The 144,179-nt window shown below is 45.7% G+C and overlaps 5 protein-coding genes and 3 pseudogenes across 10 annotated transcripts; 7 read left to right on the forward strand and 1 right to left on the reverse strand.

The window, feature by feature from the left end:
* Positions 1 to 25,314: 25,314 nt before the first annotated feature.
* Positions 25,315 to 26,574, reverse strand: LOC147956963 (putative disease resistance protein RGA3). The gene is made up of 2 exons (XM_087537398.1): positions 25,800 to 26,574; positions 25,315 to 25,692 (listed from the first exon to the last, which is right to left on the reverse strand). The coding sequence occupies exons 1-2, from the start codon at positions 26,523 to 26,525 to the stop codon at positions 25,642 to 25,644; spliced, it is 777 nt and encodes a 258-aa protein (XP_087393524.1). The 5' UTR covers positions 26,526 to 26,574; the 3' UTR covers positions 25,315 to 25,641.
* A 166-nt stretch (positions 26,575 to 26,740) lies between these two features.
* On the forward strand, positions 26,741 to 31,817 carry LOC147956964 (uncharacterized). Of its 6 annotated transcripts, none has more exons than XM_087535195.1 (7): positions 26,756 to 27,195; positions 28,076 to 28,167; positions 28,467 to 28,671; positions 29,728 to 29,823; positions 30,414 to 30,479; positions 30,858 to 30,935; positions 31,269 to 31,817. In XM_087535195.1, exons 1-3 carry the CDS (start codon positions 27,139 to 27,141, stop codon positions 28,669 to 28,671), a joined length of 354 nt encoding a protein of 117 aa, XP_087391321.1. In that variant the 5' UTR covers positions 26,756 to 27,138; the 3' UTR covers positions 29,728 to 29,823; positions 30,414 to 30,479; positions 30,858 to 30,935; positions 31,269 to 31,817. The 6 variants fall into 6 exon arrangements, 3 of the variants coding, with proteins under 3 accessions (XP_087391321.1, XP_087391322.1, XP_087391320.1); XM_087535196.1 differs by having other exon boundaries at positions 30,417 to 30,479; XR_015610636.1 differs by lacking the exon at positions 28,467 to 28,671 and adding an exon at positions 27,415 to 27,483 and having other exon boundaries at positions 26,741 to 27,195; positions 29,728 to 30,479.
* Positions 31,818 to 49,083: 17,266 nt separating this feature from the next.
* LOC125525135 (benzyl alcohol O-benzoyltransferase-like) lies at positions 49,084 to 51,435 on the forward strand. The gene is made up of 2 exons (XM_087534953.1): positions 49,084 to 50,141; positions 50,337 to 51,435. Exons 1-2 carry the CDS (start codon positions 49,701 to 49,703, stop codon positions 51,264 to 51,266), a joined length of 1,371 nt encoding a protein of 456 aa, XP_087391079.1. The 5' UTR covers positions 49,084 to 49,700; the 3' UTR covers positions 51,267 to 51,435.
* A 16,093-nt stretch (positions 51,436 to 67,528) lies between these two features.
* On the forward strand, positions 67,529 to 69,897 carry LOC125522690 (F-box protein At2g23160-like). The gene is made up of 2 exons (XM_048687729.2): positions 67,529 to 67,687; positions 67,802 to 69,897. Exon 2 carries the CDS (start codon positions 67,838 to 67,840, stop codon positions 69,032 to 69,034), a length of 1,197 nt encoding a protein of 398 aa, XP_048543686.2. The 5' UTR covers positions 67,529 to 67,687; positions 67,802 to 67,837; the 3' UTR covers positions 69,035 to 69,897.
* A 6,665-nt stretch (positions 69,898 to 76,562) lies between these two features.
* LOC147956965 (F-box protein At2g23160-like) lies at positions 76,563 to 78,346 on the forward strand. The gene has a single exon (XM_087535472.1). The coding sequence runs from the start codon at positions 76,600 to 76,602 to the stop codon at positions 77,785 to 77,787; it is 1,188 nt and encodes a 395-aa protein (XP_087391598.1). The 5' UTR covers positions 76,563 to 76,599; the 3' UTR covers positions 77,788 to 78,346.
* A 19,645-nt stretch (positions 78,347 to 97,991) lies between these two features.
* Positions 97,992 to 99,163, forward strand: LOC125522445 (F-box protein At5g49610-like; annotated as a pseudogene).
* A 29,484-nt stretch (positions 99,164 to 128,647) lies between these two features.
* Positions 128,648 to 129,801, forward strand: LOC147956966 (cysteine-rich receptor-like protein kinase 40; annotated as a pseudogene).
* Positions 129,802 to 134,869: 5,068 nt separating this feature from the next.
* On the forward strand, positions 134,870 to 136,075 carry LOC147956967 (F-box protein At5g18160-like; annotated as a pseudogene).
* The last annotated feature ends 8,104 nt before the right edge of the window (positions 136,076 to 144,179 follow it).

Raw genomic sequence — 144,179 nt, forward strand, 5'->3', positions numbered from 1 at the left:
AAAACTCATAAACTCATAATATAACTGTCATCGAAACCTTAAGCGTGCGGACCCTACGGTTCGAGAACAATGTAGACATGACCGAGACACGTCTCCGGTCAATAACCAATAGCGGGACCTGGATGCCCATATTGGCTCCTACATATTCTACGAAGATCTTTATCGGCCAGACCGCATAACAACATACGTTGTTCCCTTTGTCATCGGTATGTTACTTGCCTGAGATTCGATCGTCGGTATCCAATACCTAGTTCAATCTCGTTACCGGCAAGTCTCTTTACTCGTTCCGTAATACATCATCCCGCAACTAACTCATTAGTTGTAATGCTTGCAAGGCTTAAGTGATATGCATTACCGAGAGGGCCCAGAGATACCTCTCCGACATTCGGAGTGACAAATCCTAATCTCGAAATACGCCAACCCAACAAGTACCTTTGGAGACACCTGTAGAGCACCTTTATAATCACCCAGTTACGTTGTGATGTTTGGTAGCACACAAATTGTTCCTCCGGTAAACGGGAGTTGCATAATCTCATAGACATAGGAACATGTATAAGTCATGAAGAAAGCAATAGCAACATACTAAACGATCGGGTGCTAAGCTAACGGAATGGGTCATGTCAATCAGATCATTCAACTAATGATGTGATCCCGTTAATCAAATAACAACTCTTTGTCCATGGTTAGGAAACATAACCATCTTTGATTAACGAGCTAGTCAAGTAGAGGCATACTAGTGACACTCTGTTTGTCTATGTATTCACACATGTATTATGTTTCCGGTTAATACAATTCTAGCATGAATAGTAAACATTTATCATGATATAAGGAAATAAATAATAACTTTATTATTGCCTCTAGGGCATATTTCCTTCAGTCTCCCACTTGCACTAGAGTCAATAATCTAGATCACATCGCCATGTGATTTAACATCGATAGTTCACATCTTTATGTGATTGGTTCACATCTCCATGTGACTAACACCCAAAGGGTTTACTAGATTCAATAATCTAGTTCACATCGCTATGTGATTAAGACCCAAAAAGTGATCATGTTTTGCTTGTGAGAGAAGTTTAGTCAACGGGTCTGCCACATTCAGATCCGTATGTATTTTGCAAATTTCTATGTCAACAATGCTCTGCATGGAGCTACTCTAGCTAATTGCTCCCACTTTCAATATGTATCCAGATTGAGACTTAGAGTCATCTGGATCAGTGTCAAAACTTGCATCGACGTAACCCTTTACGGCGAACCTTTTTGTCACCTCCATAATCGAGAAACATATCCTTATTCCACTAAGGATAATTTTGACCGCTGTCCAGTGATCTACTCCTAGATCATTATTGTACTCCCTTGCTAAACACAGTGTAGGGTATACAATAGTTCTGGTACACAACATGACATACTTTATAGAACCTATGACTGAGGCATAGGGAATGACTTTCATCCTCTTTCTATCTTCTGTCGTGGTCGGGCTTTGAGTCTTTACTCAACTTCACACCTTGTAACATAGGCAAGAACTCTTTCTTTGACTGTTCCATTTTGAACTACTTCAAAATCTTGTCAAGTTATGTACTCATTGAAAAAACTTATCAAGCGCTTTGATCTATCTCTATAGATCTTGATGCTCAATATGTAAGTAGCTTCACCGAGGTCTTTCTTTGAAAAAATCCTTTCAAATACTCCTTTATGCTTTGCAGAATAATTCTACATTATTTCCGATCAACAATATGTCATACACATATACTTATCAGAAATGTTGTAGTGCTCCCACTCACTTTCTTGTAAATATAGGCTTCACCACAAGTCTGTATAAAACTATATGATTTGATCAACTTATCAAAGCGTATATTCCAACTCCGAGATTCTTGCACCAGTCCATAGATGGATCGCTGGAGCTTGCATATTTTGTTAACACCTTTAGGATCGACAAAACCTTCTAGTTGCATCATATACAACTCTTCTTTAATAAATCCATTAAGGAGTGTAGTTTTGTTTATCCATTTGCCAGATTTCATAAAATGCGGCAATTGCTAACATGATTCGGACAGACTTAAGCATAGATACGAGTGAGCAACTCTCATCGTAGTCAACACCTTTAAACTTGTCGAATTTTTTTCGACAATTCTAGCTTTGTAGATAGTAACACTACTATCAGCGTCCATCTTCCTCTTGAAGATCCATTTATTATCAATGGCTTGCCGATCCTCGGGCAAGTCCACCAAAGTCCACACTTTGTTCTCATACATGGATCCTATCTCAGATTTCATGGCCTCAAGCCATTTATCGGAATCTGGGCTCATCATCGCTTCCTCATAGTTCGTAGGTTCGTCATGGTCAAGTAACATGACCTCCAGAATAGGATTACCGTACCACTCTGGTGCGGATCTCACTCTGGTTTACCTACGAGATTCGGTAGTAACTTGATCTAAAGTTACATGATCATCATCATTAGCTTCCTCACTAATTGGTGTAGTAGTCACAGGAACAGATTTCTGTGATGAACTATTTTCCAATAAGGGAGAAGGTACAATTACCTTATCAAGTTTTCTACTTTCCTCCCACTCACTTCTTTCGAGAGAAACTCCTTCTCTAGAAAGGGTCCATTCCTAGCAACGAATGTCTTGCCTTCGGATCTGTGATAGAAGGTGTACCCAACTGTCTCCTTTGGGTATCCTATGAAGACATATTTCTCCGATTTGAGTTTGAGCTTATCGAGATGAAACTTTTTCACATAAGCATCGCAACTCCAAACTTTAAGAAACGACAGCTTAGGTTTCTTGCCAAACCATATTTCACACGGTGTTGTCTCAACGGATTTAGATGGTGCCCTATTTAACGTGAATGCAGCTGTCTGTAATGCATAACCCCAAAACGATAGTGGTAGATCGGTAAGAGACATCATAGATCGCACTATATCTAATAAAGTACGGTTATGACGTTCGGACACACCATTACACTATGGTGTTCCAGGTGGCGTGAGTAGTGAAACTATTTCACATTGTTTTAATTGAAGGCCAAACTCGTAACTCAAATATTTTACCTCTGCGATCATATCGTAGAAACTTTTATTTTCTTGTCACGATGATTTTCCACTTCACTCTGAAATTCTTTGAACTGTTCAAATGTTTCAGACTTATGTTTCATCAAGTAGATATCCCTGTTGGGGAACGTTGCAGAAAACAAAAATTTTCCTACTCGTTTCACCAAGATCATCTAGGAGTTCATCTAGCAACGAGTCATCGGATGCATCTACATACCTTTGTAGATGGCGCACGGAAGCGTTCAAAAGAACAGTGATGATGTAGTCGTACTCGACGTGATCCAAATCACCGATGACCAGCGCCGAACGGACGACACCTCCGCGTTCAACACACGTACGGGACGGGAGACGTCTCCTCCTTCTTGATCCAGCAAGGCGGGAGGAGAGGTTGATGAAGATCCAGCAGCACGACGGCGTGGTGGTGGATGCAGGGCGTCACAGAAGCAGGGCTTCGCCAAGACTACGAGGGAGAGACGTAACGCGGAGAGAGGGAGGCGCCAGGGGCTGGTGTGAAATCCCTCCTCTCCCCCCCCCCACTATATATAGGAGTGCCATGGGGGGGGCGCCGGCCCTAGTAGATGAGATCTACTAGGGGGGGCGGCGGCCAAGGGGAGGATTCCCTCCCCCCAAGGCACCTAGGGGTGCCTTCCACCACATGGACTCTTCCATGGTGGAAACCCTAGGCGCATGGGCCTATAGGGGCTGGCGCCCCAGCCCACTATGGGCTGGGTTCCCTCTTATTTCAGCCCATGGGGCCCTCCGGGATAGGTGGCCCCACCCGGTGGACCCCCGGGACCCTTCCGGTGGTCCCGGTACAATACCGATAACCCCGAAACTTGTCCCGATGCCCGAAACAGCACTTCCTATATATAATTCTTTACCTCCAGACCATTCCGGAACTCCTTGTGACGTCCGAGATCTCATCCGGGACTCCGAACAACATTCGGGTTTCTGCATATACATATCTTCACAACCCCAGCGTCACCGAACCTTAAGTGTGTAGACCCTACGGGTTCGGGAGACAAGCAGACATGACCGAGACGACTCTCCAGTCAATAACCAACAGCGGGATCTGGATACCCATGTTGGCTCCCACATGCTCCACGATGATCTCATCGGATGAACCGCGATGTCGAGGATTCAATCAACCCCGTACGCAATTCCCTTTGTCAATCGATATGTTACTTGCCCGAGATTCGATCGTCGGTATCCCAATACCTCGTTCAATCTCGTTATCGGCAAGTCACTTTACTCGTACCGTAATGCATGATCCCGTGACCAGACACTTGGTCACTTTGAGCTCATTATGATGATGCATTACCGAGTGGGCCCAGCGATACCTCTCCGTCATACGGAGTGACAAATCCCAGTCTTGATCCGTGTCAACCGAACAGACACTTTCGGAGATACCCGTAGTATACCTTTATAGTCACCCAGTTACGTTGTGACGTTTGGTATACCCAAAGCACTCCTACGGTATCCGGGAGTTACACGATCTCATGGTCTAAGGAAAAGATACTTTGACATTGGAAAACTCTAGCAAACGAACTATACGATCTTGTGCTATGTTTAGGATTGGGTCTTGTCCATCACATCATTCTCCTAATGATGTGATCTCGTTACCAATGACATCTAATGTCCATAGTCAGGAAACCATGACTATCTGTTGATCAACGAGCTAGTCAACTAGAGGCTTACTAGGGACATGTTGGTGTCTGTTATTCACACATGTATTACGATTTCCGGATAACACAATTATAGCATGAATAAAGACAATTATCATGAACAAGGAAATATAATAATAATGCTTTTATTATTTCCTCTAGGGCATATTTCCAACAGTCTCCCACTTGCACTAGAGTCAATAATCTAGTTACATTGTGATGAATCGAACACCCATGGAATTCTGGTGTTGATCATGTTTTGCTCTAGGGAGAGGTTTAGTCAACGGATCTGCTACATTCAGGTCCGTATGTACTTTACAAATCTCTATGTCTCCATCTTGAACATTTTCACGAATGGAGTTGAAGCGACGCTTGATGTGCCTTGTCTTCTTGTGAAACCTGGGCTCCTTGGCAAGAGCAATAGCTCCAGTGTTGTCACAGAAGAGCTTGATCGGCCCCGACGCATTGGGTATGACTCCTAGGTCGGTGATGAACTCCTTCACCCATATTGCTTCATGTGCTGCCTCCGAGGCTGCCATGTACTCCGCTTCACATGTAGATCCCGCCACGACGCTTTGCTTGCAACTGCACCAGCTTACTGCCGCACCATTCAAAATATACACGTATCCGGTTTGTGACTTTGAGTCATCCAGATCTGTGTCGAAGCTAGCGTCGACGTAACCCTTTACAACGAGCTCTTCATCACCTCCATAAACGAGAAACATTTCCTTAGTCCTTTTCAGGTACTTCAGGATATTCTTGACCGCTATCCAGTGTTCCTTGCCGGGATTACTTTGGTACCTTCCTACCAAACTTACGGCAAGGTTTACATCAGGTCTAGTACACAGCATGGCATACATAATAAAACCTATGGCTGATGCATAGGGGATGACGCTCATCTCTTCTATATCTTCTGCCGTGGTCGGACATTGAGCTGAGCTCAACTTCATACCTTGCAACACAGGCAAGAACCCCTTCTTAGACTGATCCATATTGAACTTCTTCAATATCTTATGAAGGTATGTGCTTTGTGAAAGACCTATGAGGCGTCTCGATCTATCTCTATAGATTTTGATGCCTAATATATAAGCAGCTTCTCCAAGGTCCTTCATAGAAAAACTTTTATTCAAGTAGGCCTTGATGCTGTCCAAGAGTTCTATATCATTTCCCTTCAAAAGTATGTCATCTACATATAATATGAGAAATGCTACAGAGCTCCCACTCACTTTCTTGTAAACGCAGGCTTCTCCATAAGTCTGCGTGAACCCAAACGCTTTGATCATCTCATCAAAGCGAATGTTCCAACTCCGAGATGCTTGCACCAGCCCATAAATCGAGCGTTGGAGCTTGCACACCTTGTCAGCATTCTTAGGATCGACAAAACCTTCCGGCTACATCATATACAATTCTTCCTTAAGGAAACCATTAAGGAATGCCATTTTGACGTCCATTTGCCATATCTCATAATCATAGAATGCGGCAATCGCTAACATGATTCGGACGGACTTCAGCTTCGCTACCGGTGAGAAAGTCTCATCGTAGTCAACCCCTTGAACTTGTCGATAACCCTTAGCAACAAGCCGAGCTTTATAGATGGTCACATTACCTTCCGCGTCTGTCTTCTTCTTAAAGATCCATTTATTTTCTATGGCTCGCCGTTCAACGGGCGAGTCAGTCAAAGTCCATACTTCGTTTTCATACATGGATCCTATCTCGGATTTCATGGCTTCTAGCCATTTTCGGAATCCGAACCCGCCATCGCTTCTTCATAGTTCGAAGGTTCACCGTTGTCTAACAACATGATTTCCAAGACAGGGTTGCCGTACCACTCTGGTGCGGAACGTGTCCTTGTGGACCTTCGAATTTCAGTAGGAGCTTGATCAGAAGTATCTTGATCATTATCATTAACTTCCTCTCTAGTCGGTGCTGGCACCTCAGGAACATTTTCTTGAGTTGTGCCAGTTTCCGGTTCAAGAGGTAATACTTCATCAAGCTCTACTTTCCTCCCACTTACTTCTTTCGAGAGAAACTCTTTCTCTAGAAAGGACCCATTCTTGGCAACAAAGATCTTGCCTTCGGATCTAAGGTAGAAGGTGTACCCAATAGTTTCTTTTGGGTATCCTATGAAGACGCATTTTTCCGACTTGGGTTCGAGCTTTTCAGGTTGAAGTTTCTTGACATAAGCATCGCATCCCCAAACTTTTAGAAACGACAGCTTAGGTTTCTTCCCAAACCATAATTCATACGGTGTCGTCTCAACGGATTTCGACGGAGCCCAATTTAAAGTGAATGCAGCAGTCTCTAAAGCATAGCCCCAAAAAGATAGCGGTAAATCGGTAAGAGACATCATAGATCGCACCATATCTAATAGAGTGCGATTACGACGTTCGGACACACCGTTACGCTGAGGTGTTCCAGGCGGCGTGAGTTGTGAAACTATTCCACATTTTCTTAAGTGTGTGCCAAACTCGTGACTCAAGTATTCTCCTCCACGATCTGATCGTAGAAACTTGATTTTCCTGTCACGTTGATTTTCAACCTCACTCTGAAATTCCTTGAACTTTTCAAAGGTTTCAGACTTGTGTTTCATTAAGTAGATATACCCATACCTACTTAAATCATCAGTGAGGGTGAGAACATAAAGATAGCCACCGCGAGCCTCAACACTCATTGGACCGCACACATCAGTATGTATGATTTCCAATAAGTCGGTTGCTCGCTCCATTGTTCCTGAGAACGGGGTCTTGGTCATTTTACCCATGAGGCATGGTTCGCACGTGTCAAATGATTCATAATCAAGAGACTCTAAAAGTCCATCTGCATGGAGCTTCTTCATGCGTTTGACACCTATGTGACCAAGGCGGCAGTGCCACAAGTATGTGGGACTATCATTATCAACCTTACTTCTTTTGGTACTCACATTATGAACATGTGTAGCATCACGTTCGAGATTCATAAAGAATAAACCATTCACCATAGGAGCATGACCATAAAACATATCTCTCATAAAAATGGAACAACCATTATTCTCAGATTTAAAAGAGTAGCCATCTCGAATTAAACGAGATCCCGATACAATGTTCATGCTCAAAGCTAGCACTAAATAACAATTATTAAGGTTTAAAACTAATCCCGAAGGGAGATGCAGAGGTAGCGTGCCGACGGCGATCACATTGACCTTGGAACCATTCCCGACGCGCATCGTCACCTCGTCCTTTGCTAGTTTCCGCTTATTCCGCAGCCCCTGCTTTGAGTTACAAATGTGAGCAACTGCACCGGTATCAAATACCCAGGAGCTACTACGGGCACTAGTAAGGTACACATCAATTACATGTATATCACATATACCTTTTGTTTTGCCGGCCTTCTTATCCACTAAGTACTTAGGGCAGTTCCGCTTCCAGTGACCGCTTCCCTTGCAATAAAAGCACTCAGTCTCGGGCTTGGGTCCATTCTTTGGCTTCTTCCCAGCAGCTTGCTTGCCAGGCGCGGCAACTTCCTTGCCGTCCTTCTTGAAGTTCTTTTTACCCTTGCCTTTCTTGAACTTAGTGGTTTTATTGACCATCAACACTTGATGTTCCTTCTTGACTTCTACCTCCGCTGATTTCAGCATTGAGAACAACTCAGGAATGGTCTTTTGCATCCCCTGCATGTTGAAGTTCATCACGAAGCTCTTGTAGCTTGGTGGAAGCGACTGGAGGATTCTGTCAATGACCGCATCATCCGGGAGATTAACTCCCAGCTGAGACAAGCGGTTATGCAACCCAGACATAGTGAGTATGTGCTCACTGACAGAACTATTTTCCTCCATCTTACAGCTGAAGAACTTATCGGAGACTTCATATCTCTCGATCCGGGCATGAGCTTGAAAAACCATTTTCAGCTCTTCGAACATCTCGTATGCTCCATGTCTCTCAAAACGTTTTTGGAGCCCCGGCTCTAAGCTGTAAAGCATGCCGCACTGAACGAGGGAGTAGTCGTCAACACGTGTCTGCCAAGCGTTCATAACGTCTTGGTTCTGTGGGACGGGAGCTTCACCTAGCGGTGCTTGTAGGACATAATCTTTCTTGGCAGCTATGAGGATGATCCTCAGGTTCCGGACCCAGTCCGTATAGTTGCTGCCATCGTCTTTCAGCTTGGTTTTCTCTAGGAACGCGTTGAAGTTGAGGACTACGTTGGCCATTTGATCTACAAGACATATTGCAAAGATTTTAGACTAAGTTCATGATAATTAAGTTCATCTAATCAAATTATTAATGAACTCCCACTTAGATTAGACATCCCTCTAGTCATCTAAGTATTACATGATCCGAGTTAACTAGACCGTGTCCGATCATCACGTGAGACGGACTAGTCAACGTCGGTGAACATCTTCATGTTGATCGTATCTTCTATACGACTCATGCTCGACCTTTCGGTCTTCTGTGTTCCGAGGCCATGTCTGTACATGCTAGGCTCGTCAAGTCAACCTAAGTGTTTGCATGTGTAAATCTGTCTTACACCCGTTGTATGTGAACGTCTGAATAAAACACCCGATCATCACGTGATGTTTTGAAACAGCGAACTGTCGCAACGGTGCACAGTTAGGGGGAACACTTCTTGAAATTAGTATGAGGGATCATCTTATTTACTACCGTCGTTCTAAGTAAACAAGATGCAAAACATGATAAACATCACATGCAATCAAATAATGAACGTGACATGATATGGCCAATATCACATAGCTCCTTTGATCTCCATCTTGGGGCTCCATGATCATCTTGTCACCGGCTTGACACCATGATCTCCATCATCATGATCTCCATCATCGTGTCTCCATGAAGTTGCTCGCCAACTATTACTTCTACTACTATGGCTAACGCGTTTAGCAATAAAGTAAAGTAATTTACATGGCGTTTCTCAATGACTCGCAGGTCATATAAAAGAATAAAGACAACTCCTATGGCTCCTGCCGGTTGTCATACTCATCGACATGCAAGTCGTGATTCCTATTAAAATAGCATGAACATCTCATACATCACATATAGATCATTCATCATTCATCACAACTTTGTCCATATCATATCACAAACCACTTGCTGCAAAAACAAGTTAGACGTCCTCTAATTGTTGTTGCAAGTTTTACGTGGCTGAATTAGGGTTCTAGCAAGAACGTCTTCTTACCTACGTTAAAGCCACAACGTGATTTGTCAACTTCTATTTACCCTTCATAAGGACCCTGTTCATCGAATCCGCTCCAACTAAAGTGGGAGAGACAGACACCCGCCAGCCACCTTATGCAACTAGTGCATGTTAGTCGGTGGAACCGGTCTCACGTAAGCGTACGTGTAAGGTTGGTCCGGGCTGCTTCATCCCACAATACCGCTGAAGCAAGAAAAGACTAGTAACGGCAAGAAAGTTGACAAATCTACGCCCACAACTCATTGTGTTCTACTCGCGCAAGAAGAACTACGCATAGACCTAGCTCATGATGCCACTGTTGGGGAACGTTGCAGAAAACAAAAATTTTCCTACTCGTTTCACCAAGATCATCTAGGAGTTCATCTAGCAACGAGTCATCGGATGCATCTACATACCTTTGTAGATGGCGCACGGAAGCGTTCAAAAGAACGGTGATGATGTAGTCGTACTCGACGTGATCCAAATCACCGATGACCAGCGCCGAACGGACGGCACCTCCGCGTTCAACACACGTACGGGACGGGAGACGTCTCCTCCTTCTTGATCCAGCAAGGCGGGAGGAGAGGTTGATGAAGATCCAGCAGCACGACGGCGTGGTGGTGGATGCAGGGCGTCACAGAAGCAGGGCTTCGCCAAGACTACGAGGGAGAGACGTAACGGGGAGAGAGGGAGGCGCCAGGGGCTGGTGTGAAATCCCTCCTCTCCCCCCCACTATATATAGGAGTGCCATGGGGGGGGCGCCGGCCCTAGTAGATGAGATCTACTAGGGGGGCGGCGGCCAAGGGGAGGATTCCCTCCCCCCCAAGGCACCTAGGGGTGCCTTCCACCACATGGACTCTTCCATGGTGGAAACCCTAGGCGCATGGGCCTATAGGGGCTGGCGCCCCAGCCCACTATGGGCTGGGTTCCCTCTTATTTCAGCCCATGGGGCCCTCCGGGATAGGTGGCCCCACCCGGTGGACCCCCGGGACCCTTCCGATGGTCCCGGTACAATACCGATAACCCCGAAACTTGTCCCGATGCCCGAAACAGCACTTCCTATATATAATTCTTTACCTCCGGACCATTCCGGAACTCCTCGTGACGTCCGAGATCTCATCCGGGACTCCGAACAACATTCGGGTTTCTGCATATACATATCTTCACAACCCCAGCGTCACCGAACCTTAAGTGTGTAGACCCTACGGGTTTGGGAGACAAGCAGACATGACCGAGACGACTCTCCAGTCAATAACCAACAGCGGGATCTGGATACCCATGTTGGCTCCCACATGCTCCATGATGATCTCATCGGATGAACCACGATGTCGAGGATTCAATCAACCCCGTACGCAATTCCCTTTGTCAATCGATATGTTACTTGCCCGAGATTCGATCGTCGGTATCCCAATACCTCGTTCAATCTCGTTACCGGCAAGTCACTTTACTCGTACCGTAATGCATGATCCCGTGACCAGACACTTGGTCACTTTGAGCTCATTATGATGATGCATTACCGAGTGGGCCCAGCGATACCTCTCCGTCATACGGAGTGACAAATCCCAGTCTTGATCCGTGTCAACCCAACAGACACTTTCGGAGATACCCGTAGTATACCTTTATAGTCACCCAGTTACGTTGTGACGTTTGGTATACCCAAAGCACTCCTACGGTATCCGGGAGTTACACGATCTCATGGTCTAAGGAAAAGATACTTTGACATTGGAAAACTCTAGCAAACGAACTATACGATCTTGTGCTATGTTTAGGATTGGGTCTTGTCCATCACATCATTCTCCTAATGATGTGATCTCGTTACCAATGACATCTAATGTCCATAGTCAGGAAACCATGACTATCTGTTGATCAACGAGCTAGTCAACTAGAGGCTTACTAGGGACATGTTGGTGTCTGTTATTCACACATGTATTACGATTTCCGGATAACACAATTATAGCATGAATAAAGACAATTATCATGAACAAGGAAATATAATAATAATGCTTTTATTATCGCCTCTAGGGCATATTTCCAACAATCCCCATATCTGCTCAAATCATCTGTGAAGGTCAGAAAATAATGATACCTACTGCAAGCCTTAATATTCATCGGACCACATACATCGGTATGTATGATTTCCAAAAAATCTGTTGCTTGCTTCATTGTTCCGGAGAATGGCGTTTTAGTCATCTTGCCCATAAGGCATGGTTCGCAAGCATCAAGTGATTCCAAAAGCCCATCAGCATGTAGTTTCTTCATGCGCTTTACACCAATATGACTTAAACGGCAGTGCCACAAATAAGTTGCACTATCATTATTAACTTTGTATCTTTTGGTTTCAATATTATGAATATGTGTATTACTATGATCGAGATCCAACAAACTTGTTTCATTGGGTGTATGACCATCGAAGGTTTTATTCATGTAAACAGAACAACAATTATTCTCTGACTTTAATGAATAACCGTATTGCAATAAACATGATCAAATCATATTCATGCTCAACGCAAAAACCAAATAACACTTATTTAGGTTCAACACTAATCCCGAAAGTATAGGGGAGTGTGCGATGATGATCATATCAATCTTGGAACTACTTCCAACACACATCGTCACTTCACCCTTAACTAGTCTCTGTTTATTCTGCAACTCCTGTTTCGAGTTACTACTTTTAGCAACTGATCCAGTATCAAATACTGAGGGGTTGCTATAAACACTAGTAAAGTACACATCAATAACATGTATATCAAATATACTTTTGTTCACTTTGCCATCCTTCTTATCCGCCAAATACTTGGGGCAATTCTGCTTCCAGTGACCAGTCCCTTTGCAGTAGAAGCACTTAGTCTCAGGCTTAGGACCAGACTTGGGCTTCTTCACTTGAGCAGCAACTTGCTTGCTGTTCTTCTTGAAGTTCCCCTTCTTCCCTTTGCCCTTTTCTTGAAACTAGTGGTCTTGTTAACCATCAACACTTGATGTTTTTCTTCATTTCTACCTTCGTCGATTTCAGCATCACGAAGAGCTTGGGAATTGTTTCCGTTATCCCTTGCATATTATAGTTCATCACGAAGTTCTACTAACTTGGTGATGGTGACTAGAGAATTCTGTCAATCACTATTTTATCTGGAAGATTAACTCCCACTTGATTCAAGTGATTGTAGTACCCAGACAATCTGAGCACATGCTCACTGCTTGAGCTATTCTCCTCCATCTTTTAGCTATAGAACTTGTTGGAGACTTCATATTTCTCAACTCGGGTATTTGCTTGAAATATTAACTTCAACTCCTGGAACATCTCATATGGTCCATGACGTTCAAAACGTCTTTGAAGTCCCGATTCTAAGCCGTTAAGCATGGTGCACTAAACTATCAAGTAGTCATCATATTGAGCTAGCCAAACGTTCATAACGTCTGCATCTGCTCCTACAATAGGTCTATCACCTAGCGGTGCATCAAGGACATAATTCTTCTGTGCAGCAATGAGGATAAACCTCAGATCACGGATCCAATCCGCGTCATTGCTACTAACATCTTTCAACAGAATTTTTCTCTAGGAACATATCAAAATAAACATATGAAAGCAACAACGCGAGCTATTGATCTACAACATAGATATGCTAATACTACCAGGACTAAGTTCATGATAAATTAAAGTTCAATTAATCATATTACTTAAGAACTTCCACTTAGATAGACATCCCTCTAATCCTCTAAGTGATCACGTGATCCAAATCAACTAAACCATAACCGATCATCACGTGAAATGGAGTAGCTTTCAATGGTGAACATCACTATGTTGATCATATCTACTATATGATTCACGCTCGACCTTTCGGTCTCAATGTTCTGAGGCCATATCTGTATATGCTTGGCTCGTCAAGTATAACCTGAGTATTCCGCGTGTGCAACTATTTTGCACCCGTTGTATTTGAACGTAGAGCCTATCACACCCGATCATCACGTGGTGTCTCAGCACGAAGAACTTTCGCAACGGTGCATACTCAAGGAGAACACTTCTTGATAATTTTAGTGAGAGATCATATTATAATGCTACCGTCAATCAAAGCAAGATAAGATGCATAAAAGATAAACATCACATGCAATCAATATAAGTGATATGATATGGCCATCATCATCTTGTGCTTGTGATCTCCATCTCCGAAGCACCGTCATGATCACCATCGTCACCGGCGCGACACCTTGATCTCCATCGTAGCATCGTTGTCGTCTCGCCAATCTTATGCTTCCACGACTATTGCTACCGCTTAGTGATAAAGTAAAGCATTACAGCGCGATTGCATTGCATACAATAAAGCGACAACCATATGGCTCCTGCCAGTTGCCGATAACTCGGTTACAAAACATGATCATCTCATACAATAAAATTTAGCATCATGTCTTGACCATATCACATCACAACATGCCCTACAAAAACAAGTTAGACATCCTCTACTTTGTTTGTTGCAAGTTTTACGTGGCTGCTACGGGCTTAAGCAAGAACCGATCTTACCTACGCATCAAAACCACAACGATAGTTTGTCAAGTTGATGCCGTTTTAACCTTCACAAGGACTGGGCGTAGCCACACTCGGTTCAACTAAAGTTGGAGAAACTGTCACCCGCAAGCCACCTATGTGCAAAGCACATCGGGAGAACCGGTCTCGCGTAAGCGTACGCGTAATGTCGGTCCGGGCCGCTTCATCCAACAATACCGCCGAACCAAAGTATGACATGCTAGTAGGCAGTATGACTTATATCGCCCACAACTCACTTGTGTTCTACTCGTGCATATAACATCAAACCATAAAACCTAGGCTCGGATGCCACTGTTGGGGAACGTAGTAATTTCAAAAAATTTCCTACGCACACGCAAGATCATGGTGATGCATAGCAACGAGAGGGGAGAGTGTTGTCTACGTACCCTCGTAGACCGAAGCGGAAGCATTGACGCAATGTAGAGGAAGTAGTCGTACGTCTTCCCGGTCCAACCGATCCAAGCACCGTTACTCCGGCACCTCCGAGTTCTTGACACACGTACAGCTCGATGACGCACCCCGGGCTCCGATCCAGCAAAGCTTCGGGGAGGAGTTTCGTCAGCACGACGGCGTGGTGACGATCTTGATGTTTAACCGTCGCAGGGCTTCGCCTAAGCACCGCTACAATATGATCGAGGTGTAATATCGTGGAGGGGGGCACCGCACACGGCTAAGGAACGATCACAAAGATCAACTTGTGTGTTCTAGGGTGCCCCCCTGCCCCCGTATATAAAGGAGGGAGGGGGAGGTGCGGCCGGCCCCCTAGGGGTGCGCCTGGAGGAGTCCTACTCCCACTGGGAGTAGGACTCCCCTCCTCTTGCCTTGTTGGAGAAGGAAAGGGGGAAGGGGAAGAGGGAAGGGGGGCGCCGCCCCCCCCCCTTCCTTGTCCTATTTGGACTAGGGGGGGAGGGGGCACGCGGCCTGCCCTCGCCGGCCCTCCTCTTCTCCCTTATGGCCCATCAAGGCCCAATAACCCCCCGGGGGGTTCCAGTAACCCCCCGGTACTCCGGTAAAATGCCGATTTCACCCGGAACGATTCCGATGTCCAAATATAGGCTTCCAATATATCGATCTTTATGTCTCGACCATTTCGAGACTCCTCGTCATGTCCCCGATCTCATCTGGGACTCCGAACTCCTTCGGTACATCAAAACTCATAAACTCATAATATAACTGTCATCGAAACCTTAAGCGTGCGGACCCTACGGTTCGAGAACAATGTAGACATGACCGAGACACGTCTCCGGTCAATAACCAATAGCGGGACCTGGATGCCCATATTGGCTCCTACATATTCTACGAAGATCTTTATCGGTCGGACCGCATAACAACATACGTTGTTCCCTTTGTCATCGGTATGTTACTTGCCTGAGATTCGATCGTCGGTATCCAATACCTAGTTCAATCTCGTTACCAGCAAGTCTCTTTACTCGTTCCGTAATACATCATCCCGCAACTAACTCATTAGTTGTAATGCTTGCAAGGCTTAAGTGATATGCATTACCGAGAGGGCCCAGAGATACCTCTCCGACATTCGGAGTGACAAATCCTAATCTCGAAATACGCCAACCCAACAAGTACCTTTGGAGACACCTGTAGAGCACCTTTATAATCACCCGGTTACGTTGTGACGTTTGGTAGCACACAAAGTGTTCCTCCGGTAAATGGGAGTTGCATAATCTCGTAGTCATAGGAACATGTATAAGTCATGAAGAAAGCAATAGCAACATACTAAACGATCGGGTGCTAAGTTAACGGAATGGGTCATGTCAATCAGATCATTCAACTAATGATGTGATCCCGTTAATCAAATAACAACTCTTTGTCCATGGTTAGGAAACATAACCATCTTTGATTAACAAGCTAGTCAAGTAGAGGCATACTAGTGACACTCTGTTTTTCTATGTATTCACACATGTATTATGTTTCCGGTTAATACAATTCTAGCATGAATAATAAACATTTATCATGATATAAGGAAATAAATAATAACTTTATTATTGCCTCTAGGGCATATTTCCTTCACCCCCTTCCCCTTCCTAGTTGGACTAGGAAAGGAGGGAGTCCTACTCCTACTAGGAGGAGGACTCCTCCTCTCCTTCGCGCGCCCAAGGGTCGGCCGGCCTCCCCCTTGCTCCTTTATATACGGGGGCAGGGGGCACCCTAGAACACACAACAGACATTGTCTTAGCCGTGTGCGGTGCCCCCCTCCACCATAATCCACCTCGGTCATATCGTTGCACTGCTTAGGCGAAGCCATGCACCGGTAGCTTCATCATCACCGTCATCACGCCGTCATGCTGACGAAGCTCTCCTTCGACATTCAGCTGGATCGAGAGTTCGTGGGACGTCACCGAGTTGAACATGTGCAGATCGCGGAGGTGCCGTACTTACGGTACTAGGATCGGTCGATCATGAAGACGTACGACAACATCAACCATGTTGTCTAAACGCTTCCGCCTACGGTCTACGAGGGTATGTAGACAACACTCTCTCCTCTCGTTGCTATGCATCACCATGATCTTGCGTGTGCGTAGGAATTTTTTTGAAATTACTACGTTCCCCAACACTGGCACCCGAGCCAGGTTTATGCGTAGATGTTATATGCACGAGTAGAACACAAGTGAGTTGTGGGCGATAATAGTCATACTGCTTACCAGCATGTCATACTTTGATTCGGCGGTATTGTTGGATAAAGTGGCCCGGACTGACATTACCCATACGCTTACGTGAGACTGGTTCAGCCGACGTGCTTCGCACACAGGTGGCTGGTGGGTATCAGTTTCTCCAACTTTAGTTGAATCGAGTGTGGTTATGCCCGGTCTTTGTTGAAGGTTAAAACAACACATACTTGACAAAAAATCGTTGTGGTTTTAATGCGTAGGTAACAACGGTTCTTGCTCAGCCCATAGCAGCCACGTAAAACTTGCAACAACAAAGTAGAGGACGCCTAACTTATTTTTGCAGGGCATATTGTGATGTGATAAGGTCGAGACATGATGCTAAATTTTATTGTATGAGAAGATCATCTTTTGTAACAGAATTATCGGCAACTGGCGGGAGCCATATAGTTGTCACTTTATTGTATGAAATGCAATCGTCATGTAATTGTTTTACTTTATCACTAAGCGGTAGCGATAGTCGTAGAAGCGATAGTTGGCGAGATGACAACGATGCTTTGATGGAGATCAAGGTGTCAAGCCGGTGATGATGGTGATCATGACGGTGCTTTCGAGATGGAGATCAAAGGCACAAGATGATGATGGTCATATCATATCACTTATAATTGATTGCATGTGATGTTTATCCTTTATGCATCTTATTTTGATTTGATTGACGGTAGCATTATAAGATGATCTCTCACTAAATTTCAAGGTACAAGTGTTCTCCCTAAGTATGCACCATTGCGAAAGTTCATCGTTCCAGGACACCACGTGATGATCGGGTGTGATAAGCTCTACGTTCATATACAACGGGTGCGAGCCAGTTTTGCACATGCAGAATACTCGGGTTAAACTTGACAAGCCTAGCATATGCAGATATGGCCTCGGAACACTGAGACCGAAAGGTCGAGCGTTAATCATATAGTAGACATGATCAACATAGTGATGTTCACCATTGAAAACTACTCCATCTCACGTGATGATTGGACATGGTTTAGTTGATTTGGATCACGTGATCACTTAGATGATTAGATGGATGTCTATCTAAGTGGGAGTTCTTAAGTAATTTGATTAATTGAACTTTAATTTATCATGAACTTAGTACCTGATAGTATTTTGCATGCCTATGTTGTTGTAGATAGATGGCCCATGATGTTGTTTCGTTGAATTTTAATGTGTTCCTAGAGAAAGCTAAGTTGAAAAATGATGATAGAAACTACACGGACTGGGTCCATAACTTGAGGATTATGCTCATTGCTGCATAGAAGAATTACGTCCTGGAAGCAGTGCTAGGTGCCAAACCCGCTATAGGAGCAACACCAGATGTTATGAACGTCTGGCAGAGCAAAGCTGATGACTACTCGATAGTTCAGTGTGCCATGCTTTACGGCTTGCAACCGAAACTTCAACGACGCTTTGAACGTCATGGAGCATATGAGATGTTCCAGGAGTTGAAGTTAATATTTCAAGCAAATGTCCAGATTGAGAGATATGAAGTCTCCAATAAGTTCTACAACTGCAAGATGGAGGAGAATAGTTCTGTCAATGAGCATATACTCAAAATGTCTGGGTATAACAATCACTTGATTCAACTATGAGTTAATCTTCCTGATGATAGTGTCATTGATAGAATTCTTCAATCACTGACACCAAGCTAGAAGAGCTTCGTGATGAACTATAACATGCAAGGGATGGATAAGACAATTACCGAGCTCTTCGCAATGCTAAAGGCTGCGGAGGTAGAAATCAAGAAAGAGCATCAAGTGTTGATGGTCAACAAGACCATCAGTTTCTACAAAAATGGTAAAGGGAAGAAGGGGAATTTCAAGAAGAACAGCAAGCAAGTTGTTGCTCAAGTGAAGAAGCCCAAGTCTGGACCTAAGCCTGAGACTGAGTGCTTCTACTGCAAAGGGACTGGTCACTGGAAGCGGAACTGCCCCAAGTATTTGGCGGATAAGAACGATGGCATGGTGAACAAAGGTATATGTGATATACATGTTATTGATGTGTACCTTACTAATGCTCGCAGTAGTGCCTAGGTATTTGATACTGGTCTGTTGCTAATATTTGCAACTCGAAACAAGGACTACGGATTAAACGAATATTGGCTAAGGACAAGGTGAAGATGCGCGTGGGAAATGGTTCCAAAGTCGATGTGATCGCCGTCAGCACGCTACCTCTACATCTACCTTCGGGATTGGTTTTAGACCTGAATAATTGTTATTTGCTGCCAGCGTTAAGCATGAACATTATATCTGGATCCTGTTTGATGCAAGACGGTTATTCATTTAAATTGGAGAATAATGGTTGTTCTATTTATATGAGTAATATCTTTTATGGTCATGCACCCTTGAAGAGTGGTCTGTTTTTCCTAAATCTCAATGGTAGTGACACACATATTCATAATATTGAAGCCAAAAGATGTGGAGTTGATAATCATATTGCAACTTATTTGTTGCACTGTCGTTTGGGTCATATTTCTGTAAAGCGCATGAAGGAACTCCATTCTGATGGACTTTTGGAATCACTTGATGGGCAAAATGACTAAAATGCCGTTCTCCGGACCAATGGAGCGAGCAACAGATTTGTTGGAAATCATACATACTGATGTATGTGGTACAACGAATGTTGAGGCTCGCGGCAGGTATCGTTATTTTCTCACCTTCACAGATGATTTGAGCAGATATGGTATATCTACTTGATGAAGCATAAGTCTGAAACATTTGAAAAGTTCAAATAATTTCAGAGTGAAGTGGAAAATCATCGTAACAAGAAAATAAAGTTGTCGTCGAGGAGAATATTTGAGTTACGAGTTTGGTCTTCATTTGAAACAACGCGGAATAGTTTCGCAACTCACGCCACCCGGAACACCACAACGTAATGGTTTGTCCGAACATCGTAACCGCACTTTATTAGATATGGTGCGATCTATGATGTGTCTTACTGATTTACCGCTATCGTTTTGGGGTTATGCTTTAGAGACGATTGCATTCACATTAAATAGGGCACCATCTAAATCCGTTGAGACGACACCTTATGAACTATGGTTTGGCAAGAAACCAAAGTTGTCATTTCTCAAAGTTTGGGGCTGCGATGCTTATGTGAAAAAGCTTCAACCTGATAAGCTCGAACCCAAATCGGAGAAATGTGTCTTCATAGGATACCCAAAGGAGACTGTTGGGTACACCTTCTATCACAGATCTGAAGGAAAGACATTCATTGCTAAGAATGGATCCTTTGTAGAGAAGGAGTTTCTCCCGAAAGAAGTGAGAGGGAGGAAAGTAGAATTTGATGAGGTAATTGTATCTGCTCCCTTATTGGAAAGTAGTTCATCATAGAAATCTGTTCATGTGACTCCTACACCAATTAGTGAGGAAGCTAATGATGATGATCATGTAACTTCAGATCAAGTTACTACCGAACCTCGTAGGTCAACCAGAGTAAGATCCGCACCAGAGTGGTACGGTAATCCTGTTCTAGGGGTCATATTACTTGACCATGACAAACCTATGAACTATGAGGAAGCGATGATGAGCCCAGATTCCGCGAAATGGCTTGAGGCCATGAAATTTGAGATGGGATCCATGTATGAGAACAAAGTGTGGACTTGGTTGACTTGCCCGATGATCGGCAACCATCGAGAATAAATGGATCTTCAAGAGGAAGACTGACGCTGATGGTAATGTTACTGTCTACAAAGCTCGACTTGTTGCGAAAGGTTTTCGACAAGTTCAAGGAGTTGACTATGATGAGACCTTCTCACCCGTAGCGATGCTTAAGTCCGTCCGAATCATGTTAGCAATTGCTGCATTTTATGATTATGAAATTTGGCAAATGGATGTAAAGACTGCATTCCTGAATGGATTTCTGGAAGCCAAGTTGTATATGATGCAACCTAAAGGTTTTATCGATCCAAAGGATGCTAACAAAGTGAGCAAGCTCCAGCGATCCATATATGGACTAGTGCAAGCATCTCGGAGTTGGAATAAACGTTTTGATAGTGTGATCAAAGCATATGGTTTTATACAGACTTTTGGACAAGCCTGTATGTACAAGAAAGTGAGTGGGAGCTTTGTAGCATTTCTAATATTATATGTGGATGGCATATTGTTGATTGGAAATGATATAGAATTTATGAATAGCATAAAAGGATACTTGAATAAGAGTTTTTCAATGAAAGACCTCGGTGAAGCTGCTTATATATTGGGCATCAAGATCTATAGAGATAGATCAAGACGTTTAATTGGACTTTCACAAAGCACATACCTCGATAAAGTTTTGAAGAAGTTCAAAATGGATCAAGCAAAGAAAGGGTTCTTGCCTGTGTTACAAGGTTTGAAATTGAGTTAGACTCAATGCCCGACCACTGGAGAAGATAGAGAGAAAATGAAAATTGTTTCCTATGCTTCAGCCATAGGCTTTATCATGTATGCAATGCTGTGTACCAGACCTGATGTGTGCCTTGCTATTAGTTTAGCCGGGAGGTACCAAACTAATACAGGAGTGGATCACTGGGCAGCAGTCAAGAACATCCTGAAATACCTGAAAAGGACTAAGGATATGTTTCTCGTTTATGGAGGTGACAAAGAGCTCGTCGTAAATGGTTACGTCGATGCAAGCTTTGACACTGACCCGAATGACTCTAAGTCACAAACCGGATATGTATTTATATTGAACGATGGAGCTATCAGTTGGTGTAGTTCTAAGCAAAGCGTCGTGGCGGGATCTACGTGTGAAGCGGAGTACATAGCTGCTTCGGAAGCAGCGAATGAAGGAGTTCATATCCGATCTAGGTGTCATACCTAGTGCATCGGGTCCAATGCAAATCTTTTGTGACAATATTGGTGCAATTGCCTTGGCAAAGAAATACATATTTCACAAGAGAACCAAGCACATCAAGAGATGCTTCAATTCCATCCGTGATCAAGTTAAAGAGGGAGACATAGAGATTTGCAAGATATATACGGATCTGAATGTTGCAGACCCATTGACTAAGCCTCTCTCACAAGCAAAAGATGGTCGGCACCAAGACTCCATGGGTGTTAGAATCATTACTGTGTAATCTAGATTATCCTTATATCATGATAAATGTTTATTATTCATGCTAGAATTGTATTAACCAGAAACATGATACATGTTTGAATATATAGACAAAACAATATGTCCCTAGTATGCCTCTACTTGACTAGCTCATTCATCAAAGATGGTTATGTTTCCTTGCCATTGACATGTGTTGTCATTTGATGAACGAGATCACATCATTAGTAGAATGATGTGATGGACACGACCCATTTGTTAGCTGAGCACTATGATCGTTACAGTTTTATTGCTACTGCTTTCTTCATGACTTATACATGTTCCTCGGACTATGAGATTGTGCACCTCCCGAATATCCGGAGGAACACTTTGTGTCCAATCTAACGTCACAACATAAATGGGTGATTATAAAGATGCTCTACAGGTGTTACCAAAGGTGTTTGTTGGGTTGGCATGACTCAAGAATAGGATTTGTCACTTCGTGTTTCGGAGAGGTATCTCTGGGCCCTCTCGGTAATGCACATCACTATAAGCCTTGCAAGCAATGTGACTAATGAGTTAGTTGCGGGATGATGCATTACAGAACGAGTAAAGAGACTTGCCGATAACGAGATTGAACTAGGTATTGAGATACCGACGATCGAATCTCGGGCAAGTAACATACCGATGACAAAGGGAACAACGTATGTTGTTATGCGGTTTGACCGATAAAGATCTTCGTAGAATATGTGGGAGCCAATATGAACATCCAGGTTCTGCTATTGGTTATTGACCTAAGATGAGTCTCGGTCATGTCTACATAGTTCTCGAACCTGTAGGGTCCACACGCTTAACGTTCAGTGACGATCGGTATTATGAGTTTATGTGTTTTGATGTACCGAAGGTAGTTCGGAGTCCCGGATGTGATCACGGACATGACGAGGATTCTTGAAATGGTCTAGACATATAGATTGATATATTGGATGACTATATTCAGACACCGGATGAGTTCCGGGGGTCATCGGATAATTATCGGAGTGCCGGGGGGTTATCGGAACCCCCGGGGGAACTAATGGGCCAACATGGGCCTTGTGAGAGGAGGTGGCCTTAGGGCTGGCCGCGCCCCCTCCCCTTGAGGAGTCCGAATTGGACAAGGAGGGGGGGGGCACCCCCTCTTTCCCTCCCTCTCTCCCTCTCCTTCCTTCCCTCTTCCCCTTCGTAGTTGGTCTAGGAAAGGAGGGAGTCCTACTCCTACTAGGAGGAGGATTCCTCCTCTCCTTGGGACGCCCAAGGGCCGGCCGGCCTCCCCCTTGCTCCTTTATATACGGGGGCAGGGGGCACCCTAGAACACACAACAGACATTTTCTTAGCCGTGTGCGGTGCCCCCCTCCACTATAATCCACCTCGGTCATATCGTTGTAGTGCTTAGGCGAAGCCCTGCACCGGTAGCTTCATCATCACCGTCATCACGCCATCGTGCTGACGAAGCTCTCCCTCGACACTCAGCTGGATCGAGAGTTTGTGGGACGTCACCGAGCCGAACGTGTGCAGATCGCGGAGGTGTCGTACTTTCGGTAGTAGGATCGGTCGATCGTGAAGACGTACGACTACATCAACCGCGTTGTCTAAACGCTTCCGCTTACAGTCTACGAGGGTACGTAGACAACACTCTCCCCTCTCGTTGCTATGCATCACCATGATCTTGTGTGTGCCCGCGTTGCATATCGGGTGACACGGGCGGCGACCTCCACCTCGGGCGAAACCACCCCCTCGTTCTCCCTTCACCCCTCGTCGCCACCGACCAGTGCAGCCGGGGCAAAGCCCTGCGCGGCGCTCGGCAGCGGGGCAGTTCTCTCCATCCGACGCCATCTTGCGGTGCTCGTGGGGAACCCCTCGCTGATCTGTGTTCGCCGGTGCCGCGGCTGGTGTGTGGCCTCCTCTGCCACCTGAAGAAGCTCCTGGAGTACATGGTCCATAGCTGGAGTTTGTGATTGTCCCGTGCATGGCCTTGGTGCGGCAGGCGTCTCTCAGATCCAATTTGGACAGGGGCTACCTGCTGCGGCTGCTCGCCAACCAACTCCTCCTAGGTTGTGGAGTCCGGATGCATCACAAGGAAGCCTCATCCGACGATGGCAGCTATGCCCAGGTGTGTTGCAGCTGCTCCAGTGATGACAGCTTTCTCCACTGGTGGACGGCACCCGTGCCGGGGTTTCGACCCGCCTCCTTTATCATGGCGTGGTTGGTTTGGTCTGGATGCGCGTGAGTGATGACAGTGATCTGTCTTTCATGCTCTAGTTCCAGCAATACGGTTTTGGGTCGACAGGATTGGCCATGGCTCTCTTCGGCGAGGTGGTAGTCTGTGGTGGTTTGCTTCGCTGTCGGTGTAGGTCCTTGGTAACCTTCGGCTTGCGGTGGTGGCCTCGCAACAGATTGCGGTGACCATCGAAAGGTCATTGTGAGGGTTCCTCTCTTTAGACCCGATGGTTGACTTCGACAGGGAGAAGCAAACTATCAACGACGACTTGACGCAGAGGGATGATTGTGCAGTGGCGGCGGTCGTGCATCGCGCAAGCATGTAGCTGTTGGGATCGTGGAAAAGTGGTGGCGACGACACATGAGTGACTTTGATGGTTGTGCTACTTGAGCACATGCTCTCGAGCTCTGGGGTGAAAACCTAGGTGCAACCAAGTTGGTTATACCTGACAATGACGATGTTTTTATGTCGTTACCTTATTGAAGGCATTGCTCGGATATGCTTAGAGTGGTTCTTCAGGGTGAAAACCTAGATTCAGACTTTGGGTGGTTGGATCCGGTGACGACAACACTTGAGTGTTGCTCCTTTCCTGAAGGAGTTGCAGTTGAAGAACCTCATTTTCCATGTGATGTCATGAGATGGTCGGTGCGGATAAGGTCATTAATATAGTTTGCCAATTGCGGATCTGATCGCTTTGGGGTTTCTTTTTTTTCTTTTTTTTGTGGCCCATGCATAGCTTTGGTCTTAGATGACTTTGCTATTTGATGGCGAGTTTTTTGCGTGCGTGTGTTGGTGTTGGCTGTGTGCATCTTAACTATGCATTGTGTTTGTATCTTTTTGATGCTCCATTTTGAGCCAATAAAATTTCACCCTTTGTCGGAAAAAAAATAATCTTGCGTGTTCGTAGGAATTTTTTTGAAATTGCTACGTTTCCCAACACTATGAACCAATGGAAACAGATAGGATAGGAACAGCGTACATCATTCCTCAATGTTACAAACCATATATGAAACAAATAAATCCAGTGGTCATATTTCCACAGTATTACAAACTATAGGAAACAAATAATCCAGTGGTCAACGTTCCACATTATTACAAGTCATCGGAAGCAAATAAATCCACTGGCAATCACTCCACAACAATACAAGCCATAGGAATTGTCAGATAAATCCAGTGGTCACAATTCCACATTATTACAAGCCATTGGAAGATAAATAAATGCAGCATGGTCCGCAACGAGCATATAACGCCTAATGACAAGGCATGCGTAGGGCCAGAAATCACTACCGAGCCAATTTGGCAGCATATCACAACGATGGTGAATCTTCTACTTCATCTTCGTCTGTGTCGTGTTCTTCCTGGTATTTTCTAAGGTTAGCAAATGTATTACCAAACTTAAGCAACAATCATAACGACTATTAACTTGAAAGAATGAGGCATCAAAAAGATTTATAGATGTATATACCTGCGGCATGAATTCCGGTGTGCCAACATCAAGTATCGGCGGGTTCTCGAGATGCCGAAGCTTTTCCCAATTAGGATGACCTTCTAGTTTGCACGACTTCATGAACTCATTGTCGCTTCCCACCAATTTAAACTTCTTAAGAGAACTGGGAAGTTCTGGAAGAGATTCAAGACGCCAGCAATCAACAATCAGTAGGCTCTCGAGCCACCTGAGGTCCTTCACACTGGCTGGCAAGTGGTCCCAGTTGCAGCGTCCAATCATGAGCTTGCGAAGATTAATGAAAACCTCAAACAGTTGAGGAGCAGGTTCCAGCCAGCAGGAGTCCAGCGCTAGTGTCTTTAGGTACTTTGGGCCGCTGTTCTGCTCACTCAGCATCCAACTTGGGTAGCTCAGACCTTGGTAACCGATGATTTCCAGATTTTCAAGATGCTCGGGTGGGCAAAGAGCCTCAAGTACCTCTGCTTGAACTTGTGGTGTGCAACTCGTATTATGGTCCCATTGCAGTACCAATTCTGTCAGTCCTTTCTTGTCAGCTAGCTTTGCTTCACACCCCTCCCTCTTGCTTTTAATATTTCCAAGATCACGGATACTCAGATAGCCCTGAAGCTTGTTTAGGTCTCTCAGCTGGCTCAACTCATACCCAACCTCCTTCCTTACTTCGAAATCTGCAAGTGTTCGTAATTGAACATATAAATCCAGTTTCCCAACCCGCCATTCTAGCGCCATCCCCGTTTCAAATTCATCCTAAACACTCGATTTGCCTCGCTGGCCAGCGACGTCGTACCTTTCATCGTGGTGGTAAACATCCGGTCGCTCGTTCTTCTGTACTCTAAGTAACAGGGCTAGAGCGACTGACACATGGGCCAGCCTTGCGCGCGGCCAGCCTCGCAGCGGCCGGTGTGTGCGTGCTTCTGTCCGGGTGAAAAGCAGGGCGAATCGATCGTGGGTTGGCAGGGTGTTTTTTTACAGTCATCGTTTGCACCCAGCGGCCACCCGTGAAAATATCTCCTCTCCCTTGCCTTCTCTCACGTGCTCTCCCCTCCCCTGATCCCCTCCTTCCCTACCGTCACGCCGCCGGCTCCACGCAGCGGCCGACGCGGCCTTCTCTCCCCGGCGCTTGAGGTATAGCAGCGGCTGCGGCACTTCTCGGCCCAGCCGGATCCGGTGCAGGTCGCCGGCATCACGCGCCGCGTGCCGTGATTCTGGATCGGGCGCAGATCTTGCCACCTATCCTCCTCTCTCTCTCTCCCATGTCGCCATTGTTGCAAGGAGCAGGGGAGATAGGTGCCGAGGACAAGAAGCAACGGGTTGGTCAGGGTGGGCTTGAGCTGCTGGGGAGATGGAGGAGGCCGTCGTGGTTCGTCATGGAGGCGGCGCCGCCGGCAAGCTGGTTGAGGTACGTGTCAGACCCGTTGGTCCTTATAGTTGTTCGTTCTCCTAATCTCCTCACAGACCATGTGTTTCCCCTTTCCTCCCTCAATGTGACGGGGAATACATCGTTCCTACCTATATTACTACTGGCTTGCAAGCTTTAAGGAGATTTTAATATGTTGGTCATTCATATATCTGGCCTTGTGTGACGATTTTTTTGTTAATTGCCAATGCTTTATTTCAGAAAACCAAATCTGCACCATGCCGCCTCACCCTCTCAGATTACTGTTTCATCCCTTTGATAGTTTTTTAGGTTTGTCCTTGTCCTTCTTCCCTAAGCGCTGCACTTTTATACTATATTGTTTACTGCTTATTATCGTGTTAATTCCTTTGTATTCCTGGTTTTTCCGGGTGTCGTGTTTGTGTGTTTGTTTTTGTGGTGCTGCTTATATGTGTGACTACCGTATGATCGTATATATATGCTGAAAAGTAAAATGATTTTTCCTTTGCACAATACATAATTTGCAATGAGATGGTAGTACATCAGTGTATTTACAGGAAAAAACGATGGTCGTATATATGCTGAAAAGAATTAAGGCTGAAAAGAACATTCATCTACTATTTCTTGATGTATGCTATCGTATATTGCTTCTCTACTTGCTCAAAATCAAATTTGCATCTATGAAAAGGTAAGAAATTAAGGCCAGCGAGATGGCAGTAGATTGGTATGTTTACAGAAAAAACAAATAGCCATGCAAGTTTGAAAGAACATCTTTTTACTATTCCTTGCTATATGCATATTTCCCATCTTCTTCCTTCATAATCAAATGTGCCTACTAAAGGATAAGAAATGAAGGCTGCAATCTAAGAATACTTTTATTTGCCATTCTGAATTTCTATCACAGCACAGAGGAATGAGGAATGGATATATGAGGCATGGCGTAAGCGTAGGGGTCAGCCAGGGCATGACGCAAGAGTCTGCCCATCTCCTCTCAAAGTTAGTTCTTGCTCTGTCCCCACTACCTCGCCTGCCAACTCTCTGATAGAGTATTTTATTTCTGCAATGTATTATATTCTTTGAAGCAATTGCAAATTTTCCATAGCTTCTTGGCATACTATGGATTTAATTCTTTGCGAGAACAAGCAAAAGATAGTAGCAGTTTCTTTCAGATACAATTTCGGAAAGGTTTGCCGACTAAATGTACAAATATGAGCAAAAGGGGCCATGCTAATTAATGTTGGCCAGGCTCAGGAGTAAAGTTATACAGATTTTGATTTGCAAGTTATTTTGTCCAGCACGAAAGGCACTAATGCGTCCCGAAAACCTAGCGCACAAAGGACCAATCCTTCCCTTCCTCGAGCCCCATTCGAGTCCGCGCCGTTCAGCATCTCCAGCCTCCCCTGCTCCTCGACCCTCCGGCCCCACGGCCTCTCGCGCCGCCGCCTTCTTCCCTGGACGTCTTCCCCGACGCTCGTGGTGCAGCAGCGGCCATTGCAGTAGGTTAGTTAAGCTTGCTTGCCTAACCTGCTATGGATGAATGGTGTGTCTCACCAGGAAACATTAGATTAATGAATTACTTGGCCTCTACAAATTTCGAAATATTGGTTCGGGATATATTAATTTCCACTCCTTATTGTTCATGGCATAAACAAGCACTATAAAAGGTCACAAGTAGAAACTTAGGTCAAGTTATTGCTGGATGTAGCCTGCTTTGTTCAATTGAAATATATTTGCAACATGAGCTGGTTGTTGATCGTTACTCTCGATTGAGGAATGGGAAAAAAATCACATCTTGTGGTGTTCACTACTTTTTGCATTGTCAAATTGAAAATGTTCTGCAAAAAAATAGTAGGTTTCCCTTTCAATAGTTCATTTTGTCAGTCCAGTTGTATCGACAGTTCAATTTTTGTTGGTCTGGGCATAGCAAGGGAGGTCCCCCATATTTGATGAGTGGCTTGAAGCTGAACTTCTGTATTTACCTGTACTTCCTATGCATCTAATATGACCTATAAATTTAAACAGAATTTCATGAGTTGCAAGTTGCAGCTTATTTTCTTGTACAGTCTTGCTATTTGATTATTCTCCTTATGCCTCCACCCTGTAATATTCTCCCAATGGCCGATCCATGAACTCACAGAAAACATTAGGTTCTATGCCAAGTTGTTGGCACCGTATATATACTGAAAGTGGAGTGGTAATAGTTGAACTTTTTTCTTCCCCTTGTAGTAACACAGACGTCGGTAGCAGGAGAAAGTATGTGACTTGGTTGGGTCAACCAAGAAATATGGTGGTACAATGCACATATTTCCTTCGATGCATGTCTCCGGCGACCCTGAGTATAAATACTGCTATCATTTCTTACTGCACACTCTTTATTCAGAGGTGCTCTGAATTAGAACTCCCCATTGGCATATCTGCAGTTCCATGCTATACATCCCCAAATGACGAAAATTAAGTTCAGGGGCATGTTTTTTTATATATGCTTGACTTAACTGGAGCTTAAATTTGTCATTTGTTTAATTACCAATCTGGTTTATTCTTGACTCTTGATTGCAGCCGCTGGAACTGATGGATATTGACATGGGTAACAAAATAGTTGAAAGATTTTGTACCGACGAGGCTCTTGAGACTACAAACATTTCTTCACTCCTTGTACGAAAGGATTCTAGGACTAAGTTATAGGATTTTATATTTTAGTCGGATATTCCTTCTGTTAATATGTGCTCCTGTGCAATTTTTCATAGGCTTCTCTTTCCTTTTTATGGTTACGATTTACAAAGCTGAGCAATAGTTTCTCTACTAATATAGCTTGTGTGAAAAACATCCGTCTTTAGGATGCTTTTGCGGCATGTGTAACTGCCTCACATTAGCCTATGCTTCTATCCGAGTTGTTTACTACTAAGACCATAATGGATCATGCTTTTTAACTGGCATATAAGTGTTGATGGAAAATGATGTCTTATTTGTTTCCTGGTAAATTTTAATTGGCGCATGCAATCCATGCTTCCCAGTCTTTGGTGACAATGTTGTCAGGCCTAAAAATAGAAGTTTTCGATTTCCTCTCTCTGGTTTTTAGTTGGTTAGATGTTAATGCGTGGAAATGTATATGCTGATTTTTTTCCTGTTTTAATAAATTGCTAATACGTGGATCTTGTCTGCTTTGCATGGACTATAGTATATATTCACAGACTGTCTGCTTGCTTCAAAACTAAAATGTGACTTTTACTTGCCTATTACCAAAGAAGATTTCATGCATGCCACATCAAGTCGCCATAGATGCCTCCAAGTGAAATTTCAGCGACGACAAGGTATATTTTCCCCAACACCTGATCTTCTTTAATCAGACTACCGTTCATTATTGCGTATAGGCTTCTTACTCTGTGCCTGAATAAGCGATTGGTATCCACATGTTTGTTTCCATGTGTTCTACTGTCTTTCTGGTACTTGAAGCATAGTATGTTCATGTGTGCGACTACAGTTCCAGAGAGTTGGAAGTCCTGTTGTTCTCAAAGTTTGCATCATATGCCCTTTAGAGAAATCTTTATTGAACATTTTAATTTTCCTCATACATGCTTATCATTTGGCATCATGTTATTTTGTGACACAGTAACTGAATATGCACACAAGAGGATCCCTCTGGATGTGTAGGAGGTATGAAGTAATAGCCATTTTTTTTCTCTGTGTAGATTTGGCATCATATTGCCCAGTAACTGAATATGCACGCAGGAGGATCACTCTGGATGATGGAAAATGCATTATCCATGGTAAGAAGCTAACGGTGTCGCCCCATTTATACCACATTTAGGCATGATAATTAAATTAGCCTTCAAATTAAATAGATGTCCGCATTCATGGGTACATAGATGAGCTGAGCTACTATTTTCTTGTTTGGGAATGAGGTAACACTATACAAACAGCATGTTGACACTCTGAACAGCTTAATACTAGACGGAAACAAAATTTCTCTTCCTACTATGTCTGTACCATGAACAAGATGTTCGCAACAAGTGGTCAACAAATGGTATTCTGTTCCTGTCCTTTCTCCTTTTTATGAATCTTCATAGCTGCATCTTAACCATGCTTAATATCTATTGCAGTACTTTTCCACTCACTTCACACAAGAATATCTCAAGGGGCACATGCATGAAGAGCATACTAATTTGCTGATCAAAGCTGGAAACAGACCTGCCATCGTCATTGCTCGGCTTATCATACAATCACAAGAAGCTGGACTCAGTTCTTTGACATCGCAAATATGAAAGGAGGAGTGTCATATGCATTTGCCTTTGAGGAATTGGCGGGAGAACTCATATCATCGTGCACTCCCTTTGATAGCGTCATGAGCAACCACTGCCATCATCTCATAATATAGCTCAGGTTCAAGACCTAGGTCATGCACTACTTTTCTCGACCATATAATGTGCTCTGCGTCACCTTATCCTTTCAGCTCCAGTACTTCATAATATAGAGTAGATGAAACATCTTTTTTAAATTGGTGTGGAAATACCAATGCAGATGGAGCTATGTAATCCAGCTTGCTTTCTATCATGAGTTGGTCTCATGACTTTGTTTTTAGCCATCTTGGTACCATGCAATGGAATATATAACACTATGTTTGAACATCGTATCTAAATATTATCTAAACACTCTTGCTTGGTTCCCTCTCGCCCTTTGCACCATCGGCACAACGGGTAAACCAATGTATGCTATTATCAAGCGATCTTATTACTTCCTTTTAGTCTATCATGGTATCATCTATATTGTAATTAATGGGATATAAGTATCCATGAAGTTGGTTCAAAATCAGTCACATGTGCATGGGCTTGATCTCGCTTTTTGCGCCATGGGCGTAACTGGTCATCTAGTTTACATAACTACTCACTTGATCTTCACTTATATCTTTTCGGAGTAACTTGTCATTTGCTCTTGTGCTTCACTTATATCCTGTGAGTAAATTGTTGAATTAATTGAATGTCATGAAGTTGAAATCATATCATGCCGAGTGGTAGCTTCACATTCGGTGTAGAAAGTGAAATCTTTGAAGGCTTGATAATCACAATATTGGTCATACAAGCAATTCACGAATGATTAGTACAAGGAAGAGAACTTTCACATGCAAATACACTATCTTAGAAATCTTTTGTGATTGTGAGCCCCCATTAAAATATTATAATCAAAATTGTTGACGTCTGACAAGGAAGACAACATAATGATTCATGTTTGTTTATATTCACATAAAAGTTATATTGTCATAGATCCTTTAACATGTGGTGCTTGCAAAAACCCTTAAACCCAAATCTTATTTTCAAGAGTCCACCATACCTACCTAAGTATTTAGCAAGATCCTTCAAGTAAGTTGTCATCGGTGCAATAAGGCAATAAAATTGGTTATAAAAAGTGTTAGATCATATTGTGTAAGAGAAAATTGAGCGTTGTACGAACTTGTGATGGCAAAGAATAAAAGCGACGGACTGCATAATAAAGGTTGCTATCATAAGGGGCAATATAACGTGACGTTCCTTTGCACTAAGGGGTTGAGCATACAAACAAAAAGTCAAAGTTTTTCTCTCTATTCCTTTTTATTTTTCTCTTTTGGCAAGCATTATGTGGTGAGGAAATATCTAGGCACATATATCCAGTTGGATATGGGTAGCATGTGTTATTATTATTGACATCATCCTTGAGGTGAATACGTTGGGAGGAGAAATTATAAGCCCCGACCTTTCTATGTGTCCGGTTGAAACGTTCTGCTCATGTGTATGCGGTGAGTGTTAGTAATCATAGAAGACTATATGATGCTTGAGTATGTGGAGCTCTTACTTAGACTCTGTTGAATAAGTTGAATTGCAATTGCTTGGTGATTGAGAACATAGGTTGTTGAGTTTCAAGAGAATTCATTGTTCGAACCTTAACATGTGAATTGGTTGCTACTTTAACATGAGAAGAAATTTTATGAGAAAAAAAATTTATGTTATGATGCTAGGAAAAGTGATCGAAATTATCATTGATCAAACTTGTGCACTTTGCTAGCATTCACACTTCATAAATTATTTCTTTTATCATTTACCTACTCGAGGACGAGTAGGAATTGAGCTTGGGGATACTGATACGTCTCCAGCGTATCTATAATTTATGAAGTATTCATGTTGTTATATTATCATTCTTGGATATTCTACAATCATTTTATAGCAACTTTATATCATTTTTTAGACTAACCTGTTGACCCATTGCCCAGTGCCAGTTGCTAGTTTTTGCTTTTTTTTACATCGCAGGAAATTAATATCAAACCGAGTCCAAACACCGTGAAACTTTTTGTGGATTGTTTTGGACCAAGAGACTCGCCCAGGTGGGTTGTGCCCACCTCGGTGCCTCCCGCACCCCCACTTCGCCCTATAAATTCCCAAATATTCCAAAAACCCTCGAGGAAACCCTAGATTAGAAGTTCCGCCGCCGCAAGCCACTGTAGCCACTGAAAACCAATCTAGACCCCGTTCCGGCACTCCGACGGAGGGGGGAATCATCACCGGTGGCCATCTTCATCATCCCGGCGGCCACCTGTAAGTGCATCTAGTGCCACCCCTAGTTGGTTTTGGAGTATTGACGACAAACCTAGTTGAGGGACTAATGTGGTTGTGAGAATTGCAGGAAAACACAGGTAGAAGTCCCTCATTGATTCAGTTTTACTACCAGAGATGACCCCTAAAAATGTACGAAGACATTGAAGACAATGGTGGTTTATGAAGATATTCATATTGAAGACAATGACATGAGAAGACTCCCTATGAAGCTTATGGAACTCGAAGACTTAGATCCTTCGTAGTTTTATTTCTTTCATGTTGTGTCATAGGAACCACCGTACTGTTAAGTGGGGTCCAAGAGAACCAGTCAGAATGACTGAAGTGATGCCTAATTCAAATCCTATGTCTTCGAGCGAAGACTATGAGAGCAAATCTTGTCCAGAGTCAGACAAGTCAGCTTTACTTGTAGCCCAAGTAAAGTTGCCGTGTGAGTTCAAAATTCGACCGTTGGTACACGTGTCAGTTCCTTAGTGACCCAGGGTCATTTCGGACAAATCAGGTCGAGTTGCCAAGTGGCTATAAATAGCCCACCCCCACAACCATAAACGGTTGGCTGCTCAGATTTCAGTGCACGACTTTTGTAGTTTGAGAGCAACCCACCTCGAAGCCTTTGAGAGAAAATTCCTAGCGAGGAGAAAAGCCCTAACCACTCAGAGCCAGAGTAAATTGGGCATCACTTAAGTCTTCGTGTCTGAGTGATCTGAAGACTTATTACACTTGAGGACTGTGCATCCTCCAGACGGTTAGGCGTCGCGTTCAGAGCATCCAAGAGAAATTGTGGATTGCCAGTGAACGAAGTCTGTGAAGGTTTGGAAGTCGCCTGAAGACTTACCACGAGTGATTGGACGAGGTCTGTGTGACCTTAGTTCAAGGAGAATACGGTGAGGAATGGGTGTCTTGGACTAAGTGTCCTTGACTGGGTGTCCGGGACTGTGTGTCCTCTGGTTTAAATACCTAGCCGCTCCAACCAGACGTACAGTTGTCACAGCAACTGGAACTGGTCCAACAAATCATTGTCTTCAACGTGTCACTGGTTTCATCTTCACTTCCTTTGACTTACTGTTATTCATTGTGAAGCCATTGCATGCTTGCTTTATCTTTTATCTTCACAACATGAATGTATGATCTGTTTGGCTTCATAACTTCTTCCTACCTGATCCTTATTACACTGTAGCTGTTTGTCATTGTGCTTTCACTCAATTGAATACATGACCATGGCTGCCCTAGTGTAATCTAACTTCCGCTGCTTAGTAATAGGCATAATCTTCACTGTTTGTCTTCATAACTCTCACGTTTTGAAGACTTTTATAAAAATCGCCTATTCACCCCCCCTCTAGTCGATATAACGCACTTTCAATTGGTATCAGAGCTTGGTGCTCCCTTGTTCTGTGTGATTCGGTTTAACCACCTGGAGTTTTAGCTATGTCGACTGCAGGGATAATCAAAGTCTCCGCTGCTTGCCCCGTCTTCGATGGAACTGAATATCCCTACTGGAAGAATAAGATGCGCATGCATCTTGAAGCCATTGATGTCGACCTATGGTATGTCGTCGAGAACGGCGTCCCCAAGGCCGGAGAAGGTGTCACTGCTGCTGATGTCAAGAAATTCGTTCAACTGGACTCTACTGCTAAGAATATCATCTGTGGTCATCTGACCAAAGGACAGTATGGCCGTGTGAGTGCCTTGAAGACATCCAAACTGGTCTGGGACTGGCTCTCCAAAGTTAATGAAGGCATCTCAACCCAGAGAGATCAAAGAATCAGTGTCCTTCGCAATCTCTTCAACTGCTTCAAGCGAAATGACAATGAAAATGTCTAGCAGACATTTGACAGACTTACTGACATCACAAACGAGCTTCAAGCCCTCGGCGCCACTGAGATCACCAAACATGAAATCGTCAAGACGCTGCTGAGATCACTTGATAGTTCGTTTGACATCCTGGCCCTGATGATTCAAGAACGTCCTGATTTCAAGACACTCGATCCGTCTGACATACTTGAGAGGCTCAACACACATGAGTTCCTCTTTCTGAGAAAAGAGATATTTACGGTCCAAACTATGGGCGAACTCGAGCCTTGAAGGCAAAAGCTGTCTCCTCATCTGAAGAAGAATCTGACTGCAGTTCTGATGATCCTGAAGACATTGGAAGAGAACTTGCAATGCTAGTGAAGAAGTTCCAAAAATTCACCAAGAAGAAAGGCTTCAGAAAATCTTCACGATCAAGATCAAGGAATGATGAAGCTTCTGCTCATGACTACAAGAAGAAAACATGTCACAAGTGCAAGAAAACCGGGCACTTCATCTCTGAGTGTCCACAGTGGGACAATGAGAACAGAAGGAAGAAGAAGAGCAAGGAATATGATTCTGACGACAAGAAGAAGAAGAAACACTCAAAGTCTTCTTCCAAGTCTTCATCAAAGTCTTCATCACACAAGAAGAGCTCATCTGGCAAGGCACGTGCGTTTGTTGGAAAGGAGATGGATTCAGAGGAGGAGTCCGCATCTGAGGAGGCAGAGGTGGAGTCTGAGGAGGAGTCTGATTCTGGCATTGCGAGTCTGGCTACAACATACGTCGCCAAGTCCATCTTCAACACTGAAGACAATGACTGCATCACCGACACCGACGCAAATGACAAGAACGACTCCACTCCTACCTACTGCTTCATGGCACGCGGTGCCAAGGTAAACACACGCACTACTCGCTATGAAACATCTAGTGACGATGACTCTGAATGTGATTCAAAACCTAGCTACAGAACACTTGCTAAAATTGCAACTGAACAACAGAAAGCTATGGAACATATTCAAAAACTGTTAGACAGAAGCGATGATCTGTTGGGTGCCGAAATGACTCGCTCTGAATCCTTAATTGAAGACATAAAAAATCTTCACGTTAAGTATCAGGAACTTGAAGATCGTCTTGAGACTCTCTCAACTACTCATGAAAAGCTCTCCTATGATTATCTTCAAAAAAAGCAAGATCTTGAGAAGTTGAGAGCGGATCATGAAGATCTTCAAAAGGAAAATGAGTCACTTCGCTCCGAACAGATCAGTCCCGCTCAGGAAGGATTTGAACCACCATGTCTTAAATGCATTGAGCGTGATAATGCTAATTCTGTTGCTGAATGTTCCACTGCTACTACTGTTGCAATATCTTCAACTGTTAACGTGGTAACTAACCCCTCTCCTGAGGATACCACTGCTATTGCTGATGAGAATGCTAGGTTGAAGACATTGCTTGAAACAGGAATGTACAAAAGTCTGAAAGGGCATCAGACACTATGTGATGTCCTTAAGAAGCAGATTCTGAACCGAAACCCTAGGAAAGAGGGTGTTGGGTTCATGAGGAAAATTAATGCAGATGGCTCTTACTGGAAACCTGAGCAGTACCCCAAAACCACATGGGTTGTTGCAAAGGAATCCTCAGCAGATCCATCCAATCTGTCTGGCTTCACTTGTGCTAACCCCATTATCATTGATGAATCCTTTGATGCAAACTATAAACTGTTTAAGAATCAGAATGGTGAAGTGTTTGCCAGGTATATTGGTACTAACTGCAGGAATGGACCTCCTATGAAGATGATCTGGGTTCCGAAAAAGTGTCTGGAAAATCTTCCTGTGAATGTCTTCATGACACCTCACTTGAAGAAGACAAACCTCAGACCAAAGGCTTCATACGGTCCAATGGCTTCATAAAAACAGAGGACACACCTGAGTCACACTAACGCAAATGTTTTGTAGGGAAACCATACTCAGGCATATGGATATGAGAGCGGTTCATCGAACCGTCATGTTCATATGACCAAAAATTATTCTGCTTATTTCTATGAGTATTATTGTCCCCCTGCTAGACTGTTTGCTAGGGCTCCAAAGCCAAAATTCTCAGATGCTGCACTTAGACTTATTGCTTCTAAGCCACCCTTGAAGATGTGGGTGGTTAAGAAAGCTTAACTCTCTTTTGCAGGGAAAGGTCTCCAGCAGAAAAACAAAATCTTCTGATGCTACTGCTGGGGACCTTAAAAATCTTGTAGGGCGCAAGATAAAATGCCCGAATGGCATCATTATGTACTTTGCTCCTGAATCACATGCTACTCTCCCTATTAGTCCTAATCTGGATCTAAGTTTTCATAACCCACTGGTTCGTCAAATGTTTATGCTTCACAACTCTCTTCGTGAAGTCTATCCCCCTAACTGCACTGTAGGGTACGACACCAGCGACTTCAAAATCTTCAGAATGGATTATTGACAGTGGGTGTACAAATCACATGACTGGCAGAAGAAGCCTTCTTATGGACTCAACTTTACGTCCATCCGACAAGAGTCACATCACATTTGCTGACACTGGTAAAAGTAAGGTATTGGGTCTAGGTAGAGTTGCAATCTCAAAGGATCAACACATGGATAAAGTCATGCTTGTTGAATCCCTTGGCTTCAACTTAATGTCTGTCTCAATGCTTTGCGATTTGAATATGATTGTAATGTTTGGAAAATATCGTTGCCTGGTGCTAAGGAATCTGACAAATCTCTAGTGTTTGAAGGGTATCAAAAAGGTGATTTGTACGTGGTAGATTTCTCAGCAGGACCACAACTTGCAGTATGTCTTCTTGCAAAAGCTTCAGAATGCTGGCTTTGGCATCGAAGGCTTGGGCATGCTGGCATGAGGAACCTCCACAACCTTGCGAAGAAAAAGCACGTCACAGGCATCGAGGGCGTCAAGTTCAAGAAAGATCATTTATGCGGTGCCTGTGAAGCAGGGAAAATGACAAGGGCAAAACATCCTTCGAAGACAATCATGACTACTACACAACCCTTCGAACTGCTTCACATGGATCTGTTCGGTCCCACTCACTACTCAACTTTTACTACTTCTGCTTGCCTCTATGGCTTCGTCATTGTTGATGATTACTCTAGATATACTTGGGTACACATAATCCTTTACAAGACTGAAGTGCAGGATGTCTTCAGACGCTTCGCCAATCGAGCCATGAACAATTTTGGCGCCAAGATAAAGCACATCAGAAGTGACAATGGCACTGAATTCAAGAACACTGGCCTTGATACATATCTGGATACCTTGGGCATCACACATGAATTCTCAGCTCCATACACGCCATAGCAGAATGGCGTCGTCGAACGCAAAAACAGAACACTCATTGAGATGGCTAGAACAATGCTAGATGAATACAAGACTCCAAGAAAATTCTGGACTGAAGCCATTGATACTGCATGCCATACAGTCAATCGTGTTTATCTTCACAAGCTTCTGAACAAGACATCTTATGAACTCCTAACTGGCAAGAAGCCAAATGTCAGTTACTTCAGAGTATTTGGCGCAAAATGCTGGATCAAGGACCCACACCACACCTCAAAGTTTGCACCAAAAGCACATGAGGGATTCATGCTTGGATATGGAAAGGATTCGCACTCCTACAGAGTCTTCAATCTCTTCCACTACAAAGTGATTGAAACTGTGGATGTGCGGTTCGATGAAACCAATGGATCACAAAGGGAGCAATTGCCAAATGTGCTAGATGAAGTTCCAGCTAGTGAATCAATCAAGCTTATGGGAACTGGAGAGATTGTACCTTCTGAAGCTCATCCTGAAGAAGAACTTATCATCTCAGCACCTGATCCACATGAAGACAATGCTCAGCCTGAAGATATACCTCCAAATGACAACACAGATCAGCAAGAGCAAAGTCTTCGCCCTTTACATCCTCGTGTTGCAAATGAAGTACAGATTGACAGAATACTTGACAGCATCAATGCACCTGGTCCACTCACACGTTCAAGGGCAACTCAGCTAGCAAACTTCTGTGGGCATTTCGCATTCGTCTCAATATCAGAACCCAAGAAAGTTGAAGAAGCCTTCATGGAACCTGAATGGATTCAAGCTATGCAAGAAGAGCTTCAACAGTTTGAGCTGAATAATGTATGGGAACTGGTTAAGCGTCCTGATCCACGGAAGCACAACATAATAGGTACCAAATGGATATACCGCAACAAGCAAGATGAGCATGGTCAAGTTGTCAGAAACAAAGCTCGTCTCGTTGTTCAAGGATATACTCAAGTGGAGGGCATTGACTTCGATGAAACATTTGCTCCTGTGGCTAGGCTTGAAGCCATACGCATACTGCTGGCCTATGCAAATCATCATAACATACTTCTATATCAAATGGATGTGAAAAGTGCCTTTCTCAATGGCAAGATTGAAGAAGAAGTGTATGTTGCACAACCACCTGGCTTTGAAAATCCAAAACATCCTGATATGGTATACAAGCTCAACAAGGCACTGTATGGCCTCAAACAAGCCCCTAGGGCCTGGTATGATACACTCAAGTACTTTCTGAAGAGCAAAGGCTTCATACCTGGTTCCCTGGATCCCACTCTTTTCACGAAGACATATGATGGTGAACTGTTTGTGTGCCAAATATATGTGGATGACATTATTTTCGGCTGCACCAATCAGAAGTATAGTGAAGATTTTGGATATATGATGCAAGAGCAATATCAGATGTCCATGATGGGGGAGCTGAAGTTCTTCCTCGGTCTTCAGATACGGCAACAACGCAACGGCATCTTCATATCTCAAGAGAAATATCTTAAAGAGTGCCTGAAGAAGTTCGGTATGCAAGATTGCAAAGGCTTCACAACACCAATGCCAGCCAAACATCATCTAGGTCCTGACGACAATGGTAAAGAGTTCGATCAAAAGGTATACCGCTCCATGATTGGGTCTTTGCTTTATTTATGTGCATCTAGGCCAGATATCATGCTTAGTGTTTGCATGTGTGCTCGATTTCAAGCGGCACCAAAGGAGTCGCATCACTTGGCTGTGAAGCGAATTCTTAGATATTTGGCTCACACCCCAACTCTAGGATTATGGTATCCAAAGGGCTCAGAGTTTGATTTGGTTGGATTTTCGGATGCTGATTATGCTGGTGACAAAGTTGATCGCAAGTCTACATCAGGCACATGTCACTTTCTGGGACGATCACTTGTATGTTGGTCTTCAAAGAAGCAGAACTGTGTATCTCTCTCCACTGCTGAATCTGAATACATTGCTGCTGGATCTTGCTGCGCTCAGCTTCTGTGGATGAAGCAAACACTCAAGGACTATGGCATTCATCTGAAGCAAGTGCCACTTTACTGCGACAACGAAAGCGCCATCAAGATTGCCAACAACCAAGCTCAGCACTCGAAGACAAAGCACATTGAAATTCGCCATCACTTTCTCAGAGATCACGTTGTGAAGGAAGACATTGATATCATACACGTCAGCACTGAAGAGCAATTGGCAGATATCTTCACCAAGCCCTTGGATGAGAAGAGGTTTTGCAAGTTACGGTGTGAGCTAAATATCTTGGAATCCTCAAATGTCCTGTGATCAGGCACACATCCTAACACTTATGCATATTGATGACTTAGATATGCAACACACGAAGTAACGTATATCTTCAATCAATGAAGACATACATTCTAAGTGTGAATACATTAATGTGGAATTTGACTTCGGAGCGCCACGATAATTGTGCGCCGTGTCTGGGTCTAATACTTCCTATACGGTGGGTAACGCCACCACCAAACGTTCCATTCTGAAGTGTTTCACTCATGGCGTTACCTCGCAATGTCTTCACATTTGGTTTGGCTTCAATCTCAATATGTCTTCATGATTATCTTCACTGCGTTGATTAAATAGATATATATATATATATATATATATATATATATATGTATGTATGTATTGATGTTCTGTCCTCTACAGCATTCACTTATAGCTATGTCTTCTTGGTTGAATCTTTTGAACTAAGTGAATGTGATCGGACCCTAACCTCTCTATGTTTTCTATCTCAAACTCTATCTCTCCAAGTCATATGCATTCTGTTGAAACTGTCGAATGTCTTCACTGTGTCCTTGTCAGCCGAAGACATAGAGACAACCATAAAAGTCCGTTTTTAATGCTCATTCCTCCACATAAGATCCGGAGAAGCAGGAACGACCGCCCGACAATTTAGGCGTGCGTGGGACATGGAACAAACCCCAAATGCGAACCGCCAGGGGCACCTGCGTAATAACATAGTGCCGCCTCTGAGTCTATAAATTCACACTTACCGCGGTCATTATCGCCTTCTTCCACCCTCGCACGAACCCTAGCACCACCGCTAGCACTCGACGACGCCGGAGACGAAGCGCTTCACTGCCGCAACCTCTCCAACGCCGTCCTCACGCCGACCACGGTTATCGTCCTCTCCGCCGTCGCCGTAGGTGTTTTCCGTCGCCAAGTTAGGGCACGGAGGACTGAACTGCTCGGCATCAACTTCCTTCCGTCTAGCAGTTCCAGTGGGGTAAATAAAACTTATTTTTACAGCCTCCTTTGATCACTTGGTTCTGTCATTTTCTACCATAAGAAGTTTCTCTTCACACCAGTTAGATCTCTTGCTGCATCTCATAACATGCCTAGTATATTCACTTGTGTTTCATAAAGCAGTTAGATTCCTCACTTGTACTGATCTATGGGTTCGTACAAATCTGGAACCAACTTCTTGTCTATAAGTGAATGTCTTCGCACAATGAGGTCAATGTCTTCTAAACCGATTTATCTTCAAAATCTTCTGAGAATGCATATGACCTCTTCCCCTTCCCTCGCACCTTAATGCCGTCACAGGTACATGTCCGTGGGAGAATCCTTTGGTTCTCATAGTCTGCATTCATTTGCAGAGTACTTGCAGCATCACATCAACTCTCCTGAAGCCAGTTCTTGTTGGTCAAGCAAAAGGAAGCCTTTGAAGCCTTTGAACATCTTGAAGCCTTCCAAGTTAAGATTCATGGCTTCAGAAACAGCAGCAAGGAAGGGAGGCAGACAGAGACGTGGTGAAACGTCTAAAGATCTGCCTGATGAATTGGCAGAGATGTACAAAATTGATCCTGAAGAAAGCTATGGTCAGCGCAAGACACGAATCCAATGGATTCGAAGATATTGGGCAGAGCAATGGTTTCAATACCGCTTCGTCACTCAGGAATATGCGGAGAAGTGCGCCATCAAGAGACCGTGGGGAGACGTATTATACAAAAATCTCGTACCCAGGTCCAGAGACGAAGCCATTGCTCAAGGCTTCTATCCATGCATGGTGAGAGGACCACAGCCAGCTGAAGCACATCCGTCATCACTTCTCTGGTGTCGCGATGACAATCTGTTCAAACGCAACTTCCAATTTGCTCAGAACTCTGGAAAGCAAAACAAGAAGAAATTTGGGCTTGACTTCAACCCTGGTCCTTCCTCACCAAGGGCAGATGGCACACGTGACGCCGATCCCAATATCATCGGGCCGTATGCCAATCTTGCAGGCCTCATCACCCGCATCCTAGTCCAAGGGACTGCCGTGAATGACCCTCCAGCAGATACTGAGTCTGATGACGCCCCTGCTGCGCCGAAGCCAAAGAAGAAGAAGCCAAAAGCTTCAAAGCCAGCCGCTTCTCCCAAAATCTCAAGAGCGAAGCCATTGGAAACTGCACCTCCTGAAGCCAGTGTGCAGTCTGAAGATTTATCACGAGTCTCCAAGCCCCAAGAAGCCAAGAAGCCTCAGCCACACACAGGCAAAGAGCTCACAGCTGCTGCCATTCTGCGCTGCGAAACTCTTGATCTCTCAAGCGATGAAGATCTTGGAGATGACGCTCTTGAGCAGCTCATCAAGAGCAAGGAGGAGGCTGAAATCTTCAACAATCTGCCTCTGTTTGATGTCGCCATCATCCACAATTTCATCGATGAATGGTTTGCCTCACCAGACATCAGCTTCGACGATCTGCAGCTGCCCATAGGCCTCAGCATTGCCTTTCAAGGCGCAATTGCTTCAGAACTTGCAATAGCCCAACGCATTGTAGAACTGAAGTAGAAAATTGATTATGAAAAGGCTCAGTTCAAGAAGCACGTGGCCAAGCTCAGCGTGCAAGAAGTGAAAAACTTCAAGATCATGTTGCACGAGATGAAAGAGAACTTCCTGAAGACGCGTGCCGAAGCTCAAGGCTCGCGAGAGCGCATGAAGACTCTGGCTGATCGTTGCGTGCAGGCCTACAATGAGGCCGAGAAGCGCAAGGCACTTGGGCATCCCGGCATTGACCCCAGGGTGGCCGCGAAGAAGAAAAAGAAGCCTGCTGTGCCTGAACCAGAAGCGCCAAGGTCAGAAACTGCTCCGATTGTCTTCCCCACTGCAACAACTGGCTCGAAGCCAAAGAGTCGATCAACTGCCTCACAGCTCAAGAAGACACAGACTGCAGAGGCTGAAGCTAAGAAGAGGAAACACTTTGAAGCCTCTCCTTCTGAACCCACCATCAAGAAGCGCAAGACCAAGAAATCTCGGGCTGCTCCCACAGAGCCCTTGATAGTTGAACCCCTCTCCGTCCGCTATCCTGACGCAGATCGTCAGTTGACTGTGCATGAGCCTGCCTTCACAGAGGCTCCGCACGCTGAAGACATTCCAGCAGCCGACCACAACGCTGCTGAAGACATTGGTCTCCAAGACAATGTACAAGGTGATGCAGCCCTTCCTCAGCTTGAGACAAGCGAACTGATCAGCATTGGTCGTCCATTGACACCAATCACACAAGATGCATCGTGGGCAGATCGCCCACAGAAGGAAGATAATGAGCCTCAGCCCACTGCAACTCCACCGGCGTCGCCTACATACCGTAGGCTTCGCAAAGGGCCAAGGGCTCAGGCTGCTGACGACATTCCGGCTGCATCAGCCGAAGAGCATGCAGAAATACTACAAGCTCCAACTCCCCCGCACCAACAAGAAGCAGTTCTCCAGGAGAACGTGCCTGAGTTCGTCCCTCCCACTACACGTGTGGAGGCGGCAAATGTTGAGGCTACCACAAACAACGAAGCAAATGTGGAGCCCTCCCCAACAACAGCGTCAGAAGACACTGAAGCTACTGCTCCTGAACCTTCTGTGCCTGAGTCTGCTGCGGGTCCCCAATTCAACTATCATATTGCGCACAGGCCCCAGGTCCAGAAGCCGATCCCACGACTGCCAAGGTTCCCAGGTTCTGCATCAGCTCCTGGCTCCTTCAACATCAACGGCTTCAGGACAGACAACACGTTTTTCGACAGCTCCAAGAACCCTTATTCAAGGGAACGGATTGTATCAGATAGGTTCTGGAGCTATCAACAGCGCAGCTATTATTCATGCATCCTATACAACCAAGGTCGCATCTTTCCTCACAAGCGCCTTGAGGTTGAAGCTGTTGCTGGTCTGCCTGGTCTGGAAGAAGCATTGGATTGCTTCAAGCAAGTGGGTCTGCTGCCGTTTATCACCGAGGAAGAGCACTGGAACGAAGAGCTTCTGCTCCAGTTCTATGCCACCCTGCATATCAAAGGCTATAACAGAGATCCGAAGACATGGGTCCTGGAGTGGATGACCGGCAATGTCCATCATGAAGCCAATTCTTTCGACATAATTGAGCTTACCGGCCTTCCCACTCCTAGCGAATTCTTTGAAGAAGGCTGCCAACTCCATGCTGAAGCAATTGAGAGCATATTTCAGCGTCCTAAGCCAGATATGAGTCAGATGCTCTCAATGATGAAGCCATTTCCTCCTAATGCACCCTATCCAACTAGGTTCTTCATTGAAGACTTAGAGTACCTGCCCAGAACAATATATCACATCATAGGGCAGACTCTCTGGCCCGTAAAGGGACACTCTCGATATGCAACGATTGAAGGTGCAATGAAGACTCTCATCTTCTGCATTCTTCATGGCAAATGCTTCAACACACAGGATCTCTTCATCCGTCAACTTGCAGCGTCTGCCTCAGAATTGTTTGGACTGAAATTCTATGCTCCTTGGGTTATGAGGCTGATCAAGCTTCACTCTGCAATCTCCTATCAACCCTCAGCCCGCAATCATAGGATATTTTTGCCAGATGTAGACACATCTGCTGAAGCAATATATCCAGAGCCTGCCAAGCAACCATTAAGTCTTCAGAATGCAGAACACCAGAGATTCACTCAAAATATTGAAGGTGTTGAAGCTCTCTCCCGAGTGTATCCAATGGCTGGCACCACACGTGCCCCTGCTTCAACTGAAGCCACTAACAGCACAGCTGCAAAGAGACCCAAGAAGCACACTCGTGCACTCAATGACCGAGAGCTTCTTGTGGCTCTTCACCAAAAGCAAGATAGGCATCACGACTGGCTCAAGAGGCAGATGAGAAGCATCATGCATTATGTTCCCCGTTGAAAACTTCAACTAGTTTGTCATCAATCACCAAAAAGGGGGAGATTGTAAGTGCATCTAGTGCCACCCCTAGTTGGTTTTGGAGTATTGACGAGAAACCTAGTTGAGGGACTAATGTGTTTGTGAGAATTGCAGGAAAACACAGGTAGAAGTCCCTCATTGATTCGGTTTTACTACCAGAGATGACCCCTAAAAATGTACGAAGACATTGAAGACAATGGTGGTTTATGAAGATATTCATATTGGAGACAATGACATGAGAAGACTCCCTATGAAGCTTATGGAACTCGAAGACTTAGATCCTTCGTAGTTTTATTTCTTTCATGTTGTGTCATAGGAACCACCGTACTGTTAAGTGGGGTCCAAGAGAACCAGTCAGAATGACTGAAGTGATGCCTAATTCAAATCCTATGTCTTCGAGCGAAGACTATGAGAGCAAATCTTGTCCAGAGTCAGACAAGTCAGCTTTACTTGTAGCCCAAGTAAAGTTGTCGTGTGAGTTCAAAATTCGACCGTTGGTACACGTGTCAGTTCCTTAGTGACCCAGGATCATTTCGGACAAATCAGGTCGGGTTGCCAAGTGGCTATAAATAGCCCACCCCCACAACCATAAACGGTTGGCTGCTCAGATTTCAGTGCACGATTTTGTCGTTTGAGAGCAACCCACCTCGAAGCCTTTGAGAGAAAATTCCTAGCGAGGAGAAAAGCCCTAACCACCCAGAGCCAGAGTAAATTGGGCATCACTTAAGTCTTCGTGTCTGAGTGATCTGAAGACTTATTACACTTGAGGACTGTGCATCCTCCAGACGGTTAGGCGTCGCGTTCAGAGCATCCAAGAGAAATTGTGGATTGCCAGTGAACGAAGTCTGTGAAGGTTTGGAAGTCGCCTGAAGACTTACCACGAGTGATTGGACGAGGTCTGTGTGACCTTAGTTCAAGGAGAATACGGTGAGGACTGGGTGTCTTGGACTAAGTGTCCTTGACTGGGTGTCCGGGACTGTGTGTCCTCTGGTTTAAATACCTAGCCGCTCCAACCAGACGTACAGTTGTCACAGCAACTGGAACTGGTCCAACAAATCATTGTCTTCAACGTGTCACTGGTTTCATCTTCACTTCCTTTGACTTACTGTTATTCATTGTGAAGCCATTGCATGCTTGCTTTATCTTTTATCTTCACAACATGAATGTATGATCTGTTTGGCTTCATAACTTCTTCTACCTGATCCTTATTACACTGAAGCTGTTTGTCATTGTGCTTTCACTCAATTGAATACATGACCATGGCTGCCCTAGTGTAATCTAACTTCCGCTGCTTAGTAATAGGCATAATCTTCACTGTTTGTTTTCATAACTCTCACGTTTTGAAGACTTTCATAAAAATCGCCTATTCACCCCCCTCTAGTCGATATAACGCACTTTCACCACCACGATGAGGAGGGAGTAACCCACCCTCGGGGCTGAGGGTTTGTACCAGTAGCTATGTGTTTAATCTCTCTCTCTCTCTCTCTCGTGTTCTTGAGATGTCACGATCTTGATGTATTGCGGGCTTTGTTAATATTGTCGGATCATATGGTGTTTTCCCCTCTCTATTTTGTTGTGATGAATTGAGTTTTTCCCTTCGAGATTTCATTGTCATCGGATTGAATACTTTTATGGATTTGAGAGCACTTGATATATATCTTGCATATGAATACTCGTGGTGACAATGGGGTATCGTATTGATTCACTTGATATATGTTTTGGCACTTAACTCGTTGATTCCCGGGGTGACATTGGGGTAATCTATGCATAGGGGGTGATGCACGTTCTCGTCTTCTGTTTCCCCGGTAGAAATATTGGGGCACTCTTTGAGGTTCTTTGTTTTGGATTGAGCCTTCGAGGCGATGGAGTCAGCTAGGTGTTTGCTAACTCTCAGGAGCAACAGTGTCAAGTGGGGGCGGCAGCGCCAGAGGAATTCATTTTTGGTGGTGCTCCTCGAGTACCGAGCCGTGACTTTCAAGGTGAAAACCTAAGGTCTGGCCCTCATTGGTTGTGGGCAATTTCCTTGCTGAAGGAATTGTTTTGAGAGCTCGGACTTCTTCCAGGTGAAAACCTAACATCCTGGATCAAGCAAGGATGGTGCTTGTGCATTGTTTCCTTCTTGAAGGCGTTGCTTTTGAAGACCTTTTATGTTTTCCGAGTGTTGAATTTGGTGGTGGTTTGTGTGCGGCTACTGAAATAAGTCGATCACCATGGTGGGACCTTTGTTTTTTCCTTTCTCTTCTATTTTTTTCTTTGGCTGTGTGCATCCTGGATGTCATTACAACATTTTGTAGGTGCAGAGGCTGGGTGTAATTGGTATCTGCGTGATATTAATATATTCCCCTTTAATTTATTTTAAAAGAATCATGTAGTAATCATAGGAGCGAAGCCATTGATTGAGAAAAGGACATAGCTTGTCGATAGGTTCAATCAGATCCATGCATTGAGTCTAGTCGTGCACGCCACATACGACAGTATGTTGTTGTCGTTGGATTGCTTTGTACTACAGAAAAATATGTGATATCGATACTTATCCCGGATTGCTTGCATTTGTTGCCAAACATTAAGCCATTGCTATGCATTTGCACGATGCATGTGCCATTTACATTTTTCGCCCGCCCCAGTATAACACTTTTCTCTAGTTTTGGGCACAAGCCCAAACTAGACATTCGTTTAGATTCTTAGAAATTGGTGGAAGCACGCATCTACCCAGTCGTGCAAGCAACTCTATTGCCTCACGATCTGCAAAGTCGCTGGATCTTGCACAAAGGATAAACAAGGTTTAAGTTATTGCTTCTGAAACTTACGATTTTGTTGCTCGTAGGTTCGGAAACTTATGATTTTGTCGGACGCTCGTACTAAGTTTCAAAGCTGAAAGTTAAAACTTATGATTTTGTCGGACGATTTTGTCGGTTGCTCCTACTAAGTTTCAAAAGTTAAAACTTAGCAAAATTTTGAAATTCATCAAAACGTATTCAAAATGAATGTTATTTGAAAGCCCTCGTCACCAGAAACTCGAATATGCAAACCAAACTTAATTTAGAATTTTGATTCAAAAGATATAGAAGATTGAAAATCAAAAGCAAAAGTGATAAGGGGGTTGGTTGTTTGCCCCACCCCTACATGGTACAAATCCTTCCATGTAGCTTCTATCTATTCTAAAATTCAGTGTGTGATACAGTAGAATTTGATATATTCAATCTCTCTCTCTCACACACACACACGCGCGCGCCATATGCGACAAATTTGATGCAGCAGTATTCTGACGGGATATCATCCTTTGCACATGATCGTGTCCATAGCAATGATAGATGAGCAGTCTGTATCTAATTAACATCACAAGCAAACGTACAGTCCCTTTCTCTCTCATTTTCATGGCTATAGCTAGGGCGGACGAGCAGTCCGTCTCTAACATCACGCACAAGTCAGAAGCAAAAAGGCGTTTTGCTTCGTGGACCAAGCTGGTGTTTTTTGTTTTGAGAATTGCACAGGTTAATTTTAGGTGTGAGAATCGTACTAAACTGGCATGCTCATCTTATCATTTTCAGCATAGGAATATGAGGCATAGTGCTTGATTAGATTTTCTTGTTTATCTCAAAAAAGAAAAGATTAGATTTTTCTTGTTATATGTCTGTAGATGACCTACAAATAACAACCTTCCTTTTTACCTCCTCATACATACTCACAAGTGCATAGGCATGGCCAGCTCGTCAGCGTTGGAGTTCACCGTGAGGAGGAAGCTTGCGGTGCTTGTGCCGCCCGCGGCCCCTACGCCGCGGGAGCTGAAGAGGCTCTCCGACATCGACGACCAGGACGGGCTCCGCTTTCAGGTCCCCATCATCCACTTCTTTCGGCAGCATGACGGCCGGGACGACGACCCTGCGCCTGTACTACGCGGCGCCATAGCGGCGGTGCTCGTGCACTACTACCCGTTCGCGGGGCGGCTGAGGGAGCTCGAGGGCCGCAAGCTCGCCGTCGACTGCACCGGCGAGGGCGTGCTGTTCGTCGAGGCTGATGCCGACGTCTGCCTCGACCAGTTTGATGCGGCCCTGGGGCCGCCCTTCCCGTGCCTCGACGAGCTCCTATTCGACGTCCCCGGCTCCTGCGGTATCCTCGACTGCCCGCTCCTCCTTTTCCAGGTATGCTTTCCTCAACTTTCCGCGTTGGTAAACCTCAAAAAAAACAGTCGAGACTTTTCACAAAAAATGCACTGGATTATAAACAGGAAAATAATGCAATTCTCAGAATCGGCTGAGACTTTTAAAATCCATCTAAAATGTACCTTATAACTATATAACGTGTCATCCAATACTGAGCCTCCTGCATGCATGCAGGTGACACGGCTCGCTTGCGGAGGCTTCGTCATGGCTGTGAGGGTACAGCACACGATGGCAGATGCGGCGGGGATGGTGCAGCTCCTGGGTGCTATCGCGGAGCTGGCTCGGGGTGCGCCGGCGCCAACAGTGCAGCCGGTGTGGGGGCGCGAGCTGCTGCAGGCGCCGCTGCTGAACGATGATGTACTACTCCCACCGCGCTTTGCGCACCGTGAGTACGATGATGTGATGGACATGAATGACGCCATCGTGCCCTTTGAATTCATGGTGCACCGCTCCTTCTTCATTGGGTGGCGGGAGATCTCCGCCATCCGATCCCACCTCCCGTCGGCTCTCAGCCGCGAAGCTACCAACTTCGAGGTCATCACGGGGTGCCTGTGGAGGTGCCGCACGGCAGCTCTGGCCCCCCATGCCGACGAGGAAATGAGGATGATCTGTACCGTCAACATCCGTGGCAAAAAAGACACTATCATCCCCGTCGGCTACTATGGCAACGCCTTCGCTTCCCCGGTCGCCATCTCCACTGCCGGTGACTTGCTCGCCAACCCTGTGAGCTACGCTGTGGAGCTGGTGATGAAGGCGAAGCGGGAGGTGGATGTGGAGTACATCCTCTCCGTGGCAGCGCTCATGGCACAACGCGGGCGGCCACACTTTGCGGTGGCACACACCTACCTCGTGTCGGACGTGAGCAAGGTTGGAATCCGCGACCTTGACTTCGGCTGGGGCAAGCCGGTGTATGCCGGTCCGGCGAAGGGCGGAGTCGTCGACATACCAGGCGTCGCCAGCTTCTTCATTGCTGTAAGGAATGCCATGGGCGAGGAGGGTATCTCAGTCCCCGTGTGCATGCCTGGCCCCACCATGGACAAGTTCGTTAACGAGATGGGCAAGCTCATGCGCCCGGCATCGGCTGACACGTTTTCCAAGATGTGATCTGCAATCTGAGTTTGAATCATTATCTGGTAACACGGTTTCAATTGACCATCAAAATGAGTGCTTGTACCTGAAATCTCGACCGACTACATGCTTCTGCGTTTAGTCACTTTCTTCTTTAGCAAACAATGTAAGTATGATTTAAATAATTAATAAAGATAGCCATGACGGCTTTCCCCTAAAAAAAATTAGAATACTATATATCTAGGGTTGTGCTACGCGTCGGTCGACGGATTTTTTAAGAAGATCCACCCGCTCAACAACCATTAGATTTGGCGTTATCCAACGACCCACTTCCATCCTCACTACTGCAACAAAGACGATGTTGCAGAACCCTTTGTAACAAAGCTCGTGTTGCAGAAACATTTGTAATAGAGTTTTTTTTCCAGCTTCATCTTTTTGCAATAGAGATGATGTTGCGGAAAGAGCTTCTGCAACATCGATGATGTTGCAGAATCTTTTTGTAATGAAAGGATGTCGCAGCGCACTGTCGTTGTTGCCGTCGCCGTTGTTGCAGAAACTCGTCACGCGTGCGTCCGCACGGCCTGGCGGGCATCGGCAGCTTCCGATGCACGAGGTCGACCCGACGGTGTCATAGAAACTTCTGCGACGGGGACCTCCAGTCTAGATCAAGCCGCGGCAGAGGTGGCATGGCGCTTACCGTTGACACCTGGGTGGCTTCCACGGCGACCGCTCGAACCCAGCCTCCCTTCATGGTCGGGAGGCCACCGCCGGCGGAGGTTGTGTCATTATCATTGCCCTCCCTCACGCGGTGCCTTCCTGGTGGGTCTGCAACAAACCGCTTGTTGTGGTCTGCCTTTTGAAATTGGTGCCCAGTTGCAAGAATATACTATGTGGCTAACGTTTCAGTGAAGAAAAGGATGAGGGAGGGATGCGGTGTATGGGCCCATGATGACGTGTGGAAGACGTAGGACGTCAGACAAAAGATCAGTCGGTTGAGCACCAGCTTTTCCCATATATCTATATCAATACCCATATATAGTGTGGGAATAACTTACATTGTCATCCATTGAATCTACTTCATGTAACGGTTGAGAATTGTCAAACCCAAGAGTTGTAGCCGTCAGATCAATTCTTGTGTTGTACCAGATCCTTCCACTTGGTCATGGCTTGCTCGACGTGGACTCCCTAAAGCTTTCCACACATATTCATTTTATTTCCATGCCGTGTTTTCATGTTGAGTCTGAACAAGCAGCAATAAAGAGATTGGCCCATATCAGAGGAGCACAATTAAAAAATATATTAGGGGTGAGAAAAAAACGCCACGACAAAGAAAAAAATATTGTAAACTAATGATAACCCAAGAGTAAGGGATCAGTTATAGCCTTTTCGATAAGTAAGATTGTCGAATCCAACGAGGATTTAAAAGGTAAGATTAATATTCTCTCAAGTTCTATCAACGACTGATACAACTCTACGTGCAATGTTTTCTTTACCTAGAAATAAAAAATAAACTACTCTGTAGGTGTAATGGGATATATTTGCAAGATAATAAAGAACGTGGAAATAAAAGTTAGGTGTTATTTAAATAAAAGTGAAATAAAATAAGTATAGCGATTGTGGAAAAGTGGTGGTTGGATGTGCGGTATTGTACATATGAAATTGATAACTAAACAGATAACCATCATTGCAGTTTTATGTGTGGGAAAGGCCTCCGCTATCCCTTCCTCGGAATTTTATGCACTTATGATTGGAACTATTAATAAGTATCCGCGACTACTAACAAAGTTCATTAAGGTAAGCCCAACCCTAGCATTAAGATAAATTTGGTCCATGTTCATCCCATATGCAACGACTCGCGAACTGGGGTTGAGGTTTCTATAATCAATCACATATTGCAACACCCTAAAGCGTAATCCATATACGTGTGCGCTTATATGATGGGCACCAAAGGACAAAAAAACATGTCACTCAAACATATCATGATCACCAACTAATCTATAGGACAAGAAGAAATTACTCACACATGAAATCTATAGCATCAACAACCATATTCAAGTATAGGGTTACAGCGGGTTGCGGGAGAGTGAACAGCTGAATAAAGAGGGAGGAAGATGAGTGAGGTGTTGATGAAGTTGATGGAGATGGTCGGAATGACGATGGTTCCCCTAGCGGTTCTATGGCACCACCAAAAGAGAGGGGGAGCGAGGACCTCCTGCTTCTTCTTCTTCTTCTTCTTCCATGGCCTTCCCCCAAGATGGGATCGGAGAAGGATTCCCCCACTGGTCCTTGGCCGCCATGGCTCCCTGAGGGCGGAACCCCACTGAGATTGGATCTTTCTCTGTTTTCGCTACTGTTTATGTGGCCGAGCACCATTTCCTAAATATCCGGAGATTTGTAACTCTGATCGGGCTGGAATTTTGCACTTTTTTTTTTTCATAAATTAGCTTTGTTGCGCCCGAAGTAGAGCTCCAACCACCTTACGGTCTAGCCACATGGATGGTTGGCGCGGTTGGGCCCAATGCCGCACGGTCTATCCATGTGGCTCCCACATGTGTAGTCTTGCGTTGATTCATCCACCAAAAATTCTAATATATTGTATACGAAATCCACACAAAAATTAAGGTCATTCTGGCTCCGTCAATTTTTCACCTAAAAACCCAAAAAAAGGAATTGGCATTTGGCACACGCGGTTAATAGGTTAGTCTAAACAAAAATAATATAAATTATTGCCAAAAGTATATAAAAGTGATATGGTAATAGCATGAAACAATAAAAAATTATAAATACTTCGGAGACGTGTTTGCTAACATGGATGAACTGAGCTTGCTCAGATGGTGGATTCTTTGTGGTGGAACGTGTCGACGAGGGTTAAGTCTTAGACTTGGCATTGATGCTCGCATTTTTTCTAGATTTATTTCAGCATTTTCAGCGATATTCGTTCTGTGAGAGTAGACGTTCTCGTCGACTATGGAAACGCTTGTAGTGACTTTGCACTGGATGTTGTTCTGGACATGCATGTATTTGTTTCATGGGGCTAAATTATACTGCAATCGGCCTTCTTGTCCGTAGCAATCAGATTATGATTATCATAAATCCTAATACATATTGTCACACTACTAGGAAAAAGCTTATAGGCAGACGCTTACTAGTAGCGCGGGTTTATACCCCTCGCTACTGCTATTTACTAGTAGCGCGGGTTTATACCCCTCGCTACTGCTATTTACTAGTAGCGCGGGTTTATAACCCTCGCTATTACTAAGTTGATAGTAGTAGCACAGGTTTATAACCCTCGCTACTAATAAGTGGTCTCTACCGTGCCTCCGGGACAATGCCATAGTAGTAGCGAGGGATATAAACCCGTGCTATTACTAAGCTGATAGTAGTAGCGCGGGTTTATACCCCTCGCTACTAGTAAGTACAGGATTTTTTAATAGCCCTGAAATCCCCATCTCCTCCCCCAAATCCCTCCTTTCTTCCGCCAGTCTCTCCTCTCTCTCTTCATACGCTCTCACATGGACCTCTTGCCCATGCGCCCCTCCTCCTCCATCGCGCCGAAAGAGGCCGCCGCCTCGTGCCACCGGCGTCTAGGAGCTCGCCGATCTTCCACCGGCATCTAGGAGCTCGCGGTCTTCCACCGGCGTCTAGGAGGCCGCCGCTTCGCGCCACCACACTGGAGCACCTCACCACCGGTGACCAGCCCCGCTGCTCCCTCCATCTCCTTCCTCTCTCTCTCGGTTTTCTTTTTCTCTCTCTTTCTTTGGTTTGACTCACCCTCCCATGTCCATGCCCGTGCAAGTCGACGCCATGGACGACCAGGAGCTATCTGGCATGGTCAGGAAGAGGAGCCCCATGCAGCCACCGCCGGATCTAGTCTGTCGCTGCCCGTTCATGCCTGCGGTGACCCCAACCGTCGCTGGATCGGACCACTGGTGCCAGACAACACGCACGGGATCGAGATTTTTTTGTTTTTGAAATAATAGTAGTAGCGCGGGGTATAAGACCCGCTACAGATAATTAGTAGTAGCGCGGGTGGCATCCGCGCTACTACTAACAAATGTAGTAGTGGCGCGGGTGGCACCAGCGGTACTACTACTAGTTAGCTATAGCGCCGTAGTAGTAGCGCGGGCAGCCACGCTACTACTAGCTATTTATCCGGCGCTAATACTAGGCGTTTCCCTAGTAGCGTCAACCTGCTAGTGTACTATTAAAAGTTTCAATCAGACTGGTTACCGGTGCCATGTCTAGTTGACCTTATTCATTCAGTATTTGGGTAAAACACTGCCTTTGAGCAAGTTCTTTTTAGCTAATGAATTCAGTGGAACCTTAGATCTATTAATCACGTGTCAGTAAATTAAAATAACTGTAGCTAATGTTTGGTCCGTTTTTGTTGTTTCAGATGATAAACCGAAGGTATTGTCATATAAGCTTGTGTTACACATATGCAAATAGGATTTTGGCAGGTGCCAAGACATGGCATTTACTATGTTAGATATGTAGTGACCATACATATAGGCTTGTCTGTTGGTTTAGGCGGTTAACGTTGGTTTAGACGCTTAGCATGGTGCGTCTTGGCAGCCTATATTCTACCCTGGTAATGCTGTGTCGATGTGCCTTGTGGCTGTACGCATGGAAGCGGTACCTCGCAAGGAAGGAAAATCATTGTGTACATTGACAGACTCCAAAGTTCTGTCAAAAATGTAAATCATAATATCAGTATGTCGCTGATATCTCCACGAACTACCATGGAAACCTATAAGGTTGTAAAAATTATCTTTAGAAAAGCGAAAGAAATCATTATGTTGCCAGTGCTTCATGGTTCGGTAAAGACGCAAAAAAGTTGCCTGAAGCAAAGGGCCCTGCAGACAGTATGAAGACAATGGGCGACGAATCGTTCAGTCCTTAGGGAGGAGGAAAACTCCCTGGCTCCATTTCATGGGTGCGGTAGCAGTGTGGCTGAAGCAGATCGGATTATTCCAGTGATTTCTTTCCAAGTTCCTGTTTCTGAAGCTACTCCTCTCTTGTCAAGGTGCGTGCATACTAGTAACAAATATATAGCAGCATTTGCCAGCTTCCTTCCTTGGTGTCCTCTAATTATTCTGCCAAACACTGCATGTAATTAAATAGTACTAATGGTTAACGGTTGCAAGAAATCATTAGATTGATTCAGTTTGCTACTTCGCATTAATCATGACTTCATGAGTCTTTCTGAATGCGTAGTACTCCTGTTCGTTGTATGTCGAATGGTTTTCTTTTAGCTAGGTGTCATTCAGTTGAGCGATTCATGGTCGTGTACACCAGTATATATTTCTACATCATGCATGGATATCACTGATTGGACCAGGTACTAGGTTGTGAAATGGCATTAGCCTCCACCTGCTGCTGCTACTTCCACCCCCACCACCACCAGTGTTGCATGCATGCTTGAATTACTTCACTGCATCTTCTTCTGAATTTTGTGCACATACTTCACTTTATGCTTGACCCTTCTGAATTCTGCCACTAATCTTTGGGCTGGCTCCCCTTTCCTGAACCATCCTCACCTGATTCATTGCTTGTTGGCTACTCTATTTCAGCGCTGGCTTGGTCTGCTTCAGTGACTGACAGTGTCTCATCTTGGATGAAGAAGTTTGCAGTGTCACAAGCTTTTGACCAGATATCCATCTCGTGAGAAGGCACCTCCTTGCGGCAGAAGCTCCTTTCAGAATTTCTGGAGTTCCCTTGTAGAGAAACGAATTGTCATGTTACAGCAGATGGATTATCCGCAGTCCAGTGCGCGCAAGAGAGTGTGCAGAATACAGAGTAGATCTTAGTAAAGCCCTTTATTTAGAATTAGTTACAAGGAGAGGGGAGAACGGTGGTAATATTTTGACAACAACAAACGGAAAAAGGATAAGAGCAGAATCTACTTTCTCGATTTGCCTGCATATTTTAAAAGTTCACTCCCCTCTTTTTACGTTGCTCTGATCTCTCGACCACGGCTTTGTTCAGTTTAAATACGGCCTAAAGTCAAAAATACATAGATGTGGTGATAGGTGAGTAAGAACGTCCCCTTTTCCCAATCAACTTGGGTGACTAGCAAAACAGTTGAGAGGTATTAACATGGACTTTGATAAGCATAGTATTTTGGAAATCATGAAGTTTGTTAACATTTGCTTGGAGGACATGCAGTTTCCTGAACCTGCATCGTTAACGAGTTGGATGACGGCAGTTTGTAACAAGTGGCCAACATCTGCAACAATAACTCTGGTTCAGATGCATGTAACAACTTTATATTCATAAAGAAACATCCATTCATTTGTCAGTCAGAACATTTTCCATAGTAGGAAGAGGATTGAATCCCATATAGTATCATACATAATCTTGGTCTAGTATAGTTTTTTCCAGTTTGTATCATACATAATCTTGGTCTAGTATAGTTTTTTCCAGTTTGTTGAATCCAAAGTGGAGGCATTCATCTCTCCCCTTAGGCGGATAACACCAATGAACTAATTAACCGAGGGGAGAATAAAAGCACCGATACCTGACTGTGAGAGCTTGCACGCCGGTAGCTTTCAGGATCCCTGCATGAAATTGCAGCAAAGATTCACGGCAGTAATAACTACTATGAAATAGAAGCTGGGAAGAGCTGTAAAAAGAAAGGTGGGAACACTGCTCATCATATATGTCAAACTGTTCGCAGGCAGCAACAAGGCATGCAAGCAGATGGAGACCTCTTTTCAGGGAGTGAAGTCTGATTTAAACCTTGAGGTTATTGAGCTTGTCAGAAATGAACCCTCACTTCTGAATCCCTGAGGTTCGTACTCTATCATATGTAATCCTGATCGTTTTTAACGTTGATGCCCTTTTAGGACATTAGTAGAAAACAGGGCTTTGGTTGAGGCCTGGATAAGGGCATTAATCCCGGTTCACTCACGAACCGGGACTAAAGGGGGCACCAGTCCTGGTTCATGAGGCCAGGGCGCCGGCCAGGCCTCAGGGCCCATTGGTCCCGGTTCGTCTGACACTTTTGATCCCGGTTCCAGACACGAATTGGGACCAATGGGCCTCGTTCCTGGCCCAGCACTTTTAGTCCCGGTTGGTGGCTTGAACCGGGACCAAAGATCAGTCTTTTGTCCCGATTATAGCCACCAACCGGGACTAAAGAAAAGCCTATATATACCCTGCCCGCATAACCGGAACTAAAAAGAAGCCTATATATACCTTGCCCGCGAACAGAGCCACTGCTATATTTTTTGGGCCGGCCGTGGGAGAGATGTGTGTTTCTCTAGCTCACCTCCTATGCACATGAGATGTCCTCTCCAAGCTCCTTGTCCAAAATCCATTTTCCTCAAGATTTGTCTAGGTTTGGCGGTCCGTCCTGTCCTGTCCCCGTCGTCACCGCCGTCGATCGCCTGTGATGATCTCGTCACCGGCACCACCGTGGTGAGCCTCTTGTTCTTATCTTTTTTCTAAAAGAAAAAAATTCTTACTTGTATGATTTGAATAGATATTTGTATAGTTTTCTTACTTTTATTATTGTTTGTTATTATATAGTGCGATGGTTTTGGTATCCGCCCCCGTCGGTCCTCGTCGTTGTTCTGTAGTGGTTTTTGACACACTTAATTATATATAATGCACGCAGATAAACCGGCAATGGATGTATGGTGACAGACGCACCTCCGAGTACATTAAGGGCGTGCATAAGTTTCTCGAAGTGGCTGAGGCAAACAAGCAGAATGGTTTTATGTGTTGTCCATGCCCTATCTGTGGGAATACAAAGTCTTACTCCGACTCGAAAACCCTTCACATCCACCTGCTTGAGAAGGATTTCATGCCACACTATAATGTTTGGACCAAGCACGGTGAAAGGGGGTTATGATTTAAGACAACGAAGAAGAAGAGGATGATGACAACTATCCGCCCCCTGAATACGGTGATGCTGCAACGGGGGAAGCTGAAGATCAAGAGGAACCAGACGATGTGCCTGATGATGATCTTTGCTGGGTGATTGCTGATGCAAAGAGACAATGCCAAAGTGAAAGGGAGAAGTTGAAGTTCGATCGCATGTTAGATGATCACAAAAAAGGGTTGTACCCAAATTGCGAAGATGGCAATGCAAAGCTCGGTACCACACTGGAATTGCTGCAATGGAAGGCAGACAATGGTGTATCTGACAACGAGTTTGAGAAGCTACTGAGCATATTGAAGAAGAAGTTTCCAAAGGATAACGAATTGCCCAACAATACATATGGAGCAAAGAAGGTTCTATGTCCTCTAGGATTTGAGGTCCAGAAGATACATGCATGCTCTAATGACTGCATCTCTTTGATGAAGAGGGTAGGTGATTGATTTTATCTCAGCATTCTGGTTTTGGGGTATAATTTGGTGAAGAGGGGTAGGTGAGATGTTGAACAGAGATGAGAGCAGAGCCTTTCTTCAGTTCCCCAAGCCAGTGACTCCATTTGAAGGATTATTTGGTCCAAATAGCTGACTCGATGGCTGGTGAACCCACCACTAATCTTTGGGCTGGCCTCCCTTGCCTGAACCATTGTTGCTCGGTTCATTGCTCGTTGGATGCTTTGTTTTAGCGCTGGCTTTCTCTGCTTCAGGGACAAGGTTCCATCTTGGATGAAGAAGTTTGCAGTGTGACAAGCTTTTGACCCAGCATCCATTTGGCTGAGGCGTCTCCTACCTCGTGGGAAGGCACCTCCTTGTAGTAGAAGCTCCTTTCGGAATTTCTGGAGTTCCCTTGTAGGGAAAAGAATTGACATGTTACAACACATGAATTATCGGCAGTCCAGTGCACGAGAGTGTAGAATACAGAGTAGATCCGCAGTCCAGTGCACGACAATTACACAAGCTTTTTGAACACAGGGATCCATTTGGTGAAGGCGTCTCCACTTCAGTGGAGAAGGCACCTCATTGTAGCAGAAGCTCCTTTCGAAATTTCTGAAGTTCCCTTGTAGAGAAAAGAATTGACATGTTACAACAGATGAATTGTCCGCAGTCCAGTGTAAGAGAGTGTAGAATATAGAGTAGATGTTAGTAAAGCTCTTTATTTAGAATTAATTACAAATAGTGGGGAGAAAGTGTAGTAATATTTTGGCAACAACAAACGGAAAAAAGGAATGATTAGTGTAGAATCTATTTTCTGGATTTGCCTGCATATTTTAAAAGTTCACCCCTCTCTTTGTATGTTGCTCTGATCTCTCGACCACGGCTGGGTTCAGTTTAAATATGGCCTAAAGTCAAAAATAAATAGATGTGGTGATTGGTGAGTAAGAACATCCCCCTTTTCCATTCAACTTGGGTTACTAGCAAAGCAGTTGAAGCAGGGATATATATATATATATATATATATATATATATATATATATATATATATATATATATATATATATATATATATTGCAATGATATACATCCAAAGTGGTAGTTACCCCACATGTCTCATATAGTGCTGCTGAACCAATTATGAACAAACACTATTTGCTAAACATCTTGTAATGTTTGTCCAATGATATATTTCATTTGATGCCTCAAGAAAGAAGTGAACACATAGGATCCTACGCCAAAGGATGAGGAGGAAGTGGCGAAAGAGGGTGCATGGAGGAGGACAGGTATATGGGGGGAGCTGATTTGATGTCTGCAAAGATTGAAGGAGAAGGCTAGCACAAGACACATTTTGGAGCGTCTAGACAGGCACATCACGAGTCAAACCTTTGGGGATTTAAGTGAGGGTGGTTCTGTCTTTTCCTCCCTTCAATGACTAAAGGTAGATGATTAGGGAAATTTTATCAATTACCATGGATTATGGCCCATTTTGAAATAGCGTAAAACAAACGTAGATAATAGTTGAACAAATGTATTAGGTAGGAATGATTTGGCTCTGTGCGCACTAAGAATTTCGAAGAATGTGAGAAAACTATTGACATTGCATCATCTCCCCCTTCATCACCCATTTTAAGATTCTATGATTAATCTACTACCTTGGCTGAGGGGACGTCTTTTTTCTTCTAACAGATGGAGGGTCCCAAAGGACCTAGAAGAACATTGATGGTAGAGGTGAGGATCATAGATTATTGAGTTTGTATGGGTGAGGGATGACACCTCGAATTCTTTACGGTTTGACGTGTGTGATCTATGATGTCGGGAAAGAGAGCAAGCTGAAAAAACTGGCTAAATGGTGCTTGTTATTTTGGTTTTATACACCATTTTGTTGACTCCGTAGCAACGCACGGGCATCCAACTAGTATATATATAGGGAAAATACATCCTACCACCTAGTGGTAGTTACCACACATGTCTCATATACTACCATGTGGTACTATATATACTACTTTATTATTAGAAATATGTTCATATACTATATCTAAGATACTTCAACACAAATTACATGAAAAAATTGCATATTAGCCCATAGTTTTTATTATATTTATGAAATACGTATATATTTGTACGTAAAAAAGAGTATGCTTAAAATACGATACATACTACCTAAAAAGTAGTATATATATACCACTGATGGTAGATAAAATTTGTCATATATATATATATATATATATATATATATATATATATATATATATATATATATATTAGTGTGGATTTTTTAACACCCGGGGACTATGCCACCCCTCCGGATGGCAGTGCCACCCCCTATTATCACCGTTTAATACATGCCTCGTGATCCATGCAAACACTATGTTATCGTCATTCTTTCATCAGGATTCAGTTAACGAAGCATGCTAACGGTCACACTAATACGGTTCCAGTAGTGTATGTGTTAGACAAAATATCAGGTCATGAGTACTCCACCAAAAAGATTCCTTATAATAGTATAAAAAGTAGTATAACTTACTAACTTTTTGTAATACTGAAAAAATTGGTTGTTGATTAAGACTTATATTCCTAAAAGAAATTCCCCATGAGCTAAAAAAAGATTCCTGAAAAAAGATTCATGCGTATACATGTGTATCAACATTTAACCTTGTTAATACCTAGTGTTATGAACTCGTATCAGTGCAATTAGACAAATGGAAGACTAATCAAGAGCAGACCTACAAGATGCTACACGGATCTCAAAGCCAGATCAGACGGAAGACAGAGGGGTGGCAATGTCCACGGGTGGTATATATATATATATATATATATATATATATATATATATATATATATATATATATATATATAGGGATTGACTATTTGTCTCCACTTATTGTACACCATAGTTATCTGATTGGGTCAGCACACAGGTGAACAAGTCAAATACACCAGAGTTATTATCATTGACAGAGATAACCAGAGTGTTTTGGGGATCACGATGTGTGTTGTTGGTTGCTTGGAGGACCTGTTAACAACTGCGTCGTTACTATGGATGAAAACGGAGCGGAAACAGACGGAACTGAGTGCTACCACATTTGTTTTCATATAATTTTGCAGAAATGGAAATGAATACAGAAACCTCGGAAATGTATACGGAAGCAAACACTACCGGAAACAGACACAAAGCGAATACAAAGCGGACACGGAAACAGAAGTGGGCGTTGACCGGAACTTAAAAACCCCTTAAATCATAGAGAAATACACACAAAAGAAAACAAATTTAATGAATTCTTAACATGGCTACAAAATAATATCATCATGTTAGCTACTTAGGTTAGTATACCGGACAATTGATTATAGGGTCAAACTGAGTACATGTCTGGTAGTATAAGTTGGGCCGCAAATGATCCATTCTACTCGTTGTGTCATTCTGTATTGTTTGATGGTTGGGCTACAAAGCAGCCATAAGTCTATAGTCAAAATGGAAATTCCATATTCACTGAAACGGAAAGTTCTGTTTCCCTGCCTATTCAACCGGAAAACTCTGTTCCATTTTTGTTTCTGTTTTCATATAAAAATTTCCATTTCCACTTCCGTTTTGCAAATTTTCGTTTATGTTTCCATATTTCCTCTCCGTTTCCATTTTCCTCTGGAAAAACAGAAAGTTTCCACTCCACTTTTATCCCTAGTCGTTACCCAGTCGAATGGGATTGATGGGGTTCCCAAAGGCTGAAACTTTGCTTTACGATCTGTGTTGGATCAAGGCAGTTTGTAACAAGTGGCCAACATCTGCAACAACCACTCTTGGTCAGATGCATGTAACAGCTTTATACTCATAGAGAGCCGGCCATTCATTCGTCAGTCTAAACGTTTGCCACAGTAAGGAGAGGATTGAATCCCAGGGGGACACTGCTCATCATATATAATCTTGGTTTAATATACATGGGAACATTTGCCATAGTAAGGAGATATCTACATTGATCTCTCACAGCTTCTGCAGGACAAGATATATCTGGTATTTGCAGGTTCCACTGGTAACTTCACCCAACTGAACCAGATAAAGTCGTGGAACTTCACCATGATAGATGAATAAGCCTACATTTGTTTGGCCTTCAACGGGAGATGGAGCTACTAGACGCCGGTTTGTTCTTCATGTGGGACAGTTTCGTGACGGGGAGGTGCGTATTGTGGTGTACTATTGTATTGCGAGTGTTGAGTGTTCACTATGATGTGCTTGTGAAGTTGTATGTTGCATTCCATCTTGTTTTTCTAGCCGAATGATTATATACATGTATCAGTTCATTTTAACCATTTAAACAAGACCTACCAAACCAATGGTCAGATGTTGTTTTTATGATTCCTTAGCATGTCGCTTTTTCTCTTGTTAACCTGCTATATACTTCTAATATACCAAAACAAGACTTCGAAATAAAATGGAAGGCATATTTTTAAGAGAATGCTTGTTAAGCTACATCAAGAAAGAGATTGTAATAGTATTCTCGACGGATGCAACTATTTATAAATTCAACAGCGATGAAACATTGTGTGCGATTCAACTAAACATTGTTAGTTTATCATCATTTAATTTGTTGTGCTCGATGTTTGGCCCCCTTGTGTATATTTTCTGACTTGCCATTATTCTTGAAGAAATGAAGGGTTTGAGAAATAATAACTTGGTGACAGTTTGTAGCTTACCTACCTATCAGAATCTATGTGGCATTTTGTCGAAACTGGGCGAAGCTTCTGACGGTACCTGAAGCTTTTCAGTTTGTAGTTCCTCCAACGCCTGCTTCAAATGAGCAGTTCTGGGCCTCACTGTCGACGCCCAGCCTGCTAGCCACTCCTCCACAGCCGTGATACAGCCAACATCTTCAATTCCTATGTTTCGGTACACCTTGTTACATTTAGGAGTTATTTCAATGTGCGGGCTCCCTTGGTGTATTCTTTTAGTTCCACCACTGAAAAAAGGGTTTGAAAAATATCAGCTTGCTGCTAGTTTGTAACTTACTAATTTGTCCGAACCTACGTGTCGGTCGCCAAAAATGGGTCAAGCTGACCGGCAGCTGTCGACACCCAGTCTGCCAGCCACTGCCGCACCACCACACGCTCTAGACACAATTTCCCCTCCGTTTCACCCCTTTGGCCTCCTTGCAGACCACTCACGCCAACCTAGCGCAATTCCCGCACACCGGCTTCTCACACCTCGTCAATGCGCCGCCCCAAGGGTGCCAATATCTTCTTTGGACTAATCCATTCTCGAAGCAGTTTGCAGTACTCTCAGGACACAATTTTGAAGTAGTAGTTGTTAGATATTCCTATCAACGAACTATTCCAAAAAGACCTGTCTGGTAGAAAGAGGAGATATACTATACTTAACACCCCCTTCACATCCGACGTTGATATGGAATGATCACCACCACCCCTACGTCCGACGTGGGCATGGATACATGATTGGAGAAAATGCAGAGACTGAAACTTGAACCCTAGACCTCAGGTCTGATACCATGTTAGATATTCCTATCAACCAACTATTCTAAAAAGATCGATCTGATGGGAAGAGCAGATACCCATAAACGAGCTGTTTAGTATGCAAATGAGAAGCTGTATGGATGATAAGCAAGAAATTAACCATGTCAAAATTCATGCGGCTACCATGCCAATTCACGCTCATATTTAAATTGAACAGTGGGGTATGCTTGTAAGGGGGTGGTCGCCTCGCTGAATCTACAGTCTGTTGGAATTCCAATGCAAGGTTAGCTGCTTAACTAGCGATAAAATTTAGATAGAAAAATCTCGAGCACATGAACCAGTAGTGGCAGAAGATGATAAAAAGCTGCAGGAGCCTGCAAAGACTGGCGTGCTCGTGGAGAAGTTGAGCTGCGTCGTAGCAAGTTGAGGAGATCCCGACTGTGTGGACATTTCCTGTGGAATCTTCCACCGATGATGTAGGGAGCGGCCTGCACATGCGCGGCGTGGCGGTGATGGTGGTTATGGCGCCCGTGACCTTCATAGAAGAAGCGAGCCGGGACTAGCGGGGATACGCCACTGCCACGGCACTGAGCCCCGGAGGTGGGAAAAAGGCGGCGGTCTTTGGGCTAGTTTCTATCCTTTCGTTTTTAGAATAAAGTTCTCTAGATTAAAAAGGAGTTTTACTGGAGCACATATGATTAGTGGTATTTTGTTTCATCACTGCTTGAGAGAAGCAAATCAAGTGGCACATCATTTGGCAAAATATTCTTATGAGTCTCATGCTGAATTTGGTTAGTATGGTCGTCCACTCGATTTTCTCCTGTCTTATGTAATCTATGATGTAACTCTGTTGATATTGTAATAAAGCTTCACGACGCAAAATTTCAAAAAGAAAAAAAAGGACTCGTCCTATTAGCAACCTGAGCATGCGACGCCTGCCTCCTCCCGTGCATGATTGGACCGGCCCATGTGCCCTGTTTTTCCTTTCGTTTTATTTTATTTTTTTATTTGTTTGCTTCATATTGTTCAGGATTTAAAATAATCGAATTTCAAATATCTTCAACAATTAGAAAATGCTCTCAGATTAAAAAACTGTTCACGAGTTCAAAAAATGTTCTCAAATTCAAAAAATATTTTTATTTCTAAAAAAACATCTTGTATTCATAAAAGTTCCCGAATTTGAAACAAATGTTTGCGTTTTTAAAGAAAATGTCACTAATTCAATAAAAGTTCATCAATTTCAGAAAATATTTAAATATTCAATAAAAATATTCGTAGATTAAAAAATTCCATGAGTTTAATTTTTTTATGAATTTCAAAAAATGGTCCACAAATTTCAAAAAATGTTCACGATTTTGAAAAATATGCTCATGGATCCGGAAAATGTTCATGATTTTCAGAAATTCTTCACAAATCGAAAAACATCCAGGAAGTTAAAAATCGTTCGCGAGTTCAATTTTTTTTCACTAACATCAAACTACGTTTGAATGTGTTAATACTTGTTCATGAATATAAAAAAAATTGTTGACGAATTCCATGAAAATATTCACAGATATTTTTAAAATATCATGAATTTGATGTTCACGCGTTTGAAACAAAATCACAATTTGAGAAATATTTTTGTGAGTTTAAATTTTTCTAAAATTTAGAAATTATTATCAAATTCGAAAATTTTCACAAGTTTTTATAAATGTGCATGAATTTGGAAATTGTTCGTGATTTTCATGAAAGTGGATGAACTGAAAAAATGTTAATGATTTGGAAAACAAAGTTTATGAATTAGAAAAATGTTTGTGAATGTGAAAAAAGAAAAGAAAAGGGGAAATCAGAAAAGAAAAGAAAAAAGGAAAATAACAATAAGAAGAAGAAACACAAAAAACCGGTGCAGGGAAGGTTCAAAACCTCTAGAGAAGGCTTCAACAAGGAGAGGGAAGGCTCGAAGAAGGTGGTCTTGGTGGCCGAACCTGTAGGCCCCAGGTTCGAGATGGCGGATGATGCTGTTGGTGGGCCAACATCACCCCTACCTGTTGACGGAGAACGCGCATGAGCACTTCCGTATCTTGATGATGGAGGAGCACCTCAAGGAGGAGGTGCGGCTCGAGGCGGAGCGCGCGGACGCTGCCGCCCTTGTGGAGCTCTACGTCGGCCCTTCCCTTATTGCCAAAACCGTGCCATCCTTGTGTTCATCGAGAATGAGCGGATGGTGTCGACGAACTGCCGCAGGATCTTCATTCGTGACAGAGAATCGTAGGAGACCTTTGCAAACGAGGACGATGACGACGAGATGCCTCATGCCGCCAATGACCATGATGCTGGTGGTTTCGACGAGTGGGTGACCCCGATCCCCTCAGACAAGGACTAGATAGATTAGTTTTTTTTATCCCGTAGATAGAGTAGTTTCGATGAATTTTATTTTCGGATGTAGTTCTAGCTCCTTGCATGCCTTTGCATAACTTTGAAGGTTAAAAAATATATAGTGAGTCAAGGGAGAAAAAGGCCCAGTCCGGTTGGAGGTGCTTAAGAGAGTTTTACTACTATTCTAACAAAAAGAGTTTTACTACTACGACTCTATCCTCTGGACAAGAAAAGCATCAGCGTCCACATTCGTCTTCCTCTGCGCTCGGAGAAGCCCCTCGCCGCCGGCTGCATCACCGCCGCCCCTCGCCGCCCTAAACCGATCCAAGGTACTACCTTTCCCGACTCACCACGGCGAGGAAGAGGTCACCACCACCGGCTACCACCTGGGACTCGAGATTTTCCTCGACCTGATCCGTGATTCCATCTCTCCCCATTTGCAGATCTGCCCCCTGCCTAGGCCCTTCCGCTTCCGCTCCATGGAGGAGGCGGAGAAAGGGGAGCTCTTGGAGAGGAACACCAAGCCGAGGTTGGACAGCCATCCTGGGGAGACGTCGGATGCGGCCGGCGTGTTCACCGACGACATCATCCTGGAGATCCTCTCCCGCCTCCCGGCCAGATCCCTCCACCGCTTCAAGTGCGTCTCCGTGCCCTGGCGCGACCTCATCACCGACCCCGCCAACCGCAAGAAGCTCCCCCAGGTCCTCGCCGGCTTCCTGTACATGTCCTTCCTCAGCGGACACCACCACCACTTCGCCAGCGTCGCCGGCGGCGCAGCCCTGTTCGACCCTTGCCTGCAGCCAAACAAGTACAAGCACATGGAGCAGGTAGACGCCTGCAATGGCCTCCTTCTCTACCGCGGCTGCACCAAGAATTTGGCCCCTTGGGATTGGACAGAGGATGATTGCCGTTTTGTCGTGTGCAATCCTGCCACTGGGAGCTGGGTAGAGCTGCCCCCTCAACCTCAACCGCAAGAGCCGGCGAAAGGGCGTAGCCGTGTCGCAGGTCTGGCTTTTGATCCGGCGGTCTCATCCCATTTCCATGTTCTTCGTTTCGAGGAGGCAGACTCATCGAGCGTGACAGGAGTGAGCATCTACTCGTCACGGACAGGAGCCTGGAGTCATAGGGACAGGGTGATGGCTGAGGAAGTTACACTGTCGTATACCACTAGATGTATCTTTGCTGGCAGCGTGCTCTACCTGATGGGCTTCCTTCCGAGCACCAACAACGACCATGTGCTGCTGGCAGTGGACATGGCTGGGAAAGTGTGGAAGACCATCAGTGTGCCGTATGCCTGGAGATTAGCTATGATTGGATCGTCCCAGGGGTGCTTACACTATGCTCTAGCTTCCGACAATGATAACAACAACATCCATGTTTCTGAGATAAAACTCTGGTGCCTCAAGGATTGTGATAGGAAGGAATTGGTCCTGAAACGTACAGCCAGCATCGATAAGTTTACGGGCATGACTATGAAGAATTACAGGGTGATAGGGATCCATCCAGATTGCGACACCATTTTCTTGGTTCCATGTGGAGGTCATACGTTGGTAGCGTATGATATGCAGCATCAGAAAGTTGGATGCATCCTTGATCTTGAGAAAAATAGTACACAACGATTTCTACCCTATGTTCCTCTGTTCTCAGAGTCATTAGCAGATGCAAATGGGCGGTAGCTTTACCTTCAATGCTTCCTCCAAGAATTGGCTTTTCTATCAGCTGAATTATTTGTGCGTATCTCTGAATCTACTTCAGTCATGCCGCTCAATTTGCTGGTGCTTACACTCCTCTTGCTTGGTTTTCAGTTCAGAGCAATGCCTGGTAAACCTACAGATTAAGCATAGTGTTAACTCCAAAGAACACTGTTACTCTTGTTCTTGTTTGCCTAGCACTGGCTATTGTTCTTGTTTGTAACCAGCCTTCTTGTCCATAACAATCAGTTATTATGATTATCCTAAATGCTAGTGCAGATTGTGAACCTCTGGTAGTTTACTAAAAGGTTCAATCAGAGCAGTTACTGGTGTGATGTCTACTCAACCTTATTCATCCAGTATTTTGCTAAAGCACTGCCTTTGAGCAGGCTCTTTTTACTTATATTTTCTGAATTCAGTAGAGCTTTGGATCTGTTAACCACAGAGGTATTGCATTAAGGCCAAAAAAATGAAATAAAGGTGCAAGCTTTGATGGGAAGATTTTCTGCTTGGTGTCTGCGCGTTTGGTCCAATTTTAATACTTCAGGTGATAAGGCAAAGGTCTGTATCATATAAGCTTGTGCTTCATGTATGAAAATAGGATTTTGGCAGATGCCAGGACAGGGCATTTACTGTGCTAGAACTTTGACAGTTGATATGGGTGCTCTTGTTTCTAAATTGAACTCAAAAGTTGTTCCACCCTGCCTTTTGTCTAAAACATATGTAGTGTGAAGTTTCATCCGCTTTCGATGAAACTTCAGCTTGATTCTCTCCAATGCGTAGCAACTTTGTTTGCAATCTTATTTCACAGTAAGAGAATGAATACAATATTATTTCTGCTTGTTTCAGCTACCGACCAAAGTACAGTCCATGCATTTACACCTTAACTTGTCAGCCTTCTTAGCTTATAATTTTCGGACCTCATTTTGTCAGAAGTTGTGCAAGTTAGTGACAATGCAACTTTAGTTATCAATTGATTATTTCTGCACCCTTCTTTCGATGTTGCCTAGGTATCAAGTGAATGGATTCAAGTAGATATATTACCTTTTGTCAGAAAAAAATGGCAACTCTCTCAGAACTCAGATTGATGTATTTTGCTGGTGTACTTTAATATTTTGGCTTTCCCATTGGGCCGTTCTGATCTAGCTACCAGATGATTACCATCGTTTTCTGGTGTACGGCTATTAGCCTGCTGCTGCTACTACTAGTACAGCCATGACCACCAACACTGTTCGGCTGTTCCTGGCATGCCTAAACTATTTGCCCTCCTGAACTCTTCATTTCATATTTGCCCTCCTGGCCGAGCTGGCTAAGTGTGCTCTGGGGGATGCAAGAAGTATGAAGGCTTGGCAGATCGAAACAATGCTCCGACTTATCATCTTGTATATTAAGCTACGTTTTCATATTGTTTTCCACAACCCCGATTGCTGACTGAATGCTGATGCTTTTGCAATGTGTCATGGGTCTTTCTGCTGATGATTTTGAAGTCCTGATTTGCTGACCGAATGTCATACATCTTTCTGAAGCTTTGCTATATATGCGATGTTATTTTTGCAACCTAGCTTGCTGGATATTCATGCGTCTTTCTGAAGTTTTGCTACTGTCCGTATTTCTGTGTGCAAGTTTTGCTACTGTGCGCTCTTAACTGAAGCCTGGGTAATGCGGCCGATGTGCCTTGCGGCTGTACGCATTGAAATTGTACCCAGCAAGGAAGAAAAATCACCATGTACATCGTCAGACTCCCAGATTCTGTCAAAAATGCAAATCCTAATGTCAATATCTTGCTGTACACTAACTACCATGAAAACCTGCAAGTTCGAAAATCATCTTTTGGAAAAGCAAAACAAATTAGCATATTGCCGGTGCTTCATGATTCGGTAAAGAGGCAAGAAAACAGAGTGAAGCAAAGGGCCATGTACATGTAGACAGTATGAAGACAACAGGCAATGGATTGTTCATCCCTTACTTAGAGGAGGAACCTGTATTATCTCTATTTCTGCTATATTTTCAGGTGCAGTAGCAGCTCCAAGTTTCTGTTTCAGAAGTTCCAGTCCAAGTTGTTCTCAAGGTATGAGCATACTTGTAACAAGTAGCAGCATTTGCTATCTTCCTTTCTTCGTGTCTTCTAATTAAGTAGCACTAATTGTTTACAGTGGACAAGCACAAAGAAACACATGGTGGCAAGAAATCAATAGCTGATGGGTTAGGTTGATTGAATTTGCTGCAGTGCATTAATCGCGAGTCTTCGTGAATGTGTGATACTTCTGTTGATGGTACTCCCTCTGATCCATATTACTTGTCGCTGATTTAGTACAACTTTGTACTAAATCAGTGACAATTAATATCGATCAGAGGCGGCCTAATTGGCATACTTGGAGCTGCGCTCTCCCATCCGTGAACCGTGATTAGCGTGGGTGAGACTAGGCACCGCTGCCGCCGTCGTGTGGCTTCGCTGCCCTTTGCCGCCCGCTGCCTCTGATCGCTTACAGTAAGAGAATGAATGCAACCTTATTTCTGTTTGTTTCAGCCACCGAAGTACTCTCCATGCATGCGCGGAAGTTAGTGAAAATGCAACTTTATTTATCAATTGGTTATTTCCCAACCTGTCTTATGATGATGGGAGTTTTCAGCACTGGGTACGTCTTTTTTTATGATGGGTGTAGTTCTGTAAGCATGGGTTCGTTACTTTGTTTTACGTTTTCTCTGAAATCATTTCAGTGTGGTTATATTATCTCTTGATTGCTTACAGTTCCTAGTTTTTATTTCGAGTGGCATGATGAGTATATGACGACAAGCAAGACAGGGACTCGCAGCGTTCCCGATTTCCAATCAGAGACGCGAATGATGCGTCCGTCTAGGGGAATTTTTTATGCTATACTCACTCCCCTTTCAGGCTTTTTTTCCTTTTGTTTTCCGTCTCCATTCTTCTGTTATTTTGATTTAGGCGCTTGTAACTGTGTTCAATATGATAGAAACATTTAGCAATAAAAATTGCTTAGTCTGAGGCACATGACACTTTGCTATTCAGGTGTGCACTGAGATGCCAAGCCTGATGATTATCCTCAAGAATGGAGACCTGAATCCACGTCTCCGTTGAATCCCGCTCGGCCGCTGTGCTTGATGCCTTTCTTGGTTTCTTGTCTGGGTTTCTCTCGGGAGTGAATTACAAAACGCCAACATACGCACATATTAAATGGCCTCTGGGAATGGATGTATAGAAACAAAAGATATGTAGACTTTGGCAGATTGGATGAGTGACCTCACTAGATTCAAGGTACTCGGCTACTCGCTTAAGGAATAAGGAGTATTTGGTATTTGCTTGAAGTTGCTCACTATCCATGATATACCACTAGAGGTTTTTCTCAAATCATCATGGGTAGATTTGTTGGAATCTGATTGGTCGTTTTTCGTGAATTAAAGTACTTTCCATCTTTCGACATGAGCAAGAGTAACATATGCCCAGAAGCAAAGACAAGAATATCTGTTGCTCATTAAATCAATTCAGAAACATTGTGTGCTCAGCCCGTCTGATGATTACCTTTCCAGTAAGAATGGAGATCTGAAGACACTCCTTTGCTCCGCTGAGGCCCGCTTGACTGTTGTGGTCCATTACCTCCCTCCGTTTCCAAATGACTGAGCAATTTTCTCTCAGGGGTAAATTGGATCATGTATGCATACATACATATCTCTCATCTTCCACCAAACTGGCTAGGCGGGCTCCGCGTCGGTATATCTGAAGATACAAAATGTATGAAGGCTTTGGTGAATCCACACTATGCTCTGTTCTGTAGTACTATTCACTAGTTACCAGTTCAAGAAATTGTTTGTGGACTCATGTAGCAACTTTCTGGGATTGATGATTTCTTGCAAACATTTGTGATATGTTTTCGTTTAATGTTGAAGTATGCAGTTGAATATTTTGGCTTCCCCGTTGGGGCATTTTGAACTTTGATCTAGCGGCATGATGATTACCATTGTTTGCATCAAGGAATGGAGATCTGAATGCACTACCCTGTAGAAGCATGCTTGGCCACTCTCGTGGACGGCTATTTCTTACTACCTGCCACCACCAAAGCCACCACTGCTACCTGCCGAACTATTCGGCCCTCCTGTACTGTTAATTTGCTTCCGCCAAGCTGGCTAAGTGTGCTCTGGGGGACAAAACTAATATGCTGATCGAAATAAAGCCCCAACTTAAACTATCTTGTCTATTAAGATATTTATGTTTTTATATAGTTTTTTTCAACCCTGCCTGCTGAATGGTCATGGGTTTTTCTGCTGATGCTTTGCAACCCTGATTTGCCGAAGTTCCTTTGACAGTTCTTTAGTTTCAGTTGATAGCAATGTCTTCTCCAAAGTACTATAGGACTGAACTGAGGGGGGACCCTTCTCTCTCACGCCACCACGTCACCCCCCTCTGGCCACCGGCCGCGCCTCCAACCCTTCTCCTCGAGTCCTCCGCCCGCCCCTTTTTCCTCCTCCGTTGTCGGTGTCCATCGTCGGGCTAGGCTTGGGCAGCATCGGTGGCGGCGGCCCCCGGTTTTTCCCCTCTCGGATCTGTTCCTAGGCAGGGCGGCGCGGCTCTGAGGGGTGCTCCCAGGTGGCGGCAATCTGGCGCGGCGGCGGGACGCCTTGCCGCTGGCGTGGGGGATCTGCTGGGCGATGGCGCCATCATTTGCGGTGGGGTGCTCTCGGCCTAGATCTGGGCCCCTTCGGGCCCCATCTTGGCCTGGGCAGGCCGACGGCTCTTCTGTCGGCGACATTGCTCCCTCGAGGCGGCGGGGTTGCGTCGGGATACTTGGTGGTGGTGGCGCTGTTGACAGCTTGATGCAGCGTGGCGGTGGCAGCATTGCGGGCCCGGCCTACCCCGGGTGCCATGGGGTGCCCTTGCTGCCGCGTCCGGTCGGCTAACACGAGGTTTCAGAGGCTGTAGCCCCCCCGCACGACAGCGCTGGAGGTAGTTCCCCTCCTGCGCAGCTTCGGTGCTGCCGCTCCCTCTTCCTTCGTCCCATCCTCTTGGCCCCATGATGGCAATCTCAGTGAGACGACGTGTGTGGCGTCAAGTCCGTGGTGGTGCACGCTGGTGGGTGGCTAATCGGTCAGAAGGCTTCGGATCGGCCGGGTAGTCGTGGTTTGGGTTTGGGAGAAATCCCTGCCGGCTCATCCGGCACCGACGCGGTGACGCCTTGCGGGTGCCACCATTCCTTCCTGAAGGGCGTCGGATATACCCATTCCCCAATCCTCTGCACGTGCCGGGGAAAACCCTAGGACATGTCCGGACAGCAGTGTCGTCAACGTGGCATTCCTTCTTGGAGGTGTTGCTTGGTACACGGAGGTCCGGAGTCTAGGCGAGTGGTGGGACAACTCCGGAGGGCGCAGCTGGGGCGAGTCATCCGCCTTTCGTCGAGCTGCTGTTGTTGGCATTATTTTATCTTTCTTTCTTTCTCTTTTCTTTTGGGCTTGATGTGCTGTTCGCCCCAGCAGATGTTCTATGATTGATGATGGTTCCTTTATAATATAAAGCGTGGGGAACCCTCGTATAGCGATGCTCTTGTTTGTAAACTAAAACTGAAAAGTTGTTCCACCCTGCCTTTTATCTAAAGCACATGCAATGTGAAGTCTCATTCGCTTTTGATGAAACTTCAGCTTCATTCTCTGTAATGCATAACAACTCTGTTTGCCATCTTATTTCACAGTAGGAGAATGAGTGCAACCTTATTTCTGCTTGTTTCAGCCACTGACCGAAGTACAGTCCATGCATTTTCCTTAAGTCGTGAGCCCTGCCAGCTTATAATTTTCGGACCTCATTTTAGAAGAACTTGTGTAAGTGAAAATGCAACTTTAGTTATCAATTGGTTGGTTCTGCACCTATCCTATGATGCTGTCTAGGTATCAACTGAACAAATTCAAGTGGATATATTACCTTTTTTTCAGAAAAAAAATTGGCTTGGTCATTGGGTCGTTCTGATCTAGCTGCATGATGGGTGCCATCGTTTGAGATCGGAATGCACTTCCCTGTTGAAGCACTCGGTTTATGGCTATTAGCCTGCTGCGGCTACTACTAGTACGGCCACCACCACCACCACCACCACCACCTGGTACCACTGTTCGGTTGTTCCTGGCATGCCTGAACTATTTGACCCTACTGAACTCTTAATTTCCATCTGCCGAGCTAGCAAAGTGTGCTCCAGGGGACAAATATGCTGATCCAAGAACTATGAAGGCTTGGCAGATCGAAACAATGCTCCGACTTATCATCATGTATATTAAGGTATATTTTTATATTGTTTTCCGCAACCCTGATTGCTGACTGAATGTTGATGCTTTTGCAATGTGTAATGGGTCTTTCTCCTAGTGCTTTTGGAGCACTGACCGAATTGCCGTACATCTTTCTGAAGTTTTGCTATATATGTGATGTTTATTTTTGCAACCTTGATTGATTGCTGGACGTTCATGGGTCTTGCTGAAGTTTTTCCATCGGTCCGTATTTTCTTCATGCATGTTGAGATAATAAGATGTATTATTAAACATGGCCGCTTATTCCTTGTGTCTATTCAATCGGGGCAATTAAAATGCGTTATTTTACACGCATTTGATGGCTCCACCATTCCTACATGTGCGTTTACTGCCTGTAACTTGAAGAAGGGAGCGATCGGAGAAGCAAAGATTCATGTCGATAGATAGTGATCTTAAATTTCAGACAAGCAACCCAGAGCAACATGGTACGGGCCCCACTATTTTTGAAACTGATATTTTAGCTCCGCAGCAGGCGATTGTCATCGATTCAGCCGATCGTGGACCTCTTGGTGTGTTGTTCCGGGAAGCAAAGTTCCAGCTCCATACTAGTTTGATAGATCAAATCGTGTTGTGTACTCCCCTAGAGCTTGTAACTCCCCAGCGCATGTGCTGGCCTCTCTTTGTTCAAAGGGTTCCACCGACGGCCAACATGTTTGGTACTCGGATATCCCTGACGATGTATTTCGTGTTGTGACCGCTGATTTGGTTGGTCCAAAGTGATTGAAATGCCAGGTGTTCCAGATAAAAAAAAAACAGACAAGCAACCCAGAGAAAGGAAGAAGGCAAGGCAGGTGTCCAGTGGGAGTGCTGAGGACGCAGGGCAATGTGTCCTTGCCGCAACCGGCTTTTCAGGCGAGATCATCCAGAGTTCAAGACTGCGTACCGCAGCACAGCGCCGATGATGGCGGCGGTTGCTGGACTATTAGCACGTCTTTTAGAACATGGGCCATGCTTGTACTTCTCCGATAGCCCATTTAAGTGGCCCTGATGAAAATTTTGATGCGAAGGGCATATTTTTCCTCCTATAAAAACACGTTGGTCAGGGTCAGCGTCTGCCTCCGAGAATCCAACTGCCGCCGTCCACGAGCGTCTCCGTTAGCCATCGTCGTCGGCACCCAAAACGCCGATCCGACTCCCCACGGCAAAGATCAGCGCTGAATTTCCTCTGCCAGATTGACGATCTCCTCTCTCTCCATTCATAGATCGATCCCACGGTCCCACCTCGACCCTAATCCTGCCCTTGTCCCTGCTCCATGGAAGCGAAGATGGAGGCGAGCATGGAGAGGAACACCAAGTCTAGGCTTGACAGCCATCCGGCGGCGACAGCCAGCCTCTTCACCGATGACCTCATTCTAGAGATCCTCTCCCGCCTCCCCGCCAGATCCGTCCATCGCTTCAAGTGCGTCTCCGTGGCCTGGCGCGACCTCATCGCCGACCCCGCCAACCGCAAGAAGCTGCCCCAGACCCTCGCCGGCTTCCTCTACATATCCTACCGCAGCGGGCACCGCCACCACTTTGCCAGCGTCTCGGGCGGCTTAGCCCCCTTCGACCCTTCCCTCCCTTACCTGCAGCCTAACAAGGACGAGGGCATTGCCCAGGTGGACGCCTGCAATGGCCTCCTTCTCTACCGCCGCTACACGAAAAACATGGTGACCCTTTGGACAGAGGGCGATTTCCATTTTGTTGTGTGCAATCCCGCCACCGGGAGGTGGCTGGAGCTGCCCCCTCAACCTCAACCGCCGGCACCCACAAACATACATAGCCCTACTGCAGGTCTGGCTTTTGATCCGGTGGTCTCGTCCCATTTCCATGTTCTTACTTTCGAGGAGACCAATATGGAAGCTTATTTGACAGGAGTGAACATCTACTCTTCGCGTACAAGAGCCTGGAGTCGTAGGGACAGTGGGATGGTTGAGAAAGCTACCCTTTTAAGGAGTAAATGTGTCTTTGTCGGGGGTATGCTGTACCTCATGGGCAACCTGGAGGACATGAATGGCGAGTATGTGCTGGTGGGGGTGGACATGGAGGGGAAAGTATGGAAGACTATCCACGTGCCGTACGGTTCAAAGTTTGGTACGATTGGATCATCGCAGGGGTGCTTACACTATGCCGTAGCTTATGTTGATGATAACAATGAAACCCTAGTTTCTGAGATATCACTCTGGTGCCTCAAGGATAATGAAAGTAAAGGATTGGTCCTGAAGCATACCACCAGCATCGATAAACTTATGAGCATGACTGGGAAGACGTACAGGGTGGTTGAGATTCATCCAGATTGCGACACCATTTTCTTGGTTTCAAATGACGGGGACAACTTGGCAGCGTATGATATGCGACATCAGAAAGTTGGGTATATACTTAATCTTGAGAACAATACACAACAGTTTCTACCCTATGTTCCTATGTTCTCAGAGCTATTAGCAGATGCAGATGAGCATTAGTTTTTTTTTACCTTCAAACCACCCTGATGCTTGCTCCAAGAATCGGCTCTTCTGTCTGCTGAAGTATTTGCCTGTGCACCTTGGAATCTGCTTGAATCATGTTGCTCAATTTGCTGGTGCTTACACTCCTACTTGTTTGGTTTTCAGTTCAGAGCAATGCCTGATAAACCTACAGATTAAGCATAATGTCAATTCCAAAGAACACCATTAGTCCGTTACTCTTGTTCTTGTTTACCAAGAACTGGCTATTGTTCTTGACATGCATGTATTAGTCCCATGGGGCTAAATTATACTGTAACCAGCCTTCTTGTCCATAACAATCAGTTCTTATGATTATCCTAAGTCCTAGTGCAGATTGTGAACCTGGTAGTTTACTAAATGGTTCAGTCAGAGTAGTTACGGGTGTGATGTCTACTCAACCTTATTCATTCAGTATTTTGCTAAAGCACTGCCTTTGAGCAGGTTCTTTTTTACTTATATTTAGTGTAGCAAATGAATTCAGTAGAGCTTTGAATCTGTTAACAAGAGGTATTGCATTAATCTCAAAAAATGAAACAAAGGTGCAAGCTTTGATGGAAATGTTTTGTGTTTGGTGTGCACGCGTTTGGTCCGTTTTTTTTACTTCAGGTGATAAGACAAAGGTGTGTATCATATAAGCTTGTGCTTCACGTATGAAAATGGGATTTTGGCAGATGCCAGGACAGGGCATTTACTGTGCTAGAACTTTGACAGTTGATAGCAAATGTCTTCACCAAAGCACTACATGGGTGCTCTTGTTTCTAAATGAACTCAAAAGTTGTTCCACCCTACCTCTTCTCTAAAATATATGTAGTGTGAAGTTTCATTCGCTTTCAATGAAACTTCAGCTTCATTCTCTCTAATGCATAACAGCCTCGTTTGCAAACTTATTTCACAAAATAGAATGAATGCAACCTTATTTGTGTTTGTTTCAGCCACCGACCGAAGTACTGTCCATGCATTTAGACCTTACCTTATCAGCCCAGTTAGCTTATAATTTTCCGATCTCATTTTGACACAACTTCTGTAAGTTAGTGAAAATTAGATTTAGTTATCAGTTGGTTATTTCTGCACCCATCTTACGATGTTGTATAGGTATCAACTGAATGGATTCAAGTAGATATATTACCTTTTGTCAGAAAAAATGTGCAACTCTTTGCAGATTGATGTATTTTGCGAACAGTTGTGATGTTTTGTTTTCATGTTAAGATATGCAGTTTAATATTTTGGCTTTCCCATTGGGCTGTTCTGTTCTAGCTGCCTGATGATTACCATAGTTTTGCTGGTGTACGGCGATTAGCCTGCTGCTGCTACTACTAGTACAGCCACCACCACCAACACTGTTCCGCTGTTCCTGGCATGCCTGAACTATTCGGCCCTCCTGAACTCTTCATTTCCATGCCATCCGCCGAGCTGGCTAAGTGTGCTCCAGAGGACAAATATGCTGATGCAAGAACTATCAAGGCTTGGCAAATCGAAACAATGCTCCGACTTGTCATCTTGTGTATTAAGCTACGTTTTCATATTGTTTTCCGCAACCCCGATTACTGACTGAATGCTGATACTTTTGCAATGTGTCATGGGTCTTTCTGCTGATGCTTTTGCAGCCCTGACTTGCTGACCAAATTGCCATACATCTTTCTGAACTTTTTCTATGTATGCAATGTTTATTTTTGCAGCCTTGACTGATTGCTGGATGTTCATGGGTCTTTCTGAAGTTTTGCCACCGGTCCGTATTTTTGTCATGCATGTTGAGATAATAAGATGTATTATTAAACATGGCCGCTTATTCCTTGTGTTAATTCAATCGGGGCAATTAAAAATGCGTGATTTTGTAGGCATTTGATGGCTCCACCATTCGTATGCGTGCATTTACTGCCTGTAACTTGAAGAAGGGAGCGATCAGAGAAGCAAAGATTCATGTCGATAGATGGCGAGCTAAAACTGCGTATTGACAACTTGTAGTGATCTTAAATTTCAGACAAGTAACCTAGAGAAAGGGAGAAGGCAAGGCAGGTGCCCAGTGAGAGTGCTGAGGACGCAGGGCAATGTGTCCTTGCCGCAACTATCTACCGCAAGGTAGGTGCTCTTCGGGCGAGATTATCCAGAGTTCCAGACTGGGTACCACAGTATAATCGGCAAGAATGTTTGCGTAGGAGATGAGGTGTAAACACCTTCTTTCTTGTAAATAAAAGATCTGCACTGTTTATTTGGTTGGATTGTCATCTTGATTTTATTTTTTAATGGAATGAACACTATGTACCTGTGAAACAAACTTCTGAAGAATTTTCGAAGTTCCTTTGACAGAAGCAGATATATTTTACACATGTATAAGAACTATACCAACAAGATCATCAGCGTTCCCAATTGAAATGACAGCAGTGTCAGCAAATCATCCCGATCAGGCTGTGTGTGTTAGCACAAGAACCAGCAATAAGCAGAACCAGCGTCTATCATTCCACAATATTACAGACAATTGGGATTTGGAATTACAGTAAGAAACTTCAAACTTCTGAAGAGACGGGAAGTTCTGGAAGACACTAGCAAAGCCGAATTGTTAGGCTCTTGAGAAACCTGAGATCCTTCACATTGTCTGGCAAGTTGTCCAAGCAGTATTCAGCAATTAAGAGCCCGTGAAGGTCGTGGAATATAAGTTCATGTAGGTACTTTGGGCCGCCGTTCTGCTCACTCAGAATCCAACTTGGGCAACTCCAGATTTCTAGACTTTTAAGATCCTTGGTGGCAAAGACCCTCAAGTATTTCTGCTTGAACTTCTGGTGTGCAAGCTTTGTCATTAACTCAGAATCGTCGCAATTCGGTCAGTTCTTTTTTATCAGCTAGCCTTAGAGCATCTCCAGCCGCGCCCCCAACACCCCCCCCCCCCCCGCGCGCCGGCCTTAGAGCATCTCCAGCTAGCCTTATAGCATCTCCAGCATCTCCAGATTTTTTCGTGCCGGCGCCCAAAAATGGGCCCAGTCGCGCCCCCAGGAGTCCGTTTTTCTCCGGTTTGGGCCGAAATTAGCGCCGCTAGACCCAGGCCGAACCCAACGCGCTGGGGGTGCTCCGGGGAACGCGATTTTGGCACGAACGAGGATGGGCCCGCCGAGTCAGCGAGACGCCGCTTTGTCGTCCTCGTCGCCTCGGTTCCCGCGGGAATCAATGCCAACGCTGGCCAAGGCTGCTGCGCTGCCACGCCGGCCAGCCTCCATTGATGCCTCACGGGCGGCGCAGTGAAGGCGCCACCAACGCGCGTCCCGCCTGCTCCCGCCACGCATCGCCCGGCATGCAGCCTCTCGCCGCCCCACTGCTGCTATAAAAGGCGACCTCCTCGACGGTGAACGCCACAGTTCACATCCCCCTCGTATCCGCCGCACAAAGCAACACTCTCGCCCCTTCCCACTGACGAGCAAATGGCCGAGAGGTTTGCAGGTGTCGGCGCGGTGGCGAACACTACTAGGAAAAGGGCTATAGATAGGATTGATACTAATGACGCACCAGGAAAGTAGTGCGCCACTACTATATACTAATGGTGCACCTGTTTGTGATGCGCCATTAGTGTGGAAGACACTAATGGCGCACCAAAAATAGGGTGCACCACTAGTATGATTTTTTTTTCATTTCTCCATACATACTAATGGCGCATCAGGTCTACAATGCGTCATTACTAGTTCTAACTACTAATGGCGCACCAAGCAGACAATGCGCCATTACTGCAAAAAAAAATTTATTCTTTTTTTTTTGCAAAACTACTAATGGCGCATCTTCTCACAGTGCGCCATTACTAGTTTAAACTAGTAATGGCGCACTGTGAGAAGATGCGCCATTAGTATATATATATATATATATATATATATATATATATATATATATATATATATATATTTACTTTTTTACAAAACTACTAATGGCGCACCACCTGCTGGTGCGCCATTAGTAACCAGGGTTACTAATGGCGCATTTGCTCGTGGTGCGCCATTAGTAACCTGGGACCCCAACAAGATATTTTGGACAGCCCCACACCTACCCACTCACTTTCCCCACTTCATTCCCTCCTCCTCCAAGCTTTCGGCCATCTCCTCCTCCTCACCTCATTTCCACCATAGATTCATCAAAATTAAGTGGTGAAATTACCTTTTTTCTCCCTAGCTCGCTCCAACAACGTGCACATGCACTTTTTGTGGCCTAGCTAGATTTATGTATGTTTGTGGTGTTGCATGTGTTTGTGGTGTTGCATATATGTTTGTGTTTGAAGGTACCGGTATTTGAAATGCGATAGTTGCCAATATTTTGCCGGAATGTTTTGATTCATTTCCATTTCGGCGAGAATTTTGGCACTATGCATTCTTTTTGGTCCTATTTTTAAGGAAGGTCATGCCAAAATTTTTCTTGGTTCTAAAATATCGTTTTGCTCTACCCCGCAGGCGATCATGGTCCGCACGAAGGCCGAGATGCTTCAAAAGAACGAGACGGAGATAAGATGTCCGTGTCGAAGATGCAAGCTGAAGAGCCTTATTGCGGACCCGGATTCCGGGCAGGTGCGGGACCACCTGCTCTTGCGTGGTTTCATGGATGGCTATCGGTGGCAAGGTGATGAAGATGACTATGAAGTCGTCCATGGCCGGCGCCGGGCAAGAAATGAGGAAGGGCAACAAGACAAGTACCACCGCGACGAGGGCGGGCGAGAAGACGAAGAACCTCCAGGACATGATCACGACGGTGATGCTGTACACAGTCATCATGTAGAAGATGTCGTACATGATGATGAGGAAGATCAAGACGAAGGGCATGATCATGAAGATGAAGATGCCGGAGCAGACGACGATGGAGGCTGGGTGCAGGACCCTCATATTCAAGAGCTGCTTCTCAAGCAGACGGATAACGCAAGAGCTGCCGCCCGAGAGAAAGCCAAGCTGGATCAACTGGAGATAGATGCGGTTACTCCATTGTATGAAGGATGCAGGCCCGAGGATACCCGCCTGAAAGTAACGCTCATGGCTCTGGATATGAAGGTAAAACACAAAATGACCGACGCATGCTTCGACGAGAACATGTCATTCTGGCACGAACGTCTTCCCAAGGGGAACAAGTGCCCGACCAATTTCGAGGAGGCGAAGAAAATCGTGTGTCCTGTGGATTTACCGCACGTGAAATACCATGTGTGCATGAACAATTGTATCATTTATCGGGACGAGCACGCGGAGTCTACCATATGTCCGATGTGCGGCGTCACTCGATACAAGAAGAGGAAGAAAGCTCCTCGAAAATCGGTGTGGTACTTTCCGATCACTCCTCGTCTGCAGCGGTATTTCGCGGACCCTAAGGTAGCAAAGCTCCTGCGTTGGCACGCGGATAGGGAGGAGAAGAAGCGGGAAGATGACGGAAATGATCCGGAGATAAATAAAAAAGACAAGATGCTGAGTCACCCTAAGGATGCGAGCTAGTGGCAAGCGTTGAACTTCGAATACCCAGAATTTGAAAAGGATCCAAGGAACATCGTGCTGGGCGCGAGCACCGATGGAGTCAATCCGTTTGGCAGCCAGAGAAGCACACATAGCACCTGGCCTGTGTTTGTGTGGATGTACAACCTTCCCCCCTGGTTGTGCATGAAGAGGAAGTACATTCACATGAGTATGCTAATTGAAGGGCCGAAACAACCAGGGAACGACATCAATCTGTATCTAGGGCTGCTGAAGGAGGAGCTAGACACGCTGTGGAAAACGCCAGCCAATACGTGGGACGCCGCAGAGAAAGAATATTTCCCTATGAGAGCCGCACTGCTCACGATGGTGCACGACTATCTCGGTTACGGATATCTCGCGGGGCAGGTAGTCCACGGATTTTCTGGATGCGTAAGGTGCATGGATGACACAACGTATCGCCAGCTAGATAGAGATCCCGGGTCTTCGAAAACCGTGTTCATGGGACATCGAAGGTGGCTTCGCGACGATGACCCGTGGAGGAAACGCAAGGATCTGTTCGATGGTGAAACCGAACCCCGAAAACGCCCGTGTACGAGGAGCGGCGAGGAAATAGACAAGCTGTTGAAAAATTGGAAAGACTGCCCACTGCCGGGAAAGAAGCAAAAGGCGCCAGAGCCGGGAAAGAAGCGAAAGGCGCCAGAGCCGCTGCTGAAGGTATGGAAAACGAGGTCTGTTTTCTGGGACTTGCCGTACTGGAAGATCCACCGTGTGCCTCACAGCCTTGATGTCATGCATATCACGAAGAACGTGTGCGAGAGTCTGCTTGGTACCCTGCTCAACATGCCAGAGAGGACCAAAGATGGGCCGAAAGCAAGGGCAGACTTGAAATCAATGGGCATCAGGCAGGAGCTTCACGCTAATGATGATGATGATGATGATGATGAGGCGAAGCAGGACACAGAAAGTCGTCGCAAAGGCAAAAAGGCCAAGAAGACCGGAAATGACTACCCTCCCGCGTGCTTCACTCTAAGTCAGGAGGAGATCGAGCAGTTTTTCACCTGCCTCCTAGGAGTAAAACTTCCTTACGGTTACGCGGGGAAGATAAGCAGATACCTAGACCCAGCGAAGCAGAAGTTCAGCGGGATGAAGTCTCACGACTGTCACGTGCTGATGACGCAGATACTTCCAGTTGCAATCCGTGGGATCATGGACGCGCACGTCCGTGAAACGCTATTTGGCCCATGCAACTTTTTCGACGTCATCTCTCGAAAGTCGATTGGCGTGAGGAAACTCAGAAGGCTACAGGAAGAGATCGTGGTGTTACTATGCGAGCTTGAGATGTACTTCCCGCCCGCATTCTTCGACGTTATGGTGCATCTGCTGGTCCATATCGTGGAGGATATCATCCAACTTGGGCCGACGTTCCTGCACAGCATGATGCCGTTCGAAAGGATGAATGGTGTCATCAAAGGATACGTTCGCAACATGTCACATCCAGAGGGAAGTATAGCCAGGGGCTTTCTGACCGAAGAGTGCATATCCTACTGCACGGATTATCTAGGCATCGAGAACCCCGTTGGTCTGCCCGTCAACAGGCACCTCGGCAGGCTCGCTGGATGGGGTCACCGTGAGGGTCGCCGCGAAATGCATGTCGACTTCGAGGGTCGACTCGCCGACTTTGAAAGAGCAAACCTAGTCGCGCTACAACACATAGACGTGGTCGATCCTTGGGTGGTAGAGCACAAAACCTTTATTGAGAAGACGTACAATGACCGAGGCCAACAGAGGACGGACGGAGATATACTCAAAGAGCACAACTCATGTTTCACGCGTTGGTTCAAGCAGAAGCTTCTGTCGTACCCTTTACATGAGGATTCTTCCGCGGAAGAACAACTCATATTCGCCTTGTCACAGGGCGCCGAGCACAACCTGATGACCTATGAGGCGTACGATATCAACGGCTACACATTCTACACCGAGGACAAGGACATGAAGAGCAATGGTTATCAGAACTCCGGGGTAACGATGGAATCCTACACCGGAAACGACAAGGACAGATACTACGGAAGGATCGAGGAGATCTGGGAGCTGAGCTACGCTGGAGAGAAGGTCCCGATGTTCTGTGTCAGATGGGCCAAGAGCGTCCTAAAAAAAGACCGGTATTTCACCACCATGGTTATACCCGAAGCCAAATCCAAGACCGCGGGCGCAAACGTCATCGCGAAAAATGAGCCATGGCTACTGGCTTCCCAAGTGGACCAATGCTTCTTCATTACCGACCCGTCAAAGCCCAGTCGTGTTGTCGTGAGGAAAGGCAAAAGGAAGATCATCGGAATGGATGGAGTAGCCAATGAGCAAGACTTCGACAAGTACGGCGACCCGAAGATCGAACATGACGACGACGATGAAGTAGCAGCACACACCACAAGAAGAAGCAGGACCACCCTACCTAAAGGACGTCCGTTCCACAGAAGAACTCCATTTGCGAAAAAGAAGGGCAAGAAGATTTTGAACATATAGCTAGCTAAGATCGATTATATTTAAATCGTAGTCTTCATTTCTCGATTGTATTTCATGGGCACTTTTTGATATCATGAATATTTTTAAATTTCATGGGCACTTTTTGAATTCATGAGGACACTTGATCTCGATCCCCCTCCATCTCGATCTCGATTCCCCCTCCATCTCGATCTCGATCCCACCCGCACCCTCCCCCGCGGAAGAACAACTCATATTCGCCTTGTCACAGGGCGCCGAGCACAACCTGATGACCTATGAGGCGTACGATATCAACGGCTACACATTCTACACCGAGGACAAGGACATGAAGAGCGATGGTTATCAGAACTCCGGGGTAACGATGGAATCCTACACCGGAAACGACAAGGACATATACTACGGAAGGATCGAGGAGATCTGGGAGCTGAGCTACGCTGGAGAGAAGGTCCCGATGTTCTGTGTCAGATGGGCCAAGAGCGTCCTAAAAAAAGACCGGTATTTCACCACCATGGTTATACCCGAAGCCAAATCCAAGACCGCGGGCGCAAACGTCATCGCGAAAAATGAGCCATGGGTACTGGCTTCCCAAGTGGACCAATGCTTCTTCATTACCGACCCGTCAAAGCCCAGTCGTGTTGTCGTGAGGAAAGGCAAAAGGAAGATCATCGGAATGGATGGAGTAGCCAATGAGCAAGACTTCGACAAGTACGGCGACCCGAAGATCGAACATGACGACGACGATGAAGTAGCAGCACACACCACAAGAAGAAGCAGGACCACCCTACCTAAAGGACGTCCGTTCCACAGAAGAACTCCATTTGCGAAAAAGAAGGGCAAGAAGATTTTGAACAGATAGCTAGCTAAGATCGATTGTATTTAAATCGTAGTCTTCATTTCTCGATTGTATTTCATGGGCACTTTTTGATATCATGAATATTTTTAAATTTCATGGGCACTTTTTGAATTCATGAGGACACTTGATCTCGATCCCCCTCCATCTCGATCTCGATTCCCCCTCCATCTCGATCTCGATCCCACCCGCACCCTCCCCCGCTAGCTAGCTCCACCGCCGCCGACGACCCACCGCAACCCTCCCCCGCTCCACCGCCGCTGACGAGCACCCGGCCCCCCGCACCCTCCCCCTCTCCACCGCCGCCAACGGGCACCCCCCGCACCCTCCCCCGCTCCATCGCCGCCAACGGGCACCCCCCCGCACCCTCCCCCGCTCCACCGCCGCCGCCGATGATATTTTCAAGTAACAAATCTGAACATATTTTAAAAAAAATTATTACTGTTTTTATAAAAAAATATTACTGTTATGATTTAAACAAGTTTGAACATATTTAAACACAATTAAATATCAAACAGGATTTAAAATGCATAAAAAAATATTGGCGAGCCTGGGAATCGAACCCAGGACCTCCTGGTGTGTGTGCTGCGTATTGACCAGTCGGGCTAGTGGGCGGGGTCTGTTGTAGATAGGGTTAGGTTGTATATAACCTGACAAGTCGGGCTAGATTAAATTACTTATGGCGCACCCCTCGGTGGTGCGCCATTGCTATGGATGTACTTATGGCGCACCCCTGGGTGGTGTGCCATTGCTAAGCCTCCCCCCACACTAGCTAAAATCCCCAATCTCTCACATTTCTCTCTAATCCCTCCCCTGCCTCATCTCACCCGCGCCTGACCACCACCACCCACCACTTCCCCGGCCGTGCTCGCTTCCCCCGCCACACCCGACCACCTCCCTCACCGTCCCCCCTCCGCCCGCGCCCGCGCCCTCGCCGCCCCCTCCCCCCGCGGCCCCGCCTGCGTCAACCTCCCTCCCGAGCGCGACAGCTAGGGTTCCTAGCCGCCGCCACCGCTGCCGGTGCCCCCGCGCCCCCACGGCCCCACCACTGCAGCTCCTCCATCGCCGACGCCTCCGCGACCTCACCGTGGCCGCCGGCCTCCCCACGACCAACCGAGGCATCCCTTCGACGCCGCCGCCGACCCCGACCCCAACCCCGACCCCGACCCCTCCGGCGACCGGCCGCGCCCGCCCAGGTACCTCTCCTCCTTCCTCCCTCTCCACCCTTCCTCCTCATTGTCGCCTCCAAAATTGGCCATGACCCAGTGCACTTTAATTTGTTAGAAAGATAAATATTTTGTTGGACAAAGTAGTTCAACATATGCTACACATGACATTTTTACAAATCTACATTAGGGCAAACACACGGCAATTTCCATCTATTCAAACCCCTAATTATCTAAGACATGGCAGTTGCCATCTATTCAAACTCCATTGACAGAAATAACTAGAATTAATGCCACACTTTTTTAGTCAAATACCACTTGTGACAGACTCGGCTGCTATCCAACTTTTGCCACAAGTGTGACGACCAATCTGTCCACCAAAAAAACTATGGCATGCCACACTTGTGTGAAAAAGTGTGGATGGCAACCAAACATGCCCACAAATTTGGAACTGATTTGACACTGCTTACATTTTGGCACACTAGTTTGCATTCATCTACATGGGCATTGTACACATTTGGTAAAATTTTGCCAATGTATGGTACACTAGTTTGGCACACATGGGCAATCATCTACACATTTAGTATAATTTTAGCATTGTTTCTCAGTTTGGCACACTACACATTATAGCAAAGATTCTCTATCTGGCACACTACACATTTTAGCATACTACACATTTTAGCACTGTTTTGGCAATGCACTGATTTGGAGTGATATCATTGGCTCATTGCTGCCTTTGTGCAATGCAGAACTATTAAGAGTGATTTGGAGGATTCAAGATTCTGTGAAGCTCTTTTGACATTTAAAGCTCAGAACTGAAGGTACTTAATAAACTCAAAAGCATTCTGTCCAGACCTTGCAATTTCTGTGTTTTTTTGTATTGCTAGATGAATGGGAACATCATATTCAGAAAAGTGCTCTATATTTGAGTAGAAGAACAAATTTTAAACTGAATTTTGAGGTGTAACCATACTAAACTGATGATAACTCTTGTTGCCTAGAAACAGAGGTAGTTTACATATTGCATTTCCTTTTGTTTTACTGCCTTTATCAGGGGTACCTAACCATTCTTGCAGAGTTCCTCAGGTCAGCTAAAACTCATAAATACTTCTTAGAATTTTCCAGCAAAGTCTTGGTCTGGCATTGCTAGTGTTTGTTTATGTTTAGAGTTTAAGCATGTGTAGTGTAGTGTAGTGTAGTGTAGTGAGCTTGTTCTAGTGTAGTGAGGTCTGAACCATTGCACGATGTAGTGTAGTGTAGTGAGCTCTGAACCATGTTCAGTGTTGAGTACTTCAAGTTTACTGAACCTATTCATTTTTGTGGATTTAGTGAACATGATAAGACAAGCCAGATGCTCTATTTTTAATTAACAGTAATCCATGATCAGCAACAGTTTCTTTCACTAATTTTCAGTTAACAACAATCCATGATTTTTTTCAGCTAAAACTATTGATGATTTTTTGTTGGGTGACCTATTAGATCTGGAATGGAAGCTCACATAAGTTGAGCTGATTTTTGTCCATATGAAAGCAGAGGACCATATGGTCTGTGGCCTTTTCATCCATATGAAAGTAGAGGCACATTGTGGTGCTAGTTTGCTGGCTTTTGTCTCCGCCCGTCGTGTCGTGATGATTTTGCAGGTACCCCGAGAGGCCCTTGAGTTTGCCGGAATGTCGATTAACTTCCGTTCCGGCAAATTCGGGTACTCCATATGTCCTATTTTCAGCAAAGGTCATGCTGAAATTTTCCGTGAATTTTAGCATGACTTTGCTAAAAATCGGACATATGAGGTAATTGCTACTAATGCATGGGCCGGGCTATCTTAGTACTTAATTAAATAGGATCAACTGCCCCTTTATTCTTGCTGTATTAAACCATAGGTGGCAATAGAGCCAAGTGATTAGTGCCAAGTGATTAGGCCCAACCTAGGGTGCCTCAGCATCGATAAACCCTAAATGATGAAAACTTAACTTAGCATTTAGGGTGCCTCAGCATCGATAAACCCTAAATGATGAAAACTTAACTTGGCTGCCCCGGATGCCTCGGTGTCGATGAGAACCTAAATGATGTACGCTTAGGCTTTTAGGGTGCCTCGGCGTCGACAAACCCTGAATGATGAAAGCTTAGGCTTTTAGGGTGCCTCGGTGTCGACAAACCCTAAATGATGAGACCATGATCTTGTTCCTTGACAATAACCAACTTTTTGACCAAACTTTTTTCCTATTTAGAGCGAAACATGGCCCACAATGATGAGGCCGGTGGTTCGGGCGGCAAGCCATTCTGGGAGCTGTCCCAGGAGATGGAGGAACAACCTCACCGCTATGAGGACGCCGCGGAAGACACCGATCCTGGTTACACAACCCCTAGTGGCGTCGGGGATGACACCACTGATAGTGCCGCCGAGGATGCCACCACTGATGATGGTGGCGCACACACAGATGGCAGCCAACCGAAGAAGCAAAGGAAGGACCGGCGCCCGAATGCGCTCCGCGCCCTCAAGGAGGAATTCACTCAAGTGGACTCCGACGGGAATCCAACGGAGCCCAAACATATAGTCAAGGGGTACTCGCTTCAGCTCGGGTGCATTCTCCGGAGCACCGTCTCGATCAACACCGAGAACCTTAGGCATAAGGACCGAGGGAATTTGCGCAACCTCCTCTTCACGAAGCTGCACGAACGATACAAGTTCCCCGCCGAATTTGAAAACACACGCCTCTCAGGGAATAAAGTGAACAGTGCCGCCCTCACGAAGATGAGCATGGCCCTGTCTACTTGGAGAAGCGCGGTGAAGAGAATGATTGATAAAGGTGATAGTTATGACAAGATCAAGGCGAAATATCCTTTGATGAGAGAAGATGACTACAAGGAGTTCAAGATCAAGTGCGAGAGCCCCGCAACCTCCGAATCAAGTCAGTGGGGGAAAGAAATGCGGGAGTTGAACTTAGGGGAACACAAACTCGGTCCTGGTGGTTACAGAGTGGCGGAGCCTATATGGGACAAGGAGGACGCGGAGCGTGCCGAGCAAGGCCTACCGCCCCGCTTCAAGAAATACAGCGGTGACAAGCAGACCAGGAACTATGTCAGGGCCCGGTACAAGGAGGACCCGATAACAAAGGAGCTTACCACGGATCCGAAGACCAGGGCGCTTGAGCTTCTTCTGGTAAGGAATACACCCTCGCGTAATTAGCTCCATATGGTGGCACTCTAATTAATCCCCAATATTTCTAAATGGTTCACGTTCCTTTCGCAGGAAAATGAAAGCAGTAGCGCGGGGTCGTCTCAGAGCTCCCCTTTCGACACCCCTTTAAATAGGGCGTTGAACGTAATGAAAAACAAGGATAAGCTCACTAAGCCGACGTCAGCTGGTCGTGTGGCCGGCAAAGGCTTGTCCACAAAATGGGGGTCATACTATACCGCTAGTGTGCGGAAGGAGAAAAAGACCAGCTCGGAAAGCCAGACGCGCAAGGTTGAAGAACTCAAGGCACAAGTGGCGCGGATTCCGGAGCTTGTCCAAGAGCAAGTGCAACAACAACTTGGAACGACGCTCAACGCCATGGTGCCTACGTTGATTCATGGGCTGACGACGTGGATTGCGGGCGGCCAACAGGGGCCTCCCCCGGTTCCCAGCTTCACGGCCAGCAACTCGCACAGCGCGCAGGCGGCGCCATTGGTGTCTCCGGCGGAGGCGGTATTCGTGTCTCCGGCGCCGGCACGGGCATTGGAGCTTAATGCACCCGGGTGTACGCCGGCCGGCACCTCGCCAGCAAGCGCCCCCTCCGTCAGTTGCACGCCCGCCGTTGGCGGTGCCTCGACATTAGCCGAGCTCGACGGCATCACGGTAACTAAGCCTCTCGGCCGATGACTTCATCTCCTTGCCTTTGACTGGGCATCCCTGACGCCCTGTACATGTTTTCGCAGGGCACCGCCGATGTTCCTTGCACTCTTCTGCACTTCGTGGGCGCCGAGTTGGTCGATGTCGCCAAGGGCAGAATCATTCAACCAGGCAACCCCATGTTCCACGGTAATCCGATGCCACCCACAATGTATAGGGTTGAAGTGGTTCGGGTGCTGCCAGGCTGCGACGAGCTGTTACCTCCGATTCGACCCGCTGGGGCCGACGAAGAAGATGAGATGACCCTCAGCACCTGCGTAAACTGGCCCCTGCTTTGGCCGAAGAGCCAGATTTGTTTGGGGGCGGGGGACATCACCCCACAGACAAGACCGCCAGTCGTGCTGGCGCCAAGCCATGGCAAGAACGCCGGAACGCTACCGGACCTGCCGGACATCCCTATGGCACAGGATCCGAACAGCCCTATGGCACAGGATCCGGACAGCGACGACAACGACGACGGTACATTTACCAAAGTTGATAAGTACTTTGCCGAACATGGGTACGCTGACGAGTTCTGTGGGCCTCTTTCTCAAGAACCCAAACAAGACGACCGCGATCTAGCTGGTACGGCGGAGAAATCCAATTGCAACAGGCGTCGTCTGGCGTTCAGTTCTCAGGACACGCCTCCAGCTCCCGCCTTCACCGAGCCTCAGATAGTTGAGGTGCGAAATATTATCAGCCCCAACACGCTCAAGAAGGCGGTCTGTGACCAGAACTCGGTCCCATTACAGGAGATCAAGAAGAAGGGACAGAAACGAAAGACTAACAAGGGCGCCGGTGAGAGCCAGCCGGCACCGAGTTCGATCCGTGCTCAGGACGGGCCACCTTCACCTAAGGATATCTCGAGGAGGGTGCATGTGGCAGGTAGGGCGATGCTACCGCCAAATATGCTGAATGCTGCAACCGGTGCTATGCGGAGTCTGCACGACAGTGTTCTTTCTTTGGAGAAGCGGCGTCTCAGAGAGAAGGATGTGGCATACCCGGTTTTCGTGGCCAAGGTGCCAGAGAGCAAGGGCTTTGTGGATGGCGACATCGGGGGTACGATCGTCCTGCGGTTTGATGACATCTTTGCTATGTTTAACCTTCATCCGCTGCACTACACCTTCGTTCGGCTGTTTTCGCTGAGCATGCAGATGCGGATCATTAGAGACAAGACCCTGGACATCGTGATAGTCGACCCCTTCTACATGCGTGCCAAGCACTTGAGCAGCGCTGGGGACCGCCAAGTTGCGAGTTCACACCTCGAAGGCGTCATTCTGGCAAACGCAGATAAGGATAACTTCCTTGTGGCTTACTTTCCCGAGTAAGTCATCCCTTAACCGCCTCATAACATATGATTTCTTAGATTTCGATCGTTCTTTTTTTTCTAACATTCCGTGTTCTGTGCAGTGACACACATTGCACACTCATCCTCTTAAGCCTGAAATATTCCATGGCCACGTATGTCGACCCGAACCGTAACTCCAAGATAGACTACACAAATGTCAAGAAAGTTCTTGATGATGTTCTCCCCGGCTACGCCAAATCTGGAGGCACCTTCACCAGGCCAGTTCGTAAGTATGGCAAGCACATGTTCTCACACAATACGAAGTTCTGCTGCGTCAAGCAGCCGCCTGGCGGTCAGAAGGATGCCTACTACGCCCTCCATCACATGCGTGCGATCGTAAGGGACCATCATCACCTTCTGCTACCAGATAATCTCAAAGATTGGGCCGCGAGCTTGTCGGCAGTCCAGGACGCGGACCTCAGATAAGAATTCTTTCGCATCTAGTCGGAGTTTGCGGACATCATCCATCAAGATGTCCTTCATACCGCGGGGCAGTTCTTCCTCAGATATCAACCGTCCAACAGTGAGATAGATGAAACGCTACAAATGCAGGGTGACAACGACCGTGATTTCATGACTATCACGACAGACGGCGGCTTCACCCACGCTCCTGTCCGATGAGTCGAGTCGAAAGTAGTGATGTGTAGTTCTGAAACATTGATTGGCTCATGTTGTAATTAAACTTTAATGAATTCGTATGTCTCTTTGGTTTGGACAGTTGTTCAACTTAGATGTAATCGATGCTATTTATTAGTAGGACTATGAATCGTGCTATTAATGTCTTCCTTTTCTCTTCCGATCCTTTTGTTGCATACTTACATATTGCTTATGTATTGTCTGTTGTTTGGCTTGTGCATAGAGATGCCGTCGTATGTCGTGTACAAGGGTAATGTTCCCGGAGTCTACGATGACTGGGAGGAGTGTCGGAGACAGGTTCACCGTTTTAGCGGTAACAGTTACAAAGGGTACACCACTAGGGCGGTGGCCGAATCTAGATACGCACGCTATCTAGTGGGAGAGAGGAGGGAGCGTTGGAGGAACCGGATGAAGACCAGTTTGATCGCGATGATGCTCATCGTGATGACCACAGCTCTCTTCTATGTGATGGTAGTTTAGATGATCGATATCGACTTGTAATGTGAAGACAAACTCGATACTCGCGGTCTTGAGACTTGTAATGTTTTATCTTTGTTCGGTCTTTTGAATTCGGAGACTAATATGATGAATTGTATTCGCAGACTAATCTTCTATTGTATTCGATGAATCTGATGTTGCTGTGTGCTGCTGTCTATATTCTGTCTAATAATATATTTTATATTCTGTCTAATAATATATTTTTTAACCTGCGCAAAAATCAGAAAAGGAAAAAAAAATAAACCAAATATTCATACTAATGGCACATCACCACCAGGTGCGCCATTAGTATGCCAAAGGATACTAATGGCGCATCAGAGGAGAATGCGCCATTAGTATGACAAAGCCATGCTTACGTATGGCCCCCCGGGAGGCACACTAATGGCGCATGCTGTTACATACTAATGGCGCACTAGTAGGTGCGCCATTAGTAAGATATACTAATGGCGAACCAGTGCGCCATTAGTAGGCTTTTTCCTAGTAGTGGAACGGCTTCGGCCACCGCCATCTCCTAGAGCCGGAGGCGCGCCTCCTCTATGAGGCCGAGTATCCGGCGCCCCCGGACATGCGTGTGCCGGGGGCGTGGAGGCTGAGCGCCGGCGGCGTCCCGATGCCACCGGTGCCCGAAGGGGCAGCACGACGGGCCGAGATCGCCCGCATCCGCTCGTCCCTGACGGAGGAGCAGCGGAATGAGCCGAGGTATGCCGTCGACAGCGAAACGCCCGTGGACGATGTACTTCGAGCACCGCCGCCAAGAGCAGATCGCCTCTGTTAATGTCATCATCCCCCGCGGCCGCCTCAACGCCGACGGGCGGCGCGAGTGGTGGGGCGTGCCAGGCCGCATCCTCGAGGCCGTCCTCGACCACATCGAGACCGGCAATGTGCCACGCCTTGAGTACCCGGCGCGGCCGTCCTTCTCTCGCCGCCGTGGCAGCTCCTGGACTCTGCCGCAAATGGAGCCGGGGACGTCCTCGTCGTCGGGTTCCGGCTTGCTCTCCTCCGGCTCGCCGGTGCTCCGCCCCGTCAAGCTAGAGCCGGAGGAGACGCCGCTCTGGCGCCGCACCCGCGGCGGCGCTCTCGTCATCAACGCCGCGCTCCCTCCGCCTGGTTCGGCCGAAGCCCGAGCCGGGCCTGCTCCCCGTGAAGCCGGAGCACATCGACATGGTGGCCCCCGACGACGAGGCCGCCCTAAAATGGGCGAATGAGGACTACGTCCGCGAGCAGGTGCGCCGCCAGCGCCGGGCATACCCGGAGCTCCAGGCCCGGCGCCGCGGGTGCGAGGAGGGCGGCGTCATCGTCCTCAACAGTGACTAGGAGGACGAGGCCGGGCCGTCCAGCGCCCCACCGCGCGTTGGCGACCCTGGCCAGGGGTGCAGCAGGGACGGCGGCGGCTCCGGCGGGGCGCGCGACGACGATGACGACGGCGGCGGCGACGACTACACCCGTTTCTACAGGCTTCTCGACATGTAGATGGCAGGCGGTGGACGCGGCGCACTGGCTAGGCGTAGTTTGGCGTAGTAGTAGGTGTAGTTTGCATGTTTTATCTTTTTTGTACAAATTTTAGTGAAATTTCGCTGAGTTCGTGCCAGATCGCCGAGTTTGCACAAATTTGTACGAAATATCGCCGAGCTCGCGCGATATTGGCGGTGACCTGGGGGGGGGGGGGGGGCGACGACCGGAAACGGAGTCGCCCCCACGCGCCAAGCTAGCGCCGGTACGCCCCCAAGCGGCTCTTTTTCGGCGCCATGGGGGACGAACGGCTGGAGATGCTCTTACTTCTTGTGCTTCCTTCTTGCTTTCAACATTTCAAGATTTTGTATCGTCACAATGCCCCGAAGCCTGTTAGGCCCGAAATGCAACAGTCGTCGAGTCCGAGGGGAAGATTGCTGCACCGGCCGCCACCATCCTCTTATCCCGTAGGCCACCACTGCCATTTCATTCTTTTTTTTTGAGACAATCAACGAAGCTTTTATTAAACCATCACCACATTTACAGGACGAACTGAAGTTCACCAGGGTTGCCTAATAAAACATGGCGGCCGACCCCCAGTTTCAAAGCATGCTTCGCTAGATTGCGAGCCTCGAAATTCGAGCTCCTAAATTCATGCACAATATTGCATGACTGAAAACTACGAGTGCAATCTATGATCTCATGAATAATAACACCATAGCTAGGACTACTCTTCTGACTGATGTCATTTACAGTACCTTGGCAATCACTTGCAACATGAATGGCCTGCAGGTGGAGATCTTGTGCGAGTGCCATTGCTTCCCGGACTGCCAACGCTTCTAGGGTAGCTGGGTCAGAGATACTCTTGAACACAATTGCTGATGCTCCCAGATAAGCTCCCTCCCGGTTTCTACAAACTGCAGCAACCGTCCCAAAGCTCGATCTCCGCCCAGTAGCCGCATCAACATTCACTTTCATCATGCCATGAGGGGGTTGGATCCACTGTCTCGGTCTCACGGGTGCCGAGTTCACTGCAGCACTTTCCGGTTTCTTCACTCTCTCAATATCATTCAGAAATGAGTTGACAAAGCAGTGGGTCGAGAACGGGCTCTGAAATATGTCCTCATAGACGGCCTTTCTTCATGCTGCCCAAATAGCCCATAGTGTTACTGTCATACGGACAAATAGATCGCTCGTCAAGGCCTTCCTCATAGCGAATAGCCAGTCCCGTACATTATCGCTGTCAAAATGACTGATCTGGTCCAGGATCGCCTCATCTGCCAACGCCCAAACACTCCGTGCCATCGAGCAGTTCAACAACGCATGTCTCCACGAATCACACGCCCCACATAACGCACATGCCGGCGATGTTGCCATTTTCCTATGCTGCAATACATCTGCTGTTGGAATGGAGCTTCGAGCAAGCCGCCACAAGAACAACTTGATTTTTGAAGGTACGTCTGTCTTCCATAGATCCTTCCATTCACTGCCAGCGTTATCTGCAACGGAAGTACTGTCGTGTTCCTCAATCCAGTTCTCCCTCGTGGTCTTCGTGTGGATGATAAGCCTGTATGCAGATTTGACAGAGAAAGAACCACTCCTCTCTCCGCTCCAGGCCCAAAAGTCATTTATATTCCAGTTCTCCCTCGTGGCCATTTTGTTCTAATTCGGGGAATTTGGAATTACCCAAACCCAAGCCCAAGATTTTGGACCCAAATTTTTTAGTTTCTCTTTTTTGGGCCATTCTCGGATATTAGTTTTGGAAAGGCGAATGGTTGAAAACTCGATTTACCTAATATGAATTTTCGGTTAAACCCAAATGCCCACCCTGACATGAAGCGCTACTACTACCTCTGTCGTGGTTTATTAGTCCCCTTCATATTCAGTGTCATACTTTGACCATGATTTTAACTAATAAAATATAAGTTATACATAACAAAAATAACACCATTTCAAACTATGTTCAAAATACAAATCAAGCGATATAATTTTTGGTGACATGCATTAGTATTTTCTTAGTTAAATTTATAATCAAACATTGACACAAAATACGGAGGGGACCAATAAACCAGACGGAGGTAGTAGATAGCAGCGGCGGTGGTTGGACAACACCGTTGATGGCGGTGGTGGTGATTCCAGTTGCTGGCCTATTAGCACATGGGGCATGCTTGTACTGAACCAATGGCCCGTTTAAGTGGGCCTGAGAATTTTGATGCGAAGGGCATTTTTTTTCCTCTAATAAAAACACGTTGGTCAGGGTCAGCGTCTGTCTCCGTTACCAATCGTCATCAGCTCCCAAAACCGAGGTACTCTACCTTTTCCGATCTGACTCCTCACGGCAGAGATCGCCGCCGACCACTCAGGTCGAATTTCCTCTGCCAGATTGACGATCTCCTCTCCTCTCCTCTCCATTCATAGATCGATCCCACCTGCCCCTGTACCCTGCTCCATGGAGGCGGAGAGCATGGAGGGGAACACCAAGCCGAGGCGTGACAGCCATCCGGGGGCGACAGCCAGCCTCCTCACCGACGACCTCATCCTAGAGATCCTCTCCCGTCTCCCCGCAAGATCCCTCCACCGCTTCAAGTGCGTGTCAATGCCCTGGCGTGACCTCATCGCCGACCCTGCCAACCGCAAGAAGCTGCCCCAAGCCCTCGCTGGCTTCCTCTACTTTACCACCGACGACAGCGGGCGTCGCCACCACTTTGCCAGCGTCTCCGCACCGCAGCCCCGCTCGACCCTTGCCTGCAGCCTAACAAGTACAAGTACATGGCCCAGGTGGGCTCCTGCAATGGCCTCCTTCTCTACCGTGGCAGCAACAAGAGGATGGCGAATTGGGCAGGGGGTGCTTCCCGTTTTCTGGTGTGCAATCCTGCCACTCGGAGGTGGGTGGAGCTGCCCCCTCAACCGCAGGTGCCGGCGAACAAATATTGCCATATCGCAGGTCTGGCTTTCGATCCTGCGGTCTCATCCAGATTTCACGTTCTTAGTTTTGAGGAGACCTATGTGGAAAATCACATGACAGCAGTGACCATCTACTCGTCGCACACAGGAGCCTGGAGTCGCAAGGAAGCTGCGCTGGTTGAGAAAATTGCGCTGTTCTTCTGTAGTAAATGTGTCTTTGTAGGTGGTATGATGTACGTGATTGGCAACCTGAGGTATATTAACGAGTATGTGATGGTGGTGGTGGGAGTGGACATGGAGGGGAAAGTGTGGGAGACTATCCGCGTGCCATATGGTTTGAGATTTGGTACGATTGGATCGTCGCAGGGGTGCTTACACTATGCTATAGCATCCGTTGATGACAACAATAACATCCTATTTTCTGAGATAGAACTCTGGTGCCTCAAGGATTGTGATAGTAAAGAATTGGTCCTGAAGCATACTGCCAGCATCAATGAGCTTATGAGCATGACTGGCAAGAAGTACTTGGTGGTTGAGTTCCATCCTGATTGCGACACCATTTTCCTTGTTTCAGCTGGACGTGATACCTTGGTAGCGTACGATATGCGACATCAGAAAGTTGGCTGTATCATTAATCTTGAGAAAAGCAATACACAACAGTTTTTACCCTACGTTCCTCTGTTCGCAAAATCATTACCAGATGCAGATGGGCAGTAGTGTTACCATCAAACTACGCTTGTTCCTCTGTCGGCTGAAGTATTTGTCCGGTACTTTGGAATCAGCTTGCATGATTTTCAATTCAGAGCAAATGCCTTGTAATCCTACATATTAAGCATAATGTCATTTCGAAAGAACATTGTTACTCTTGTTTTTGTGTGCCTAACACAGTAGCACGGGCTGTTCTGGACATGCATGTATTTGTTTCATGGGGCTAAATTATACTGCAATAACAATCAGATTATGATTATCCTTAATCCTAGTCCATATTGTCAACCTGCTAGTGCGTACTACTAAAAGTTTCAATCAGACTGGGGACTGGTGCCATGTCTAGTTGACCTTATTAATTCAGTATTTTGGTAAAACACTGCCTTCCTTTAATATATGTTTGCTGTAGCTAATGAATTCAGTGGAGCCTTGGATCTGTTAATCACAGAAAAATTGCATCATTGTCAATAAAATAAAGTAACATTAGAAGCTTTGATGAAAAGTTTTGCTGCGTTTGGCCTGGTTTGTTATTTCAGGAGATAAACCAAAGGTACATATCATAGAAGCTTGTGTTGCACATATGCAAATAGGATTTTGGCAGGTGACAGGACATGGTATTTACTATGTTAGAGATATAGTGACCATAACATATAGGCTTATCTGTTGGTTCAGATGCTTAGCTTTGTGCGCTCTTTGCAGCCATATATTGAAGCCCGGGTAATGCAGTGTCGGTCTGCCTTGTGGCTGTACACATCAAAATTGAACAGTGGGGTATGCTTGTAAGGGAGTGGTCGCCTTCCTGAATCTCCACTCTGTTGGAAATGATGATGAAGATCTCCCGGAGCTTGCGAAGGCTACTGATGTGCTCCTGGAGAAGTTGAGCTGCGTCGTAGCAAGTTGAGGAGATCCCGACTGCGTGGACATTTCCCGAGAAATCTGCCGCCGATGCTGCAGGGAGCGGCCTGCGCATGCGACGGCAATGGTGGTGCTGCTGGCTATTGCGCCTGCGACCTCCTTAGAAGGAGTGAGTGTTAGCAATTAAGCTTCAGGTTAGGTGACGTGCTGTGTTAGGAATTGTTTGAGTCGGTTCAGTATACGTACGAGGTTAGGTCGTATTAGGAAAGGTTTGTAAACCGGCGTTGTACCGGGTCGCGTCGTGTTGGGCCTGTGCCGTGTTGGACGTGATTTGTATCCCTATATAATGCAATGAAAAGGACCACGAAAAGTAGCTCGTATTGCTGCACCAAATTATCTTCTTTCTTGTTCGTAAGTTTAGGGTTTGCTTAGCTCGAGATTGAGTTCTTCAGATCAGATTTTTGCCCTGCGATCCATCAATTGGTATTCAGAGCCTGGCTGCGTGCTAACCTAGTAACGGGAAGGCATGGCCGACGACGACAAGAAGAAGGGGACGGAGGCGTCGGGCGCTGCGGCGCTAGCTCCGCCGCCGGCGGCGGCACCACCGACGTAGTTCCGCGGTTTGACCGCGAAAACTTTGTTGTTTGGGCAGCAACTATGCAATGCGCCATGGAGTCGCACATGCTCTGGCACATCGTCGAACCCGGCGGTGACGAGTTCAAGAAGGATGGAGCGCAGCGCTGGCGAGATCGTCAGGCAGCAAGCGCAATCTACTCAGTTATGCCGATGGATATCATGCAGCATCTCATCTCCAAGGAAACAACCAAGGACGTGTGGGATACATTGAAAACTTTGCAGCTTGGTCACGACAGAGTGCGAGAAGCCACGCTGCAGTCTATGATGAGAACATATGAGACGCTAAAGATGGAAGATGATGAGACTGTGGAGCAGTTTGCAGCAACGGTGGTAACCCTGGTGAAAGTGCGTTATATCGACTAGAGGGGGGTGAATAGGCGATTTTTATGAAAGTCTTCAAAACGTGGAAGTTATGAAGACAAACAGTAGAGATATGCCTATTACTATGCAGCGGAAGGTAGACTACACTAGGCAAGCCATGGTCAAGTATTCAATATAGTGAAAGCACAATGACAAATAGCTGCAGTGTAATAAGGATCAGGTAGGAAGATATTATGAAGCCAAACAGATCATACAGTCACGTTGTGAAGACAAAAGATAGAGCAAGCATGCAACGACTTCACAATGAGTAACAGTAAGAAAAGGAAGTGAAGATGAAACCAGTGACTCGTTGAAGACAATGATTTGTTGGACCAGTTCCAGTTGCTGTGACAACTGTACGTCTGGTTGGAGCGGCTAGGTATTTAAACCTTAGGACACACAGTCCCGGACACCCAGTCCTGAACACGCAGCTCAGGACACCCAGTCCTCACCGTACTCAACTTGAGCTAAGGTCACACAGACCTCGCCCAATCACTCTGGTAAGTCTTCAAGGTAGACTCCCAAACCTTCACAGACTTCGTTCACCGGCAATCCACAATGTCTCTTGGATGCACAGAACGCGACGCCTAACCGGCTGGAGGATGCACAGTCCTCAAGTGTAATAAGTCTTCAGATCACTCAGACAAGAAGACTTAAGTGATGCCCAATTCTCTCTGGCTCTGGATGGTTAGGGCTTTATCCTCGCTAGGAATTCTTTCTCTCAAAGGCTTCGAGGTGGGTTGCTCTCAAACAACAAAAGCCGTGCACTAAATCTGAGCAGCCAACCGTTTATGGTTGTAGGGGGTGGACTATTTATAGCCACTAGGCAACCCGACCTGATTTGTCCGAAATGACCCTGGGTCACTAAGGAACTGACACGTGTTCCAACGGTCAGATTTCAAACTCACACAGCAACTTTACTTGGGCTACAAGCAAAGCTGACTTGTCCGACTCTGGACAAGATTTGCTCTCATAGTCTTCACTCGAAGACATAGGTTTTTAATTAGGCATCACTTCAGTCGTTCTGACTGGTTCTCTTGGACCCCACTTAACAGTACGGTGGTTCCTATGACTCAACACAAATAAAAGAGAACTACGAAAGATCTAAGTCTTCGCGTTCCATAGGCTTCACGTGGTGTCTTCTCTTGTCATAGTCTTCAATGTGAATATCTTCATATACCACCATTGACTTCAATGTCTTCGTACATTTTTGGGGGTCATCTCTGGTAGTAAAACCGAATCAACGAGGGACTTCTACCTGTGTTATCCTGCAATTCTCACAAACACATTAGTCCCTCAACTAGGTTTGTCGTCAATACTCCCCCTTTTTGGTGATTGATGACAAACTAGTTGAAGTTTTCAACGGGGAATATAATCTGTGAAATTTTAAAGGTTAAGGAATTTGTCTTCATAAGTTGCAAGGGCTCCCCCTGAAGATGTGCATATAAGTAATTTGCTTTTGGAATGCAAATGCACATGACAGGTTGTACTCGTGGAGATCCACTTCACCTTATGATGACATTCCACTATGCATGTGAAAGTATATGAAGATAATGACATGCATAATGAAAAATGGACGTCTGCAGAATGATCTAAGTGCGGATTTTATCGCCGCACATGCGGAATTTATCTTCGCAAAACAAGGTGGCAAACAAGTAGCAGACGACCATCAAGTTTAAGTGTTACAACTCAAAGAACCAAATGTAGCAAAACGAGAGTTGTAAGCACGAAGCAAAATATAGCAAAATATAAAGCACCCGCCCATATGGACCCGCTTGAATACTATCAACCTCATATGCTTCTCCCCCTTTTGTTAGTAAGGACCAAAAAGGTTTGAAGACATAGAGTTTCTACTTGTTCCCATGAGCAGCAGGGTCGGTGGTGGTGTTTGGCGGTGCTGAAGAGCTTGGTGCAGAGTCGACGCGTGCTGAAGGAGGTGGCGGTGAGGTAGCATCGTCTTCATCGGCGATAATTCTGGCAGTCACTGTGGCAGCAGATGAAGAGAACTCAGAGTCTTCAAGTGATGGAGTTCCTCGCAGCACAACCCTTCGAGGAGGTGTGGAGTCAAACTTGAATCGCTCTGTGAAGCCATCCTCTTGAAGATCAGCTTCAGAACACATCATCGTGAGTCCTTTCCATGTGCGGCGACATGTTTCGTGTGCAACGAAGGCATTCTTGGTGGCAAGATTTCGAATGCAATTTACATCCACCAAGAGGCTTTTCATCTGACGCTTCAGCCAGTCATGATGCCTATCCTGCTTTTGATGAAGGGCCACAAGAAGCTCTCGGTCATTGAGAACACGAGCGCGCTTCTTGGGTCTTGGAGCAGTTATGCTGTCAGTGGCTTCAGTGGAAGCAGGGCGTGGTGCACGTGTAGTGCCAGCCAACGGATACACCCTAGAGACTGCTTCAACTCCTTCAATGTTTTGAGTGAAGCTCTTGTGTTCTGCATTCTGAAGACTTAGAGGTTGCTTGGCAGGCTCAGGATAGATGGCTTCAGCAGAGGTATCTACATCAGGCAAGAAGATCCGATGGTTGCGGGCTGAGGGCTGATACGAGATAGCAGAGTGAAGTTTGATCAGCCTCATTACCCAAGGGGCATAGAACTTCAAACCAAACAGATCAGAGCCTGATGTAGCAAGTTGGCGTATGAAGAAGTCCTGTGCATTGAAGCATTTGCCATGAAGGATACAGAATATCAGAGTCTTCATTGCACCCTCGATCTTGGCATTTGGAGAGTGCCCCTTGATAGGCCAGAGAGTTCGCCTAATGATGTGATAGATGGTTTTGGGCAGGTATTCAAGGTCTTCAACGAAGAACTCTGTGGGATAAGCAACATCTTGAGGCAATGGCTTCATCATGGAGAGCATTTGACTCATATCAGGTTCTGGCCTCTGAAATATGCTCTCAATAGCTTCAGTATGCAGCTGACAGCCTTGCTCAAAGAGATCGCCAGGAGTGGGCAAGTCAGTGAGTTCAATGATGTCAAATGCATTGGCTTCATGATGAACGTTGCCAGTCATCCACTCCAGGACCCAAGTCTTCGGATCTCTGTTGTACCCTTTGATGTGAAGTGTGGCATAGAATTGTAGCAGCAGCTCTTCATTCCAATGTTCTTCATCAGTAACAAAGTGCAGCAGACCCACTTGCTTGAAGCAATCCAACGCTTCTTCTAGACAGGGCAGACCAGCTATAGCTTCAACGTCAAGGCGCTTGTGTGGGAAGATGCGACCTTGGTTGTACAGTATGCAGGAGTAGTAGCTGCGCTGAGGATAGCTCCAGAACCGATCTGATGAAATCCTTTCCCTTGAGTAGGGGTTCTTGGAGCTATTGAAGAAGGTATTGTCTGCCCTGAAGCCATTGATGTTGAAGGAGCCAGGTGCTGATGCAGGACCTGGGAACCTTGGCAGTCTTGGGATTGGCTTCTGGACCTGAGGCCTGTGTGTTGGGAAACGCAGTAATTTCAAAAAATTTCCTACGCACACGCAAGATCATGGTGATGCATAGCAACGAGAGGGGAGAGTGTTGTCTACGTACCCACGCAGACCGACTGTGGAAGCGATGACGCAACGTAGAGGAAGTAGTCGTACGTCTTCACGATCAACCGATCAAGCACCGAAACTACGGCACCTCCGAGTTCGAGCACATGTTCAGCTCGATGACGATCCCCGGACTCCGATCCAGCAAAGTGTCGGGGAAGAGTTCCGTCAGCACGACGGCGTGGTGACGATCTTGATGTACTACAGCAGCAGGGCTTCGCCTAAACTCCGCTACAGTATTATCGAGGACTATGGTGGCTGGGGGCACCGCACACGGCTAAGGAATAGATCACGTGGATCAACTTGTGTGTCCTAGGGTGCCTCTACCTCAGTATATAAAGGACCAAAGGGGGGAGGATGGCCGGCCACAAGGGGTGCGCCAGGAGAGTCCTACTCCCTCTGGGAGTAGGATTCCCCCCCAATCCTAGTTGGAATAGGATTCGCGGAGGGGGAAAAGAGAGAGAGGGGGCCGGCCACCTCTCCTAGTCCTAATAGGACTAGGGGAAGGAGGGGGCGCGCAACCCATGTAGGGCTGCCTCTTCTCTTTTCCACTAAGGCCCATCATGGCCCATTTAGCTCCCGGGGGGGTTCCGGTAACCTTCCTGGTACTCCGGTAAAATCCCGATTTCACCCGGAACACTTCCGATATCCAAACATAGGCTTCCAATATATCAATCTTTACATCTCGACCATTTCGAGACTCCTCGTCATGTCCGTGATCACATCCGGGACTCCGAACAACCTTCGGTACATCAAAATGCATAAACTCATATTATAACTGTCATCGTAACCTTAAGCGTGCGGACCCTACGGGTTCGAGAACAATGTATACATGACCGAGACACGTCTCCGGTCAATAACCAATAGTGGGACCTGGATGCCCATATTGGCTCCTACATATTCTACGAAGATCTTTATCGGTCAGACCGCATAACAACATACGTTGTTCCCTTTGTCATCGGTATGTTACTTGCCCGAGATTCGATCGTCGGTATCCAATACCTAGTTCAATCTCGTTACCGGCAAGTCTCTTTACTCGTTCCGTAATACATCATCTCACAACTAACATCTTAGTTACAATGCTTGCAAGGCTTATGTGATGTGTATTACTGAGAGGGCCCCAGAGATACCTCTCCGACAATCGGAGTGACAAATCCTATTCTCGAAATACGCCAACCCAACATCTACCATTGGAGACACCTGTAGAGCTCCTTTATAATCACCCATTTATGTTGTGACGTTTGGTAGCACACAAAGTGTTCCTCCGGCAAACGGAAGTTGCATAATCTCATAGTCATAGGAACATGTATAAGTCGTGAAGAAAGCAATAGCAATATACTAAACGATCGGGTGCTAAGCTAATGGAATGGGTCATGTCAATCAGATCATTCAACTAATGATGTGACCTCGTTAATCAAATAACAACTCTTTGTTCATGGTTAGGAAACATAACCATCTTTGATTAACGAGCTAGTCAAGTAGAGGCATACTAGTGACACTCTGTTTGTCTATGTATTCACACATGTATTATGTTTCCGGTTAATACAATTCTAGCATGAATAATAAACACTTATCATGATATAAGGAAATAAATAATAACTTTATTATTGCCTCTAGGGCATATTTCCTTCAGTCTCCCACTTGCACTAGAGTCAATAATCTAGTTCACATCGCCATGTGATTTAACAGCAATAGTTCACATCACCATGTGATTAACACCTATAGTTCACATCGATATGTGATCAACACCCAAAGTGTTTACTAGAGTCAGTAATCTAGTTCACATCGCTATGTGATTAACACCCAAAGAGTACTAAGGTGTGATCATGTTTTGCTTGTGAGATAATTTTAGTCAACGAATCTGTCACATTTAGATCCGTAAGTATTTTGCGAATTTCTATGTCAACAATGCTCTGCACGGAGCTACTCTAGCTTATTGCTCCCACTTTCAATATGTATCTAGATCGAGACTTAGAGTCATCCAGATCTGTGTCAAAACTTGCATCGACGTAACCATTTACGACGAACCTTTTTGTCACCTCCATAATTGAGAAATATTTCCTTATTCCACTAAGGATAATTTTGACCGCTGTCCAGTGATCTACTCTTAGATCACTATTGTACTCCCTTGCTTAACACAGTGTAGGGTATATAATAGATCTGGTACACAGCATGGCATACTTTATAGAACCTATGGCTGAGGTATAGGGAATGACTTTCATTCTATTTCTATCTTCTGCCGTGGTCGGGTTTTGAGTCTTACTCAATTTCACACCTTGCAACACAGGAAAGAACTCTTTCTTTGACTGTTCCATTTTGAACTACTTCAAAATCTTGTCAAGGTATGTATTCATTGAAAAAACTTATCAAGCGTCTTGATCTATCTCTATAGATCTTGATGCTCAATATGTAAGCAGCTTTACCGAGGTCTTTCTTTGAAAAATTCCTTTCAAACACTCCTTTATGCTTTGCAGAATAATTCTACATTATTTCCGATCAACAATATGTCATTCACATATACTTATCAGAAATGTTGTAGTGCTCCCACTCACTTTCTTGTAAATACAGGCTTCATTGCAAGTCTGTATAAAACTATATGCTTTGATCAACTTATCAAAGCGTATATTCCAACTCCGAGATGCTTGCAGCATTCCATAGATGGATCGCTGGAGCTTGCATATTTTGTTAGCACCTTTAGGATTGACAAAACCTTCTGGTTGTATCATATACAACTCTTCTTTAATAAATCTATTAAGGAATGCAGTTTTGTTTATCCATTTGCCAGATTTCATAAAATGCGGCAATTGCTAACATGATTCGGACAGACTTAAGCATAGATACGAGTGAGAAACTCTCATCATATTCAACACCTTGAAATTGTTGAAAACCTTTTGTGACAATTCTAGCTTTGTAGATAGTAACACTACTATCAGCGTCCGTCTTCCTCTTGAAGATCCATTTATTCTCAATTGCTTGCCGATCATCGGGCAAGTCAACCAAAGTCCATACTTTGTTCTTATACATGGATCCCATCTCAGATTTCATGGCCTCAAGCCATTTTGCGGAATCTGGGCTCACCATCGCTTCTTCATAGTTCGTAGGTTCGTCATGGTCAAGTAGCATGACCTCCAGAACAGGATTACCGTACCACTCTGGTGCGGATCTCACTCTGGTTTACCTACGAGATTCGGTAGTATCTTGTTCTGAAGTTTCATGATCATCATCATTAGCTTCCTCACTAACTGGTGTAGGTGTCACAGAAACAGTTTTCTGTGATGTACTACTTTCCAATAAGGGAGCAGGTGCAGTTACCTCGTCAAGTTCTACTTTCCTCCCACTCACTTCTTTCGAGAGAAACTCCTTCTCCAGAAAGTTTCCGAATTTAGCAACAAAAGTCTTGCCTTCGGATCTGTGATAGAAGGTGTATCCAATAGTTTCCTTTGGATATCCTATGAAGACGCACTTCTCCGATTTGAGTTTGAGCTTATCAGGATGAAACTTTTTCATATAAGCATCGCAACCCCAAACTTTAAGAAACGACAGCTTAGGTTTCTTGCCAACCATAGTTCACACGGTGTCGTCTCAACGGATTTAGATGGTGCCCTATTTAACGTGAATGCAGCTGTCTCTAATGCATAACCCCAAAACGATAGTGGTAGATCGGTAAGAGACATCATAGATTGCACTATATCCAATAAATTATGGTTATGACGTTTGGACACACCATTATGCTGTGGTGTTCCATGTGGCATGAGTTTGTGAAACTATTCCACATTGTTTTAATTGAAGACCAAACTCGTAACTCAAATATTTGTCTCCGCGATCAGATCGTAGAAACTTTATTTTTTTATCACGATGATTTTCCACTTCACTCTAAAATTCTTTGAACTTTTCAAATGTTTTAGACTTATGTTTCATCAAGTAGATATACCCATATCTGCTCAAATCATCTGTGAAGTTCAGAAAATAACGATACTTGCCGTGAGCCTTAACACTCATCGGACCGCATACATCTGTATGTATTATTTCCAATAAGTCAGTTGCTCGCTCCGGAGAACGGAGTCTTAGTCATCTTGCCCATGAGGCATGGTTCGCAAGCATCAAGTGATTCATAATCAAGTGATTCCAAAATCCCATCAGCATGGAGTTTCTTCATGCGCTTTACACCAATATGACCTAAATGGCAGTGCTACAAATAAGTTGCACTATCATTATTAACTTTGCATCTTTTGGTTTCAATATTATGATTATGTGTATCACTACGATCGAGATCCAACGAACTATTTTCATTGGGTGTGTAACCATATAAGGTTTTATTCATGTAAACAGAACAACAATTTATTCTCTTACTTAAATGAATAACCGTATTACAATAAACATGATCAAATCATATTCATGCTTAACGCAAACACCAAATAACACTTATTCAGGTTCAACACTAATCCCGAAAGTATAGGGAGTGTGCGATGATGATCATATCAATCTTGGAACCACTTCCAACACACATCGTCACTTCACCCTTAACTAGTCTATGTTTATTCTGCAACTCCCGTTTCGAGTTACTACTCTTAGCAACTGAACTAGTATCAAATACTGAGGGGTTGCTATAAACACTAGTAAAGTACACATCAATAACATGTATATCAAATATAATTATGTTCACTTTGCCATCCTTCTTATCTGCCAATCACTTGGGGTAGTTCCGCTTCCAGTGACCAGTCCCTTTGCAGTAGAAACACTTAGTCTCAGGCTTAGGACCAGACTTGGGCTTCTTCACTTGAGCAGCAACTTGCTTGCTGTTCTTCTTGAAGTTCCCCTTCTTCCCTCTGCCCTTTTTCTTGAAACTAGTGGTCTTGTCTACCATCAACACTTGATGTTTTTCTCGATTTCTACCTTCGTCAATTTACGAATTACGAAGAGCTTGGGAGTCGTTTCCGTTATCCCTTGCATATCATAGTTCATCACGAAGTTCTACTAACTTGGTGATGGTGACTAGAGAATTCTGTCAATCACTATCTTATCTGGAAGATTAACTCCCACTTGATTCAAGCGATTGTAGTACCTAGACAATCTGAGCACATGCTCACTAGTTGAGCGATTCTCCTCCATCTTTTAGCTATAGAACTTGTTGGAGACTTCATATCTCTCAACTCGGGTATTTACTTGAAATATTAACTTCAATTCCTGGAACATCTCATATGGTCCATGACGTTCAAAACGTCTTTGAAGTCCCGATTCTAAGCCATTGAGCATGGTGCACTAAACTATCAAGTAGTCATCATATTGAGCTAGCCAAACGTTCATAACGTCTGCATCTGCTCCTGCAATAGGTCCGTCACCTAGCGGTGCATCAAGGACATAATTCTTCTGTGCAGTAATGAGGATAAACCTCAGATCACGGATCCAATCCGCATCATTGCTACTAACATCTTTCAACACAATTTTCTCTAGGAACATATCAAAATAAACACAGGGAAGCAACAACGCGAGCTATTGATCTACAACATAATTTGCAAAATACTACCAGGACTAAGTTCATGATAAATTTAAGTTCAATTAATCAAATTACTTAAGAACTCCCACTTAGATAGACATCCCTCTAATCCTCTAAGTGATCACGTGATCCAAATCAACTAAACCATAACCGATCATCACGTGAGATGGAGTAGTTTTCAATGGTGAACATCGTTATGTTGATCATATCTACTATATGATTCACGCTCGACCTTTCGGTCTCCGTGTTCCGAGGCCATATCTGCATATGCTAGGCTCGTCAAGTTTAACCTGAGTATTCTGCGTGTGCAAAACTGTCTTGCACCTGTTGTAGATGGACGTAGAGCTTATCAGACCCGATCATCACGTGGTGTCTGGGCACGATGAACTTTGGCAACAGTGCATACTCAGGGAGAACACTTCTTGATAATTTAGTGAGAGATCATCTTATAATGCTACCGTCAATCAAAGCAAGATAAGATGCATAAAAGATAAACATCACATGCAATCAATATAAGTGATATGATATGGCCATCATCATCTTGTGCCTGTGATCTCCATCTCCAAAGCACCATCATGATCACCATCGTCACCGGCGTGACACCTTGATCTCCATCGTAGCATCGTTGTCGTCTCGCCAATCTTATGCTTCCACGACTATCGCGACCGCTTAGTGATAAAGTAAAGCATTACATCGCGATTGCATTGCATACAATAAAGCGACAACCATATGGCTCCTGCCAGTTGCCGATAACTCGGTTACAAAACATGATCATCTCATACAATAAAATTCAGCATCATGCCTTGACCATATCACATCACAACATGCCCTGCAAAAACAAGTTAGACGTCCACTACTTTGTTATTGCAAGTTTTACGTGGCTGCTACGGGCTTAAGTAAGAACCAATCTCACCTACGCATCAAAACCACAACGATAGTTTGTCAAATAGACTCCGTTTTAACCTTCGTAAGGACCGGGCGTAGCCATACTTGGTTCAACTAAAGTTGGAGAGACAGTCGCCCGCAAGCCACCTGTGTGCAAAGCACGTCGGGGGAACCGGTCTCGCGTAAGCGTACGCGTAAGGTTGGTCCGGGTCGTCTCGTCCAACAATACCGTCGAACCAAAGTATGACATGCTGGTAGGCAGTATGACTTATATCGCCCACAACTCACTTGTGTTCTACTCGTGCAAATAACATCAACATAAATAACCTAGGCTCTGATACCACTGTTGGGAAACGCAGTAATTTCAAAAAATTTCGTACGCACACGCAAGATCATGGTGATGCATAGCAACGAGAGGGGAGAGTGTTGTCTACGTACCCACGCAGACCGACTGCGGAAGCGATGAAGCAACATAGAGGAAGTAGTCGTACGTCTTCACGATCCAACCGATCAAGCACCGAAACTACGGCACCTCCGAGTTCGAGCACACGTTCAGCTCGATGACGATCCCCGGACTCCGATCCAGCAAAGTGTCGGGGAAGAGTTCCGTCAGCACGACGGCGTGGTGACGATCTTGATGTACTACAGCAGCAGGGCTTCGCCTAAACTCTGCTACAGTATTATCGAGGACTATGGTGGCTGGGGGCACCGCACACGGCTAAGGAATAGATCACGTGGATCAACTTGTGTGTCCTAGGGTGCCTCTACTTCAGTATATAAAGGACCAAAGGGGGGGGGAGGATGGCCGGCCACAAGGGGTGCGCCAGGAGAGTCCTACTCCCTCTGGGAGTAGGATTCCCCCCCAATCCTAGTTGGAATAGGATTCGCGGAGGGGGAAAAGAGAGAGAGGGGGCCGGCCACCTCTCCTAGTCCTATTAGGACTAGGGAAAGGAGGGGGCGCGCAGCCCATGTAGGGCTGCCTCTTCTCTTTTCCACTAAGGCCCATCATGGCCCATTTAGCTCCCGGGGGGGTTCCGGTAACCTTCCCGGTACTCCGGTAAAATCCCGATTTCACTCGGAACACTTCCGATATCCAAACATAGGCTTCCAATATATCAATCTTTACGTCTCGACCATTTAGAGACTCCTCGTCATGTCCGTGATCACATCTGGGACTCCGAACAACCTTCGGTACATCAAAATGCATAAACTCATATTATAACTGTCATCGTAACCTTAAGCGTGCGGACCCTACGGGTTCGAGAACAATGTAGACATGACCGAGACACGTCTCCGGTCAATAACCAATAGCGGGACCTGGATGCCCATATTGGCTCCTACATATTCTACGAAGATCTTTATCGGTCAGACCGCATAACAACATACGTTGTTCCCTTTGTCATCGGTATGTTACTTGCCCGAGATTCGATCGTCGGTATCCAATACCTAGTTCAATCTCGTTACCGGCAAGTCTCTTTACTCGTTCCGTAATACATCATCTCACAACTAACATCTTAGTTACAATGCTTGCAAGGCTTATGTGATGTGTATTACCGAGAGGGCCCCAGAGATACCTCTCCGACAATCGGAGTGACAAATCCTATTCTCGAAATACGCCAACCCAACATCTACCATTGGAGACACCTGTAGAGCTCCTTTATAATCACCCATTTACGTTGTGACGTTTGGTAGCACACAAAGTGTTCCTCCGGCAAACGGGAGTTGCATAATCTCATAGTCATAGGAACATGTATAAGTCATGAAGAAAGCAATAGCAATATACTAAACGATCGGGTGCTAAGCTAATGGAATGGGTCATGTCAATCAGATCATTCAACTAATGATGTGACCTCGTTAATCAAATAACAACTCTTTGTTCATGGTTAGGAAACATAACCATCTTTGATTAACGAGCTAGTCAAGTAGAGGCATACTAGTGACACTCTGTTTGTCTATGTATTCACACATGTATTATGTTTCCGGTTAATACAATTCTAGCATGAATAATACACATTTATCATGATATAAGGAAATAAATAATAACTTTATTATTGCCTCTAGGGCATATTTCCTTCACTGTGCTCAACATGGTAGTCAAATTGGGGACCGGCAGCAGACTCACGAACAGAAGTGTCAGGATCAGTGGCTTCGCTGTCTTCTGATGCTTTTGGTGGGGAGGGCTCCACATTAGCTTCATTGTTAGTTGTGGCAGCCTCACGATTTTCTTCCTCCACTTGACTAGCTGGAGGGTCGGTCACAAGCACGTTCTCCTGGAGATGTGCTTCTTGGTGAGACGGGGAAACTTGGGGTACTTCATCGTCTTCGGCTGATGCAGCCGGAATGTCTTCAGCAGAGACTTGAGGCCTTGAACCTTTGCGAAGCCTGCGGAATGCAGACGACGCCTGTGGAGTTGGAGTGGGCTGGGCCTCATTGTCTTCTTCCTCTTGTGGGCGATCTGCCCATGAAGCATCCTGTGCGATTGGCGTCAGTGGACGACCAATGCTGATGAGTTCGCTGTTTTCAAACTGAGGAAGGACTGAACAATCTTCTACATTGTCATGATGACCAATGTCTTCAGCAGCGATGGAGTCAGCTGCTGGAATGTCTTCAGCTTCATGAGCCTTTGTGGAAGCATGCTCATGGACAGTTAGTTGATGTTCAGCTTCAGGATAGACCACAGAAAGGGGTTCAACCATCAAGGGCTCTGTGGGAGCAGCCCGATCTTTCTTGGTCTTCCTCTTCTTCTTAGAGGGGGCAGTTGGAGAGGCTTCAGAGTGTTTCCTCTTTCTGGCTTCAGCCTCAGCAGTTCTTGTCTTCTTGAGCTCTGAAGCGGTTGACCGGCTCTTTGGCTTCGAGCCAGTCATTGCAGTTGGGAAGACAATCAGAACTGCTTCCTGCCTTGGTGCATCGGGTTCAGCTGTAACAGACTTCTTCTTTTTCTTTGCGGCCATCCTGGGGTCGATGCCAGGACGCCCAAGTGCCTTGCGCTTCTCAGCCTCATTATAGGCTTGCACACATCTGTCAGCCAGAGTCTTCATGCGCTCACGCGAACCCTGAGCTTCTGCACGCTTCTTCTGAAAGTTTTCCTTGAGCTCGTGCATCATTGTCTTGAAGTTCTTCACTTCTTGCACGCTAAGCTTGGCCATATGCTTCTTGAACTGAGCCTTTTCATGGTCAATCTTATGCTTCAATTCAACAACGCGCTGGGCAATAGCAAGTTCTGAAGCAATGGCGCCTTGGAAGGCGACACTGAGGCCAATGGGTAGCTGCAGATCATTGAAGCTGATGTTGGGCGAGTCAAACCACTCGTCAATGAAGGTGTGGATGATGGCGACATCAAAGAGAGGCAGATTATTGAAGATTTCTGCTTCTTCTTTGCTCTTGATGAGTTGCTCAAGAGCGTCATCTGCAAGATCTTCATCACTTGACAGATCAATGGTGTCGTTGCGCAGAATGGCAGCAGCTGTTAGCTCTTGGCCGGTGTGTGGCTGAGGCATCTTGCTCTTCTGGGGCTTGGAGATGCGGGATACGTCTTCAGACTGCACACTGTCTTCAGGAGGTGCAGTCGCCAATGGCTTCACCCTTGAGATTTTTGGTGACGGGGCCGGCTTTGAAGCTTTTGGCTTCTTCAACTGCTTTGGCTTCGGCACTACAGGCGCGTCATCAGACTCAGTGTCAGCTGCAGGCTCATTCACTGCAGTCCCTTGAACCACGATGTAGGTGATGAGGCCTTCAAGGTTGGCGAAAGGACCGATGACATTGGGTTCTGCATGTCGTGTGCCATCTGCCCTTGGTGATGAGGGACCAGGGTTGAAGTCTAACCCAAACTTCTTCTTGTTCTGCTTCGCTGAGTTCTGGGCAAACTGGAAGTTGCGCTTGAACATATTGTCGTCACGACACCATAGCAGTGACGACGAGTGTGCATCAGCAGGCTGTGGTCCACGGACCATGCATGGATAGAAGCCTTGAGCAATGGCTTCATCTCTGGACCTGGGTAGAAGATTCTTGAATAGGATGTCTCCCCACGGTCTCTTGATGGCATTTTTCTCAGCATACTCTTGGGTTGTGAAGTGGTATTTGAACCATTGTTCTGCCCAATATCGTCGAATCCATTGGATTCGGGTCTTGCGCTGACTGTAATCCTCTTCAGAATCTGTCTTGTACATTTCGGCAAGTTCATCTGGCAGATCTCTGGATGTTCCGCCACGACGCTGTCTGTCCCCCTTCCTTGCTGCTTTCTCTGAAGCCATAAACTTTAACTTGAAAGGCTTCAAGACGTTCAAAGGCTTTCTCTTGCTGGACCAACAGGAACTGGCTTCAGAAGAATTTATGTGATGCTGTAAGAATTCTGCAAATGAATGCAGACTATGAGAACCAAAGGATTCTCCCATGGACATGTACCTATGACAGCATTAAGGTGCGAGGGAAGGGGAAGAGGTCATATGCATTCTTAGAAGATTTTGAAGATAAATCAGTTTAGAAGACATTGACCTCATTGTGCGAAGACATTCACTCATAGATAAGAAGTTGGTTCCAGATTTGTACGAACCCACAGATCAGTACAAGTGAGGAATCTAACTACTTTGTGAAGCACAAGTGAATATACTAGGCATGGCATGAGATGCAGTATGAGAGAGATCTAACTTGTGTGAATAGAAACTTCTTATGGTAGAAAGTGACAAAGCCATAGGATCAAAAGGGGCTGTAAAAAGAAGTTTTATTTACCACACTTGGAACTGCTAGACGGAGTGGGAGATGAGGCCAAGCAGTTCAATCTTCCGTGCCCTAACTTGGCGACGGAGGACACCTACGGCGACGGCGGAGAGGACGATGTCCGCGATCGGCGTGAAGACGGTGTCGGAGAGGTTGCGGCAGCGAAGCGCTTCGTCGCCGGCGTCGTCGAGGGCTAGCGGTGGCGCTAGGGTTCGTGCGAGGGTGGAAGAAGGGATAATGACCGCAGTGAGTGTGTATTTATAGTTACAGGGGCGGCACTACGCTATTACACAGGTGCCCCTGGTGATTCGCATCTGAGTAACACGTGCCCATCATGCGGAGTTTGGGGGTTGTTCCACGTCCCACGCACGCCTGGATTGTCGGGTGGTCGTTCCTACTTCTCCGGATTTCATGTGGATAAATGAGCATTGAAAATGGACTTAAAGGTTGTCTCTGTGTCTTCTGCTGACAAGGACGCAGAGAAGACATTCGACAGTTTCAATAGAATGCATATAACTTGGAGAGATAGAATTTGAGATAGAAAGCATAGAGAGGTTAGGGTCCGATCACATTCACTTAGTTCAAAAGATTCAAACAAGAAGACATAGCTATAAGTGAATGCTGTAGAGGACAGAACACTAGTATATATATATATATATATATATATATATATATATATCTATATAATCAACATAGTGAAGATAATCATGAAGACATGTTGAGATTGAAGCCAAACCAAATGTGAAGACATTGCAAGGTAACGCCATGAGTGAAACACTTCAAAATAGAACGTTTGGTGGTGGCGTTACCCACCGTATAGGAAGTATTAGACCCAGACACGGCGCACAATTATCGTGGCGTTCCGAAGTCAAATTCCACATTAATGTATTCACACTTAGAATGTATGTCTTCATTGATTGAAGATATACGTTACTTCATGTGTTGCACATCTAAGTCATCAATATGCATAAGTGTTAGGATGTGTGCCTGATCACAGGACATTTGAGGATTCCAGGATATTTAGCTCACACCGTAACTTGCAAAATCTCTCCTCCTCCAAGGGCTTGGTGAAGATATCTGCCAATTGCTCTTTAGTGTTGACGTGTATGATATCAATATCTTCCTTCACAACATGATCTCTGAGAAAGTGATGACGAATTTCTATGTGCTTTGTCTTCGAGTGCTGAACTGGGTTGTTGGCAATCTTGATGGCGCTTTCGTTGTCGCAGTAAAGTGGCACCTGCTTCAGATGAATGCCATAGTCCTTGAGAGTTTGCTTCATCCACAGAAGCTGAGCGCAGCAAGATCCAGCAGCAATGTATTCAGATTCAGCAGTGGAGAGGGATACACAGTTCTGCTTCTTTGAAGACCAACATACAAGTGATCGTCCCAGAAAGTGACATGTGCCTGATGTAGACTTCCGATCAACCTTGTCACCAGCATAATCAGCATCCGAGAATCCAACCAGATCAAACTCTGAGCCCTTTGGATACCGTAATCCGAGAGTTGGGGTGTGAGCCAAATATCGAAGAATTCGCTTCACAGCTAAGTGATGCGACTCCTTTGGTGCCGCTTGAAATCGAGCACACATGCAAACACTAAGCATAATATCTGGCCTAGATGCACATAAATAAAGCAAAGAACCAATCATGGAGCGGTATACCTTTTGATCGAACTCTTTACCATTGTCGTCGGGACCCAGATGATGTTTGGCTGGCATTGGTGTTGTGAAGCCTTTGCAGTCTTGCATACCAAACTTCTTCAGGCACTCTTTGAGATACTTCTCTTGAGATATGAAGATGCCGTTGCGTTGTTGTCGTATTTGAAGACCGAGGAAGAACTTCAGTTCCCCCATCATAGACATCTGATATTGCTCTTGCATCATATAGCCAAACTCTTCACTGTACTTCTGATTGGTGCAGCCGAAGATAATGTCATCCACATAAATTTGGCACACAAACAGTTCACCATCATATGTCTTCGTGCAGAGAATGGGATCTAGGGAACCAGGTATGAAGCCTTTGCTCTTCAGGAAGTATTTGAGTGTGTCATACCAGGCCCGAGGGGCTTGTTTGAGGCCATACAGTGCCTTGTTGAGCTTGTATACCATGTCATGATGTTTTGGATCTTCAAACCTAGGCGGTTGTGCAACATACACTTCTTCTTCAATCTTGCCATTGAGAAAGGCACTCTTCACATCCATTTGATATAGAAGTATGTTATGATGATTTGCATAGGCCAGCAGTATACGTATGGCTTCAAGTCTAGCCACAGGAGCAAATGTTTCATCGAAATCAATGCCTTCCACTTGAGTATATCCTTGAGCAACAAGGCGAGCTTTGTTTCTGACGATTTGACCATGCTCATCTTGCTTGTTGCGGTATATCCATTTGGTTCCTATTATATTGTGCTTCCGTGGATCAGGACGCTTAACCAGTTCCCATACATTGTTCAGCTCAAACTGTTGAAGCTCTTCTTGCATAGCTTGAATCCATTCAGGTTCCATGAAGGCTTCTTCAACTTTCTTGGGTTCTGTAATTGAGACGAATGCGAAGTGCCCACAGAAATTTGCCAGTTGAGTTGCCCTTGAACGAGTGAGTGGACCAGGTGCATTGAAGCTGTCAATTATTCTGTCAATCTGCACTTCATTGGCAACACGAGGATGCATAGGGCGAAGACTTTGCTCTTGCTGATTTGTGTTGTTGTTGGGAGGAATGTCTTCAGGCTGAGCATTGTCTTCATGTGGATCAGGTGCTGAGATGATAAGTTCTTCTTCAGGATGAGCTTCAGAAGGTATAATCTCTCCAGTTCCCATTAGCTTGATTGATTCACTAGATGGAACTTCATCTAGCACATTTGGTAGTTGCTCTCTTTGTAAACCATTGGTCTCATCGAACCGCACATCCACTGTTTCAACCACTTTGTAATGAAAGAGATTGAAGACTCTGTAGGAGTGCGAATCCTTTCCATATCCAAGCATAAAACCCTCATGTGCTTTTGGTGCAAACTTTGAGGTGTGGTGTGGGTCCTTGATCCAGCACCTTGCGCCAAATACTCTGAAGTAACCGACATTTGGCTTCTTGCCAGTTAGGAGTTCATAAGATGTCTTGTTCAGAAGCTTGTGAAGATAAACACGATTGATTGTATGGCATGCAGTGTCAATGGCTTCAGGCCAGAATTTTCTTGGAGTCTTGTATTCATCTAGCATCGTTCTGGCCATCTCAATGAGTGTTCTGTTCTTGCGTTCGACGACGCCGTTCTGCTGTGGCGTGTATGGGGCTGAGAATTCATGTGTGATGCCCAAGGTATCAAGATATGTATCAAGTCCAGTGTTCTTGAATTCAATGCCATTGTCACTTCTGATGTGCTTTATCTTGGCGTCGTAATTGTTCATAGCTCGATTGGCGAAGCGTCTGAAGACATCCTGCACTTCAGTCTTGTAAAGGATTATGTGCACCCAAGTATATCTAGAGTAATCATCAACAATTACAAAGCCATAGAGGCAAGCAGTAGTGGTAAAAGTTGAGTAGTGAGTGGGACCAAAAAGATCAATGTGAAGCAGTTCGAAGGGTCGAGTAGTGGTCATGATTGTCTTCGAGGGATGTTTTGCCCTTGTCATCTTCCCTGCTTCACAGGCACCGCATAAGTGATCTTTCTTGAATTTGACGCCTTCGATGCCTATGACATGCTTCTTCTTTGCAAGGGTGTGGAGGTTCCTCATGCCAGCATGCCCAAGCCTCCGATGCCAAAGCCAGCATTCTGAAGCTTTTGCCAGAAGACATACTGCAAGCTGTGGCCCTGCTGAGAAATCTACCACATACAAATCATCTTTCCGATACCCTTCAAACACTAGAGACTTGTCAGATTCCATTAGTACCAGGCAACGATATCTTCCAAATATTACGATCATGTTCAAATCGCAAAGCATTGAGACAGACATTAAGTTGAATCCAAGGGATTCAACAAGCATGACTTTATCCATGTGTTGATCCCTTGAGATTGCAACTCTACCTAGACCCAATACCCTACTTTTACCAGTGTCAGCGAATGTGATGTGGCTCTTGCCGGATGGACGTAAGGTTGAGTCCATAAGAAGGCTTCTTTTGCCGGTCATGTGATTTGTATACCCACTGTCAATAATCCATTCTGAAGACGTTGGTGTCGTACCCTATAGTGCAGTTAGGGGGATAGGCTTCACGAAGAGTATTGTGAAGTAGAAACATTTGACGAACCAGTGGGTTATGAAAACTTAGATCCAGATTAGGACTAATAGGGAGAGTAGCATGCGATTCAGGAACGAAATACATAGTGATGCCATTCGGGCATTTGATCTTGCGCCATACAAGATTTTTAAGGTCCCCAGCAATAGCGTCAGAAGATTTTGGTTTTCTGCTGGAGACCTTTCCCTGCAAAAGAGAGTTAAGCTTTCTTAGCCACCCACATCTTCAAGGGTGGCTTAGAAGCAATAAGTCTAAGTGGAGCATCTGAGAATTTTGGCTTTGGAGCCCTAGCAAACAGTCTAGCAGGTGGACAATAGTACTCATAAGAATAGGCAGAATAGTTCTTGGTCATATGAACATGGCGGTTTGATGAACCACTCTCACATTCATATGCCTGAGTATGGTTTCCCTGCAAAACATTTGCGTTAGTGCGACTCAGGTGAGTCCTCTTTCTGTATGAAGCCTTTGGTCTGAGGTTTGTCTTCTTCATGTGAGGTGTCATGAAGACATTCACAGGAAGATTTTCCAGACACCTTTTTGGAACCCAGATCTTCTTCATAGGCGGTCCATTCCTGCAGTTAGTACCAATGTACCTGGCAAACACTTCACCATTCTGATTCTTAAATAGTACATAGTTTGCATCAAAGGATTCATCAATGATAATGGGGTTAGCACAAGTGAAGCCAGATAGATTGGATGGATCTGCTGAAGGTTCCTTTGCAGCAACCCACATGGTTTTGGGGTACTACTCAGGTTTCCAGTAAGAGCCATCTGCATTCATTTTCCTTACGAACCCAACACCCTCTTTCCTAGGGTTTCGGTTCAGAATCTGCTTCTTGAGGACATCACATAATGTCTGATGCCCTTTAAGACTTTTGTACATCCCTGTTTCAAGCAATGTCTTCAACCTAGCATTCTCATCAGCAATAGCAGTGGAACATTCAGCAACAGAAGTAGCATTATCACGCTCAATGCATTTAAGACATGGTGGTTCAAATCCTTCCTGAGCGGAACTGATCTGTTTGGCGCGAAGTGACTCGTTTTCCTTTTGAAGATCTTCATGAGCCGCTCTCAATTTCTCAAGATCTTGCTTCCTTTGAAGATAATCATAGGAAAGCTTTTCATGAGTTGTTGAGAGAGTATCATGACGATCTTCAAGTTCCTGATACTTAACGTGAAGATTTTTTATGTCTTCAATTAAGGATTCAGATCGAGTCATTTCAGCACCCAACAGATCATCGCTTCTGTCTAACAGTTTTTGAATATGTTCCATAGCTTTCTGTTGTTCAGTTGCAATTTTAGCAAGTGTTTTGTAGCTGGGTTTCGAACCACAATCAGAGTCATCGTCGCTAGATGTTTGATAGTGAGTAGTGCGTGTGTTTACCTTGGCACCGCGTGCCATGAAGCAGTAGGTAGGAGCGGAATAGTCCTTGTCATTTGCATCGGTGTCGGTGATGAAGTCATTGTCTTCAGTGTTGAAGATGGACTTGGCGACGTATGCTGTAGCCAGACTTGCAATGCCAGAATCAGACTCCTCCTCAGACTCCACCTCTGCCTCCTCAGAAGCGGATTCCTCCTCTGAATCCATTTCCTTGCCAACAAATGCACGTGCCTTGCCAGATGAGCTCTTCTTGTGTGATGAAGACTTTGAGGAAGACTTGGAAGAAGACTTTGAGTATTTATTCTTCTTCTTGTCATCAGAGTCATATTCCTTGCTCTTCTTCTTCTTTCTGTTCTCATTGTCCCACTGTGGACACTCAGAGATGAAGTGTCCAGTTTTCTTGCACTTGTGGCATGTTTTCTTCTTGTAGTCATGAGCAGAAGCTTCATCATTCCTTGAGCTTGATCGTGAAGACTTTCTGAAGCCTTTCTTCTTGGTGAATTTTTTGAACTTCTTCACTAGCATTGCAAGTTCCCTTCCAGTGTCTTCAGGATCATCAGAACTGTTGTCAGATTCTTCTTCATATGAGGAAACAGCTTTTGCCTTCAAGGCACGAGTTCGCCCATAGTTTGGACCGTAGATATCTCTTTTCTCAGAAAGCTGAAACTCATGTGTGTTGAGTTTCTCAAGTATGTCAGACGGATCGAGTGTCTTGAAATCAGGACGTTCTTGTATCATCAGGGCTAGGATGTCAAACGAACTATCAAGTGATCTCAGCAGCGTCTTGACGACTTCATGTTTGGTGATCTCAGTGGCGCCGAGGGCTTGAAGCTCATTTGTGATGTCAGTGAGTCGGTCAAATGTGTGCTGGACATTCTCATTGTCATTTCGCTTGAAGCGGTTGAAGAGGTTGCGAAGAACACTGATTCTCTGATCTCTCTGGGTTGAGATGCCTTCATTGACCTTGGAGAGCCAGTCCCAGACCAACTTGGATGTCTTCAAAGCACTCACACGGCCATACTGTCCTTTGGTCAGATGACCACAGATGATATTCTTGGCAGTAGAGTCCAGTTGAGTGAACTTCTTGACATCAGCAGCAGTGACACCTTCTCCAGCCTTGGGAACACCGTTCTCGACGACATACCAGAGGTTGACGTCAATGGCTTCAAGATGCATGCGCATCTTATTCTTCCAGTAGGGATATTCAGTTCCATCGAAGACGGGGCACGCATCGGAGACTTTAATTATCCCTGCAGTCGACATAGCTAAAACTCCAGGTGGTTAAACCGAATCACACAGAACAAGGGAGCACCTTGCTCTGATACGAATTGAAAGTGCGTTATATCGACTAGAGGGGGGGCGAATAGGCGATTTTTATGGAAGTCTTCAAAACGTGGAAGTTATGAAGACAAGCAGTAGAGATATGCCTATTACTATGCAGCGGAAGGTAGACTACACTAGGCAAGCCATGGTCAAGTATTCAATATAGTGAAAGCACAATGACAAATAGCTGCAGTGTAATAAGGATCAGGTAGGAAGATATTATGAAGCCAAACAGATCATACAGTCACGTTGTGAAGACAAAAGATAGAGCAAGCATGCAACGACTTCACAATGAGTAACAGTAAGAAAAGGAAGTGAAGATGAAACCAGTGACTCGTTGAAGACAATGATTTGTTGGACCAGTTCCAGTTGCTGTGACAACTGTACGTCTGGTTGGAGCGGCTAGGTATTTAAACCTTAGGACACACAGTCCCGGACACCCAGTCCTGAACACGCAGCTCAGGACACCCAGTCCTCACCGTATTCTCCTTGAGCTAAGGTCACACAGACCTCGCCCAATCACTCTGGTAAGTCTTCAAGGTAGACTCCCAAACCTTCACAGACTTCGTTCACCGGCAATCCACAATGTCTCTTGGATGCACAGAACGCGACGTCTAACCGGCTGGAGGATGCACAGTCCTCAAGTGTAATAAGTCTTCAGATCACTCAGACAAGAAGACTTAAGTGATGCCCAATTCTCTCTGGCTCTGGATGGTTAGGGCTTTATCCTCGCTAGGAATTCTTTCTCTCAAAGGCTTCGAGGTGGGTTGCTCTCAAACAACAAAAGCCGTGCACTAAATCTGAGCAGCCAACCGTTTATGGTTGTAGGGGGTGGACTATTTATAGCCACTAGGCAACCCGACCTGATTTGTCCGAAATGACCCTGGGTCACTAAGGAACTGACACGTGTTCCAACGGTCAGATTTCAAACTCACACAGCAACTTTACTTGGGCTACAAGCAAAGCTGACTTGTCCGACTCTAGACAAGATTTGCTCTCATAGTCTTCACTCGAAGACATAGGTTTTTAATTAGGCATCACTTCAGTCGTTCTGACTGGTTCTCTTGGACCCCACTTAACAATACGGTGGTTCCTATGACTCAACACAAATAAAAGAGAACTACGAAAGATCTAAGTCTTCGCGTTCCATAGGCTTCACGTGGTGTCTTCTCTTGTCATAGTCTTCAATGTGAATATCTTCATATACCACCATTGACTTCAATGTCTTTGTACATTTTTAGGGGTCATCTCTGGTAGTAAAACCGAATCAACGAGGGACTTCTACCTGTGTTATCCTGCAATTCTCACAAACACATTAGTCCCTCAACTAGGTTTGTCGTCAATACTCCAAAACCAACTAGGGGTGGCACTAGATGCACTTACACCTGGTCAACAGCATACGTACGCTCGGTGAAAATCTGGAAGAGATCTCAGTCGTGCGACGTTTCCTCCGGGCAGCGCCGTCGCGATATTTGCCAATAGTATTGGCAATCGAGCAGTGCGTCGACTTGAAGACGTTGACGGTGGATGGCCTGGTTGGTCGTTACAAGGCTCATGATGAGCGGATGAAGCTAACATCAAGCGATGGGAAGCAAGACGAGTACGTATCTCATGCTCACGCGTAGTCAGCTGCAGGCAATGATTGCGAAAGAAAAAAGGAACGACAGCGCGTCTGGTAGTGGCGGCAAGAAGGAGAATTACAACCCAGCAAAAAAGAATTATGCCGGGGGTGATGATCAGTGCAAGAAGCCAAAGAAAAGGTTTGACAAGCGCAAGATTCGGTGCCACAATTGCAATGTACTCGGGCACTTTAAATCTGAGTGTCGAAAACCGGTGAAGGAAAAGGCCCTCATTGCTGCCAAGGGCGGTGATGAAGGTGTGCATCTACTGATGATAGAAGCTTGTGAGCTCATGGAGGAGGAACCAGCAAGTCCTCAAACAGGAGTCATGGAATCGGTGACATTAGTCGAGGAGAAGGTGTATCTCCACGACAAGGAACGGGCCAAGACAGCTAGCAACGTGTGGTATCTCGATACAGGCGCAAGTAATCATATGACAGGCGATAAATCGCAGTTCTCCGAGTTGAATTTGGCCGTGGGCGGAACGGTGCGGTTTGGAGATGGTTCAACTGTCAGAATTGAGGGACGAGGTACTGTCCTGTTTGAGGCTCGCAATGGCGAGCATAAGGCGCTGACCGAGGTATATTATATCCCAAAGTTGAAGAGCAACATTATAAGTCTCGGACAACTAGAGGAACGTGGTTGCAAGATTGTCTTGGAGGATGGTTTCTTATGGGGCTATGATCGGCAAAGGATTCTTTTGATGAAAGTGAAAAGATCAACGAATCGTCTCTATATTCTGAACCTCGATAGATCTGATCCGATTTGTTTACTGGCAAATTTTGAGGACACGGCATGGAAGTGGCATGCACGATATGGACATCTGAATTTCCAGTCGTTGCGGCAACTCGGACAGAAAAATATGGTTCATGGAATTCCTAGCATCGATCATGTTGAGCAGTTGTGTGACGGCTGCCTAGTTGGTAAGCAACGAAGGGCATCGTTCCCACGTGAAGCAGTGTACAGGGCAAGCAAGGTGCTCGAGTTGATGCATGGTGACTTGTGTGGCCCAATTACACCAGCAACCCCAAGTGGAAACAAGTATTTCTTTCTCGTTGTTGATGATTACAGCAGGTACATGTGGATTGTGCTTTTGAAGAGCAAGGACCAGGCGTTGCAAGCCTTCAAGTTAATAAAGACCACAGCAGAGGTCGAAGCAGAAGCCAAGTTGAAAGCGTTTCGTACGGACAGGGGGGGGGGTGAGTTCACGTCAAAAGAATTCACCGCCTTCTGTGAATTGCACGGGATCAAGCGTTATCTGACCGCGCCATATTCTCCACAACAGAATGGTGTAGTGGAGCGAAGGAACCAAACCATTGTAGCAATGGCTCGAAGCATGATGAAGTGCAAGGGTCTACCGGCAAGGTTTTGGGGAGAAGCGGTGACGACGGCCGTGTACTTGCTGAACCGCGCGCCGACGAAGAGTGTCGTTGGCATGACTCCGTACGAGGCATGGTGTGGGCACAAACCTACAATGGATCATCTTCGCACCTTTGGATGTGTCGCACATGTGAAAACAGTGGCTGGTCATGTGGGCAAACTTGCCGACCGGAGTACACCAATGATCATGATTGGCTATGAGACGGGCTCGAAGGCGTACCGGGTGTACAACCCAGCAATAGGCAAAGTCCAAGTAACTCGAGATGTAATTTTCGAGGAAGAGAAGGCGTGGACTTGGGGCGGATCAAATGAACCGGAGGTAGCAAGATCAGTTGAAAATTTTCATGTTGTATATGATCAACTTGATGATGCAGGTCACGGCGGTTCTCATGAACACCATCATGATGTTGATCAAGGACCTCCAGGCACTCCCTTGGCGCATGGTGGTGCAACAGAAACTGATCCAAGCACGCCCGGAACACTGGAATCTCAAGTTGTGTTGGACGACCAAAGCAGTAACGCTGCCATGGCAAGCAGCAACGCTGCCACGGCAAGCAGTAACGCTGCCATGGCAAGCAGCAGCGTGGCCACGGCAAGCAGTAACGCTGCCATGGCAGGAACCAGTGCAGCAGCCTCAGTAGGAACCGAGCACGAGCTGACGGCATCGGCCGCTGTACCGTCGTCAACACATGGTGCACAACAGCAACCCCCAACGCCGGTGAAACTGAAGTCAGTACTGGACTTGTACCCAACACCGGTGCGCCGCAAGATTACTCAAGCTGAGAAACGGGCGACGCGAGGGGGAAGATGCATGTTCGTCATGGAGGAGCCAGCAACTTTTGATGAAGCAATAGAAGAAGAAAGCTGGCAGCGGGCAATGGAAGAGGACATGAGCTCGATCGAGGAAAATGATACTTGGTCACTCGTTAATCTTCCGGATGGGCAGCGTGCTATAGGAGTCAAGTGGGTCTACAAAGTAAAGAAAGATTTCAATGGTGCCGTTGTGAAACACAAGGCACGTCTAGTAGCAAAGGGCTTCCTGCAGCAGCATGGTATTGACTTCGAGGAAGTTTTTGCGCCTGTTGCAAGGACGGAATCCGTGAAACTGTTGATTGCATTGGCAACTCATGAAGGATGGCAGTTACATCACATGGACGTCAAGTCGGCTTTTCTCAATGGGGAATTGAAGGAGGAGGTGTATGTTAGCCAACCACCGGGTTTTGTTCAGAAAGGAGGTGAGCATAAGGTCTTGAAGCTTCGGAAGGCATTGTATGGATTGCATCAAGCGCCCAGAGCGTGGTACGCTAAGCTGCATGACGCATTGTTATCACTCAATTTTGGGAGGTGCCCTCATGAGCATGCAATGTACAAGTGTGGACAAGGTAAATCCAGTTTGCTTGCAGGTGTGTACGTGGATGATTTGGTGATCACAGGAGCCGAAGTACTCGAGATAGAAAAGTTCAAATCGCAGATGAAAGATTTGTTCAAGATGAGCGACCTTGGCTTGTTGAGTTATTACCTGGGCATCGAAGTACATCAAATGCCAGGTTATACTACACTTTGCCAGGAAGCATATGCAAGAAAAATTCTCGAAGAACATGGGATGGATGATTGTTATCCAGCACAAGCTCCGATGGAAGCTTGCCTCAAGTTGAGCAAGCAGAGCTCGTCACCTCCAGTTGATCAAACCATGTACAGAAGCATTGTTGGGAGTTTAAGGTACCTTGTGAACACAAGACCGGATTTGGCATATTCGGTTGGAATTGTGAGCAGGTACATGGAATCCCCCACGACTGAACACATGGCAGCCGTGAAACAAATATTACGGTATGTCAAGGGGACCATGGGGCTCGGCTGCTGCTATGAGAAAAAGAAAGACAATGGTGAACCTCGTTTGACAGGGTATAGTGACAGTGATTTTGCCGGAGATGTTGATGATCGAAAGAGCACGACCGGCATGGGATTTTTTCTTGGCACTAGCATGGTGTCTTGGCTGTCACAGAAACAAAAAGTAGTAGCACTCTCTTCATGTGAGGCTGAATACATGGCAGCAACTACAGCAGCGTGTAAAGGGGTCTGGTTGGAGTATCTTCTTGGCAATCTTCTCAACCGAGATCCAGGGAAGGTGGTGTTGAACATGGACAACGAATCTTTTATTTCTTTGTGCAAGAATCCGGTGCATCATGAACGGAGCAAACATATTGATGTAAGATATCATTACATCCGGGATTGCATTGAAGAAGGCAAGATTGAAGTTGAATATGTGAGCACTAAAGATCAACTCGCAGACATATTGACGAAGCCATTGGGAAGAGTCAAATTCTTGGAGATGAGGAAGAGGATCGGTCTACGAGTTGTGAAAGAACCACCTTAAGCTTAAGGGGGTGAATGTTAGCAATTAAGCTTCAGGTTAGGTGACGTGCTGTGTTAGGAATTGTTTGAGTCGGTTCAGTATACGTACGAGGTTAGGTCGTATTAGGAAAGGTTTGTAAACCGGCGTTGTACAGGGTCGCGTCGTGTTGGGCCTGTGCCGTGTTGGACGTGATTTGTATCCCTATATAATGCAATGAAAAGGACCACGAAAAGTAGCTCGTATTGCTGCACCAAATTATCTTCTTTCTTGTTCGTAAGTTTAGGGTTTGCTTAGCTCGAGATTGAGTTCTTCAGATCAGATTTTTGCCCTGCGATCCATCAGTGAGTCGGGACCAGTGGGGATGCGCCACCGCCGCAGCGCTGAGCCCCGGAGGTGGGAAGAAGGCAGGGGTCTCTTGGCTAGTTTTTATCCTTGGTAGATTTTTGGAGGAGGATGGTCTAGATTTTTGGTAGGCCAAAGATAGAAACCACGAGCTAACTACTAATCAATGTGAAGACTTTTCCAGAAATGCGACAGTAATGAGAGGCAGCTTGACTGAAGATTTTTCTACATGTGCAGGTTCATGGAATATATCAACTCGTGACCACACCCACTTCCCCTCTGCCTGTTTCTCCACCCCCACAACCTTCCTGTCAGATTCTTCTCAGGCGAGGGAAGGAGCTCTGCCCCTATCAAAACAGAAAGTGGACCAGGGAGGGAGCTGTGTCCAACACCTAGATGGCGGGTGGCAACCAACACGGTGAGAAGGCGTTCCATGACGAGAGTGCGGATCCAGTTGATCTACCTTTATCGCTTCTCAGGGCCATCACAGAAAACTTCTCCGAGGATCAAATAATCGGCAGGGACGGGTTCAGGGCGGTTTACAAGGTATGCATGCAGCAAACCCTCCACTCCAAATTAACCAGCTGATAGCCACAATTTAGTTGACACAGATTCTATGTGCTCCTCACGGAGTGCTTCCAAGTAGTGGCACCGTTGCCTGTGAAGAAGTTCTTTAGAGTTTTGATATGGACAAGAATTTCAAGAGCGAGGTCGCCTGTCTCATGGGGGTCAAGCACAAGAACGCGGTGCGATTCCTTGGGCACTGCTCAGACACGCAGCACATGATGGTGACGTACGACGGAAAGCTTGTCTGCGCAGAAGAATGGGAGAGGCTGCTCTGCTTCGAGTACCTGCCCAGAGGGTGCCTTGCTGACTATCTCTCCGGTAAAATCACACCAGCCTTTTGAAATTCGTCAATTCAGCCTATCTCTCCGCATATAGTGCTAACTATTTCTTGTACTGTATACTCCTTGCAGATGCATCTTGTGGACTTGAGTGGACAACACGTTATCAAATAATATTGGGGGTCTGTGAAGGCATACATTATCTTCAGCAACAGTGTATTATTCACACGGACCTCAAACCTCAAAATATACTATTGGATGACAACATGCTGCCCAGAATTGCGGATTTCGGTCTGTCACGGTGCTTAAGTGAAAGAAGGAGTCGCGCTATTACTAAAAACATGATTGGGACGAGGTATGCTGGCAATTATCTTTGAGAACTTGATACCTTTATTAGTTATCTACCAACATTTTTACATACACTTTGTTCACTGATCGAACAAACTACACCAATTTTTATGCAGGGGATATATGGCACCGGAAGTCATAAATAATGGAGAAATCACCTTCAGGACAGACATATTTAGTTTGGGTGTAATAATCATGGAGATCCTTATGGGACATAAGGAGTGCTCTAATGCTAAGGAGGTAATAATGCTGCTATAGGTTCAAAAAAAAAAGACAATGTAGTTGGCCTGTTAGCTCTAATGTCAAGACCTACATATTCAGTCAGAGTATCTAATGAACAGCCGAATTTGCAAGTGACATGATTTGAATGTTGTCTTTGTAACGATCTTTGACAAATAAAAAACAGAAATAAAGATGGTTCTAATATCTGAAGTCATTATGTGCATTGAAAGACCAATAACACTAAAATTGATGAAGCGGAAAATTTGAAATTGTTTATGGTAGGTATCATTGCATTTGCTCTTCAATCCTAAGTGTTCTCTTTTTAATATTCTAAAATGCATCATCTTTTCGTAACTCACTATGGCGCGCTGTCAAATTGGCAGGTAGTTGAAAGTTGGACGAGCAAGTTTGGAGCGTCAAGAAGCCAGACAACAATGGAGCAAGTAAAACTATGTGCTGAGATAGGGATAAAATGCATGAATGTTGACCCAGCGAATAGGCCAGCTACATGGTTTATACCCCGTGAATTTGAAATACTGGGTGAATTGAAAATTTCAAACTGCTCTCCAAACGCGCTTTAGAATCTCCGGACTGGCAAAACCGCCGAACGAACATCACCCTGCATTGTTTGTACACTTATCTTTCTTTTAACTATGTTTTAGTTCGATCGAACATATGAATAAAGAGGTTCCACAGTTCCACTCCATGTCGAGTTCATACGATTTCTTGTGTTCTCTTCTGATCAGTAATTCTGATCCCCTTGGAGGACACTCGGGGCTGCATCAACCTTTTTGGTATGTCGCAACCTAACATACTCTAGCCACCCTTTGCTCTTTGTTCTTTGCAAGGTGTTCCACGATGTGCAGTGCCCACTCTTTGTCTCCAACTACAGCCGCAGTCCGACCGTCCAGTTAGCGGGAGCCAAAGCTAACACTAACCTACACGTCATTGGACACAGCTCAAAAAATTTGCAGGTATAAAACAACTTAACAATTCAAACTTACCAAAAGTTTCTACAAGTTTTTATTTGGCATCCCAAGCACATTACATTAATTACTACACTAAATGCTAGTCTATCATCAAGTCGATGGGGTAGCTTGCGGCAACATCACGAGCGTGGCTAGGACTTTGGCGAAGAAGCTTTCAGGCTGGACTGTCTCCCCCATCGATGTTGAAAACCGGATAATACGCCTTCACCAAGGCACCCTTCTCAAGTTTCCGGCTGCTGGCACTTTTGTATCTGGTCCAGGCTCTCCATCAACCCACAGGATAGCATCTAGAGGCTACTGTTGATCCGCTCATCTGGTCAAAGGCAAGCAAACATTTCCTGCCTCGCCTTCTTGGCGTTCGCCAATGTTTGCGAACTTGGACCAGAAGGCATTGGCAGCCCCTGTCGCCGTCTCCGTGTCACTCAGCTTTTGATAGTGTAGTGCCGCTTTCCTTAAGGCAAGTTCTTTTGGTTACTTTTTTGTGCTTCTAGAATAAGCTAACTCCTACCCAGTTTATTTTAGAAGAACAACCATGATCATGGCTATGCCCAATGGCAGTGTGGCCTTGATCAGTGCATTGATCGGTTTCTGTACAATTAGAGAGCCAATATTTATTTGAACCCAAAAATCCGTTTGGTCAATGGTTATGACCACGAAGTCTCAGAAACCTCCTTATGCCCGCGTTTTGTTACGAGTAGGTTAGGGTCATTTGGATGGGTAGCCGCTGCCTTTATAGACATTAACACGCTTCTTTCCTTAACAGCAATTTGAGGTGGTACTAATCCGATTCTATCTAATCCATGTCTCGAAAAATAAAAATAAAAGGATAGTGACGTCCTCGAAGCGAAGAGCCGCTGGCCGCGTCCCCGTCCCCGTCCCCCGTAGCCGACCTAAACTTTTTAAGGTACCTTTCCTGACTGACCATGGCGAAGATCGCCACCACCGACTACCTGGTCCATGATTTCCACGGCAAATAAATTCTTATAAAGTAAGTGGTACAAGCAATTCCTACCTTTTCCCTGTCATTTTTCAAATTGCCTCGAGGTTTGTGTCAACATATCACATCAATGGTGAGGATGTTTTGGTGGGGGAGTAAAGAAGGAGAAAGGAAAACAGCTTGGGTATCTGGGACACTATGATAATGCCAAAGTACAAAGGGGGGGCTAGGGTTCAGAGCCTTGGAGCTTTTCAGCATGGCCCTTTTGGCTCGAAAGGCACGGCGGCAAGTGCAAGAGCCAAATTCGTTAAGTGCCCGAATTATCAAGGTGGTTTATTTCCCTGACAAGGATGTTCTTACAGATGAGGTGGGTAATCGTCCATCACAAATATGGAGATCGATTTTTGAAGGAAGGGATGTTCTTTTCCCGGGCATGATCAAGCGCATAGGAGATGGAAAGGACACAAACATATGGCACGATAACTGTGTACCAAGGGATCACTGTCTACGCCCTTCGGCCGTGCTTCAGAGCTGATTTTCCCAGTTACAAAATCTTTGAACATGCAAGTTCTGGAGAAGTTTCTGCTGCCTATGGGTATCGAAGTGGTCAGGCAGATTCCCCTAAGTCACATTGACCAGAGGAACTTCTGGGCTTGACGCTATGAGAGGACGGATGTGTTTTTCTATGATCTGCGTACAAGCTCTTAATTGATACAAAAAAAAGAGGCGAGGGAGCTGGTTAAATGGCAACACATGAGCTTCAGATACGGCTGCACAAGAACAAAGCTGGAGGAAACTATGAAGGTCCCAGTGCTGCCAAAATTACGCATCTTTGTGTGGCGCTTCGCACACTATTCACTACCGACAGTTGACGAACGTGTTCGCCGGTGTATGTCGACGTCCGCGGTATGCTTTTGTGTAAAGCAGCATTGGATTCGTGGAGGCATAGTCTACTGGACTGCAATAGGGTGTGGGCGGTGTGGTCTTTGCGTGAGGATGCTATTATTGCCCCGCTCACTTATGATGAAACGAGCGATGCAAAGCTCAGCAACACTCTGAAGGCTGGTCAGTTCATCGAGGTACTAGTCACGTTATGGGCTTTGTGGTGAGCGAGGAGGAAGGCCATCCACGAAAGCGAGTTTTAGAGCCCGCTCTTTACACACCTATTTATACAAGGTACTTGGACGAAATTTGTGGCTGTGATTTTATGCAGAAGAAAGCAGGGGCTGCTTCATCATTTCCTTCCCAATGACCAGCTCCAATTTAGAGATGGGTGCCACCATCAGATGATGCTAGCAAGCTCAATGTGGATGGTGCAGTAGCAAAAACTGTAAACAAGGGAGCAGTTGCAGTTATTTGCAGGGAGGCCCCAGGCAACTATATGGGAGCATCAGCAATGGTGCTCGATGGAGTACTTGACCTGGAGCTCCTTGAAGCACACGCGTGCAGAGAAGCGCTAGCACTGAGTGAGGACTTGATGCTACGCAATATCTGGATCGCGTCTGATTGTCTGAGAGTCGTCAAGGAGATAAATTCGGGACAAGCGTTTTCAGATTACTGCATGATCGTTAAGGAGTTTAATTCTCGAACGCTTAGTTTTAAGGCATGTGAAATATGCCATGAACGGTGTGGGCAAAATGTTGAATCTCATAGATTTGCTAGGATGGCAACAACTTTAGAGGTTGGACGCTGTATTTGGTTGACGGCACCCCCGCCGAACCTGTGTATCCCTCTATCTTTAGCCATCTGAAATAAAAGACGCCATTCTTCTAAAAAGAAAGTTGGTGCCTTGGAAATCTGCACTGAACTGGCTCCTCCCAAGACTCCATCTCACGCACGGGTCCTCCCAGCACAAGTATACAAGTATGAAGGACAAGTCTCTTGGCGGTGGCACACCCTAGGTCCATGAGGTACACCAGCATCGAGGGAGTTCGTCCACCCTGCCTTGGACGACAGCCGTCCGGGGACGCTGGTTGTAGTTGTGCCGCCTTCGGGGAAACTCATTCATCGCGGTGGACACCGGTGCCCGAGGATGTGGCCAGCGGCGGCAGTGGCGGGAGCGATACTGTCGTGGGGATAAGAGTGTTGGCGCCGCCTCCTCGCGGCGCCGCTTCTTATTCTTCCTCGAGCTGCCTCGCACAACTCTCTCTCTTTCTTTGTCTCTCAACACAACACACACACACCAAGGAAGAAATCCAACCGGCTTTGCCAAGAGGCCTTTCTCCTTGGTCACACGAGGGGCTACATCTTTTCTCTAGCCCTCACGACCTCCTCCTTTCTCATTAACTCAATGCAACACTTATATACACCAGGGGTTGCTTGACATGCCAAGCCAGCCGCCACACCCGGTCGCACTAACCCACTATACACTCACGCACTAACTTGGCCGGCACACTCGGCCACTAACCAACTCACGCATGCACATAAACAAACTGCTCCACCACTCATGCCACTACATGCATGCTTTCTACTAACTACATCCCTACTCTCGGCTAACAAACTCATGCAGCCTAATCGCTACTACATGCACGCCTATGCCCGGCCCTTGCTCAACCTCTTCTTAACGGCCAAAGGACTAGGCCAACTCAACATGCACGTAGAGCGCCACGCTCCAGCCTTCGTCACACTTGCCGTGTCACACGGCCACGCTGCCTCGCGCAGCATTGCAGCCTCACGCTGCAATCGGCATCTTGCTATCGTCGCCGTATCGCACGACGTCTTAGCATCTCGCCTTCTCCCCACGCCTCCCCTGAAGCTTCACCGGACTAGCTACTCTCTAACCTATCCAACATGCATAACAAAAGCAAACTTAATATGCAGATACATGAATCAAGATTAAACCTAACAAAGAGGTGCTGGTAGAGATAGCAGCGTGGAGTAATGAAGGAGGAGGACAACGGGTATATGGGTTCATGTGTGTACAATGGCTCAATTAACCCGAGGCCAGCCCAATCAACCAGACGCCTCAGAATATAAGACATCTGACCCAATTCGCGGTTATTGGGCGTGGTCCTACATGGATCCAACGGACAAGTATGATTAGATCACGAGATCAGACGACTCTATATATCCAATACAAGTCTCGAAAAATAAAAATAAAAGTATAGCGTCCACCGTAGCCGCCCTAAACTAAGGTACCTTTCCTGACTCACCACGGCGAAGATCGCAACCACCGACTATATGGTCGATGATTTCCTAGCCAGATCGAGGATTTCCTCCCTCCTTTTGCAGATCCCTGTCCCGGTCTCCCCTGCCTACTCCCTCCAAATTCTGCTCCATGGAGGCGGAGACGGAGAAGGAGAGGAGTCTCGAGAAGAAGACCAAGTCGGGGCTGTACAGGTGCAGCCATCCGGGGGCGACGGCGGAGGCGGCCGCGCTGTTCACCGACGACCTCATCCTCGAGATCCTCTCCCGCCTCCCTGCTAGATCCCTCCACCGCTTCAAGTGTGTCTCCCTGCCCTGGCGCTACCTCATCGCCGACCCAGCCAACCGCAAGAAGATGCCCCAGACCCTTGCCGGCTTCCTCTACACGTCCTTCAACGGCAGCGGGTATCGCCACCACTTCGCCAGCGTCTCCAGCGGCGCAGCTCCGTTCGACCTTTCCCTTCCTTACCTGCAGCTTAACAAGTACAAGGACATGGCCCAGGTGGACACTTGCAATGGTCACGTTCTCTACCGCGGCTGCACCAAGAAGGCGGCCCCTTGGGATTGGGCAGAGGATGATTGCCGTTTTGTGGTGTGCAATCCCGCCACTGGTAAGTGGCTCGAGCTGCCCCCTAAGCCTTCGGCGCCGGCAATCAGATATAGCCATACTGCAGCTCTGGCTTTTGATCCGACAGTCTCGTAGCATTTCCACGTTCTTCATTTTGAGGAGGACTATCTAGCAAATTATATGACAGGAGTGAGCATCTACTCGTCATGGACAGGAGCTTGGAGTCGCAGGGATAGTGGGATGGTTGAGAAAGCGGCGCCGTTCTTCAGGTGTAAATGTGTCTTTGTCGGCTATATGATGTATGTGATTGGCGAGCTGGAGGACATCAACACCGGCAACGAGTTTGTGGTGGTGGGGGTGGACGTGGAGGGGAAAGAGTGGAAAACTGTCCGTGTGCCATACTGTTCGAGATTTTGTATGATTGGATTGTCGCAGGGATGCTTACACTATGTTGTAGCTACCTATGAAAGCCTAGTTCCTGAGATAACACTTTGGTGCCTCAAGGATTGTAACAGCAAAGAATTCGTCCTGAAGCATACCGCCAGCATGGATATGCTTCTGAGCATGACTAGGATGAAGTACAGGGTTGTTGGGATTCATCCAGATTGCGACACCGTTTTCTTGTTTTCATATGGAGGTGCTACCTTGGCGGCGTGCGATATGCGGCGACAGAAAGTTGGTCGTATCATTAATCTTGAGAACAGCACACAACAATTTCTACCCTATGTTCCTCTCTTCTCAGAGCCATTAGCAGATGCAGATGAGCAGTAGTTTCTTACCTTTGAAGTTCAAACCACCCTTGTGCAAGAATTGACTCCTCTGTCGGCTGAAGTATTTATCTATGTACTTTGGAATCTGCTTGCCACTAATTTAGCTGGTGCTCACACTCCTGTTTGCTTGATTTGCAGTTCAGAGCAAATGCCTGCTAAACCTACAGATTGTTACTCTTGTTCTTGTTTACCTAGCACTGGTTGGCTGTTGTTCTGGACATGTATGAGTTGCACAGGCCTTAATTATACTGTAATCAGCCTTCTTATCCATAACAATCAGTTATTATGATTATTCTAAATCTTAGTGCAGATTGTCGACCAGGGTAGTTTACTAGAACGTTCAGTCATAACTTATTTTTCGACCCCATTTTGCCCTGATGCTTCTGTTAATGAACAACTTAGTTAATCATGGTTTAGGAGAATAAGTTTGGCACACAAACAGTTCACCATCATATGTCTTCGTGCAGAGAATGGGATCTAGGGAACCAAGTATGAAGCCTTTGCTCTTCAGGAAGTATTTGAGTGTGTCATACCAGGCCCGAGGGGCTTGTTTGAGGCCATACAGTGCCTTGTTGAGCTTGTATACCATGTCATGATGTTTTGGATCTTCAAACCTAGGCGGTTGTGCAACATACACTTCTTCTTCAATCTTGCCATTGAGAAAGGCACTCTTCACATCCATTTGATATAGAAGTATGTTATGATGATTTGCATAGGCCAGCAGTATACGTATGGCTTCAAGTCTAGCCACAGGAGCAAATGTTTCATCGAAATCAATGCCTTCCACTTGAGTATATCCTTGAGCAACAAGGCGAGCTTTGTTTCTGACGATTTGACCATGCTCATCTTGCTTGTTGCGGTATATCCATTTGGTTCCTATTATATTGTGCTTCCGTGGATCAGGACGCTTAACCAGTTCCCATACATTGTTCAGCTCAAACTGTTGAAGCTCTTCTTGCATAGCTTGAATCCATTCAGGTTCCATGAAGGCTTCTTCAACTTTCTTGGGTTCTGTAATTGAGACGAATGCGAAGTGCCCACAGAAATTTGCCAGTTGAGTTGCCCTTGAACGAGTGAGTGGACCAGGTGCATTGAAGCTGTCAATTATTCTGTCAATCTGCACTTCATTGGCAACACGAGGATGCATAGGGCGAAGACTTTGCTCTTGCTGATTTGTGTTGTTGTTGGGAGGAATGTCTTCAGGCTGAGCATTGTCTTCATGTGGATCAGGTGCTGAGATGATAAGTTCTTCTTCAGGATGAGCTTCAGAAGGTATAATCTCTCCAGTTCCCATTAGCTTGATTGATTCACTAGATGGAACTTCATCTAGCACATTTGGTAGTTGCTCTCTTTGTAAACCATTGGTCTCATCGAACCGCACATCCACTGTTTCAACCACTTTGTAATGAAAGAGATTGAAGACTCTGTAGGAGTGCGAATCCTTTCCATATCCAAGCATAAAACCCTCATGTGCTTTTGGTGCAAACTTTGAGGTGTGGTGTGGGTCCTTGATCCAGCACCTTGCGCCAAATACTCTGAAGTAACCGACATTTGGCTTCTTGCCAGTTAGGAGTTCATAAGATGTCTTGTTCAGAAGCTTGTGAAGATAAACACGATTGATTGTATGGCATGCAGTGTCAATGGCTTCAGGCCAGAATTTTCTTGGAGTCTTGTATTCATCTAGCATCGTTCTGGCCATCTCAATGAGTGTTCTGTTCTTGCGTTCGACGACGCCATTCTGCTGTGGCGTGTATGGGGCTGAGAATTCATGTGTGATGCCCAAGGTATCAAGATATGTATCAAGTCCAGTGTTCTTGAATTCAATGCCATTGTCACTTCTGATGTGCTTTATCTTGGCGTCGTAATTGTTCATAGCTCGATTGGCGAAGCGTCTGAAGACATCCTGCACTTCAGTCTTGTAAAGGATTATGTGCACCCAAGTATATCTAGAGTAATCATCAACAATCACAAAGCCATAGAGGCAAGCAGTAGTGGTAAAAGTTGAGTAGTGAGTGGGACCAAAAAGATCAATGTGAAGCAGTTCGAAGGGTCGAGTAGTGGTCATGATTGTCTTCGAGGGATGTTTTGCCCTTGTCATCTTCCCTGCTTCACAGGCACCGCATAAGTGATCTTTCTTGAATTTGACGCCTTCGATGCCTATGACATGCTTCTTCTTTGCAAGGGTGTGGAGGTTCCTCATGCCAGCATGCCCAAGCCTCCGATGCCAAAGCCAGCATTCTGAAGCTTTTGCCAGAAGACATACTGCAAGCTGTGGCCCTGCTGAGAAATCTACCACATACAAATCATCTTTCCGATACCCTTCAAACACTAGAGACTTGTCAGATTCCATTAGTACCAGGCAACGATATCTTCCAAATATTACGATCATGTTCAAATCGCAAAGCATTGAGACAGACATTAAGTTGAATCCAAGGGATTCAACAAGCATGACTTTATCCATGTGTTGATCCCTTGAGATTGCAACTCTACCTAGACCCAATACCTTACTTTTACCAGTGTCAGCGAATGTGATGTGGCTCTTGCCGGATGGACGTAAGGTTGAGTCCATAAGAAGGCTTCTTTTGCCGGTCATGTGATTTGTATACCCACTGTCAATAATCCATTCTGAAGACGTTGGTGTCGTACCCTATAGTGCAGTTAGGGGGATAGGCTTCACGAAGAGTATTGTGAAGCAGAAACATTTGACGAACCAGTGGGTTATGAAAACTTAGATCCAGATTAGGACTAATAGGGAGAGTAGCATGCGATTCAGGAACGAAATACATAGTGATGCCATTCGGGCATTTGATCTTGCGCCATACAAGATTTTTAAGGTCCCCAGCAATAGCGTCAGAAGATTTTGGTTTTCTGCTGGAGACCTTTCCCTGCAAAAGAGAGTTAAGCTTTCTTAGCCACCCACATCTTCAAGGGTGGCTTAGAAGCAATAAGTCTAAGTGCAGCATCTGAGAATTTTGGCTTTGGAGCCCTAGCAAACAGTCTAGCAGGTGGACAATAGTACTCATAAGAATAGGCAGAATAGTTCTTGGTCATATGAACATGGCGGTTTGATGAACCACTCTCACATTCATATGCCTGAGTATGGTTTCCCTGCAAAACATTTGCGTTAGTGCGACTCAGGTGAGTCCTCTTTCTGTATGAAGCCTTTGGTCTGAGGTTTGTCTTCTTCATGTGAGGTGTCATGAAGACATTCACAGGAAGATTTTCCAGACACCTTTTTGGAACCCAGATCTTCTTCATAGGCGGTCCATTCCTGCAGTTAGTACCAATGTACCTGGCAAACACTTCACCATTCTGATTCTTAAATAGTACATAGTTTGCATCAAAGGATTCATCAATGATAATGGGGTTAGCACAAGTGAAGCCAGATAGATTGGATGGATCTGCTGAAGGTTCCTTTGCAGCAACCCACATGGTTTTGGGGTACTACTCAGGTTTCCAGTAAGAGCCATCTGCATTCATTTTCCTTACGAACCCAACACCCTCTTTCCTAGGGTTTCGGTTCAGAATCTGCTTCTTGAGGACATCACATAATGTCTGATGCCCTTTAAGACTTTTGTACATCCCTGTTTCAAGCAATGTCTTCAACCTAGCATTCTCATCAGCAATAGCGGTGGTATCCTCAGCAGAGGGGTTAGTTACCACATCAACAGTTGATGATATTGCAACAGCAGTAGCAGTGGAACATTCAGCAACAGAAGTAGCATTATCACGCTCAATGCATTTAAGACATGGTGGTTCAAATCCTTCCTGAGCGGAACTGATCTGTTTGGCGCGAAGTGACTCGTTTTCCTTTTGAAGATCTTCATGAGCCGCTCTCAATTTCTCAAGATCTTGCTTCCTTTGAAGATAATCATAGGAAAGCTTTTCATGAGTTGTTGAGAGAGTATCATGACGATCTTCAAGTTCCTGATACTTAACGTGAAGATTTTTTATGTCTTCAATTAAGGATTCAGATCGAGTCATTTCAGCACCCAACAGATCATCGCTTCTGTCTAACAGTTTTTGAATATGTTCCATAGCTTTCTGTTGTTCAGTTGCAATTTTAGCAAGTGTTTTGTAGCTGGGTTTCGAACCACAATCAGAGTCATCGTCGCTAGATGTTTGATAGTGAGTAGTGCGTGTGTTTACCTTGGCACCGCGTGCCATGAAGCAGTAGGTAGGAGCGGAATAGTCCTTGTCATTTGCATCGGTGTCGGTGATGAAGTCATTGTCTTCAGTGTTGAAGATGGACTTGGCGACGTATGCTGTAGCCAGACTTGCAATGCCAGAATCAGACTCCTCCTCAGACTCCACCTCTGCCTCCTCAGAAGCGGATTCCTCCTCTGAATCCATTTCCTTGCCAACAAATGCACGTGCCTTGCCAGATGAGCTCTTCTTGTGTGATGAAGACTTTGAGGAAGACTTGGAAGAAGACTTTGAGTATTTATTCTTCTTCTTGTCATCAGAGTCATATTCCTTGCTCTTCTTCTTCTTTCTGTTCTCATTGTCCCACTGTGGACACTCAGAGATGAAGTGTCCAGTTTTCTTGCACTTGTGGCATGTTTTCTTCTTGTAGTCATGAGCAGAAGCTTCATCATTCCTTGAGCTTGATCGTGAAGACTTTCTGAAGCCTTTCTTCTTGGTGAATTTTTGGAACTTCTTCACTAGCATTGCAAGTTCCCTTCCAGTGTCTTCAGGATCATCAGAACTGTTGTCAGATTCTTCTTCATATGAGGAAACAGCTTTTGCCTTCAAGGCACGAGTTCGCCCATAGTTTGGACCGTAGATATCTCTTTTCTCAGAAAGCTGAAACTCATGTGTGTTGAGTCTCTCAAGTATGTCAGACGGATCGAGTGTCTTGAAATCAGGACGTTCTTGTATCATCAGGGCTAGGATGTCAAACGAACTATCAAGTGATCTCAGCAGCGTCTTGACGACTTCATGTTTGGTGATCTCAGTGGCGCCGAGGGCTTGAAGCTCATTTGTGATGTCAGTGAGTCGGTCAAATGTGTGCTGGACATTCTCATTGTCATTTCGCTTGAAGCGGTTGAAGAGGTTGCGAAGAACACTGATTCTCTGATCTCTCTGGGTTGAGATGCCTTCATTGACCTTGGAGAGCCAGTCCCAGACCAACTTGGATGTCTTCAAAGCACTCACACGGCCATACTGTCCTTTGGTCAGATGACCACAGATGATATTCTTGGCAGTAGAGTCCAGTTGAGTGAACTTCTTGACATCAGCAGCAGTGACACCTTCTCCAGCCTTGGGAACACCGTTCTCGACGACATACCAGAGGTTGACGTCAATGGCTTCAAGATGCATGCGCATCTTATTCTTCCAGTAGGGATATTCAGTTCCATCGAAGACGGGGCACGCATCGGAGACTTTAATTATCCCTGCAGTCGACATAGCTAAAACTCCAGGTGGTTAAACCGAATCACACAGAACAAGGGAGCACCTTGCTCTGATACGAATTGAAAGTGCGTTATATCGACTAGAGGGGGGGCGAATAGGCGATTTTTATGGAAGTCTTCAAAACGTGGAAGTTATGAAGACAAGCAGTAGAGATATGCCTATTATTATGCAGCGGAAGGTAGACTACACTAGGCAAGCCATGGTCAAGTATTCAATATAGTGAAAGCACAATGACAAATAGCTGCAGTGTAATAAGGATCAGGTAGGAAGATATTATGAAGCCAAACAGATCATACAGTCACGTTGTGAAGACAAAAGATAGAGCAAGCATGCAACGACTTCACAATGAGTAACAGTAAGAAAAGGAAGTGAAGATGAAACCAGTGACTCGTTGAAGACAATGATTTGTTGGACCAGTTCCAGTTGCTGTGACAACTGTACGTCTGGTTGGAGCGGCTAGGTATTTAAACCTTAGGACACACAGTCCCGGACACCCAGTCCTGAACACGCAGCTCAGGACACCCAGTCCTCACCGTATTCTCCTTGAGCTAAGGTCACACAGACCTCGCCCAATCACTCTGGTAAGTCTTCAAGGTAGACTCCCAAACCTTCACAGACTTCGTTCACCGGCAATCCACAATGTCTCTTGGATGCACAGAACGCGACGTCTAACTGGCTGGAGGATGCACAGTCCTCAAGTGTAATAAGTCTTCAGATCACTCAGACAAGAAGACTTAAGTGATGCCCAATTCTCTCTGGCTCTGGATGGTTAGGGCTTTATCCTCGCTAGGAATTCTTTCTCTCAAAGGCTTCGAGGTGGGTTGCTCTCAAACAACCAAAGCCGTGCACTAAATCTGAGCAGCCAACCGTTTATGGTTGTAGGGGGTGGACTATTTATAGCCACTAGGCAACCCGACCTGATTTGTCCGAAATGACGCTGGGTCACTAAGGAACTGACACGTGTTCCAACGGTCAGATTTCAAACTCACACAGCAACTTTACTTGGGCTACAAGCAAAGCTGACTTGTCCGACTCTGGACAAGATTTGCTCTCATAGTCTTCACTCGAAGACATAGGTTTTTAATTAGGCATCACTTCAGTCGTTCTGACTGGTTCTCTTGGACCCCACTTAACAGTACGGTGGTTCCTATGACTCAACACAAATAAAAGAGAACTACGAAAGATCTAAGTCTTCGCGTTCCATAGGCTTCACGTGGTGTCTTCTCTTGTCATAGTCTTCAATGTGAATATCTTCATATACCACCATTGACTTCAATGTCTTCGTACATTTTTAGGGGTCATCTCTGGTAGTAAAACCGAATCAACGAGGGACTTCTACCTGTGTTATCCTGCAATTCTCACAAACACATTAGTCCCTCAACTAGGTTTGTCGTCAATACTCCAAAACCAACTAGGGGTGGCACTAGATGCACTTACACCTGGTCAACAGCATACGTACGCTCGGTGAAAATCTGGAAGAGATCTCAGTCGTGCGACGTTTCCTCCGGGCAGCGCCGTCGCGATATTTGCCAATAGTATTGGCAATCGAGCAGTGCGTCGACTTGAAGACGTTGACGGTGGATGGCCTGGTTGGTCGTTACAAGGCTCATGATGAGCGGATGAAGCTAACATCAAGCGATGGGAAGCAAGACGAGTACGTATCTCATGCTCACGCGTAGTCAGCTGCAGGCAATGATTGCGAAAGAAAAAAGGAACGACAGCGCGTCTGGTAGTGGCGGCAAGAAGGAGAATTACAACCCAACAAAAAAGATTTATGCCGGGGGTGATGATCAGTGCAAGAAGCCAAAGAAAAGGTTTGACAAGCGCAAGATTCGGTGCCACAATTGCAATGTACTCGGGCACTTTAAATCTGAGTGTCGAAAACCGGTGAAGGAAAAGGCCCTCATTGCTGCCAAGGGCGGTGATGAAGGTGTGCATCTGCTGATGATAGAAGCTTGTGAGCTCATGGAGGAGGAACCAGCAAGTCCTCAAACAGGAGTCATGGAATCGGTGACATTAGTCGAGGAGAAGGTGTATCTCCACGACAAGGAACGGGCCAAGACAGCTAGCAACGTGTGGTATCTCGATACAGGCGCAAGTAATCATATGACAGGCGATAAATCGCAGTTCTCCGAGTTGAATTTGGCCGTGGGCGGAACGGTGCGGTTTGGAGATGGTTCAACTGTCAGAATTGAGGGACGAGGTACTGTCCTGTTCGAGGCTCGCAATGGCGAGCATAAGGCGCTGACCGAGGTATATTATATCCCAAAGTTGAAGAGCAACATTATAAGTCTCGGACAACTAGAGGAACGTGGTTGCAAGATTGTCTTGGAGGATGGTTTCTTATGGGGCTATGATCGGCAAAGGATTCTTTTGATGAAAGTGAAAAGATCAACGAATCGTCTCTATATTCTGAACCTCGATGGATCTGATCCGATTTGTTTACTGGCAAATTTTGAGGACACGGCATGGAAGTGGCATGCACGATATGGACATCTGAATTTCCAGTCGTTGCGGCAACTCGGACAGAAAAATATGGTTCATGGAATTCCTAGCATCGATCATGTTGAGCAGTTGTGTGACGGCTGCCTAGTTGGTAAGCAACGAAGGGCATCGTTCCCACGTGAAGCAGTGTACAGGGCAAGCAAGGTGCTCGAGTTGATGCATGGTGACTTGTGTGGCCCAATTAC

Source organism: Triticum urartu, chromosome 7A, assembly GCF_056163025.1.
Source record: "Triticum urartu cultivar PI428250 chromosome 7A, HENAU_Tu73, whole genome shotgun sequence".
Taxonomy (NCBI): Eukaryota; Viridiplantae; Streptophyta; class Magnoliopsida; order Poales; family Poaceae; genus Triticum; species Triticum urartu.

Bases quoted from the DNA above. Each gene is read 5' to 3' on its own strand.
- LOC147956963 (XM_087537398.1), bottom strand. From the start codon at position 26,525: ATGGCGCTAGAATGGCGGGTTGGGAAACTGGATTTATATGTTCAATTA. The intron at 25,693-25,799 runs GTATATACATCT...AGAAAATACCAG, and splicing joins CACCGGAATTCATGCCGCAG to GAAGAACACGACACAGACGA.
- LOC147956964 (XM_087535194.1), top strand. From the start codon at position 27,139: ATGGAGGAGGCCGTCGTGGTTCGTCATGGAGGCGGCGCCGCCGGCAAG. The intron at 27,196-28,075 runs GTACGTGTCAGA...TTTCTATCACAG, and splicing joins CCGCCGGCAAGCTGGTTGAG to CACAGAGGAATGAGGAATGG. The intron at 28,168-28,466 runs GTTAGTTCTTGC...TATTTTGTCCAG, and splicing joins TCTGCCCATCTCCTCTCAAA to CACGAAAGGCACTAATGCGT.
- LOC125525135 (XM_087534953.1), top strand. From the start codon at position 49,701: ATGGCCAGCTCGTCAGCGTTGGAGTTCACCGTGAGGAGGAAGCTTGCG. The intron at 50,142-50,336 runs GTATGCTTTCCT...GCATGCATGCAG, and splicing joins GCCCGCTCCTCCTTTTCCAG to GTGACACGGCTCGCTTGCGG.
- LOC125522690 (XM_048687729.2), top strand. From the start codon at position 67,838: ATGGAGGAGGCGGAGAAAGGGGAGCTCTTGGAGAGGAACACCAAGCCG.
- LOC147956965 (XM_087535472.1), top strand. From the start codon at position 76,600: ATGGAAGCGAAGATGGAGGCGAGCATGGAGAGGAACACCAAGTCTAGG.